Source organism: Cetorhinus maximus, chromosome 10, assembly GCF_964194155.1.
Source record: "Cetorhinus maximus chromosome 10, sCetMax3.hap1.1, whole genome shotgun sequence".
Taxonomy (NCBI): Eukaryota; Metazoa; Chordata; class Chondrichthyes; order Lamniformes; family Cetorhinidae; genus Cetorhinus; species Cetorhinus maximus.
In genome coordinates this window covers 87537877-87682055 of record NC_135888.1, presented here as the reverse complement: position 1 = coordinate 87682055, position 144179 = coordinate 87537877, and the positions used below count along the sequence as shown (strand labels likewise).

Below are 144179 nucleotides of genomic sequence, written 5' to 3'. Positions count from 1 at the left end.
ACTGTGTTCCTCTTCACCTTGCCTCACTTTCCGCTTTGGCGCTGCTTGAGAGATTGTCTTTAATTAGGCATCTGTCAGTGAGTTGATGGAAAAGTAACTTATCAGTGTTTGCAGTTTCCTAATGTTTCCGCGCGTAACGTAAGGTCTCTACGTGTCCCTAGCACAAATTTGGTTGTGTGAACGAAACTGTGAACGAAGCACTTCTCTCCCGCGGAGGCTGTTTTTGTACAGGGTGCTGATTCTATCTTCGTCCAATTTTAAACGAGTTGAATGAAAATTATTAATGTTCCCCTCTCTGTAGCTTCTACCAGTGACAGCAGATTTGACCTTTAGCGCTTGCTGCATCTATACCTTAATAGGTGCAGTGTCTTGTCCAACCACTTTCCTTGTTGAAAAAGCGAATCGCGTGAGTTTGTTTAAATTTTCGACCATCATTTGGCACTAAGTGATTGTACTGAATTATTACGAAACTGCTTTTGCGATTAAGGCTGAGGCTACCTAAAATTAAGATCGTTTGGGTTTAAATTTGCTGACTACTAAAATAGGAGACGCAATAAAAAATTGAGCCGAAGGAGGCTTCGGTAGGCAATGATAAATGGTGGAATAGGCAAACAACTGGCTGATGGAATTAATACCATGTGAAGTTGTACATTTGGTTAAAAAAACTTAATTTGGGGAAAGAATAAAGATTTAAGGGCTTAGATTCGCAATGTATTAGGCACATGAAGACCATAAATCCCAGTTAAAGTGGTTAACTTGTAAAGGGCAGCAATTTCTTTATTTCATCCAGTTGGAGGGTTAATAATGCTAATACTGGATCAAATATACTGTAGTCTTTCACTGCTGTATGTTGTTGCTATCACCAGATTTAAAATATCCCAAAATTTCAATAGCTGTGATATAGCAATCACACTTTGAAAATATATTCATAACTTATTTTGTGTGATGTTTTGAAAACTGATTTTTATCTAACACTGGATAATTTGTCGATAAATTGACTTGCCTGCCATCCTGAGTCAATTAAATGTCAAGCCTTCCATACACAAAGTATTCTCATTAATTGTGCTTGCATGTTTAACAAAGCTGTCCATTTTAGATGCATTTGCCCATTGGAAAAATATTTTGAATGTATAGAGCCTTTTAATATGCATGTTTCTATGTAGTTGATGACTTGTCAAATTACATGCTGCAGTGGTACAATTCAAAATTTTTAAGCTTTGTCCTTGATGAAGTTCTATGCTGGCAGCTAACCTCTACCCTACTGAACCCCACACGAAGTTAAATAATCTGATTTGACTTGTCTGTGATCCCTCCACAGTCTTCTCTTATTTACAGCAGAGTAACTGAAATTCTGTCTTTATTTCTCTCTCGTCTTGATATGCTTAAGGTAAGTTTTCATGTTCCCACTCCTTTAAATCAGTTCAGTCAGCATTAGAACTCAAAACCATCGCTCAGTATATTCAAAGCTGAGGTCAATAAACTTATCAACACTAATGGAAACCAAGGGATGTGGAAATGTCAAGCTGGTGTAGAAGTTCAGCCATGATTCTGTTGAATGGCTGAGCATTATCTGCTTGCAATTCTTATGTTCCTGAGGCTTAATGATTTATTAATTTACTCATAACTATTTAGAAGACATATTATTCTTCACCATTGATTCACAGTGGATATGCAATATGAAGTACTGGAATAGTTTTTTCGAAGAGACTGTTTGAAAATTGACGTTCCTCACCAGTACAATAAACTCTGTATCCTGCCTTTTTGCATTGTAAAATCCATGCCAATCTTGTTGGTTTCTGTTCCCGAGTAGACCTCCAAAAAGCTTTATTCTGATATTCCAAAACTGGCTGTGTTAGTTCTTCTTGTGCCCGGAGCCTTGAGGTCAGTCTCATTAACTCCAGATTATTCTAAACTTTCTTTCCCCATGAGAAACTTTGTTGAAGGACAACTTAGCATAGTGATGTGTGCTACATCTAGTTGTGTGTAAAGCATAAACATCAGTGGATCTGTAGGACCTGAACTGCTGTGGTGAGAACTTTCAATTAAGCAGAAAAGAGATACCCTTCACTGTACTTCCAAAAACAACACAAGGAATATCGGGCAGCAGACTTCAAATAATTGAACTCCTGGTTTTGTTTATTTATGGATTTCATTTTCTATCTCTTGTATGTTGAGGTGGGTGCCTATAAAGTGTGCAGATGTCATTTTGTTGCATGTGCAAAACGTTTTAAAATGTGCAGTTCATCTTGTCTGAAATTACAAAGTTCACTGACCAAGCACTTAAACTTTGATCTGGGTCTGTTTATTTAATGACTAGGATTTGTGGTCAGAGGGCTAAAATTAACTATGCAATTTGCATTGAGTGGCATATTTTGTCTGATCAACTTCTGAGAGATCCGCTAGTACTATAGTGAATCCTGCATCTGCATGCCCGTCCTATCAATTATTTCATACATTTGACTGTGGAAATTTTTGTTATAAAGCGAACGAACTTTTGTCTGCATTCCCTCTAATTATCCTCCACCCTTTTTAACTCTGCTTCACCTGAAGACAATACTTAAACTTGACTACCAATCTGTAACATAGGGTGTTAACTCAAATTTTAAAGAGATTAGAATTGGCATGTTAAGATGTGAAAAAAGTGAAGGCTATCCAATTTGAGTGTTCATCTCTGGAATTGCATGTTTTATAAAATGCATGAAGTAACTAAGAATGAATTCTGATTACTAATCTATAAATCAACTGCTTTTTTTCCTGCCGCCATCTCTACATTCCCTCATCGGTTCAGTATTTCATTACTGCAGTTTCCAGCCCTCAGGCCTTGAGGATGAATAATCTGTCATTGGCAACATTCCTGTAGGTAGGCAATATGATCAATAATGAAAGGAGCCATCATTGCTTAACAGTCGAGCTGCACTAAATGTTTTCTACATGCCCTTCAATATAAAATCATGTGACTTCTTTGAATTTCTGTCCTTGCCCTAGTTTGTTCCTGAAGGCAGTGACCTATCTCTTGGTATAGTGCATAAATACCAGTAGCCAAATGATGAATAAAACACAACTAATGCTGAGTTTATCCTCATCTGACATTGGCACAGATTTAACATCCAGGGCAGCTGAACAGTAGTCTTTTTTTCCTCCCCCTCAAACCTGCGATATGTAGTCAGCAATAGTCTTGCTCCTTGGCTGAAATCAGTTAATGTAGCACAGATTGTGTTATCATTATGGCTTAAGTCACTACTTGCCCACTGAGCTATTGTGGGCATGTGTTCTTTTACTGCTTTTTAAAGAATTGGGGGGTGTCTATCTTTTGCTGTATCTTACTATTTCCCCACATTTATTGCTGTTCAGCTACCTACACAAGTTGAACCAGCTTCCTGTAGAGAATTTATAGGTGTTACCTATATTCTTAATGATTTCTTTAGATAATCCCTGACTCAAACTCGAAGAGAGCATAGCATGGAAATTTTTAATATCTGGTAATGTCCAGTGTTTGCCCTGATGTGCTTATTGGACTTGTAGATATAAATGTTTTGGAAGTGTAGTACTTGAGCCCAATTAATGTTGGCATCACAACATGAGTTAAATCTGGAAAAGTGATATAATGCATTTGGTGGGCAAATAAGGCAAGGAGTGAGCAAATAGTAGGAAACTGAGTTGTGTTATTAGCTGAGGCATAGTATATAAGCAGAGGTTATGCTGGAACTGTATAAAACACTAGTTGACATCTCGTACTGCATACAGTTCTGGCCACTGTGATTACATCAAGGAGGATACAGTTGAGATTTGAGGATGTTGCCAGGAAAGTACAACTTTGAATAGATTAGACTGGGTTGTTTTCTTTGGAACAGAGGGCTGAATGGAGATTTAATAATGTGAAATCAAGGGGCCTAAGGTGTCTTGAGGAAAGACCCGTTTCCCTTGGATGTTGATAACAGTGTATAATTGGTAGAAGGATTGAGGATTTTTTTCCACCCAGAGGGTGTTGGGGGTCTGAACTCTGCCTGATAGGGTGGCAGAGACACAAACTTTAATTGCACTTTTAAAAAAAAATGCTGTAACCTACAGGGATAGGTCTATAGACCAAGAGCTATGAAGTGGGATTAGGCTTTATAGATCTTTTCAGCTGGTGCAATGGGCTAAATGGCTTCCTTCTGTGCCACAAGTGCACTGTTTCTATTTAACTTGGTGGTGCACCAGTTTTAATTCTGGCATATGCTAATGATGGGGGAAAATTCAGCATACATTGCCATTGGCAGGACTGCAGAAACAAGGATAACATCAAGGACATTTCATCCCAAAATTGCCAAAGCATTTGAAATGGAGCTAACAGAATCCAATTTGAAATGCTATCAGAAACCTGAGCATATTCTGGCTCATTTGACCTTGCAGAATGAAATGCAGCTATCTTAAATAATTTAAGTATCTTGTTGGTGCTGGCTACATATTAGAACACCTTCATTAGACAGCCCAGATTATATCCTGGGTACATGACCTCTCCAGCTATTGGTATCTAATTGTGTCTTGAACTTGAGAGCATTATTAGTTGTCTTAATTTCAAGTTTATCAAACACTTAGTTGGAGTTGTTTATCTTGTGTAGTAGTTTCTTCCCTCCAAAACAATAGTTTTTCTGTTTCCAAAGTTTAGATAATCTTTGGTACTGAAATTTAAGTGTGGAGTCTTGTTCTTTCCAATTTTATTGGAATTTGTTAATTTGTTTGCTATCTGAGTATATCCTCCATATTTTGCTTTTTGGACTAGATTTGACATTGAATTCACTGCGTTAATTGACACTTGCTAGTTTGGATGCCTTGCTGCTCATTAATAATTCTGCAATCTGGCTTAAGGATGTACAGTTGCTTTTCCTGTTTGCAGGTCCTGGATGCTTTGTAGAAGCTGCTGCACTGTTGGATCTTGCAGTAAGTTCCAGTGTAAAGCCCCCATATGAAGTTTATGGGTAAGAGGAATGGCTTGCTGCTCACTGCAAAATGTAGTCCATGTTCATTCTGCAAGCAAGCTGTGCTATGAGTTCCAATTGAAGTTGCCTTGATTTGATATCACCAAAGAGGAAAGATCAAGTTGTGATTGGGACTTTTAAGAAACAATTCCATATACCTTTTGGAATAGAGTTGAACCATAGCAATTGTCAAGTATAGGTGATTTAATGCCTCACCATGATCTAGCAAATCTAGTGAATGCAAATGCAAGGTACATTCCTGTTTTGGATTTTTCTAGCCCTCTTCCAAATAGTCTTGATATAAACATTGAAATTTTACATTGCAGCCTTGAAATCAGATGAACTATGATCAGATGCTGCTTCAGAAATAGTACATTTGTATGCTTATTTGGCAATAGAGCTGCCCATAGACTAGATTTCTTTAGCGCTCTTGCTTTAAAACTTGACATTGTTGCCGTACAGTAATGTATGTCATTAAACATTCTTACATCTTCATAGTCAACATTTGAATTTTTTTTCCTTTTCAGGTGGTTTTGAAGAGGACTTATCTGCTGTTAATGGAGAAGTATATCAGGTAGGTGTGGAAATGTTTTCAAAATTGCAGTAATGTTAGTTAAAGTGTGAAACACTTGGCATAACCTTCTGTAATTGCACACTGATTTGTGTAATATATCAAACATCACATTTGGCTTGCTGTATATGGGTAACTTTAGTACTAGAGATGGTCAGATGTGGTTGTTTGGTCAGCAGATTTAAGTAAAATTGTAGTACCCAGATTGATTTTTGCCTTAAATTTTATACACTTAGAATAGTCTGGATTATTTATGAAACTTCCACTGGCTACAAAAATTTACATTATTCAGATTTTCAAGCGTAGTGTTGTCTCAACATTTTGGCTTTCTGATGGTTGACCACAACTTTGGGTTTGGATCAAGAAGTTGGTATGAGTCAGAATGAAATGTGCTAGAATTTCACAGCTCTATATCCTTTTTGATAAAGGATTGGAGAAGATTTGAGGTTTTGCACCCACAAAGGGTGAAATGATTTGAAAGGGTTTTGAGGCAGAGATCCTCATTGCAGCTAATATTTGGGTATGCACATGCCATAACCTAGAGGGCTATGAATTAAGCTGAAAAGTGATTAGTATGGCTAGCTCTTCAGCCAGTATAGACACAATAGATCAAATGCTCTAAATTTTCTGTTTACCCAAGTACAAATAAATTGAGGCGCATATCTCTGCAAATCTTCAGACTTACTGGGTCGTTGAGCATATTTCCAATTTGATTAGAATTGCTTTTAAAAGTGAAAAAAAAACAAGAGATTAATTGCTGTGGCATAACTTGCAAATATAGGGGAAATTACCAATGCACTTCCAGCAGGCTTGAGGATCCTGAAAGTTGACACCCACCTGGTGTAACACCTAGTACCTGGTTAGTACAAAAATTGAAGGACAAGAAAAGCAATCACCAGAATGAAAAGGGATGTTGAATATCATGGTTTGATATCACAAATCACTTGGGCATTGATGTCATAAATCAGTAAGCGGTTGTGTTGATGTCACAGAGCTTAGTGGCAATGCAACATATGGTGGACTAGAAGTTTTAAGGGCAAAACCTTCAACATCAAAATGAAGAGAATAAAAACACTGATTGGACCTATCAAAATATTCTGGGTACTATAATATGCTTATTTTAACATAATGTGAAGGTGAAAGACTTGTCCATATTCTTATACATTTAAGCAGGGATTAATAATTGTAGGCTGATAGAAATTGAATCGTACTTGTGTAATCATCTCTTAATGCAGGAATCAAATTGTCCAAATGATAGTTATGCGGCAATAGCTCGAGCAGATCGCTTGAGCCAGGAACCTGAGAGCATTCGAAAATGGAGAGAGGAGCAGATAACTCGCCTAGAAGATCTTGGTAAGAAGGATTGTGTATAACATTGCACTAAATAGTCTTTAATCATAGCATGAAAGAAAAATGTGGATGTGCTGTTACTATCTGGTATGTTAGGAATTGAAATTCTATCCATATTCCAGATGCCCATCTTTAACTTCTGCTTTAAGGGAAAGAAGCTTAACTTACATTTTACTCAACACTAGTAATGGTTAAATTCTAACACCATGGAAAAGATTATACACACTGAAGAATTTGCCTGTCAAGTATTGCTGTTTGTGACTAACTTAAAAATATTTAGAAATGGGTTCAATTTGCAGTAATTTTACTCGATTATACTTGGTAGAATTATTTGGTCACTGAATTAGCTGTATATGTTTGTGGCAACCTTCTCTTTCCAAAACCAAAATGTCCAACTTATGCTTTCTTCTGGAGAGAAATATCCTGAGGAAAACCTTTAAAATTGGGAGATGTGAATTTAGTTTTTTAGCTAAACACTTGCCTACTATGACCAAGAAAAGGTATTCATCTAGAGTTTAACTAGTTTATGCAACGTCTGGAAGCTTCTGCTAGTTTTGGAATGTGATTGAAAAAACTGTTTCCTTATTGGAGTTGGAGGGGAGTCTCCAGCAGAATCAAGTGGTATTGAGTTTCAGCTATTTGCTATAAAAATTTAAACAAACATTGAGTGCTTTTACGTTTCTACAACTGAATTGGTTTTCCCTTCCTTAGATGCTGCTTCTCGAAAAGCAGAAATGGAATGGAAAGAGAAGGCAAGAAAGGAACTAGAAGAATGGTATGTTCGACAGAATGAGCAGCTGGAGAAAATAAAAAAGAATAACAGGTATGGCTAAAAATATTCACATTACATCTCGGCTGTAGAAAATGAATATACCTAAATTGTAAAGGCTTGCTGAACACCTGATGACTTTGAAATCAGCAGATTTCTGTCAATTATAAAACATGGATTGCCTTGGGCATCAAATATACATTTGGGTCTCAACTCTGTATTGATTCACCAAACTTATGAATGGTTTGCAGAATGAAATGATTTCATTCTTGCCAAGTTATAGGTACAAGTTGAGTGAAAGCATTAACACTCAATTGAGTTTCAATGTTAGTGATTTATTATAAGCAATAATCTTAACTAACCAAAAAATGTTGGATACCTGAATAGTACTTCAAGCAGTTTGAATCCAGAGAGTAGACATGGAATTTAGAAATACAGACTTCATTAAGTTATGTTCCCAGTTCAGTAGTTCCTCAACTTAGTACTTATTCACAAATGTACAGATTTGTATTACTTTGTATTATGCAACTATTGAATCACCTTCCCATGCAACCGCAGAAGGTGCAACGCCTGTCCCTTTACTACCCCCCTCCCGCCCCACCATCCAAGGGCCCAAACACTCCTTTCAAGTGAAGCAGCATTTCACTTGCACTTCCCTCAATTTAGTCTACTGCATTTGCTGCTCCCAATGCAGTCTCCTCTACATTGGAGAGACCAAACGCAGACTGGGTGACCGCTTGACCCAGACCTCCCTGTCGCTTGCCATTTCAACACACCACCCTGTTCTCATGTCCATCCTTGGCTCGCTGCAATGTTCCAGTGAAGCTCAAGTAAACTGGAGGAACAGCACCTCATTTCCGACTAGGCACTTTACAGCCTTCCGGACTTAATATTGAGTTCAACAACTTCAGATCATGAACTCTCTCCTCCATCCCCGCCCCCTTTTCGATCCCCCTTTTTCCAATAATTTATTTTTAAATATTCTTTTCTCACCTATTTCCATTTTTAAATGTATTTCCATCCATTGTTTTATCTTTACCTTTTGGCCTATTTCGATCCCTTCCCCCACCCCACCCCCACTCTAGGGCTATCTGTCACTTGGCTTCAGCGCCCTTAGCCACGGCAGGCAAAAAACAGCCAGGGTTTCTGCTGCTGATGTCCTTTATTGGAATGTGTATGGCTCTCAGCTGAGAACAAGATCATTGGTTTTCAGCTCCTTATGTACCATAAAATAATTATAGAAGACACTTCTAAGCTAAATCATAGATTAAAATCTACCCTTAATGTCATCATAAGCACATTCCTCAGCTAATATCACCACTGTCAACACCCCTTTGTCCTTTTGTCTATGACATCTTTGGCAATCTCTTCTTCGCCTCCAACCATCACTGACCCTCTATCCAGCTCTACCTGTCCCACGCTCTTCAACCAGCTTATATTCCACCTCATTTCTATATTTCTTAGTTCTGATGAAGAGTCATACGGACTCGAAACGTTAACCTTATTCCTCCCGGCAGATGCTGTCAGACCTGCTGAGTTTTTCAGGTGTTTTTGTTTCAGATTTCCAGCATCTGCAGTATTTTGCTTTTATCCTATTGAATGTGTAGCTTGTTTTCATTTTATGAACTATTGCACCATAAGGGTGCATTGCCATATGAGGACTATAAATAACTAGATTTGGGTGTAACATGTTTTATGAAAGGGTTCATTTGCCTACATAAAGAAGTTACAGCATATGTTTGAGGAATATGGTTGACTCTTAACTGCTCTAAGGCAATTGGGGATGGGCCACAAATGCTGGCCTTGCCTCCAATGGCCAAATCCCATAAGCAAATGAGAATTTTAACATGAGTAGGCTTGGTACAACTGCATTTGAGTAATTGTGAACTTGAGGGGCTAAGGGCTTGTTTGATCTTAAATTCTGATAGTTTAGTTAGTGGGTAGGGTTGGGTGGAGGGGCACATGGTGGTGTGTGAAGACAGTTGTTACAAAAATTGCCATGTGACTAAAAAGTACTAATTGTTACTTGGCTCATTTTCCTTTTCCTCTTCCTCCATCTTGCCTGTCCAGAGAATCTAGCTACCCTGGAATGGGTTGGGGGGGGGAATAAACCAGTTTGGATATTTGCATTTCATCAACTGAAACATGAAACTGAGTGTTTTCACTTTTTTAACTTGAAACATGTATTTCTCCAGTGCACCTTGTGGTTGATCAAGCATCTGCTCTGGGGAAGCAAATTCAATCCCAAAAACAAGCAGGAATTGCTGAGGAAGAGCTACACAATCATGCAGGTTCTAAAATCTCTGGTGGTTATTGCAGAACTTTTCCTCAATCTCTATGATGCACGTTCTTAAAATTCTTCCTTACAATGGTTAACTTATGAACTATATAAAATCAAAATAAAACATAGACAATAGCTATTAAAGCAAGTTTTAAAAAGCAATGCAACTATTAAACATTTCCATATGATTAATCAAATACTATGGCATTATCAATTGGATCTCTTCATAAGTGTGCCTTTCAGAATGCAGATATTAAGCCAATGAATGTTAACCATTTGAAGGCCTTTTTCCATTTATGGGTATTTGCAGGACCAGGTACACATCTTAGAAGGTGACCAGGCAAGTTGATTTTTCAAGTCCTTGGCTTTATGACAAAGTGAAGTAATACTGAACCCTTTTCAATTTGGTTAGGGCATGGCCAGAATGTTATCCAGTTTTGGCCAACACTTTTTTTTAGAAATTGTCAAAGCCTGGTGCAGAGGACATTAGACTAGTACCAGGGATTATGGACTTTGAGTTATATGGAGGTGCTCAGAATTATGAAGGGTTTTTGATTAGAGTAAATAAGAAAATACTATTTGTTTGCAGAAAGTTGGTAACTAGAGGGAGCAGATTTGAGAATTGACAAAATAAAAACCAGTGAAGGAGATTTAAGTTTTTGATCTGGATTCCACTGCCTGAAAAGGTGGTCAAAGCAGATTCAAAATCTTCTTTCAAAAGGAAATTTAACATAGAATAAGAGTAGAGGAGTGAGATTAATTACATACTCCATCTCTGTATGATTCTGTAATTTCTTTTGGAATGGTAACATTTGGGAAAATTGGTCATTGAATTTGGACAACATTTTTGGGATGACAAATTTTGTTAATATAAACATGCTTACAGGCTTGAATGTTTTGATAAGTAACTATTTCATAAATATGCAGCTGCTCATTTCTAGAACTGTATGCAGAGACAGCAGATTTAGTAAATGGAGACCACAAATGCAACATTTAGTGACTGTTGTAAAATCAGCTTTGCTTAGAAATTTATAATTATTGCTCTAATACTCTTTATTTTCAACTATAGATTTCCAATAGAGGTGTCTTTCAACTTTTTAACCACTTTCCTAGTTTTATTCCAGGCAAAGGTGAATACTTGCTACTGCAGATACTAAGTTCTTATTAAAAATATTAACACTGTCCTTCCTCTCTTTATCCTTTCTCTACCCACCTGTTCAACTTCTGTGCTCCTTTCCTGTTGGTCTGCGGGTTCACTCTTTCTGGATTAACATGCATGTGCACTAGGATCGTTGACGAAGCTTTCTACAAACAGTCCTTCGCTGATGTGATAGGCTACGTGTATGTTTGCTACTTTTTCTTTTTTTAATGTTAGTTCTATAACAGTTTAAAATTCCATTGCTGTTTCAAATCTTAAAGGAAGCACTTTGAGACTTTAAGTGTTTTTAACAATGTCTCCACTTTATTGAACTGTCCAGTGGACACATCTAATTCCTGTAGAGCCTGTTTTAATATAGCAATTTTGGTTCCATCCCTCAAGATATAGACTCATTTCAGACTAGTTAGATCATTATAGACATGGTTCCATTGTTTTTGACTATACCACCTAGTACTTCGGTGAGACTAGCTGCAGCTAATTTGACTTGCTGTTGAGTTTTGGATGTTGTCAATAGGTATGCAGTAACTTTCAGAAGTTCATGAATGATCATTAATAGCACATTCCCCAGCTAATCTCCCCTCTGCACTGAAGCTAATTAAAAGATCTACTGGTCTGGTTAAAATCAGCTCGCTTGGTATGAACTGGGGATTGAACACAAGACTCTTGCATTTCTTTTCTAATACCAATGTTCAAACTTCATAGTGATTCATTTAACTTTTTTCAATGTACTATTCAAGTACACTTCCATTTAAAGATTATGCATGAATTAAATACTGAATTATATGGTAAATGAGAAGTCCTGGGAAGTAACGCAGCCTAAGTAGAGAATTTTTCATAAATCAACTAGATAGGCAGCATTAGAGTTTTGCTAATTCTTTCTCTGGGGCCTGTACTCCTAGAAGTGTTTTACAAGTTAGGTATAACTACAGTGACTCACAATTAAGCAGATATGCCATCATGGGAAGATAAGCTCATGTCCCAGGTAGTCCGAATAATTGGGTCGCTCTTCCCATGCAGAATAGATGGTGTATTCTGAGTTAATAGCATACTTGTGGTTGTTTTTGTACTTAGTCTTACAATTCAATTACCATTTCAAATTCACTGCATTATATCCTTGGTTCACTTAAGTTTAACTGAACAGCGCTTTAACAGCATTAAATATCTTCACTTGGAGAAATAACTATCTCTTATTTTCCAGTTTGCAACATCCTTTATCTGGTTTCAAACTGTTCCTTTTGTCTTTGGCTATATATTTTTTTTTGTATAGAGGCTCATCACAAACCCCTGGGCTCCAAACAATATGGAAAACATCCCCTTTTCTCCCCCTCCTATATCCAAGCTATGGGTGATTCCTTCGTTTTAGTGTCTCCATATAACACCAGTAAGACCATCATTTTAAGTACTGTGCAGTTTTGGGCTCCCTGCTAAAAGAAGGCTGTTGAAGCAATGGAAAAGTTAATACATACGAGGAAATATAGGTATAAAGAAAGGAGTTACAAGTTTTGGATACTTCATAGAATAGACAAGATTAAGGGTGTTTAGCATAATGAAGTTGTGGAACGTGGGATTAGAATGGGTGACTAGCAGCTTCAGCCAGTACAGCCATGATGGGCTGAATGGCCTCTTTCTGTGCTATGAAGCAGTGAGACCAGATGGAAGGGCTACAGATCAAGGTGACATAGGTGTGACCTTATCTGTAAGGTTACACAACGCAAGATTTTTTTTTATACTTGGTTGTAGGGCTGTAAAATATACGACAGTTGGTGATCGAAGTAGAAACCAGGTCAGCTTTTAAGAAAAGCTGGTTGAGGGGACAAAGAAAAATAACTAAAGTGGTTGCATGAGGTTTAGATGGCTAATCATGCAAGTTAAAGATTCAACACTGCTTGGCTGTTTACAATTCTGATATCTCCTTTACAGCGGACTTATTGCCCAAAGTTTGGTCATGGATTGACTGAAGCCTGTAGGCTTTTGTAAAGCCTTCAAACTAAGGGTATTATTGCTTCCGATTTTGTGCATTTTCCTATCAATAGAGAGGGTAGGAGAAAATTAATCAGCAGGACCAATTATGCACACCTAAGTGGATAGTATTGGCTTTTGAGCATGCTACTTTTAACAAACTTAAGGATGGAATGTGCCATTGGCAGCAATATGAAGCTGAAGAAATAATTTTTAAAAGCCAGCAGCAAAAGAGCACGTTGAGAAAAATGCAGACCTGAAAATATTTAGCAACACTAAATGCTAACAAGCCAAGATTGGAGTAATAACTGAAATGATGTTGGAGCTGACTCTTGTACACTAGAGTTTTCAAGCAGAGCTGATAGCTACATGACGAACCAAGAGCATCCAATGAGCTACATGAAATCTAATATCCAAATAAGTTAAGTCTGGCTTCAAGTTACTAGTAATCACCAGGTCAAATTGAGGTACTGGCTCATACTGTTTTACCTATTGTTTTTGCAGTGAAGGTACGATATAATTTTCTATTTTAGATCTCAACGGCTTGTGTCTGCATTTCATCTCTTAATTTCTTCATGGTCCAATTACTACAGTGTAAGTCAAGATGTACTTGACCCATTTGTCTGAAGAGATTCTGATCAAACTCCACCCATTCATTTCAGTTCTATTCATCATGCTGTAAGCCTGAAAGTGTCTAACTTCTTAATCTGCTTTCAGACACGTCTCTGTCCAAGCTGATCTTCACCCTCCTGGTAATGAGTGCAAAGGATATTTTGGCTTTTTGAATTCTGCAGAGTAACAAAACTAAAATAATTCCATACAGATTTTGTGGGTCTACACTTGTCTTCAAACCAGAGAAACTAATACTATAAATGTTGATTTATATTAGCTTTTTAATCCTGATTAAATAAAAATTTGACCAGCCCTTGTCCAAATTGATGTATATTGTGACTTGAGTACTTAATTCGTGAAAACAACTTGAGTTAGTCTTGTCACTTTCTTTTGCCCAAGGGGATGAAAATGGAATTTGGCTGCAGAAAAATACTTGCTGTGGGAGTTGAAAAAATTGGTTCAGTAGCTTGGTGGTTGATTCTGGACTAGAAACTAAATCAGGAAGTCGCATCTCAACGATGAGTTGAGAAATTGAATTTAAAGGCTGTGAAAAGCTGTAAATGGCTTCAGCTGTGGCTCTGAATCATTTGACCTAGATGTAACACATCACTCAAAGGAAACAAACATTATTTTAATGCACAGCTTGCTTCTCAGTTATGTTGGCAGGCTGTGAAAAGTGACCTTGTCACTTCAGTTTTCCATCATATTATGCATTTCTTTAACAATCCATCCTTTCATTCAGTTAGTGAATTTGCATATCTGCATGTAAAATGCGGTTAACTCAGTTTTATATTGAATGGAAACCTTGCTGTATGCATTGAGATTTGTTCAGATACATGCAAAACCAATCCTGAAGCTGAACTATGAAGGGTGAGTTCTGCCTAGTTTATGAATATAGTTAACTTTCCTGTTTAGAGCAGCAGTGACCTTTATTGAAACAAGTTATTTGGAAAATCAATATGAAGCCTTGGAAACTGCAGAGCTTGAGGAAGCGCTAGCTAAATTTTTATTTTCTAAGCCTATGCTGAATGGTTGTGGCTAAACGTCACACATGGTTTGGTACTAAGCTATACAGACGGAGGTTCTAGATTCAATCCCTGGTCTCTTACTAATGTAACTGATCTTGCTGGAGTAGTAATAGGAATACTATTTGTTGTCTCCAACTCAGTTAAAGGGCTGGAATCAACCAGAGTTTGTGCTCCTGATTGCTAGTGCCAACCTTTGCTGGAACATCCTATTAAGCATCCAGTGGAGGGAGGGGATGGGGTGAAAGGAGATGGAATGGTGTGCTCTGTCAGAGCACTGCTGAATTGATTAACCTGGCAGCTCACCTGTTGAATAGCATCTTAAAGTATTGCAGAGCCATTGTTACTGCTGTCTGCAACTATACCGAAGGAGGATTCATTTCTTCGGAAGGGGGGTAAGTGTTTGTAATCTTGTTGTAAATTTGCCAGCAGTAGGAAGTAAGCATCCACATAATGAACATGTATCAAAGTCTTGTTTGGAAACATTGACATGAAATGTGCTTATTTACAGTCTTGCCTCATCTGTGGCTTATCATTTCAGAGCTGCTGAAGAGGCCTTTGTCCAGGATTGTAATGAAGATGCACCTGGAACAGAATGGGAGCGAGTGGCACGCCTTTGTGATTTCAATCCCAAGACCAACAAGCAGTCAAAGGATGTATCACGTATGCGTTCTGTACTGATATCGCTTAAGCAGTCACCATTAGTCCGCTAGACAGATGTTACTTAGCACTATTGTGTGGGCTTTCTTACTAGCTCCTAGTTGGATCCCACAAAAATTGACGGCCATTAGAATAGAAGGATGAGTGTTAGTCATTCCTGTTTGGACCAAACCATTGTAAATTACAAGATCTGAAGTGTTTAAGTGACTTCTTTTCCTTTCAACTATTTGTGTGGTTTATTGCCAATTTCTTGAGTTATTGGGCAGTCCAGTAAAATGGTTGCCCTCATACACTCCTGAATCTCATATAATGTTCAACCTTCTCAATTATTGATATCCCCACACTGTCCTTGTGCTGCATCACATGACTATTTATGCATGAATTATGAGTGCAATCTATTGGCCCTTGTTTAAAAATCATGTTGACTATGCTGTTATACATTAAAAGTTAAATATTAAAATGTTTGTTTTCAGTCTGTTTAAAGCAGAATACATTGAACTACATGAATTAATTCATATGAACATCCAGAACATTTAACAGACATACTTATGATCGCTCCATCTTTAGGATGGTGAAACACTGCGCCTCCTTCCTGATTTGAAATTGGCCACAAACAAGGGTTTGAGGGTTTCTGATTCTGCAACTCTTGGTTTAAGGCAATCTTGGTGACTGGTTATCCAATTACAGTACCAATATACTCCACACCACCCTTCCTTCCCCCCGAACTCCTCCAAATATTTTAATCAGTCCTAGATTATTAAAGACCACTTTGATCTCTGAACCCTGTCTCAATCAAGCTTCTGCACTTGTTTTTCAGACCTTTCAAAAGGCATATCTAATGTGGTTAGGGAAGAAATTTTTTGCCCTCCTAAATTTAGAGGATTATCTGCACAAACTTTTTGGCTGTTCTAATATATTCTCAGTATCTGGATGATGCATTTTAAATGTGCTTGAAGCACATCTCAGCTTATCCTAGAGATTTAAGGTTTAAAACCTTCAGTCTGTAAATATTGGGCATAATGGGTGCCATTGGCATGTCTGGTTCTGGGTTGGGGGGTGGATGGAGGTTAGAAGTTCTAATCCCAGTGCAGCCTGGAGAGTTCAATAAAGCTGGAAGAGTACATTTGACAGAACCTTCAGGATTATTTCTCCAGCACAAATACCTATTCCACTTATTGACCTAATTACACCACTTTGCATTCATTTAAGCCAGGATGCCCTTCTTTCTCTTTTCTGTTACCCCCTGCCCCCTAGTATGATGCCCAAACTATACATAGTAATTCAGGTAGCACTCAAGTTTACATCCCAGAACCCAGTTTGCCTTTTCAGTGTTAACAAATTGTTTATGGCTAAAGGGCAGATGTCCAGTGCTCTTGCTGTTTTCAATAGACTTGTTTTCAATTAATGTTATACTCTAATTTCCCTTCCTCAGCTTCATGACTTGTCAAAGATTTGTCTAGATCAGTAACAGCTGCTGAAGATAGCCCAGGATTTATGTACCCCTTTCACACTCAGATTCTGGTGCCATTATTCTGCCAAAAATCTACTCTATTGCCAAAGTCTGACTCCCAGTACACCCCTGAGGATGTACTGGATTATTTCTCCTAGCAGTGACAAAAGTTTGCCCTTCAATGTTCCCTGCACTGTTTGGAATCCAGATATTGTGCAGATAAAGAATATGAAGTAATAGGCTGGCCTTGTTGGTTATTTCATACCCATATTCTATAGCTAACTTGCTATGCACTAAACCAAGTTCAAGAGATTGAGTGCTCTTTCTCAAATTACAATTGGTCCAGCACAGCTGACCTAGTGGTGAGTGATGCATTGTGTCCAAACCATATTTCTCTAGATTAAGTGATGAACCTCTGCATCTAGTTTACATTGTTACCAACTTCTGACCAATTTGAAGTGCTTTGTGCTCATTCCTCTACATCCTTAATGTAGTGGCCAGCTGTTTCAATCCTCATGCTTCCTTAACTATCCTTTTCAACTTCTAACTCTACCAAGTTCTAAAAATCCAGGTGATTTCCTTCATGATCCCATCAATTCTGTGCCTTTCCTACCATGTAATTTGTGGTGTTGTCCATTGTTTTGTTAAACCACAGGATATCCCAAAGTGCTTTGGAGCAAATGAAGTACTCTTGAAGTGTAGTCAATGTAGGAATGTCTTGTTAATAATCGTATCAAATTCAGTACATTTGTCCAAGTTCTAACGGTTTCTCTTGGTACACTGCTTCCATCAGAGTAAGAACTAAACATTGTTCAGTGAATTATCAGATTATCTAGATCGTGTTATGTAGTGAATTCATCAAACATCACTCAGGCTGCATAAATCATTTATTCAAACTTCAAATCACAGGCTTCTAGAATTTTTTTTCACCAAATACCATGATTGATTTTTCAATAAATTGAATTCTAGCTATCTGGGTTAGCTCCTCTTCCCCCTTTTTATTCTGGGGACTTGAATGAAATGCTGACGGTTTCACTTCTGATCTGAAATGTAGTAAAACCATTCTGATCTAGCATAGATTTGGTGTCTGAAAAAGGCATCAGATTGATGGAAAACTTATTTTACATCGAGGTGGTGGAGGACAAGAGGTGTTTGTCTCACTACTTTTCCTCTCTAACATTGACAGGCCCAAACTTGTTTTGATCTCCAGGCATGTATTTTAATTTTTCCAATTTTCTCCAATCTTATGTCTAGGTTATATGCATTTTCCTGCCCTTTAAGGTGTAACTGGAATAAGCACAGTTCTCCTCATCTGGCCATCTTTTTAACCAAGTTGAAGGTAATTCAACGTATTCCATTTCTGCTTGAATTTCCCCTTATTCTAATGAAATGTGCCTATCCTTAGGTCTCTTAATACTGGCCAATTTTGCTATATTTCTAACTATTTGCATATCATTGTCAAAGCACTTATTAAAATAACAAGCTTACAATCCAGGTAGAATATTAATTTCCCATACAGACTTCACTTGTTCATGTTTAAAAACACTTCAGTTTCATGGAATGAGGAGCCCTTGTGCAACTTCAGTTGAAATTTGATTCTTAGAATGACCTAACTGGTACAGAGGAGAATGCATGTGACATAAACCAGGGAGGGTTCAGTACATAAGGCAGGCAAAATCTTCCCCAACCAGTTGGGAATCATTATGCTCTAGGGTAGTATACTCTCTTTACCAAAACTCACCTCAGGAATTTGGTTTAGCAACTTGTTCACCTTGTATTAACTGTGCCACACCTCAACTAGCTATTTTGCCCTTCCCTGCATTTAAGATGTGTCCTGAAATCATTGAGCCTCCAGTAAATTACCAACCTTCATTAACTGCAGTAAATGTGATAGGTTGTGTTTTAAGGCAGGCAAAACTGGATAGTGATTGGCATGCAAACTCCTAAGGTTTAAAGATTAAGCATGTGTAGCACTCCCTTTTCCAGTTTGCCAGTCCCACTAATGTTTTTTTTTGGTTGGGGGGGGGGAGCGCAGTGATGTTTTGTTCAATTTAATATTTCATTCCTGTAGTTTTGTTAGAATTAGGTTTTTTAAACAGTAAAACTGATCTCTTTAATAGCATTAGTTCCAGAGGGGAAGTAGTTGGGAGAAGTATCCAGTTATGCACAAACAATAAAAGGAGGCTGGAACTAAATACCTTACATTTAACATTTAATCAATCATTATACCCACCTCTGTCTACCCTGAAAAATGTGCCCAGAATTAATGATCTTTGATATAAGCTGCTACAGATAACCCACTTTTTCTTAAAGGAACCAAGTACTCTACCACTGCACAGATAACTAAGGCACTTCAGCACAATATACAGTAGATCATGGATACTTTTTTAAAAATTGCCTTTCTCATGTATTTCTTATGCAGCTTGAAACTAGGTGGGACTCCTGTATGAACTTTTTTGTAGAATTTCAAAAAGGCATGTAGTACAGTGAATTTTCAGTCCCTTGCATGGAATTCAGATGTCCAATTAACATTTCATGATGCATTAATCAAGGGTTTTGCTGTATGCCAAATCTTGTCAACCGCCATGCTTAAAGATGAACTAAGAGTACCACAAATTCAAAAGTGTTAAAATTGCAGCCTTTTTTTTTCAAACTTCCCTTTGGCTTTTTTATCCTTTCACTGGACATGGGCTAGGCTAGCACTTTTGTTGCCTTTGAGAAGGTGGTGAGCCACCTTGAACCGTTGTAACCAATGGTGTAGGTACAACCACAGTGCTGTTAAGGAGGGAATTCCAGGATTTTTGACCCAGTGACAAAGTGGTGGTATTTCAAAGTCAGGATAGTTGTGGCTTGGAGGGGAACTTACATGTGGTGGTGTTCTCATACATCTGCTGCCCTCCTCTTCTACACTAGAGGTTGTGGGTTTGGAAGGTGCTATTAAAGGAGCCTTGGTGAGTTCCTGCAATGCATCTTGTAGATAGTGCACAGTGGCAGCAGTGTGTACTGATTGTGGAGGGAGCGGATGTTGGAGGTGGTGGATGAGGTGCCAGTCAAGTGAGCTGCTTTGTCCTGGATGGTGTTGGAGCTGCATTCCAGGCAAGTGGAGAGTATTCCATCACACTCCTGACTTGTGCCTTGTAGATGTGGACAGGCTTAGGGGAGTCAGATGAGTTACTCTTTGCAGAATTCCTAGCCTCTGACCTGCTGTTGTAGCCACTGTTTATATGGCTGCTCCAGTTCCGTTTCTGATCAACGGTAACACCCCTGAGATGTTAGTGGAAGATTCAGTGATGGTAATGGCATTGAACGTCAAGGGAGATGGTTGGATTCTCTTGTTGGAGGTGGTCATTACTTGCCACTTGTCAGCCCAAGCCTGAATGCTGTCTGGGTCTTGCTGCTTATGGGCAAGGACTGATTCAGTATCTGAGGAATCGTGAATGGTGAATCACTAAATTCCAACATCAGAAATTTTATTTCTCAATTCATGTACCTGTTAGCTTTTTGCAAGTTTGAGGTACTTGAAGCCCAAGAAATTTTCATTGCAAGTGATTAACATATTCAGTGTTACTTACCCCTTGCAATGAAAATTTCTTGGGCTGCAAGTGAATAACATAATCAGTGTTAGTTGCCCCTTATCTTAACATCAAGTTAAATCATTTTGAAATTGGATTTATCCATCTACAAAATTAATAGAATGTTATTGAGGACAAACCCCATTGCACAATGTTAATGTCCATGCAGAGTGTGTAAACAAGACTGCTTGGCTGGTATTGTGTAGAAAGAGGTTGGAATGTTAGCCACTGACTTTGAAAAGGTACTGTTGGTTGAAATGTTTACTGAGCTTTGGTGCATGCACACACTTATCAATTATCTTCAGGAAGGTATGAATAGAGCTCAGGTCAAATGTGGCTATTTGCTGAAGACTAAGTAGAGACTCTATGTTCATTTGGCACTCTATCTCAGGTACATGGTCTACAGATGGGAGCAGTTGGTTCAAAGTTTTTTCACTAGTGGGTGAGGTGTGCCAATTCATTGCCTTTGCTTGAGTGATTTTTAAAAAAAAGACATACACAGCATTGCTACTTGTTTCTAGGTTTTAGTGTTATCCATTTTGTTCACCTACTCCCTGAACAAGTTGATAAAATTTCTATCCCAATTTATCTGGCAACTGTTCAATTTATATAAAAAAAAGATTTTGTTTGTTAATTTGTATTTTTGCAGCATATGCAAGATCTAGTAATATGACCACTATCACTTGAGCGCTCTCCATCCTCCACATTTTCCATGGTTTCATTTTTCACCACTAAATACTGCATCAGCTATCACTTGCCTGAACTGGAACGGAGTTGATACAAGAATTCAATGAGTAGAGCACTCCCACCCTCATCGTTAATTCTGTGCTTTTTGAAATTTCCTGCCATGCTCAAGTGAACAGTCAGTAAAAAAAACCAAGCCTTTAGCTGAATATAGGTACAATGTCTCAAAACCAAGGATCAAGGCTGTGCTGGATTTCAGGCCGGGCAGCTTAGGTCAAGCAGGGTGGGATCAAAGATTGCTCAGACTGTGGGATACGTGGAAAAAGTGATAACTAATCAGCTGCTGTTGCAGCACCTAGCTGAATTGTCCAAGTGAGTGTTTTCATTTTAATCAAAATTGCATGGCATTTTCTAAATGTCTGGTTTTTGGACAGCAGGATCTGAGCGTCTTTTTACTTATCCTAGTGTTTGCACTAGATCAGAGCCATTATTTACCAAAAACTACGTGAGAGGTTTTGGATTGGTTCAGGTGCACTTTGTACAAGCAGCCAGTATGTTGTTTTTATTCACACACATTTTTGTATAAAGTACACCATCCCAGTTGATGAGACTTTCCTGAGTCAGAAGGTTGTGGATTTAAGTCTCATTCTATGACTTGAGTACAAGTAACATCTATCATTCCAGTCAACTAATGAGGGAGTTGCTGTTTATTTGAGATGTTAACCTGTGGCTCAATCTTCAAGTGGTTGCAAAAATCCTATGCCACTATATCAACTCCCCTGTTCTTTATCCTTGGTGTCCAGGCCAATATATGTTCCTCCATCCAAATTGACATGTTGAAGCTTCTTGTCTTGTATGCTCATCAGGGCACTTAGCAAGATTAGCAATATAAGAGGAAAACAACAATTTATACTGTCTAAGAAAGTGCTGATTTGTTGGCAAGTGGACTTAGGCATTGCATGGAAAATGCACCAGTTATTGTGACTGCCAGTTAATTGCCAAGCATTGCTTGATTTTTAAACCAGGCAGCTTGACCCTCATTGGTCAAGGCATTGCCCTGAGGAATAAGGTCAGTGAATGGTTGTCACTCGTTTTGTTTAGCTGAAACAGATGTAATGTGTGCACATGTTCTTTCTGTCTGCAAAGAACAGGGTCCTGTCTATTAATTTACATAGCATCCAGTACACACACATGTGCCACAATGTGAGCCCGGCTGACTATCTTAAATTGGTTGCCAGTATAATTCTTAGAACACTGGGGACTTAGCAATCGTTGTACAATTGGGCCCAAGCCAATTGCTCACCATGCAATCTTGATGTTGAAATAGGGTACATCAAAAGTATCCTGCAGGATAATGGCTACCCTGATCAGATCATTTTGTGCTATATATCATGTGAAGCCATGAACAGGCTTAAGGCTGTCACTTTCAGCCCTGAAAAGTGCCCAGTCTACCTCAGATTACCCTGGAAGGGCAAGATATCTTAATGTGAGCAACAGGTGAAGCTAGTTGTTTCACACTGCTACTATGCAGTAGCAACATGTGTGGTATTTGCCACTAACAAGATGCTGCCATCAAGCCAAAAAGATGTTCTGCCTATCTCACAAATGAGAAATGTGGTATATGAATTTCCATGGTGCCAGTGTGATGCTAGGTATGTAGGTCGTATGGCTCAAGGACTGGTGGATTGTCTCAAACAGCGTAACCCAGCTGCTGTTTGCAAAGGGCAAAGTACAGACTCTATCCAACCAGCCCATGCTTGTAAAACTCAAAATACTGTCCAACATTAAATGTAATTCTGCGATTGTACAACATTTAGCTAAATCGTCAGCGTTCTAAGAATTACACTGACAACCAATTTAAGATAGTCAGTCGGGCTTGCAGTGTGGTGCATTTTCGTGTACTGGAATCTACATATTAATACACAGGGCCCTGTTCTTTGCAGTTCCAAAGAATGTGTATGTACATTGCACCTGTTTCAGCTAAACAAAATAAGTGACAACCATTCGCTGACTCATTCCTCAGGGTAATGCCTTGACCAAATAATGGTCAAGTTGCCTGGTTTAAATTTCAAGCAATGCTTGGCAGTTACCATCACTGGTAGAGGCATTGCCACAGAGAATGCACCAGAATCCACCTGCTAATGAATCAGCACTTTTTTCTCAGACAGGATAAATTGTGGTATTCTTGCAAAGTGTCCAGATGAGTGCAGGACAAAGTTTCGACATTTTTTTCAGCAATACTCAAGTTCTCTACCACCAAACAACTATCCAACAAAATCATTTAAAGTAATGGAAAACAAGCAGTTTCCACCTAAACAATGAATAACTTTTTTTAACAAGGTACAATTAACTCAAGTCACTAAGTTTTTTTTACTGTATTACATATTAAATATGTTTAGCAATTTACAACATACTTTTAATTTAGTTCAATAATAAGGATAATTTATCAAAACTACTACTGAATAAAATGCTGAATTGAGGCCATGTACTTCTGTAAGTAAATATAAAAGATGCTATTGCACTATTTTAGGTGAGAATTCTGGTGCACAAAAAATGGCAGACTCTGGAAATCCAACAAAAACAAAATGATGGAGGCACTCAGCAGAAAGGGTGTGCATCTTTATGTCAACTGACTCATTACTCTACCTGTGGAGTTTAAAGAAAATATTTATTAACTGGTGTCAGACCAATATTTTTATCCCTCAACTCTACTACTACCAAAAAAATGCAGTTGCAATGCTTTGTGCCAAATAACTGCTGTATTTGCTTGCTTAAAAACAGCAACTTCCCTTAGAAGTAATTGACTGGATGCAAATTGCTTTGGGGATGTTGCAAATGTAAACTGGAGAAAACCCGAGGTTGTTTAGATTTAGTTAACTTGGGAGGTGTAGGGGCTGTTGGTTCATAGACAAAGGAGATAATATGATGGGTGACTAGAACTCAAAGAGGTTCTAAAGAAGATACTTTGATTAAGAGAGGAGTGGCTTCCAGAACTTAAAGCCTAAATACATGAAAGAACAGCTGCAAATGAGCTAAAGGAGTGCGAATACACAAAAGACTAGAGTTAGAGAAAGAGGTCGGAGGGCTATTGGGCTGCAGAAGCAAAAACACAATGCTGGAAAAACTCAGCAGGTCTAACAGCATCTGTGGAGAGAAAAACAGTGTTAATGTTTTGAGTCCATATGACTCTTCAGAGCTAAAGAGAAGTAAAAATGTGATGAAATTTATACTGGTTAGTGGGGGGTGGGGTTGAGCAGTTAAAGCTGAATAGAAGGCCAGTGATAGGTGAGGGCAAAGGAGAGATTGCCAAAGATGCCATGAACAAAAGGACAAAAATGTGTTAATGTTAGTGGTACTGGCTAAAGGAGGTGCTGATGGTGGCATTAAGGTCAGAAAGCAGAATGTGATAATAGCAGGACAAGGATAGGCACCCTGGAAAGAACATGAACAAGTGACAGATGGCCCTTGTGGTGGTGAGGAAAAAAGGTTGAAAATAGGATAAAAGGTGGAGATAAAACAATGAATAAAAATGAAAATAAATGGATAAAAAATAAAAGTGAATATTGAAAAAAGGGGTGAGGATGGAGTAGAGAGTTCATGGTCTGAAGTTGTTGAACTCAATGTTAAGTCCGGAAGGCTGTAAAGTGCCTAATCAGAAGATGAAGTGCTGTTCCTCCAGTTTCCATTGGGCTTCACTGGAACATTACAGCAGGCCAAGGACGTACATGTGGGCATGAGAGCGGGCTGGTGTGTTGAAATGGCAAGTAACAGGAAGGTCTGTGTCATGCTTGCGGACAGACCAAAGGTATTCTGCAAAGTGGTCACCAAGTCTGTGTTTCATCTCAGCAATGTAAAGGAGACCACACTGGGAACAGAGAATGCAGTAGACCAAAAGGACGTGCAAGTGAAGCACTGCTTTATCTGAAAGGAGCGTTTGGCCCCTTGGAAAGTGAGGAGGGAGGAGGTAAAGGGGCAGGTGTTGCACCTTCTGCGATTGCGTGGGAAGGTGCCATGGGAGGGGGATGAGGTGTTGAGGGTGATGGAGGAGTGGACAAGGGTGTCCCAGAGGGAACGGTCCCTACAGAATGCTGACAGCAGGGGTGAAGGGAAGATGTGTTTGGTGGTGGTATCATGCTGGAGTTGGCAGAGGATGATCGTTTGGATGCGGAGGTTGGTGAGGTGAAAAGTGAGGACAAGGGGGGACCCTATCATGGTTCTGGGAGGCAGAGGAAGGTGTGAGGGCAGAGGCACGGGAGATGGGTTGGACACGGGTGAGGTCCCTGTCAACCACAGTGGGTGGGAAACCGGTTAAGGAAGGAGGGAGACATGTCAGAAGCACTGTTTTGGAAAGTGGCATCATTGGAACAGATGCGACGGAGGCAAAGGAACTGAGAGAATGGGATGGAGTCCTTACAGGAAGCGGGGTGTGAGGAGCTGTAGTCGAGGTAGCTGTGGGAGTTGGTGGGCTTATAATGAATATTGGTGGATGGTCTATCACCAGAAATTGAGACAGAGAGGTCAAGGAAGGGAAGTGTCGGAGATGGATCATATGAAGGTGATGGAGGGGTGGAAATTGGAAGCAAAATTGATTAAAAAAAATTCCAGGTCCAGATGAGAGCATGAAGCGGCACTGAAACAGTCATCGATGTACTGAAAAAGAGTTGTGGGAGAGGGCCTGAGTAGGACTGGAACAAGGAATGTTCCACATACCCCATAAGACATAACTGGGGCCCATGTGGGTACCCATAGCCACACCTTTTATTTGGAGGAAGTGAGACAAGTTTAAGGAGAAATTGTTCCATGAGAGAACAAGTGCAGCCAGACGGAGGAGTGGTGGTGAATGGGGATTGTTCGGGCCTTTGTACAAGGAAGAAACTGAGAGCCCTCAGACCATCCTGGTGGGGGATGGAGGTGTAGAGGGATTGGACATATATGGTGAAGAGGAGGCGGTTAGGGCCAGGGAATTGGAAATTGTTGATATGACATAGGGCATCACAGGAATCGATATAGGGGGGAAGAGACTGGACAAGGGGAGAGAGAACGGAGTCAAGATAGGAAGAAATGAGTTCCACGGCGCAGGAACAGGTTGACACGATTGGTCTACCGGGACAGTCCTGTTTGTGGATTTTAGGGAGGAGGTAGAAGTGGGCTGTCTGGGGTTGGGATACTGAGGTTGGAAGCTGTGGTGGGAAGACCTCCAGAGGAGATGAGGTCAGTGACAGTCCTGGAAACAATGGCTTGATGTTCGGTGGTGGGGTCACGGTCCAGGGGGATGTAGGAGGAAGTGTCTTGAGAGTTGGCGCTCAGCCTCTGCGAGGTAGAGGTCAGTACGCCAGTCAACAACAGCCCCACCCTTGTCGACAGGTTTGATAACAAGGTCAGGGTTGGACCTGAGAGAATGGAGTGCAGCAAGTTCAGGAGACAGGTTAGAGTAGGTGAGAGGAGCGGAGAAATTGAGACGGCCGATGTCACACCGACAGTTCTCAATGTAAGATCAAGAGCAGGTGATAGGCCAGACAGAGGTGTCCAGATGGATGGAGAATACTGGAGACCGGTGAAAGGATCCATTGAACGGGGGGGGAGGACTCCTACCCAAAGAAGTGAGCACGGAGATGAAGGCGGAGGAAGAAGAATTCAGCATCATGCCGAGCCTGGAGTTCATTGAGGTGAGGGCGTAAGGGTATGAAACTGAGTCCTTTGCTGAGAACTGAACTTTCAGCATCAGAGAGGGGAAGGTCAGAGGGTATGGTGAATACACGGCAAAGGCTGGGATTAGAAGACAGGATGGGGTCAGAGGGACAGGAAGGGGCGGAGGGTCCCAGATGGGCGTTGGTAGCAATGAGTTTTTGGAGCTTGCATTCCTTAGCACCTGAAAGGAAGAGACAAAGTTTCTTGTTAAGGTGTCGGATGAGACGAAAAATAAAATGAAACTGGGGACAAGGACAGCTTTGAGATAGGGTGAGTTGGTGCTGCTGGGGGGAAGAGGTCGAGTGTATTCATATGGCGGTGCCATATGTGTGTTCATATGTAACTTCTGTTGTCATTCCGTAGGGACCGTTCCCTCCGGGACACCCTGGTCTACTCCTCCATCACCCTCAACACCTCATCCCCCTCCCATGGCACCTTCCCATGCCATTGCAGAAGGTGCAACACCTGCCCCTTTACCTCTTCCCTCCTCACCGTCCAAGGGTCCAAACACTGCTTTCAGGTGAAGCAGCACTTCAGTTGCACCTCCTTCAATTTGGTCTACTACATTTGCTGCTCCCATTGCGGTCTCCTCTGCATTGGAGAGACCAAACAGACTGGATGACCACTTTGCAGAACATCTTCGGTCTGTCAGCAAGCATAACCCAGACCTCCTGTTGCTTGCCATTTCAGATTTGTGGAGGATGATGACGACATGCAATGAGGAGACACCATAGACCCTCACATTGCATCTATGACTACTCTCATACCCACATATCTGCCCTTGGCCTGCTGCAATGTTCCAGTGAAGCCCAACGCAAACTGGAGGAACAGCACATCATCTTCCGATTAGGCACTTTACAGCCTTCCAGACTTAACATTTAGTTCAACAACTTCAAACCATGAACTCTCTCCTCCATCCTCACCCTTTTTTCAATATTCATTTTCATTTTAAAATTTTTATTTTTTATCCACTTATTTTTGTTTTATCTCCACCTTTTATCCTATTTTCAATCTTTTTTCCCACCACCGTCCCCTCCCCCACCCCACCCTATCCTCACAAGGGCCGTGTGTCACTTATTCATGTTGCTCTTTCCAGAGTGCTTACCCTTGTCCTAATATCACATTCTGCTTTCTGGCCTTAATGCCACCATCAGCATGTCCTTTAGCCAGTACCACTACCGTTAACACCCCTTTTTCCTTTTGTTCATGACATCTTTGGCAATTTCTCCTTTGCCCCCACCTATCGCTGACCTTCTATCCAGCTTTACCTGCTCGGCCCACCTTAAACAGTATAAATTTTATCACCTTTTTACTTCTCTTTAGCTCTGAAGAAGTCATAGACTTGAAACGTTAACTCTGTTTTTCTCTTCACAGATGCTGTTAGATCTGCTGAGTTTTTCCAGCATTTTCTGTTTTTGTTTCAGATTTCCAGCATCCACTGTAGTTTGCTTTTATCTGAGCTGCAGAAGGTTGGAGATATAGCGTTGAAAACCAGGTGGAGAATTTTAAATTCTACTTGGGGAATTGGGAGCCAATTGCGACCAGAAAACACGGGGTGTTTGTTGAGCAGGTCCTAATATAGCTTAGGATATAAGCAGCAAAGCCCTGAATAAGCTGACATTTATGGAGGATAGGAGAGCATTGCATTTGACTCTAGAGGTGACAAGTACTTTGATGAGTATTTTGGGTTGAGGCAAGGAAGGAGATGGATGATTGTGGTGATGGAAGTCTTTTGTGATGGAGATAAGGAATTAGAAACTCAATGTGCTAAATAGGATGCTAGGTTTTGAAGGTTTAAGGATGAGAGAAGGGATGTACTTCATGACTGGACCAAAGATCTTCAATCTTACCAATATTTAACTAAAATAAATTGCAAATCTTCCAGAACTGGATTTTGAAAAGTCTGACTAAGTAAAGAAGGAATTGTGAAATGCTGGAGAGGTAAAACTTTTGGTGTTTATGTACAACATGGTACTAAATCTTTGGTTGATGTTGCTGAGGTACAGCTTGTAGTTGAGGAATAGGGGCCAAGGATAGATCTGGGGACTCCAGATATTAGTGCAAAAGCAGGATAAAAGGTCATTCCTGGAGAGGTTATGCTGTTGGTTCCATTGTTACCTATCCAGATGAAGGCAGTCATTCTCAGCTGGACAACAGGAAAGAGGTGTTGGAGGATAATGGTTGGCCATTTCAAAAGCTGCATTTGGTTTCAAAAACAAATAGTGTACTGTAATGAATGTCATTTATGGCTTTGATTAGTAACTGTTTTAAAAGATGCCAACATGAAACTGAGGACAAGCACAAAATAGTAGATATTCTGAATGAACAAATGTTGCATGTATGGGGGACCCAGAAGGTATCAAAAGAGGAACTTATGCACCTGAAATTGTCCAATAGGTTCAAGTTTCTTGCAGCTTGTGTGGATGAGTGCAGGGACTGTAGGGTGAATGAGCAAACTGCAGTGCGATGGTCAGGAAGCCATTCCAGTTGGCGGGGGGATAAAAAGGAATTTAGTTGTAGTAAGGGAACAGTATAGCTGGGGGAGATACTGTCCCCTGCAGACGAGAGCACGAGTCCCAAAGGGTCCGTTGCCTACCTGGTGCCAGAGTTAAGGACATCTCTTCTGGTTTAGAGAGAAACTTGGACTGAGATCTTTCTTCTCTATTTGTTGAGGTCCACATGGGTACCAACAACATAGATAGGACTAAGAAAGGGGTTCTGCTGAGGGAGTCTGAGCAGCTAAGAGCTAAATTAGTTTAAGAAAACACAAAGGGAGGGTTCAAGTGAAGAGGAAATTTGGAAAGACAAAGCATAAGACAACAATGCCAAGTAGCAATATGGGCAATGGTAACCAGAATGTGATGGGGACAGAGCATACAGACATGAGTGCAGCAGCAAATATGGTCAGTAAGGGAAAATGGCTTTAAACAGAAGGGGAGGAGCATTCAGGTGAAGAGAGATTTAGAAATTCAAAAATAAATGTTAAGGCAATGGAAAAGTATGTCTATGTGGGTAAAGATAATCAAGTGGGATAGGAAGGGAGAGTTTAGTGGCAATGATGTATCAGAGAATAAGGTCCATAAAGGGAATAGTAGTGAAAAATGAAATTGGAGTCATTTTATCTGAATGTGTGGAGCATTAACAATTAGATGAACTAGTGGCACAAAAAGATAAATGGTTTAGATCTAATCGCCAAACATGGTTACAAAGTGACCAAGATTGGGAAATAAATATTCCAGGGTACACATTTGAAAGACAGGCAGAACTGAAAAGGAGGAGGGGTAGTCCAATAACAAAGGGTGATATAAGGACATTAATGAGAAAGGATCTTGGCTCAGAAAATCAGGAAGTAAAATCAACATGGGTGGAGATCAGAAATAGCAAGGGTCAGAAAAACTGGCAGGAGTAATTTATAAGTCTCCAGAGGTAAAAGTAAGCTGGTACTGTCCAGTACAGCGTACTGGTAAGAAAGTGGCCTAGCAAATGGGAATGCAGAGATGTTGGGAGGGAGAGCAGCAGCTGGAAAGAGGTAATCTTCCAGTTGCAGTTAAGAAATCAAGTGACTAACCCATCAAATTGTGATTAAAGGACTGAATGAGTGGGGAAAATGGAAATGAGGATGAGAGTCCCTCAGTTGTAGTTAATTATGTTTTAGTGTGGGTGTGACAGTTTCTCGATTTCTGTATCAATGTTTCACATCTTTTAATCATAATGGCCGCTACTGAAACAGATCAATTTACCTGATCTTGTGTGAAGATTGGTTCAGGCAGAATGTGGTGGATTTTTAAAAATCCTTTTGAGCAAATAATAGGCACTTCTTTCCATGCTTCTTGTGGTTGGAATTTGAAATGCAGCACTTTTTTGATGTGCTTTCATCTTTGTTTGAAATGTGAACAAGCACCAAACTCATTCATTATAGATTATTGCAATGGTTTGACATCTTCCACCACCACCATTACCTGATCCCAGAAACTTCAATGGTTGGCTGATTGTTGTGTTTATAAGATTGATAAGTAGTATTTTAGAAAGTGCAGCGCCACCTTTAAAGCTGACCCATTGTAAATCACAATATTCCTGATGCAGTGAGGAATCGTGAGGTTTTCTTGTTGGTCTTTTCTGACGGATGTTTTGTTGTGAACCACTTTGGTTGTCAAAGGTTTAGACTGCGAGCCTGTGCTGTTGTTTGTGGCTGCATCAATCTGTCCAGTCCTTTGATGTCAGTCATGGTGTGAATTCTTTATTTTGTTCAAACATGCCTTGAGGGGCGGGGACAATGGATTGATAACCAAAGAGTGCTTTGAATAATGAAACCACAAGTTCAACATGTAAAAAAAAGCAGTTACTAGTCAAAGAAACAACCTTCCACACATTCAATTATAATTAGTCAATATTTCTTATACGACTGTACCAGTAGGAAATTTAAGTTACTTTCACCCCTGTAGGTCCCCTAACAGTGGTTATACCACTGGACAGAGCACCAAACAAGACATTATTGGAACTTGTAACAAAGGCAATGTAATAGTTGCAGGGGAATTTAATCATCTTCTAGACCAGACCAATTAAATTGGCAAGAGTGGTCTGGAGGATCAATTTGTGGAATGCTTTTGCGATAGTTTCCTGGAACAATATGTCATGGAAGCAACTAGGGATAAAGCTATTTTAGATCTAGTATCGTGCTACGAGGCAGGGTTAATTATTAATATCATAGTAAAAGATCCTTTGACAAATAATGTGGAATTCATCTGTATTATGATCACTAAATTTGAAAGTGACATATTCCAATCACAAACAAAACTTAGAGTCCAATCACATAGGTCTTGAGGGGGTGCTGGCTGAGGTTAAATGGGTAAATAAACCAAAAGGCATGGTGGTAAATAAACAGGGAGAAACATTTTAAAGAACCAATTCAATTATTCAACAAAAATATATTCCATTGAACAACAAAAATATATTCCATTGAAAAACAAAAACTCAACAACAAAGATCTATCCATGGCTTACTAAGGAGGTTAAGGATAGTGTTAGATTAAAAGAGGCGTATAATGTTGCAAAGAACAATAGTTTGAGGATTGGGAGTATTTTAGAAATCAGCAAAGGGCCACCAAAAAGCTGATTACTCTCATTCTATTTATTTCCCTTTATATACTAGCCAGGAATATAAATAGGTTGTATGAGCTTTTACAAATCTATAAAAAAGAAAAGGAATAGATAAAATAAACTTTGCTCTCTTAGAAACAGACAGGAAAATTATCATGGGGAATGAGGAAATGGCAGAGACATTGAACAAATATTGTGTGTCTGTCTTCACAGTAGAAGATGCTAGTTAATTAGCAGAAAATAGAAGGAAACCTTGGGGCTAAAGAGGAAATTAAGGTAATTAATATCAGCAGGGAAAGTACTGGAGAAATTTAAGGAACTGAAATCCAACAAATCCTCAGGACCTAATGGCCTGCATTCCAGGGTTCAAAAAGAGCTGCAGAGATTGTGGATGCGCTGGCCTTAATTTTCCAAAATTCCCTAGATTCAAAACAGCTCTAGCAAATTGGAAATTAGCAAATGTAACACCACTATTCAAGAATGGAGGGAGAGAATACAGGGAACTACAGGCCAGTTAGCCTGACATCAGTCATTGGGAAATGCTGGAATCTATAATTAAGGAAGTCTTAACATTAAAGCATTATATGAACAAGAACAAAGAAAAGTACAGCACAGGAACAGGCCCTTCAAGCCTGCGCTCATCATATTGCCCGTCAACTAAAACATTTTGCACTTCTGGGGTCCGTATCCCTCTATTCCCATCCTATTCATGTATTTGTCAAGCTGCCTCTTAAACACCACTATCGTACCTGCTTCCACCACCTCCTCTGGCAGCGAATTCCAGACACTCACTACCCTCTGCATAAAAAACTTGCCCCACACATTTCCTCTATAGTTTTCTCCTCTCACCTTAAATCTATGTCCCCTAGTAATTGACTCTTCCACCTTGGGAAAAAGCTTCTGACCATCTACTCTGTCCATGCCACTCATAATTTTGTAAACTTCTATCAAGTCGCCCCTCAATCTCTGTCACTCTAGTGAGAACAATCCGAGTTTCTCCAACCTCTCCTCATAGCTAATAACCTCCAGACCAGGCAGCAACCTCGTAAACCTCCTCTGCACCCTCTCCAACACCTCCAAATCCTTCTGGTAATGTGGTGACCAGAATTGCACGCAATATTCCAAGTGTGGCCTAACCAAGGTTCTATACAGCTGCAGCATGACTTCCCAGCTTTTATACTCAATACCCCTGCCAATGAAGGCAAGCATGCCATATGCCTTCTTGACTACCTTATCCACCTGCGTTGCCACTTTCAGTGACCTGTCGACCTGTACACCCAGATCCCTCTGCCCGTCGATGCACTTAAGTGTTCTGCCATTTACTGTATAATTCCTGCCTGTATTAAACCTTCCAAAATGCATCACCTCGCATTTGTCTGGATTAAACACCATCTGCCATTTCTCTGCCCAAGTCTCCAACCGAGCTATATCCCATTGTATCCTTTGACAATCCTCTTCACTATCTGCAACTCCTCCAACCTTAGACAAAACAAAAACAGAATTACCTGAAAAACTCAGCAGGTCTGGCAGCATCGGTGGAGAAGAAAAGAGTTGATGTTTCAAGACCTCATGACCCTTCAACAGAACTGAGCAAAATTAGGAGAGGGGTAAAATATAAGCTGGTTTAAGGTGGGGGGAGAGAAGTTGGGGGAGGGGGGGGCGGTGGGGGCGGTTGTAAGGACAAGCAAGCAGTGATAGGAGCAGACAATCAAATGTCACAGACAAAGGAACAAAGACGTGTTAAAGGTGGTGATATTATCTAAGAGAATGTGCTAATTAAGAATGGATGGCAGGACACTCGAGGTACAGCTCTAGTGGGGGTGGGGTGGAAAGACTGACAGGGCATTACAGGTATAGATTTAAAAATAATGGAAATAGGTGGGAAAAGAAAAATTTAAATAAATGATTGGAAAAAACAAAAGGGACAGGGAAGAAATGGAAAGGGGGTGGGGATGGAGGAGGGAGTTCAAGATCTAAAGTTGTTGAATTCAATATTCAGTCCGGAAGGCTGTAAAGTGCCTAGTCGGAAGATGAGGTGCTGTTCCTCTGGTTTGCGTTGGGCTTCACTGGAACAATGCAGCAAGCCAAGGACAGACATGTGGGCAAGAGAGCAGGGTGGAGTGTTAAAATGGCAAGCGACAGGGAGGTTTGGGTCTTTCTTGCGGACAGACCGCAGGTGTTCTGCAAAGCGGTCGCCCAGTTTACGTTTGGTCTCTCCAATGTAGAGGAGACCGCATCGGGAGCAACGAATGCAGTAGACTAAGTTAGGGGAAATGCAAGTGAAATGCTGCTTCACTTGAAAGGAGTGTTTGGGCCCTTGGACGGTGAGGAGAGAGGAAGTGAAGGGGCAGGTGTTGCATCTTCTGCGTGGGCATGGGGAGGTGCCATAGGTGGGGATTGAGGAGTAGGGGGTGATGGAGGAGTGGACCAGGGTGTCCCGGAGGGAACGATCCCTATGGAATGCCGCCGGGGGGGTGAAGGGAAGATGTGTTTGGTGGTGGCATCATGCTGGAGTTGGCGGAGGATGATCCTTTGAATGCGGAGGCTGGTGGGGTGATAAGTGAGGACAAGGGGGACCCTATCATGTTTCTGGGAGGGAGGAGAAGGCGTGAGGGCGGATGCGCGGGAGATGGGCCGGACACGGTTGAGGGCCCTGTCAACGACCGTGGGTGGAAAACCTCGGTTAAGGAAGAAGGAGGACATGTCAGAGGAACTGTTTTTGAAGGTAGCATCATCAGAACAGATGCGACGGAGGCGAAGGAACTGAGAGAATGGGATGGAGTCCTTACAGGAAGCGGGGTGTGAGGAGCTGTAGTCGAGGTAGCTGTGGGAGTCGGTAGGCTTGTAATGGATATTGGTGGACAGTCTATCACCAGAAATTGAGACAGAGAGGTCAAGGAAGGGAAGGGAAGTGTCAGAGATGGACCATGTGAAAATGATGGAGGGGTGGAGATTGGAAGCAAAATTAATAAATTTTTCCAGGTCCCAACGAGAGCATGAAGCCGCACCGAAGTAATCATCGATGTACCGGAGAAAGAGTTGTGGGAGGGGGCCGGAGTAGGACTGGAACAAGGAATGTTCCACATACCCCATAAAGAGACAGGCATAGCTGGGGCCCATGCGGGTACCCTAGCCACACCTTTTATTTGGAGGAAGTGAGAGGAGTTAAAGGAGAAATTGTTCAGTGTGAGAACAAGTTCAGCCAGACGGAGGAGAGTAGTGGTGGATGGGGATTGTTTGGGCCTCTGTTCAAGGAAGAAGCTAAGGACCCTCAGACCATCCTGGTGGGGGATGGAGGTGTAGAGGGATTGGACGTCCATGGTGAAGAGGAAGCAGTTGGGGCCAGGGAACTGGAAATTGTTGATGTGACGTAAGGTGTCAGAGGAATCACGGATGTAGGTGGGAAGGGACTGGACAAGGGGAAAGAGAAGGGAGTCAAGATAACGAGAAATGAGTTCCGTGGGGCAGGAACAGGCTGATACGATCGGTCTGCCGGGACAGTTCTGTTTGTGGATTTTGGGTAGGAGGTGTGCTTCATGCTCTCGTCGGGACCTGGAAAAATTTATTAATCTTGCTTCCAATCTCCACCCCTCCATCATTTTCACATGGTCCATCTCTGACACTTCCCTTCCCTTCCTTGACCTCTCTGTCTCAATTTCTGGTGATAGACTGTCCACCAATATCCATTACAAGCCTACCGACTCCCACAGCTCCTTACACCCCGCTTCCTGTAAGGACTTCATCCCATTCTCTCAGTTCCTTCGCCTCCGTTCTGATGATGCTACCTTCAAAAACAGTTCCTCTGACATGTCCTCCTCCTTCCTTAACCGAGGTTTTCCACCCACGATCGTTGACAGGGCCCTCAACCATGTCCGGCCCATCTCCCGCGCATCTGCCCTCACACCTTCTCCTCCCTTCCAGAAACATGATAGGGTCCCCCTTGTCCTCACTTATCACCCCACCAGCCTCCGCATTCAAAGGATCATCCTCCGCCAACTCCAGCATGATGCCACCACCAAACACATCTTCCCTTCACCCCCCCGGCGGCATTCCATAGGGATCGTTCCCTCCGGGACACCCTGGTCCACTCCTCCATCACCCCCTACTCCTCAACCCCCACCTATGGCACCTCCCCATGCCCATGCAGAAGATGCAACACCTGCCCCTTCACTTCCTCTCTCCTCACCGTCCAAGGGCCCAAACACTCCTTTCAAGTGAAGCAGCATTTCACTTGCATTTCCCCTAACTTAGTCTACTGCATTCGTTGCTCCCAATGCGGTCTCCTCTACATTGGAGAGACCAAACGTAAACTGGGCGACCGCTTTGCAGAACACCTGCGGTCTGTCCGCAAGAAAGACCCAAACCTCCCTGTCGCTTGCCATTTTAACACTCCACCCTGCTCTCTTGCCCACATGTCTGTCCTTGGCTTGCTGCATTGTTCCAGTGAAGCCCAACACAAACCGGAGGAACAGCACCTCATCTTCCGACTAGGCACTTTACAGCCTTCCGGACTGAATATTGAATTCAACAACTTTAGATCTTGAACTCCCTCCTCCATCCCCACCCCCTTTCCATTTCTTCCCCATCCCTTTTGTTTTTTCCAATCATTTATATAGATTTTTCTTTTCCCACCTATTTCCATTATTTTTAAATCTATACCTGTAATGCCCTGTCAGTCTTTCCACCCCACCCCCACTAGAGCTATCTGTACCTTGAGTGTCCTGCCATCCATTCTTAATTAGCACATTCTCTTAGATAATATCACCACCTTTAACACGTCTTTGTTCCTTTGTCTGTGACATCTTTTGATTATCTGCTCCTATCACTGCTTGCTTGTCCCTACAACCACCCCCCTCAACTTCTCTCCCCCCACCCCCACACCTTAAACCAGCCTATATTTCACCCCTCTCCTAATTTTGCTCAGTTCTGTTGAAGGGTCATGAGGACTCGAAACGTCAACTCTTTTCTTCTCCGCCGATGCTGCCAGACCTGCTGAGTTTTTCCAGGTAATTCTGTTTTTGTTTTGTTTTGGATTTCCAGCATCCGCAGTAGTTTTTTGTTTTTTTGCCTCCAACCTTAGTGTCGTCTGCAAACTTACTAATTAGCCCAGTTACATTTTCCTCCAAATCATTTATGTATACTACAAACAGCAAAGGTCACATCACTGATCCCTGCGGAACTCCACTAGTCACAGCTCTCCATTCAGACAAGTTGATTAGAACAAGTCAACATGGTTTTACAAAGGAAATCCTGTTTGACAAAATTTATCAGCATTCTTCAGGAATGCAACAAGCGGGATGGATAAAAGTGGATGTAATGTATTTGCATATTCAAATTGCATTTGGTAAGGTGCCACATGAAAGGCTACCAGACAATATAAGAACTCATGGTGTTGGGGTATATATAAGCATGGATGGAGGATTGGCTAGTAGAGTAGATAAAGGGGAACCAGATAGATGCAGTATACTTGAGTTCAAGAAGGCATTCAATAAGTGCCATATAAAAAGGTTAATACACAAGATAAGGGCTCATGGAGTCGGGGCCGGGGGGGAAGATATATTCGTACGGATAGAGGATTAGTAATTGTCAGGAAACAGAGTAGAGATAAATGGGACATTTACTGTAATCCATATAAATCCAAACGCTTCCTAAAGGATAAACCTATCACCTGGTATGGCTTTCAAACAGCGCAGGCTCATGGCACACATATCCCAAATAAATCAGCTTTGCAGAGAAAATAAATCCTCAATTCATCTGATCACCTTGTAGATCAGCCCCAGGAAATATATGCTCATTTTGGTGGTCACAATTGGCAGAGAATATTTGGTTCACTAGTACCTCTTGAGCTAATTGTATTTTAGACATGCTCGAATGATTGGTTAGTCAGTGTTGGAAGTAGTAGTTCAATATTAGTCTGCTTTGAGGTCAAGTCTCAAATATAAACGTACAGTGTTGACACCATAGCAAAGACTCAATCACTGTAGCTGGTCTCTATGCAGAGTCCAATTATCAGTGAAAGACTTTACTGATAGTAAGGCAGTGTAAGCCAGTGTAAGTTCTATTCCATCACAGATCCTGTAGATTGAATGTGGTTTACTACATCCAGCAAGCCCCATTCTTTGCATCATGGCACTTCTGAAGTAGATGCACTATTTACTGAACGTAGCTGATGGCCTTATTTGCAGTTCAGAAATAAAACCTGAAAAAAGGTAAAGGCAAATATGAATTGTAGCCACTAGTTCAGGCCTTGTTTTGTCTTGACAAAATTGAGGTATATTTGAACTTTTCCTTGCCAATTCTTCCCCTTCTCTTAAAGCCAAAGTCTTGATAGGTACTTAAATGTATTAGTGTCTGAATCCATGTTAAAAATCAAAATAAATACGAACAACTCATTTTGAACAATGAATTGCAATTTTAAGATAACAAAAGACATGCTCCACACCATGCTGTTTAAAAGTAACATTTTTAAACAGTAACCAAACCAGCAGTTTTCTCCCTAATGAATTTCTTATACCTATTTAGTCTGCTGACAAAGAACCTCCAAAAATTGTTTTCAAGTATTGAATACAGATGACACAGTTGAGATTCCTGAATGAGCAGATGTAACAAATTTGACAAAGCAGTATGGAACAAAGCACTGCATTGTATTCTAGACAGTAAACTTTAAACATTTGTAATTTTATTTCCATTGAAATGTCTTAAACATCTATTTCAAAACAATTTTTGAAGCACATTTCAATATGAAGATGATTGAACTACAGAATACATTTTTAAATAATCTAATATAATGTACATTATGGTGTTTTAAGGATGGGTGCAAGCTGTAGTGTTAGATTGGTTTTATTACAGCCTCTATGCATTTTTTTTATAAAGTGCAGCATGTTGGTAGCAGGAAGCCTATATTTCTTGACCAGACTAAACCTCAATTGTGCAAAGGTGAAAGAATGGGAGCTTGGCATTTCTCCACAGGGTGAATCAGACAGCAAGTCATCTAGGGCACAGATTAGCAAAGGTGAGGGGCAAAAGTTCACCGACTCAATGTCAAGACCTGTCACTTATGCATAGTGAAATAAAGTGCACATGGAAATGGAAGAGAATGTGAAACAAGGTTTGGAATCTTTGACTTTATCACAAATCCACTATATTTGTTAACAGAGGATTCCTTTGCAACAGAGCGATCCAGTTATACTGTAGCCAACACTGCTCATATTGAAATATGTTTGGCACTTGTAACTCCTTAAAATTAAGTTCTCACCAGAAAGTTGAATTCTGAAGTTTTATTTCTGGAGTAAGTTTCAATCACTTTCATGTTTCAGTTATTAGAAAGGATGCACAAAGTAACTTCCTCTGTTTACCATTTTACATTTTCCAGTTTCAGATGCTCCTGCACAAACACCAACAGTGTAGAAAATTCACTTATTCCTTGCGCTTCATTGCAGTAGCTACCACACCCACCAAGATAGCAGCAACAGTGAAACCCTGGGCAAAGATACGTGCTCGCATTAACAGCTGTGATTGTCGAGTCTTGCCATGTTTAAAAGCGATCAAACCATAAGTAAGAGCACCTGCTGTGCCTAACATTCCTATAAAAGAAAACATTTCATTATTCATCTTAAGACATTTAAAACTATAGTCCAAGGGATTTCAAGCTTTAGTCTTTGTGCACATGGAGCCTTAGGAATTACACAAAGTTAAAATTGTGTTCCAATGAATTTGCAGAAATGTCACGTTGTTGACATGAACAGATCTTGATGTCCTATTTTAGCTTAGACACCAATGAGAAAGCAGTGCTAAAATATACCCTTTGCAAATCTCCATTGTCATCTAATAAAAAGATGAATAACCAGCACGTTGGAACTAGAACAGAATTGTCTGGCCTTTTTGAGGGCCATAGGTGGCTCTCAATTTTGCCACCTTGGCATTAGTTTACATTATGTCAACAAGATATTACTTTTTACTAGTTAAACATTGTGCACTAAATTCAAAGTTGGATTATAACCTTACAATTCAACTGCTTTCTCAGGACAAAATTAAGTCACTTGGGCAAATGTGGAGTAATTAAGGAAAGCCAATATGGATTTGTTAAAGGAAAATTGTGTTTAGCTGATTTGATTGAGGTTTTTTTGTTTGAGATGGGGTTTTCTTCGCCGATGCTGCCAGACCTGCTGAGTTTTTCCAGGTAATTCTGTTTTTGTTAATGATAATTATGCAGTTGATGTGGTATACATGGGCTTCCAATAGGCATTTCATAAAGTGCCATATGACAGGCTTGTCAACAAGTCGAAGCTCATGAAATAAAGCAGACAGTGGCAGTATGGCTATGAAGTTGGTTGAGCAACAGAAAACAGAACAGTGGTGAATGATTGTTTTCTGGACTGGAGGAAGCTGCATGACGGGGTTCCCCAAAGGTCGGTATTGGAACATAAATGTGGGCAGAGAAGAGGTGGAATGTGTGTGCAGGTCACAAATGAAATTGAATGCAGAGAAGCATGAAGTGATACATTATGGTAGGAAGAACAAAGAGAGGCAATATAAAAGAATACAATTCTTCTAAAGGGGTTGCAGGAGCAGAGACAGTTGGGGGTACATTTGCATGCACAAAATGTTGGAGGTGACAGGTTGAGAAAGTGGTTAATAAAGCAGATGGGATTCTGGGCTTTATAAATAGATACAAAAGCCAGGAAATCAAGGTGAACTTTTATAAAACACTGCTTCGGCCTCAATTGTAGTAGTGTCCAATTCTACGTGCAACACTTTAGGATGAGAAGGCTATAAAGAGGGAGCAGAAAAGATTTGGACGAATGGTTCTAGGGCTGAGGCACTTCAGTGATGTGGATAAATTGAAAACGATGGGACTGTTCCTCCTTAGGGAAGGTTGAGAGAAGATTTAACAGAGATGTTCAAAATCATGAGGGATGTGGACATAGTAGAAAGAAAAGTTCCCATTGGTGGAAAATTGATGAGAACTAGTGAACATAGATTTAAGGTGATTAACAAAAGAACCAGAAGTAACATGAGAAGAAACGTTTTTTTACACAGCAACTGGTTAGGATCTGGAACACACTGCCTGAAAATGTGGTGGAGGCAGATTTAATCATGGGTTTCAAAAGGGAATTGGATAATTGCAAGGCTACAGGGAAAAGGCAGGGGGATGGGACTTGCTGAGCTGCTTGTGCAGAGAGCAAGCACAGACACGACAGACTGAATGGCCTTCTATGTTGTAAGCATTCTATGATTCTACAATAAGTTTTGTGGATTGGGCACAGTGTGGCAGTAGGGCACTACAATCTGAGTTTGATCGCTACAAGCATTGTTGATGTGTTATAATTTTCTTTTTGCTCAGTAGTATACAACAGTACATTTTAGAACAACACACTTAAAATCCTGATATAAACCAAAGAGCGTCACATAATACATTTTATAGCATCTGGATCTGTAGCAATACTGAATTTAACACCATTCATCACTATAGTTAAGTCGACCAATGTGATTAAATTAGACCAGTTTTTCCAGTCATATCTGTAGAATGATGATTTTGTTTGAGTAACACCTAAGTTAGATTATTGACCTGTATAAGTTCGTATTTGAACAGACTATTTTTCACTTAAATGCAGTGAAAAAGAGAATCGCCAATGCATTAAAAAAGTTGCGTAATTATTTTTCATTTTTTACAATTGGAACAGTAGTATTAGGGACACAATGAAAAGTTAATAAGCTCAATACCTAATGATCAGTATTCATCTTTGTTCTTGAACAAGATCCCCAAAGGGCAAATTTATTTTTAACTCCTTTCAGCATCGAAGCACCTTGAATAGGCGCTTTCCCCCCAAAGTCATGACTCGATAACTTGCACCTCCTCCCTCAGGGCCCACTCACCGATTGGCACGAACGGATTTTCCTTCGTTTTCCTTATAAATTTGTCTCGAAATCCTTCCTCCTTGGGTCTGGCCAGCGGGGCAAAGCCCTCGATATCCGGAGGCTTCGTTAAATCGAGCACCGAGGCAGCAGAAAACCGTTTCATCGACATCTTCTTCCGCCGAGCTGCGACACGTGACCGGAACCGAAAAGAGGGCGGGGCCTCTGCCGTGACTGACACCCAACCACATCGCGGCTCATTCTAAAAGGAGGGGCCTCGGCCTGTGATTGACAGCTAACCCCCCTTTACCATCTTATTATCTTAATCGGAATTATCTTAAATGAATTATTTAATCGAAAAATGTTTTCAGAAGATAATTGATTAGATTGGTAGTCGAAAGGTTATTTTTATTGTTAATAAAACGGAATCCTGGAACTGACTGGGGGAGGGTCAGAGGTCAGAGTTGAGGCAGGGCGAGACACGAGGCTGAGCTCGAGCGGACATTTGCTGGAAAATGCCGAAAGCCAAAGGGAAAAGCAGGAGGAAGAAGTATGATTACAAATCTGATCGGAAAAAGCTCAAACGTAAGATGCTGAAGAAAACAGCTCCGCGGATCGAGTGGTGAGTATAAGGGTGGTCGGGGTTCGGGGCCTCCAGTCTGTGTTCAGTAAGGAAGCTGCTCTGACTCGGGCTTCCCCTTCGCTGAGGAGCCTTTTCCAAAGTGCTGGAAACTTCTATCAGTCGGAAAATAACGATGACTACTAATAGTTTATTTAATCGCCGGGTAATAGTTTCATTTTTTTATCCTTACCCCCTCCCTCGTGTGTTTTTTTTTTGCGGGTGCGGGTGGGGTTGCCTGTAACCAACTCAAGAGTTTCTCTTGATTCCTTTGGCTCCTGTCGCTGTATTAACATTGTTTCGGACGGCAGCATCCTTGTTTGAGTGTCAGGTGAGTGATTTGCCTCAGTGCAGTACTAAGAGCGTACTACATTGTCACAGGTGCCATATTTGAATCTGATGGTTTTTTTAAAAAAGCAAGACATTCTCCAGTGTCCCATCCCAACATTCAGTTTTCAACGCAGACCAGCAAACATTTAGCACGGGGTGGGGTGAGGGGAGGAATAAAGGGATAAGTTGATTGGGTGAGATGAAGTAAATAATGCGAGGAGGTTCATGTGGAACGAATTTGCTATAAATTCAATCTAAAATCCATTAACTGGTCATTAGTTCTATTTTTGGGCAGAGTTCCTATTGAAACCACTGTCGGCCAATGAGTTGGAAGTGAGACAGTACTTACGACTGGACCCGCAACAAACAGTCCAATTTACAGAAAACAACTCAGCGAATGGAGATTTAAAAAGCCTCTACAGCAAACAGAACTCATGACCAAAGTAGGGTGGTTAGGTCTCTCAATAAAAGTAGTGTGATTTTCGAGTAAAATTCAGTTAATGTGTCTAAAATCAATCCCAGTGATTGACAAGGGTATGAACTAATCATCCCCATTCTGGCTGGGAATAATGATGTTACTATATGCAACCTATCTCTATGCAAATTGGCAATTGCATTGCCTACAAAACAACAGTGACTACATTTCAAGAAGTAATTGGTTGTGGGGTAGTTTGGAATACCTTGAAGGCATGTAAGGTTCTTTATGAAAAATTCAAGTTTTGTTTTTCTTTCAATTAGTCCACAAGATAGGAAGGTATGAAATAAAAGACAAACTTGAGTGGTTTTGAAACATATGAACAAGGAGTAGGCCATTCAGCTCCTCAAGCTTGCTCCGCTATTTAATAGGAGCATGGCTGATCTGATAGTAACCTCAAATCTGCTTCCTGCCTACCCCTGATAATCTATCACCCCATTGCTTACCAAGAATCTATCCACCTCTGCCTTAAAAATATTCAAAGACTCTGCTTCCACTGCCTTTTCAGGAAGAGAGTTCCAAAGATCCACGACCCTCTGAGGGGAAAAGAATTTGCCTCATCTCAGTTTTAAATGGGCGACCCCTTAGTTCTAGATTCTTCCACATGAGGAAACATCCTCCCTCCATCCACCCTTCCAAGACCCTCAGGATCTTATCTGGTTCAATCGCCTCTTACTCTTCTAAACTCCAGCAGATACAAGCCTAGTCTGTCCCACCTTTCCTCATAAGACAACCTGCCCATTCCCAAGTATTTGTTAAATTAGAGGAAGAAAGGGGTAGTTGTGAAAACACTTCTTTAACATGGCAAAGGACCAAGAGTGGTGTACCTGATATAGATAATTCTGAAGGCCATATCCATTGAGCCATTATGGCACAGAATGGTTAAAAAGGCTGAGGACAAAAACAGCTGACAACTTTGCAGATGACACCAATAGATAAACGAAAGAGTGGGATCTGCACAGATTAGGAAGGTGGATTGATGCCATTTAATGTGCACAACAAGATCATTAAACTAGAATCAGGAAATAAATCATAGTAAACTAAGTTAAATACTTCAAGGTAACAGAAAACATCAGAAGAGAGGATCCATGGATATTGGTGCATTGCTTACCAAAGCCTACAACACAGTGAGGTACTAGGGCTAAATGGATTGTGGTTTGTATAGCCAGGTGATAGAAGTGATATAAGACACAGGTATGTTTGCATTTGGGATAAAGAAAAAACTTGCATTTATGTAGCTCCTTTCACAACTGCAGACACCTCACAACCAATGAAGTACTTTTGAAGTGTAGTTACTGTTGTACTGTAGGAAACGTGGCAGCCAATCTGCACACAGCAAGGTTATACAAACAGCAATGAGAAAACGACCAGATAATCTGTTACGTTGGATGAGCGATATATATTGACCAGGACACCAGGGAGAACTTCTCTGCTGCTCATTGAGATGGAATTTTGAATTCTTGGATACTCCAGAGAATGAAGATGAGACCTTAGTTTAATGTGTCATCTAAAAACAACACTTCCAACAGCGTAGCACTCCCTCAATACTGCAGTTGAGTATCAGCCTAAATTTTGTATTCCAACCTCACCTTATTACAGCAAGAATATCCACACACAGGAGGCAGTGCAGAATTGGGCAACTAAACTGATATCTAACTGGTATCTGAGTGATAAAGGGAGGTTGTGGAATTTTGTACTTTGGAGAAAATGCTTACATAAGATTTATTCAAGATTCCTAAAGGAACAGAAAAATTGACTAATACATTCAATATTGCCACAAATTCCAAGGGATACAGACTAAAGCTTAGAAGATGGAAGGTACACAGACATTTAGATTTAACTATCTGACGTAGAAGGTGGTGAATGTCTGCATTTGACTAGCAAGGGAGGTAGTATAGGCAGAACTACTTCTTGAGTGCTCTGCCTGAAGTAGGCCCTTGGAGATTATCTTCTGAACCACAGTTAAGTGCTGTGATTTTTTTTTTTTAACCACAGGTAGGGTGGGGAGACAGGTCCTGAGTCAAAACAGGGATAGAACCCTACGCAGTTAGCATTAATCTAATCCACGCACAGTCATCTAGCCGACTTAGATAACCAGGCCCCTTAAAGGCAGGTATTATGGGGAAATATTTAAGGAAAAATTGCATAGATATTTGAGGGAGCAGTCAATTTGGTTTTTTTATTCATTTACGGGATTTGGGCTTCACTGACTGGACATTCATTTATTGCCCACCTCTAGTTGCCCTTGAGAAGATGGCCAGATAAACTCCAGAGTACTTTCCAGTCCTATACTTTCCTAGTAGGATTGGTGAAATATTTTGTTTTCAATAAATTTTTTAAATAGTTCACTCGTAGTTATCCTGTTGTCATGTTTATTTGCAGTAGTCACTAAATTATTGTTGGAATGTACCAGATATTTTTTTGACATGTTATACAAATGGTGTCTTAATGTTTAATAACTGAGCAAAGTGTTTAACTGAAGATTTGATTTTTTAAAGTGCACAAATAAGAAAAGCATGGAATATCAAGAAAACAGTTGCTCAGAATTTAGCTGACATGGGCTTGGCATCTGACCCAAACCGTGCAATTCCGATTAAGAAGAACAAGGTATATACAACCGTGATTCTGTATTAATGCTAAAGCCTTGTCTATTATCTCATTATTGTTTGAGGGACAGTTTTGTGTGCAAAATAGCTGCAATATTCACCTACATTAGTGGTGTTCAACTTGCACCTTCAATACCTTAGCATCTTGTGTGCACTTGTTTGTTACTTCCTAGTTTGTCCTGTTTGAATTTTGTGAGCCTGGAAGTTTGCTTGTTTCTGACCTATGTCTTATTGCTGCATGCGTTTCAATTCAGCACCAAGCTTGATATATACACATTAATGGAAATATGATTTAAATTTTTTTGGGTGACTTGAGGTTCAATGGTACACGCCTATGTTCTTGTGATTGCACTGTACTTCAAAGCAATTCAGTGTATGTGAAGTGCCTTGTGATTTCTCAAGTGTGATGAGGAAATGTATAAACTAGCTTATTTTCTATTAAATATCTACAAAATAACTTCTACAAATTATTTGAACTTAAAGTAAGTTGAATTTCAGTTTTTACTTTAAATCTTAGATTTTGGGTGATAGACTTTGAACAATTGTGATGTTGTGGAATTCTGACATTTAACACTTTTATGGTATTACTTTCTTTTCACTTGGACACAGCATGAGATACTTAATTAGGCTTGGGTATGTCATACTGCACCACCATTCTCAGTATACAGTACAAGAAGTGGAGACTGTTGAGAGTATTACAAGAACAAATCCATACAGCTGCAATGTAAAGGAAGATGGTTATGGTTGTTGGAGGTCAATCACCTTAGTCCTGGAACATCACTTCAGGAGTTCTCAGGGTAGTGTCCTATGCCCAACCATCTTCAGTTGCTTCATCAATGACCTTCCCTCCATCATAAAGTCAGAAGCGGGAATGTCCGCTGATGATTGCACAATGTTCAGCACCATTCACGATTCCTCAGATACTGAAGCAGTCTGTGTGTATATATAGAGCAAGACCTGGACAATATTCATGCTTGGGCTGATAAGTGGCAAGTAACATTCGCACTACATAAGTGCCAGGTAATCTCCAACAAGAAAAAAATCTAACCATTTCCCCATGACATTCATTGGCATTACCATCACTGAATCCCCCTCTAGCAAGATCCTGAGGAATCATTGACCAGGAACTGCACAAACTATATAAATACTGTGGCTACAAAACCAGGTCAGAGCCTGGGAATTCTGTACGAAGTAACTCACCTCCTGACTCCCCAAAGCCTGTCCACCATCTACAAGGCACAAGTCAAGAGTGTGATGGAATACACTCTGCTTGCCTGGATGAATGCAGCTCCAATAAAACTAAAGCTTGACACCATCCAGGACAAAGCAGCTTTCCTGATTGGCACCCTATCCACCACCTTAAACATTCACACCCTCCACAACCAGTGCACAGTGGCAGAGTGGGTGCCATTTACAAGATGCCCTGCAGCAACTCACGAAGGCTCCTTCGACAGCACCTTCCAAACCCGCCACCTCTACAGTCTAGAAAGATAAGGGCAGCAGATGCATGGGAACACCACCACCTACAAATGCCCCTCCAAGCCACACACCATCTTGACTTGGAAATATAACGCCATTTCTTCACTGTTATGGGGTCAAAATCCTGGAACTCCCTCCCTGACAGCACTGGATGTTCCTACACTGCATGACTGCTGTGGTTCAAATAGCTCATCACCCCATCTTCTCGAGGGCAATTAGGGATAGACAATAAATGCTGGCCTAGCAACACCCATATCCTGTGGGGGAGAAAAAAATAGAGACATATGGTTTTGGTCAAAAGCTGTCTTTCGTACTGTCTCTATGCATAAAGTGAGGAAAGAATTTTTGCATACATTCATTCAGCATTTCTGCACTTCTTTTGCAAAGTCTGTGTTTCACTAAAGTTATGCTCTGCTTATAGTGTTGTAGACAAATAATGGTAGATTGTGTAAATTATTCTTACAGTTCCTGTATTTGTTTTACAGCAAATGAAAATGGAAACAGCCTCAAAAGTTGGAAAACAAGTCAATATTAAACCATATGTCATTAAAGGTTTGTATCCAGTTGTCATTTATTTTCATTTTACATACCCTTAGATCAGCATTTCTGTTTTTTTATTATCGCAGTTGTTAATGATTCCGCCAGGGAGGCTGTGACCTATTCTTGTGTATGGATTAGCAGAGGATGAGACTAATAGATCCAAGAAAATTTGTTTTATGTTTTGCTTAATTCATAACTCGTTCCTTTGATGTATTACTGAATAAATATACCTGGTAATAAGTGGCATTTAAATTGAAACATAAAGGAACCTATATATAGACAAATGGCCTTGTTTAATTTTCTGAATGTGAAATTTTGTAAAGTGAAATATAAATTACTCCCAAACTTTTCCTATTTCAGAGCTAGAGGCAGAGGCTAGCCTTCCAGAAGTAAAAAATACTACCCTCTCCAAAGAATTAATTGACTTTGTGCGACATATGGTTGAGAACTACAAGGACAATTACAAGGTATGGAATATCTAAAAATAAGTTTCATGTAACATTGCTCAGCTTTTAGAAGGTAGAGTTGGCAGGATACAAAAGTGAGCAACAAAATGTTAAACAATTGTACCAGAAGCATGGGACTATTGTCTGAGTGGTGAGATATAGTGTTTAATATGTGGAAGTGAATAGTTGCTATATTTAACCAACTAAGTTAAAATTGGAACTAAATTTCTTAATGAAAAAATGAAATCAAAGATAGATGAGACTAAAACTAAAGTCAATTCTAGGACTAGAAGATTAAGCAGTTATCCACAATCTTTGGAACATAGATATCTATTGTTATTCGTGCACCAGTTTTTATTTTTCACTATTACTTGTGGCCTTTAAGTTCTATGAGAAATGAAACAACGATTGACATTTCCAGAAATATTTTGGGGGAGAAAAAGAGAGACCGATAAAGTTAGAATGTGAAGCAGTAGTGTTTGAGTATTTTATTGCGATATTTGGCAATATTCAGCATTCTAATATTGTAAACCTCAGTAGCCAAATAGTTATCAGGAATTCAGTAAAATATCCTAGTGAATATGACCAATCTGGGTGGCCAGTGCATGCCACTTTGCTATTACAGGTAAGTCTTTTCAGAATTAGAAATATTTGAACTGAATTGCATTATAGAAAACTTTTTTAAAAGGAGGACTTAACTGGAAATTTAGTTTTGTCACTTGCAAAAACTTTCTGCAATTAACTTGATAACAATTACTCTGAAGGAGTAGGTGGATAGATCCAAGCATGATTTGATGAAGCACACTGCCACTGCAATAGTCTGGGGTGGGCAAATGTTGAAATGAACAGTGTAGCCAAGCAGGAGATTTCATTTAGGAGGGTGATGTCATTCCCCCTCATCTGGGTTTCCTTCAAGGCTATGATGTCAATGCAGTCATCCACATTGAGCTCCTGCATGACAGGGGACTTTGTTCACAAGTGAACAGAGATTCTGTAATGAGATGGGTGATGATAGGTGATCCACTGGGGGATTTCACACACTGTCAGCATTAGGAGGGATGAGTGGAATGGTGAGATTGGCAAAATAGGTGGGAAGGTCAAAGAGAGAGTAGGATGGGCAGTTGGGGGTAGCTGCTCCCAAGGAGGTAGTTAAGAGTGCCTCATTGGCTCTTCTGGTATCCTCCAAATGATCCATTAAAGGAAACTAGGCTTATCTAAGAGGGAGCCAAGTTTGGCATGGTGGCAGGAGTGTAAGAAGGCTGAGGAGCAATGAAGGTTTGGGTTTGGTATTTGGGAGGGCAAGGTACTAGACTACTTATGCACAGATTTACAATCACAATGTTTTTAAAATCGGTGCCATTGAATATGTGCTTTTCATTTTTCATTTAGGCAATGGCCAGAGACGAGAGAAATTATTACCAGGACACACCAAATCAGATCAAGAATAAAATTGCGTCTTACAAACGTTTTTATCCAAGTGAATACAATGCTTTGGTAGCTCCTTTTCAAGAGAAGATGGATTTATCTTGAGACCAGATTTTTTTTTTTATGGACTGTAGTATTCAAGAACTACATTATCAGCCTTGAGAACTAGATTTCTTCTGTAGTTCAGTTCTTGCATACCATTCCATTTTGTAAAGGGACTATTATGTATGTTTCCCTAATGGGCTACTGTAAATTTTGAGACAAGAGCTATTTGTGAATTTCTACTCCTGGAAGTGAATGGTATGGCCTGCTAGTTATCATTTAAATTGTGGATCTGAGATTGCTTTTCGATTAAGATTGAATGCTGTGTTTAAAAGCAACTAGGTGTTGAATGTGATGATTCTGAGGTGTATGTATGCACTTTGACAGTTCAGATTGTGTGTAGTATCAAACTATAGTAAAACACACATTTTATAACAATATTTGGGTAGTTTTTGCATTGGACTAGCAGAAAGCTTCATATGTGGCCTGAACTGGTAGTTGATGATAACTACCAACAATGGGCAAGGTCAGGGAGAAGTGGGTATTGAAAATGTGTTCCTATTTCCTGGCTCATCTATTTAACTCTTAAACAAATTGTAAACTTCAAACTAAATTTCATGTCTCTAAAGGACGATTTTGAAAAACAAAAGTAACATCTGCTTTAATCAGTATCATAAATTCCCTCCTAGCATTGAATACTAGGATCAATTTATACATTAAAGGGTATGATAGGATAGACAGAGATATTTCCAATTAGAAGGAACACCAGAACTGAAGGCCATAAATATAAGTTAGTCAATAAAATCCAATAATTCAGGAGAATCCTCCACGCCCAGAAAATGTGGAACTTGCTATCATGAGTAATGGAGGCAATTAACATTGATGCATGTTAAGGAGAGCTCAATAAGCAAATGCATGAGACAGGATATGTTTGGGGTTAGATAAAGAGGATGAGAGGAAGCCAGTGTGGACTATAGACACTGCTATGAAACAGAAAATGCTGGAAAAATCAGCAGGTCTAGTAGTATCTGTGGAGAGAGCGTAACACAGTTAACATTTTGAGTCCATATGACCCTTCTTCAGAACTCTGAAGAAGGGTCGTACAGACTCAAAACATTAACTTTGTTTCTCTCAGCACAGATGCTGTTAGACCTGCTGAGTTTATCCAGCATTTTCTGTTTTTGGTTCAGACTTCCAGCATCCGCAGTATTTTGCTTTTAACATTGATATGAATCTGCTTTACGTTATGGCGTGTTTCTGTGCTGCAAATACTATGCTGTAAAAAGAATAAGCACAATTTAAACAGCCTGAAGTGCAGTGTTTTTGGAAGCATGTTGAAATTCAGTGTCCACTCATTTAAATAGAATGGGTAGTTATTTTCATCCAGCTACATAGGATCATATTCCATTTCTATACATTAATATCTCAAATGTAATGTCAACAGTAGGAAATCCAACTCCTGTTAAATCATTAATTACAAATAATTGTAATTGTTTTAAAAGCAAATTATTTGTTTCCTCAATTTGTGGCACTTCCACAGTTGAAAAACTTCACTTCCATGATTATTTTTAAAATAAATATTTCTCCAGGATATACTCTGTTATAGTTGTAATCAATGTCAACTTTTGATAATGTCCTGTATTATGATTTACATGAATTTGATTTTTAAGTTTAAAAAAAGTGTAAATTTTAAACCACTGCCACCTGGCACTAACCACAAGATCTACGCTTGTCTATACAACATTTGATTATAGCAGTGGATTCTTCATTTCTGCTAAAGTACTTTTTAACAGCTTGGAAAAAAATTAGCAACTCTTCAATAATCATAAACATATTCAAGAAAAATTTGAATTCTGCTCCTAAATTAGAAAAACAGTGGAGATCAATGCGAGGATTAAAACATGGGGAAAGACCGACTTAAGTCGGAAAATGCAGATCATTTGACGAGAAAAAGCTTGCATTTTTAAAAAATAGTGTCTTTCATGCTTTCTGGTTGTCAGTCAATGATTTTGTTTTGAAGTGAAATCACTTATCAGACAAACACTGTAGCCAATTTGCCATAGAGCTAATACACCAAAGAAAGCTGAAAAAGTAGGATAAATTTCACTACTACAAAAATCTTATGTTTAACATTAGGAATATCAAAAATATAACATACGCAAGGATACTAAAACTCCATGTTGCTATGGAAGGTTGTTTTGCACTCGGACTCTTATGTTTAAAAAAAATAATTAAATATGCGTACTATTACAATTTTTGAAAAGGTAAATCCATTGCTTTCCTCCTCCTCCCCCCCACGGAACTCAATGTGGCTAAGACACTAATTACTGGATAATACTGTAATACTTAAAATAAATTTTTAGCAATCCTCCAGAAATACGAATTGCTGTTTGCTCAGCTTTTCTGTGAAATCCACTGAATGATAAGCTCCTTAACACCGTGGATACTTTTCGGGATCTCCGTTCCATCCTTGGTGACATTAGTAGCCATGAGGAAAAGTTTTTTTTCATAATTCACATCATGGAGTAGAAGCTTTCTATGAAGATCAGAAATATTAAGAGCCCCATGAAGGTCCTATAAACAAAATTAATAATAGTTATTGAAACAATGTTTACAAAACCCTTTACTGAAGTACAGTTAAAGCATACAGTGAGTTTATTCATCAGTGATGTGAAAAAGTGGAATCAATAGTCAAAGATGTAATGAAAACTTGAAGAAACTCATGCTATAATAGAGCAGCTCATTCCAACAGGAAAGGTAAAAGTAAGGGTCATATGGACTCAAAACGTCAACTCTGTTTCTCTTTCCACAGATGCTTCAGACCTGCTGAGTTTTTGCAGCATTTTCTGTTTTTGTTTCAAAAGGGAAGGTCATGTTTGACTAACCTTGAATTCTTGAAGGAACAGAACATAGATAAAGGTAATGTAGTAGACATAATGCAGTGGGGTTTCCAAAAAGCTTGACCTATGACTAAGTTCAGAACCTGTGACAATAGTCAGAACACATCCAGCCAGGGTACAAATTACACCATGAATAGGGAGTTGGCTACAAAACAAAGAAAGTGAGAAGGGATAAATGGTAGTTACTTGGATTGACAAATAATAGGAAGTGGTGTTCCTCAAGAGCTTCCTCCTATCCTTCATCAAACACTATCAGCATATTCTTGTCAAGGATAGATGCTGGGTCCATGTTGTTCACAATTTACATAAACAATTTGCACTCAGGAATTGGAACTACCAGTTTTAAATTTGCCGATGATACCAATTTGGGGTTTGTTTAATAAAGAAGAGGACTGCAACAAAGTACAGGAAGGAGTTAATAAACTTGTAGAATTTGGCCTTGAAGGAAACCTAGATGAGGGGTGATGTAGTTCCATTTTAGGATGGTGTATGGCTTGGAGGGGAACTTGCAGGTAGTGGTGTTCCCACGTCTATGGTGCCATTGTCTTTCTAGGTGATAGAGGTCATGGATTTGGATGTTGCTGTCAAAGGAACCTTGTTGAGTTTACTGCAGTGCATCTTGTATATTGTACACACTGCTGCCACTTTGCCTTGGTGGTGGAGGTAGTGAATGTTTAAATTGCTGGATGGGGTATTGATCAAGTGGGCTGCTTTGTCACGGATGGTGTCAAGCTTTATGAGCACTATTGGAGCCGCACTCATCCAGACAAGTGGAGAGTATTCCATCACACTCCTGACTTGTGTCTCGTGGACAGGCTTTGGTAAGTCAGGAGGTGAGTTACACACTTAAGAATGCCCGGCCTCTGACCTGCTCTTGTAGCCCCAGTATTTATACGGCCAGTCCAGTTCAGTTTCTAGTCAATGGTAACCCCCAGGATGTTGATAGTGGGGGATTCAGTGATGGCAATGTCATTCAATATCAAGGGAAGATGGTTAGATTCTCTCTTGTTGGAATGGGAATTGTCTGGCATTTGTGTGGTGCAAATGTTACTTGCGACTCATCAGCCCGAGCCTGAATGTTGCCCAGGTCTTGCTGCATTGGTATAGATTGCTTCAGTATCTGAGGATTTGCAAATAGTGCAATCAGCAGCGAACATGCCCACATCTGACCTTATAATGGAGAGACAGGCATTGATGAAGCAGCTGAATATGGTTGGACCTAGGACACACACCTGAAGAACTCTTGCAACAACGTCCTGGGACTGAAATGATTGGCCTCTAATGACCACTACCATCTTCCTTTGTACTAGGTATTATTCCAATCAGTGGAGAGTTTTCCCCTGATTCTCATTGACTTCAATTTTGCCAAGACTCCTTGATGTTAAGGGCAGTCTTGGGGCTGTCTCTTAGAACATAACAGTCAAAAATTTAGTAAGCTTAATCGATTCTCAGCTGAAATGCAACATGTAATATCCATGGAATGATAATGTGAGAGAAGTAATACTCCCTTGAGATGAAATGCTTTTAGTGAATGAGACAAATTTGCTGCTAAACAGTCCATTTTCATTTCCCTTACCCTTCCACCCACACAGAGGACTTCCATCAAATACACGTTACCTGTTTATTTGCCAATAACACTAGTGGCAGCAATGGATCTTGTTTGAGCAGCCGATGAAGCTCCTGCCCAGCAAGAGGCAAACGTTCGTGGTCTGCAGAATCCACCACATAAATCAACATTTGGGCTTTGTTTAGGTAGAGATTCCAGTATGAGCGCAAGTTGCAGCTACCTCCAACTGTAAAATAAAATGCATCTTCAAGAAGTAAATAGGATATTGTGTATTTTTAGATTAAAGGAACCTACTATTCAGATTACAACTTGCATTTTCTAGCATTCCTCAAATGCTGCAGGGTGTCTCAAAACACTAAATGAATGCCAAGCTGGAGGGAAAAGGGCAAGAATCTGAGTCACAATTGTGAAGAATACTTATAAAAACCTTTTCAAAGCTTGAGAGGATGGTGGTAACATAGAAATTAACTGGACAGATATTCTAAGAGGACAGGAACACAATGATTAAATTAATGGCCACTAATGATGAAGCAGAAGACAAGGAGTAACAGTGTTAAAGTAAAGGGTGTGTGTAGAAACATGGAGCTGGAAAAGGTCAGCATCGCCATGGAGGGGTTTGTAAGCCAAGAGTGTGAAAGAATGCTTTTGACCTTTGAACCAGCAGAGGTTAAAGAGGATGGGGTGGGGAGAAGTGATGATAGAGAAAGGAAACTCTGAGGTGAGGATACAGATTGCCGTGTTCTCAATGAATTGAAACTGGTAACAGAGTTGAAGCAGCATAGTCAAATCAATTCATTGAAAAATTGTGCCTCAATGCTGGGACGCACTCACCTGCGCCGCGCTGGGGCGAATGTACAGATATGCATTCTATAGAATGGTCAGTCAAATCAAACACAACTTTAAATTGATGTATATATTGTTTTATACAAACTACATTGAGGTGTTGGAGCACTGCAAGCTTCTCTTTGAAGAACTAACGGCAACTTGAGACTTCAACAGGACTCACACCTCCTATAGCCAAATATTAACTGTCTTCCTTTCAAATGCTTCCCATAATGATTTAAATATCCAAGAAATTGAATTTAGCTATTCCCTGGGTCTGCATACACTTAACATTTCACAAAGATTGCTCTAGTGACCTTTTGCTTATGTTCCGAAATAAACTAAGACATCAACAGAGAAAATGGTTCAAAATACATGCTTATTAAATATGCTGATAGGTTGGCTCAGTTATTTGTAATGGCAACATCTGTCAGAGACAATGATTATTTGCCCCAAGATACAGCAGGCTGAAGCCGATTTTTAAATATAAAATGATCCTGTTTACCTATGTTAATTGGAAAATATAATTCAGAAATTCCTATTTTGTCAAAGCTAACTGCAATTTAATTGAAAGGAAACAGTTAAATCTCCACTCTTCCAACAGCCCCCACTTCTTTCAGTCATGACAAAACTGCCTCGTAGATTCCTCTATCATTCTTCGATGCTAATGTTACAATTTACCCTATAAACCAAGCTAACCCTCAATTCTTGATCGAATGCCAACTATAAACTGTCACACCAACAACATCCCCCATATAGCCCAATTGTTGCATGAACCCATCTGCCAAATTGTTAAAACTATGAATTTCTAGACTTCTTATCAGAACAAGCCCTATACCATCTGTAAATCTATTATTAGGTTATACCCTTGTACTTCTGTATGCTACAGTAAAATATATGAATTGCATGGCTATATGTTGTACAGGTGGAACACCTGCATTCAGTAAAAGAAGTCTGACCTCTTTACACCTTTCAGTACTAATTTCTATTGTTGTAAAGAATCTTTTGCCTTTGTTCCAACCTGTTCAATCAGCAGGGGTTCCATCAATTTTTATTTCTGCCAGATCTGTCAGAAACGTAGAAAAATAGGAGTAGGTCATTCAGTCTTTCAAGCCTGCTCTGTCATGCAATATGGTCATGGCTGATTCTGTATCTCAACGCTATATTCACACTCTTGCCCCATACCCCTAGATGCCTTTAGAGTCTAGAAATCTATTTCCTTCTTAAATATATTCAGTGACTGGGCCTCCTCAGCCTTCTGTGGCAGAGAATTCCACAGGTTCACCACCCTCGAGTGAAAACGTTTCTCCTCATCTCAGTCCTAAATGGCCTACTCAGTATCCTGAGATTGTGACCCCTTGTTCCAGATCCCCCAGCCAGAGGAAACATCACCCCTGCATCTGTCCAGCCCTGTCAGAATTTTACACGTTTCAATGAGATCCACTCTCATTCTTCTACTCCAGTGAATACACGCCTAGTCGGCACAATCTTTCCTCATACAACAATCCTGCCATCCCAGGAATCAGTCTAGTGAACCTTTGATGTACTATTGCAAGTATATCCTTTCTCAGGTAAGGAGACCAAAACTGCACACAATACTCCAGATGTTGTCTCATCAGGGCCCTGTACACCTGTGCATCTTTGCTTCTGTACTCAAGTCCACTCGCAATCAAGGCCAACATACCATTTGCCTTCTTAACTGCCTGCTGCACCTCCATGCTTGCTTTCAGTGTTTGGTGTGTAAGGACACCCAGGTCCCTTTGTACATCAACATTTCCCAATCTATCACCATTGAAATAATACTCTGCCATTCTGTTTTTCCCACCAAAGTGGATAATTTCACACTTATCCACGTTATACTGCATCTGCCATGTAACTTGAGTCAACCAAATAAGCTAAATTTACAAAATTAGGGACAAATAAAAGGCAGCCCCTTAAAGGGAAACTGCAACAAAGACAAAAATTTAGAGGAGCATCTGCCATATATATGCCCACTCACTCAACTTGTCTAAATCGCCTTGAAGCCTCTTAACATCCTCCTCACCATCCACATTCCCATCTAGTTGTATGTCATCAGCAAACTTGGAAATATTACATTTGGTTCCCTCTTCCAAATCATTGATATATATTGTGAATAGCTGGAACCCAAGCACTGATTCCTACGGTACTCCACTAATCACTGCCTGCCATTCCAAAAAAGACCCATTTATTCCTACTCTGTTTCCTGTCTGCTAACCAATTCTCAATCCATGCCAATATATTACCCCTAATCCCATGTGCTTTAATTTTGCACACTAACCTCTTATGTGGGACTTTATCAAAAGCTTTCTGAAAATCCAAATACACCACATCCACTGGTTCTCCCTTATCTATTCTGCTAGTTACATCCTCAAAAAAATCCAATAAATTTATCAAACATGATTTCCCTTTCATGAATCCAAGTGGACTTAGTCTAATCCCATTGATATTTTCTAAATGTCCTGTTATCACATCGTTTATAATAGACTCTAGTATTTTCCCTACCACTGACGTTAGGCTAACCAGTCTGTAATTCCCTGTTTTTTCCCTCCCTCCCTTTTTTAAATAGTGGTGTTACATCTGCCACCCTCCAATCTGCTGGGGCTGTTCCAAAATTCTGTAGATTCTGGAAGATGACAACCAACGCATCCACTATTTCCATGGCCACCTCCTTTAGAACCCTGGGATGTAGATTATCAGGCCCTGGGGATTAATCGGCTTTCAGTCTCATTCATTTTTTCAGCACTTTTTTTAGTAATGCTAATTTCCTTCAATTTTCCCCTTCTCACTAGATCTTTGGTTCTCTAGTATTTCTGGGAAGTTATGTGTGTCTTCCTCCATGAAGACAGAACTAAAGTAGTATTTAATTGCTCTGCCATATCCTTGTTGTCTATTATAAATTCTTCTGTGTCAGACTGTAAGGGGCCTACATTTGTCTTCACTAATCTTTTTCTTCTTGCATACTTATAGAAGCTTTTACTGTCCTCTTATGTTCCTTTATGTTGGATTCTCCACCCTCAAAACAAACATCAGGGATTCTGCTTCTTCACTGCTCATGAATGATAATTTGTTAAATCATTAAGATTAGCTTAAATTATTCATCACTTGAAAATTCTACACCAATGATTACCAGCATGCTTGTTTGCTGGTGGTTTAGCAGCCTAAGTTACACACCTCACACAAATTTGTGTTTATGAAAATTAAGTTCCTCCCTAAAGCACTGTAGCAATTGGCTATTTTTAAAAACTCGTTTTCATTAACTCAGAGGTTCTCAATGTTTCTTTACTTTTTTCATTATTAATGGCCTCCCAAATTCAAAATCTAATCCTATCTACTCTAAGAATTCAATTTTACTTTCAGCAGCTTCCTTCATAGGACAAACCCTTTTGTACATAAAATGTGATAGCTGGAATCACTGTCTTGTTCTCTATTCAGCTTAATGTGTCTATGAAAGAAAACTCTCAGTTCCTCAGAAACATAGCTTCTTATGTTTCTCACTCGTCTAACTAGCATCTGTACTTTAGAAGCTGCACCTTCACCTCTTCATTCGTGGAATTGTTGAGCTTGCTATCTGCTCGGACTTCAAACAGCACTCCCACATCTTCTACAGCTCTCTCTTTTGTGCCAAATACTTCTTTGTTCAAGACATGAAAACTGCTCCTGTATCTGTCAAGGTTCTTTTAGGATTCTATACTTATGGAAAGAGCTTGTTATCTGAAAAGTAATCCTTCTCTTGCCTCTAATCTCTCCTTTCCTCCAAGACAAGTACATTTGGCTATCTCTAATTTACGAAAATGTATGGACTTTTCCTTCTGTCCCCCCTAAACTGAAAATATTCTATTCTATAGATTTTTCCTCTTCTTTAATCTCAATGTTGAAAGTAACTAATGTTTTGTTTCCCAGGGTAATAAAACTGTGCACTCTTTACATTGCTACAATCTACAGACTTATAAAAACTCATTTTGGCTTCACCTAATCACCAATACTTTGTCTCTGCTTACTCCTTTCAACTCTGTATGATGCACCTTGGTGTTTTGCCTTGGCTTCTCAATTATATATTGCATCTTATTAGCAATCTCAAGTAGAATGATTGTCAAAACTCAACTCATTTTGATGCCATAACTTTTCCTGTGGATAACAACAACTTGCATTCAAGTAGAACCTTTAAAATAATAAAATATTCCAAGGCACTAAACACAGGAGCATTATAAAACAAAACATGACATTCATTACATAAGGAGATGGTTATTTGGTGGTATAGAACTTGATATTGCTGAAAAGAAAGGGACATTTTTGTTGAAACTTTTCATCTTGCACTCATCAGGACAATTCGCAAGAAAATGCCAATGTCAGGGGACACAACAAATTTATACTATATGAGAAGAGAGTGCTGATTGGTTGTCAAATGGACTCTGATTGGTAGAGGTGTTGCCATGGAGAATGCACCAGTTGATGGTGACTGACAGGTAACTGCCAAGCATTGATTGAAATTTAAACCAATTGACTCTGATTGGTCATGGCATTGCTCTGAGGAATGAACCAGCTGTCACTTATTTTGTTTAGCTGAAACAGGCACAATGTGTGTACACGTTCCATCTGTAAAGAACAGGGCCCTGTGTATTAATATATGTAGCTTCCAGTACACACGTGCCACACTGCGAGCCTGACTGACAATCTTAAATTGATTGTCAGTATAATTCTTAGCACACTGATGGTTATTTAGCAAATGTGGACCAATCACAGAATCACATCTAATGTTTGACACCGTTTTGAGTTTTGCAAACACAGGTTGGTTGGGCATAGTTTGTACCTTGCCCATTGCGAGCAGCGGAAGGGACATGGCAACACCTCTACCAATCAGAGTCCATTTGACAACCAATCAGCACTCTCTTCTCATATAGTATAAATTTGTTGTGTCCCCTGACATTGGCATTTTCTTGCGAATTGTCCTGATGAGTGCAAGATGAAAAGTTTCAACAAAAATGTCCCTTTCTTTTCAGCAATATGATCCGCCAGTCTTTGGGTCATAAGGCCTACATACCTAGCCTCACGCTGGCACTGAAATTCATATACCACATTACTCATCTGTGGGATAGGCAGAACGTCTTTTTGGCTTGACCGCAGCATCCTGTAGCGAATACCACTTGTGTTGCAACTGCATAGTAGCAGCATGAAATAGCTAGCTTCACCTGTTGCTCAAATTTTTGAAATACCTTGCCCTTCCAGGGTAATCTGAGGCAGACTGGGTACTTCTCAGGGCCGAAAGTGACGGCTTTAGGCCCGTTCATGAGTTTGCGCAATATACAGCGCAAAATGATCTGATCAGGGTAGCCATAATTCCCACAGGATGCCTTTGATGTGCCCCATTTCAGCATCAAGCCTGCATGGTGAGCAAACGGCTTGAGCCCCATTTACGAAGTTGCCGATAAGGCCAATCTTTTAGCAGATGGAACTGTAAGAATCCTAATGCGTATATTGATCAGTGAAGGTAGGCTTTCAGTAGACCATGGTAGAGAACCCCTTGGCAGATCTCTCAACTAGTACGTCAGGGAGGGGAGTTAATTTGACTGCTCAATTTCAAAGGTGAATTTGGGCGCAGGATAGAGCCTATTAAGACATGCAAGGAAATTATTACAAGCAGTGTTTGAATTTCAGTGCCAGTGTGATGCTAGGTATGTAGGTCCTATGTCTCAAAAGACTGGCAGATCATATCAAACACGTTCCTTCCATTGCTCGCAACTGGCAAGATACAAACCATACCCAACCAGCCCATGCTTGCAAAGTGTCCAACGTTAGATGTTATTCCGTGATTGGACAATATTTGCTAAATAATCTTCAGTGTGCTAAGAATTATGCTGATAACCAATTTAAGATTGTCAGTCAGACTCAGAGTGTGGCACATTTGCGTGTACTGGAAGCTACTTGTATTAATACACAGGGTCTTGCTCTTTGCAGATAGAAAGAACATGTACACACATTGCACCTGTTTCAAATAAACTAAATAAGTGACAGCCATTCACTGGTTCATTACCAAGGGGAATGTCTTGACCAATTAGAGTCAAGCTGACTGGTTTAAATCTCAAACAATGCTTGGTAGTTAACTGTTAGTTAGCATCAACTGGTGCATTCTCCATGGCAATGCCTCTACAAATCAGAGTCCACTTGCCAACCAACCAGCATTCTTCTCATACAGTATAAATTTGTTGTTTCCCCAACAGTGGCATTTTCTTGCAAACTGTCCTAAGGGGTGCAATACCGAAAGCTTCGACAAAAAATGTCTCTTTTCATAAGGAGATGTTAGAACAGATGAACAAAAGCTTGGTTAAAGAGATGGGTTTTAAAGAACTAACTTTTTTCTTTAACACCTCTTCTGAATCCTCCATCCCATCACAATGCTATATGCAGAATATTGTACTCACTTTCAAGGAAATCCAATTTGCAGCCTCCAGTCTGTATGCATATTGCATTAAAGCCTTGAGTAGGTGAAGTGCTATGCTTCACTGTATGATTGGCCAAACAATTGAGAATGCTGGTTTTTCCAGCACCGTCTAAACCAAGAACCAGAATCTGCTTCTCCCTAGGTTGGGTCTGTTTGAAAAAGCATCCAATTAATAAAGAAGCAAACTATGCAATCAAGTAAACAGCAAGCAAACCAATGAAACCACAATACATAAGAGCATAAAAGGTAACAAGTATATTATGTAACTAGGAGACAAAACCCATCTAATATGCTGGACAAATGCTGATTCTTCCATCATCAATTTAACTTTTCAATCTCAAACTTAACATATCAGCTGTGAAAAGCTTTCAATTTACCCCACTTCAACCTTCATACATTACTTCATTGTTCATTCCCACAGATGCAAACATTAACCATATAATGTCAGATGTGGGGAAATATTCCCACAGATGCAAACGTTAACCATATAATGTCAGATTCGGAGAAATATTCTGGATTATTTTGAATAGAAGGATGTGGAAATTGTGCAAAAGACTCCATTCAGCTACAGACTCCATTCAGCAACATTACATTTGCCCTGTGCCAGTTTACTGCTATTCAAATTCTATTCACAGTATCCTAATCTAAGCCTGCCCCCATACATAAAAGGAAAACAATGAAGTAACTAAAATCAGGAGCAAGAAAGGTTAATTAAAAGAAAATATATATGACAGGATGCAGAGGATATTTACCCAAATGGTTCCAAGGATGAGGGAATTGAGCTACAAGGTTAGGTTGGAGAAGGTGAAACAAAATGAGGTGTACAAAATTATGAGGGGAATAGATAGAGTGGACAGGATAAAATTGTTTCCCTTGATGGAGAATTCTAGAACCGGGGACATAGATTCAAGATAAATGGGAGAAGGTGTAGCGGGTCATGAGGAAGAACTTTTTTTACACAGAGGGTAGTGGGTGTCTGGAATTCGCTGCCCAAGTTGGTGGTAGAGGCAGAAACTTTAAACCATTTTAAAAGTACCTGGATCTGCACCTAAAGTGCTGTAAGCTGCAGGGCTATGGGCCGGGTGCAGGAAGGTGAGATTAGAAAGGGCACCTGGGTGTCCTCGGGCTGGCATGGACAAGATGGGCCGAATGGCCTCCTTCTGTGCTGTAACTTTTCTATGGTTCTAAGCTGGGATTGTTCTCCTTAGAACAAGAGGTTGGAGGGGAGATCTGATTGAGGTAAACAAGATTATGACAGGATTAGATAAGGTAAAGAAAAGCTGTTCCTATTACCTGATCATAAGAACTAGAGGACAGAAATTTATGGTTTTGAGCACAAAATACTGGGGAATGTGCGGAACTTTTTTATGCAGTGAATGGTAATGAACTGGAACTCTGTGTCCACAAGGAAGTGGAGATGATGAATGATTTCAAGAGGAAATTGGTTGGGCATTTAAGGAATATAAACTTGCAGGGCTACAGGGATACAGCAGGGGTCCCTGAGACTGACTGGATTGCTATGCAGAGACAGCATGAACTTGATGGGATAAATGGCTTCCTTCAGTCTTAAAATCCTTATGGCACAATGATAGTTAATTAACTTTTATATAGAAAGCATCTTTAGGTAGCGGAGTGTTAAAAGAAAAATGGTTCTGTTTAAAAGTATAAAAATGATAGATGATAGATCACAGAGGTTTTCAACTTTCCTCATCAGCTTCTTTAATCAATTCACTGCTCTGGATATTTCCCACCTGCATTTGAATAGAACAAAGAAAAAGTGAGAAAAGAGAATAAATAACATAAAATCACAGTTGAAACAAGCCTTCCATGAAAGAAAGCGAATTTGTTTGGAGTGTGGGGTGGTTGACAGGTGTACATGAATATATAAGCCATAAAGATCTGTTACTGACAGGAAGGGAGGGGGTTCATTTAAACAGCCCTGATTTCTCCTCTCACCACCCATATGTAAACAGAAAGGTATTTTCAATTTGCTTCCCCCTTTATAAGCAATGCCCTCAGTTTCAGGGTGGTCCAATTTTTATTAATAACCCCAGAGCAAACTCATAATAGGATGAACTCAGAGGGTTAGTTTATTTGCACACACTCAAATGCGGGAGGAGGGTCGCAATGTTGCCTCCTTTTCACTCACAGTAAAAGAAGGACAGAGAAAAGGAAGATTTACAGGGCAAAGGCCACAGAAAAAAGAATTATTGTTTCATGTGAGCCCAGAGTCCAGAATCAAAGTCCAATGGTGAATTCCTTCACAGAGGCTGGCAGGCTGATCCGTTGCTGGATCATTCACTTTTCCAGTAGAGTTGATTTCCATGATGAGATAGGCACGCAGAGATGAATTGGTCTTGTAGGTGATGGTACAGAAGTTTCTGTCAAAACAGTGTAGATGGGGCCAGGCATCCAAATCTGGATGGAGACCCTTTTTTGTGCTGCTGCTTAAGTCAATGGGAAAATGGCAAACTGAGGTTTCTTAGTACCGCAAGGCAATACTACTGGGTTCACTAGCTAGAGGAACATGCCGCATGGATCCCACCTCTCCAATTAGGCTTTGACAAAGGGTGTGTATCCCTTTGTCTGGGTTCCTGAGATTGTTGATGTTCCAACTGTTGTGGAGTTCTTTGTCCTAACAGATGAAGCAGCTCTCGTTGACCAAGCCTGGCTTATGAAATGTAGATGGCCTTTGTACAGTTCCCTTTGGATTTGGTCTCTGCAGCCCACAGGGGGTCATTGGAGCTCCTTCAGAGATAACAAGGTGTCAATTTCTGTGAAACTGCAATATTAGCTCTTATTATTTGAGGGTCACAGGCAGACATAGCTTCAGCCATTTTAAAAAGGTCTTTGTCCAGTTTTTAAAACTTTAGAAATTAGCCAAAGTATATAAGAGTGTAAGGTCTCAGCCCCCTGACAGATATACAACTGAGTTTATGCTTTGAAAGCTTCTCTGCGAGTTGAACCGGAAACTGTGTTCTCTTGTATTCAACTAGGCTGCACAGATGTTCCCTGATCCAACCCCTTGTTTGTTTTGAGTTATAGAATCATAAAATAATTATAGGACAAAAGGAAGCCATTCAGCCCATTGTGTCCATGCCAACTCTCTGCAAGAGCAACTCAGCTAGTCCCATTCTCATGTACTTCCCCCATAGCCCTGCAAATTTCTTCCAAGTGCATACCCAGTTCCCTTTTGAAAGCTATGATTAAATCTGCCTCTACTGCACTCTAAGGCAGTGCATTCCAGAACCTAACTATTAGCTGCATAAATAAGTTTCTCCTCAGGTCACCATTGACAAAAGAACCAATCATCTTAAAATTGGCGCCCTATGGTTCTCAATCCTTCCACCAATGGGGACAATTTCTCTATCTACTCTGTCTAGATCTCTCATGATTTTGAGCACTTCTATTAAATTTCCCCTTAATTATTTCTTCTGTAAAGAGAACAGCTCCAGTTTCTCCAATCTATTCATGTATCTAAGTGCCTCAACCATGGAACCATTCTTGCAAATCGCTTCTGTACCCTCTCTAAAGCCTTTATACACTTCCTAAAGCGTGGTGTCCAGAATTGGACATAATACACTCGAGGTTGAACTGGTGTTTTATAAATGTTAATCATAACTTTCTTGCTTTTGTACTCTAAGCTTCTATTTATGAAGCTCAGAATTCAATGCCTTTTAACCACTTTCTCGACCTGCCCTGTCACCTTCAATAATTTGAATGCATAGCCCCCGAAATCCCTGTTCCTAAATCCCCTTTAAAATTGTATTCCTTATTTTATATTGCCTCTACTCATTCTTCCTACTTAAAATTTATCACTTCACTACATTAAATTTAATCTACCACATGAACACCCATTCCACCAGCCTGTCTATTTCCTCTTGAAGTCTAACATTATCGTCCTCACAGTTCTCACCTACAAATTTTGAAATTGTGCAACTCTCGGTCATTAATACAGATCAAGAAAATAAATGGTGTACTGACCCCTGGGGAACCCCACTGTATACCTTCCTCTAGTCCAAGAAACAACTGTTCATCACTACCCTGTTTCCTGTCACTCAGTCAATTTCATTGCTGCCATTGTTCCTTTTATTCCATGGGCTTCATCTTTTCCAGCAAGCCTATTATGTGTAGCATTTTAATAAATGCCTTTTGGAAGTCTATATACACCACATCAATCTCATTACCCCATCAATCCTGTTACCTCTTCAAAATCTCAATCATATTTATTAAACACAATTTGCCTTTAACAGTTGATCACCATGCCACAAATGATCATCAAGCTCACATCTGTGCTACCTCGCTGAAGGAGCAATTCGCCGCTCCCCCGTCTCCTGCCCGTAGCCCTGCTCATTCTTCCTTTTCAGATAATAATCCAATTCCCTCTTGAATGTTTTGATTGAACCTGCCTCCACTATACTCTCAGGCAATACATTCCAGATCCTAACTGGTAGCTACATGAAGAATGTTTTGCCGCATGTGACCATTGCTTCTTTTGCCAATTATGTTAAATCTTTGCTCTCTGGTTCTTGATCCTTCAACCAATGGGAACAGTTTCTCCCTATCTATTCTGTCCAAACCCCTCGTGATTTTGAATACCTCTATCATATCTTCTACTTTCTCTTATACAACAAAAATAGTCCCAACTTCTCAAATCTATCAATGTAACTGAAGTTCCTCATCCCCACGTTGCCTCCCAATCTTCGATTCCAATTTACTTGGGACAGATCTCTTCTCACCCAATTGAAATTGGCCCTTCTCCAATAAGTTAGGACCCTCAAAACTATAGGAGTTTTACAATTAGCTTCAATCTCCCATTATAAATACCTGGTTCATGGTTCATCGTGTTATTTTAGAGCTAATTTTCAGTTCTGGGAAGATTAAAGCTTAACTGTAGAAAATGGGATAAATGCAGCTAAAGCAGCTTGAAGTCTATTACACTTAAAGGTTGGGGCCATGTTGACTTAAGGGGTTAACAGCTCGAAAGGTAAGATCAGAAAACAGCAGGTGGGCTTACTTAGCTGGAGAATTGGAGATGAGATGTCTACACTGCTTGCAAAGAAATGCAGCCCAGAGTGTTATTTTGTTTTGTTTTGGGAGTTAAGGCTACAATTAATGTAAAAGCATTCAGTGAGGCCTGGAAGGCTATGTCATCATGGAGATGGGTGGAGCTTAAGAAAGTTCCAGCCTTTCAATTTATCTTGTATTTGCTGGGAGAGTGAATGTTCTGCACCAGAGGAAAAAGATGTACCGAAGAGTTGCTGCCATTAGCAGGCTGCAGGGAGAAAAAGTGTTGCTGTGTCATTGGGGGAGAAGCTCCAGGAGCTGTTTCATAGCTCTGTGCAGTTAGGGCTCAGAAGGACTCCTAGGGAGCTGAGAATGTGGCAGGTCACTGGCTCCATCCTGAAAAAGGTTAGGGCTAAGGAGCAGCCCAACGCAAACTGGAGGAACAGCACCTCATCTTCCGATTAGGCACTTTACAGCCTCCCGGGCTGAATATTGAATTCAACAACTTTAGATCTTAAACTCCCCCTCCCCACCCCGTTTCTTCCCCCTCCCTTTTTTTTTTCTCAATAATTTATATAGATTCTTTTCCCACCTATTTCCATTATTTTTAAATCTACAACTAATACCTTGTTAGTCTTTCCACCCCCACCCCCACTAGAGCTGTACCTTGAGTATCCTGCCATCCATTCTTAATTAGCACTTTTCTTAGATAATATCACCACCTTCAACACCTCTTTGATCCTTTTGTCTGTGACATCTTTTGATTATCTGCTCCTATCACTGCTTGCTTGTCCCTACAACCACCCCACCCTCAACTTCTCTCTCCCCCCGCCCCCCCACCTTAAACCAGCTTATATTTCACCCCTCTCCTAACTACACAGTTTTGTTGAAGGGTCATGTGGACCCGAAACGTCAGCTCTTTTCTTCTCCACCGATGCTGCCAGACCTGCTGAGTTTTTCCAGGTAATTCTGTTTTATATCAGGCTGTTGCTTGACTTGTCTGTGGGACAACTCTCCCAATTGCCTTCTGGAAGATTAATTTAATTACATCCATAGAAATTCCCCATCTCCTACTTCAGGTATTTCATCAAAAAATGCAATTAAGCTCATTAGACACAACTTACCCTTTACAAATCTATGTTGGCTCTCTAATCAGCTCAATCACTCTAATTATAGATTCTAATAACTTCCCTAGTTCTACAATTATCAACAGTGCTTATGTTACCAGACCATTTTGCTTTTTTTCCTTTTTAAGACAAATATACACAGCATTTTTAGCCATAATTACAATTTACTCATTCAATAATTTAACTAGCACTATGATCTATTGTAAGTAAAGGATACTAGAGGAATGTCTAATTCTAGCTCCGAACTTAATCTGTATTTAAACCATTAACAGACGTGCTTAAGCTGGGTGAAGTCTGTAGTCAATTAAAAACAGATTTTCAAATATTATTTCAGCACTTGTTAGTTTGTCGTAATTTTCACCATTTAAAGAATTTCAAATTCAGCAAAACAAATGGATTTTTGAGTACTAGAAACCAAAACGTAGTCATTTCTGTCATTTACTTTTCCTAACGGTTTCATTGCTCAGTAGATTATAACATGACATTCTTTAGTTCAGTTAATGTCTGAGCCTGCTTATGCCATTGATGTTTATGGCTGAGAAGGAGGTCATTCGGCAAATCCTATCTGTGCCAACTCTTTATTAGGGCAATCCAAAACGACGCCTCCTTTCTCTCCACAACCGTATATCTTTCTCTTTCAATTGTTTAACCACTTTTCCTTAAAGGTACAATGATCTCGCCTCGGTGTGTGATAAAAGCATTTAAAACTCTAATTTTCTGTGTAAAGAAAAGAAATGCCAAACCACATAATCACAATAGGATTTGATATCGACAGCTGCCAGGTCCCATGCCCTCATTATGCACAGATGAAATGCATTCATTGAACTAGTTCTTTGCCTTTTACCTCTTTGATACTATCGTATTCTTCCTCGGGATAACGCCTTTTGCTGTTAAAGTACTTCCATGACATGAACACCACGCTGCCCATGATTGCAACTACAGCTCCTATTGCAGCTCCGATATGGCGCAGGTGAGCCATTGTTCTACGTTGACCCCTCAGTAAACAGGACCAGAAACGTCGTCTCGCTCTGTCTTCTGCCACTCCTGCCTAGACGTCACGCCGCGCACACACCCCAGCGACAGTTTAATCAATTTCATTTTAATTTATAAACAGTGTACAATAAAGGACCAAAGAAAGTTAGAGACAGGTTTAGGATTTCCTGTGCATTGCGAGGTTCCACTTATGGTTTGATTGGCCCCAAATAGACGAAACATCCTCAGATCATAGACAAGAGGGAAGATACCTCACGCTCTGTAGCAGAGAAGCGAAACCCGTATGTGCTCATTATTTTTCACTGATTTGCCAGCTGGACAGTCGTCAGTGACAAACTGAATATTGCAATTTTGGCTGCTTACCTTTCATTATCTTCGAAGGAAATACAGTCTGCAATACCACAGTATACTATGTAAAATATCATAAACTCGGACGTTCTATCTCATCAAAATTATTTGTCATCTTGTTCAAAACAAAATTATTTCCATCCTAATGATCTATTTATGAGAAAAAAAGCTTTGAAACTAAAGGAAGTATTTCCACTACCCAAAATATTGTAACCAAAACGTCCTGTGCTTTCTCCATATTAGTAAGTGGATGATATATGTAAAGAATAAATTATAAGATAGCTCTAGTTACTATCTTGTATCACAGGCTAGGAATTAAGTAATATCTTCTAACAAAATGCTCTTAACAAGAACTTGTATTTTATCAGCTACTGTTTAGTGAGCTAAACTGATTACAGAAAAATGTAAAAATGATTAAGTTGTGATACGATCATACGAAAGAGGAGCAGAAGGAGGTCATTCGTCACCTCATGCCTGCTCCGCCATTCAATAAGATCATGGCTGATCTGTTTGTGTTTCCAGTTCTACATTCCCATGTACCTCCCGATAACCTTTGATTCCCTTGCCTAACAACAATCTATCGACAAAAACAAAAAGCTAAAAGCTACTGCGGATGCTGGAAATCCAAAACAAAAACAGAATTACCTGGAAAAACTCAGCAGGTCTGGCAGCATCAGCGGAGAAGAAATCAGTTAACGTTTCGAGCCTTCATGGCCCAGAATCTATCGACCTCCGCCTTAGAAATATTCAATGACCCCACTTCCACTGCTTTCTGAGGCAGACAGTTCCAAAGTCGCAGGACCCTCTGAGAGAAAAAAAATCTCATCTCTGTCCTTTAAGGGCAACCCCTAATTTTGAAACAGTGCCCCCTAGTTCTGGACTCACCCACCAGAGGAAACATCCTTTCCATGTTCACCTTGTCAAGACCATTCAGGATCTTAGACACTTCAATCAAGCCCAGCCTGTCCAACCTTTCCTCATAAGACAACCCACTCATTCCAGGTATCAATCTAGTAAAACTTCCTCTGAACCACCTCCAATGGATTTACAACTTCCTTAAATAAGGAGACCAAAACTGTGCACAGTATTTGAGATGTGGTCTCACCAATGCCCTGTATAACTGAAGCATAACATCCTTACTTTTATGTTCAATTCCTCTCATAATACAGGATAGCATTCCATTAGCTTTCTTGATTACATTCTGGACTTGCGTACTAACTTTTTGTGACTCATGCACGAGAACACCTAAATCCCTCTGCACTTGGCAATTCTGCAGTCGTTCTCTGTTTAAGTAATACTCTGTGTACAATTTCACATTTTCCCACATTATACTCCATCTGCCAGATTTTTGCCCACTCACTCAACTTATCCATATCCAACTGCAAACTCCTTATGTCTTCTTCACAACATACTTTCCTACTTATCTTTGTGTTGTCTGCAAATTTAGCTACCATGTCTTTGCTCCCCTCATCTAAGTCATTGATATAAATTGTAAAAAATTGAGGCCCCAGCACAGACCCCTTTGGGATTCCACTAGTTACAGCCTGCCAATCAGACAAAGATCCATTTATGCATACTCTCTGTTTTCTGCCAGCTAGCCAATCCTCTATCCAGGCTAATATGTTACCCCCTACACCATGAGCTTATTTTGTAATTTCAATGATTTTAATATAGAATAGGATAGTAACCATGCAAAGGGTAAAGAAGGGGAGGAATTCCTGAAATGTGTGTAAGATCTTTCTTGAACAGTGTCTTTCCATTCCACCAGGGAAAGAAGCAATGCAGGATTTAATTTTGGGGAATGAGGTGGGGCAAGTGGAACATGCTTTATTCAGAGAGTATCTGGGGAATAGCTATGAATAAGGCAAGGTACAGTCAAGTAAAAATACTTAACTGGAGAAGGGCTATCTCTAGTGATTTGAAAAGGGACTGGTTCAGGTATGTTGCAATCAAAATTCATAGGCAAAGCAGTCATTTTGCAATGGGAGGTCTTCAAAGAGGAGCTAGCTTGGTTTACATATTAGATACTTTGCTGTGAGGGGTAAAGGAAGAGCATCCAGAGCTGGAACTCACTGGAACACTTAAGATATAGAGGTTACAATGGGACATAAAAAGGAGGCTTATGGCAATTGTAAGGTTCACAATACAGTAGAAAACCAAATTGAATATAGAAAATACAGAGGAAAGGGAATAATGAGGGGGCGAAGGGAGAGCATGAAAATATATCAGTGGCTAACATATCAGCGACTCAAAGTCTTTTATAAACTTATTAATAGTAAAAGGATAGTCAAAGGAAAGGTGGAGCCAATTAGGGATGAAAGAGGTGATCCTGTAGAGGCAGAAGGCATGACTGAACCACTAAATGGGTTATTTGCATCTGTCTTCACTGGAGAAGACAATTCTGTCAATGTAACAGTAAAGGAGGAAGTGTAGTGATCAATATTGGATAGGACGAAAATAGGTAAAGAGGATGTATTTAAAACTTTGACAGTCCTCAAAGAAAAAAAGTCACATAGTCTGGACTGGTAGTGGGGTAGTTGTGTATAAGGAGTTTCAAAAGGATTTTGACAAAGGACCACATAATAGTGTCAGGACAGAAAGTATTACTGCCCATAATCAATATGATTTGTATGGAAAGAGGTGTGCTTTTCTTACCCTTGGAGTGTGTATTCCAATTAAATAATTCAGCAGCAAACTTTTGCTTTTGTTAGTTTAAAAATCAAGAAGTTTATTTATTCTCACGCACTTATCCCAAATTAACACAATGCCTCACGCATGCACACACACACACAAACAGTATAAAGATGAGATAGTACACTCTAAAGAATGTATCTTTTTATGAGCTGATCCATAAAACTAAATCTTTTTTCCACCACCCCCATAAATTTGAAAAGGATAGAAAGTGGGAGAGCGAAAGGAAGGCAAGTAGCCAGGATAAAGAATGGATAGTTGGGAATACCTTGAGATCTCCTCCCCAGATCAGGAAGGAAGGTACTGAGGGAGGAGGTGAAACTCAAAGGCCTAAGTGTTTCCATTATAATCAAGTGGGATACATTCATTCAAAATGCTGGAAGTTGCAAGAGAAGCCCATGGGACTTATTGAAGTTTGTAAGAGTGAATCCAAAAAGGGAACTCAAAAGGAAAATGCCACAGATCAAGTTGTAGCTGTAACTACAAATAAGGGTTTGGAGGTAAACACTGCTGTGAATGTAGGTGAAGTGAGTAAGGTAGATGAGAGATATAACGCGTTTTTATCTAAAGGAAAGATAACCCCTTTTTCATCAAATGATGCAGCTAAACCCATAACGATATTAAGGGACACAGGAGCTACTCAAACTCTTTTGCTGGAGAAGGACCTAGTTTTCCCTCCAGACAGTTCAATGAAAACTTAAGTATTGTTAAAAGGGATAAGTGGAGAGTATATCCCAGTTCCATTGTACGAAGTGCAATTGAAGTGTGATTTGTTGTCTGTATTGGTGGTTGTAGGAGTGGTTAAGAAATTATCCATGGATGGAGTTGATTTACTCCTGGGGAATGATTTGGCAGGAGTGAAGGTTATAACTTCACCCATAATTACTGAAAGTCCAAGAGAGACTAAAGAGACAGAACAGTTACAAGAATAATTTCCTGGTATGTTTCCATCATGTGTGGTGACCAGAGCAATGGCTAAACAAAGTCCATCACCAGAGGTCAAAGTAATACCACGAGCAGATGGTAGAGTAGCCGAAACTTTCTTTAAGGATGAAGATAATTCAAAGGAAGTGTTTGGCCGGTCTTCATTAATTGGGGCTCAGAAAGCATATCCAGAGTTAACAAGTTAGCACAGTCAGCTCACACTGAAGCTGAGGCTGAAGGAGTTCCGGAATGCTATTACATTAAAAATGGAGTTTTGATGAGAAAGTGGACGCACCCCCACAGATCTGCAGATGAGGAATGGACGGTTGTTCATCAGATAGTGGTAGCACCCATATATCGTAAGGAGAAATTGCGAGTAGGACATGAAATTTCTATGGCAGCGCTTGTAGGAATACAGGAAACCCAAGCATCGATAAACAGGGATTTTACCTGGCCAAGACTTTGAAGAACCATTCAGTTGGGTATTAGTAGATTGTGTAGGACCATTACCCAAAACAAAAGCAGAACATCAGTATATCTTTACAATCATGGATATGACAACCCAATTTCCAGAAGCTACTCCATTAAGGACAATTACAGCTAAGGTGGTAGCGGAAAAGTTAACTCAGTTTTTCACTTATTATGGCCTACCGATTGAAATACAATCTGACCAAGGTTCTAAATTCATGTCTAAAATTTTCCAGGACATAATCAGCAGTTTGAGTATCAAACAACTAAAGTCTACCACCTATCACCCACAGACATCGGGAGCTTTAGAGAGATACCATCAGACTGTCAAAACCCTGATTAAGACCTATTGCCATGAATACCGAAAGGATTGGGACAAAGGATTAGATTTCTTACTATTTGCTACCAGAGATTCTCAAATGAATCTACTGGGTTTAGTCAATTTGAATTGATCGATGATCATGAAATAAGAGGTCCATTAAAAGTGATTAAGGAAAAGTTCCAAAGGCAGAAAGACAAATCCTCCATCTTGGATTACGTGCCCATGTTTCTAGAAAGACTCACAGGAGCATATAAAGTAGCATGAGAAATCCTGAGATTTTTGGGAATGTGTGGGTTTTATAGGATGTTTGTGCCTAACTTCACCACAATAGCTGTACCTCTCACCAATTTGTTAAGAAAACAGGCAAAAGTGGTATGGTCAGCAGAATGCCAAACAGCCTTTGAAAAGCTAACGGCAATCTTAACAAATGAACCAGTGTTCGCCGCCCTTGACTTTATCAAACCTTTTCAAATAGCAATTGATGCTAGTGACTTGGGGGTAGGTGCAGTCTGATTACAAGATGATCAATTAGGGATAGAGAAGCCAGTGGGGTACTTTTCCAAGAAACTAAATCAATATCAGAGGAAGTACTCTACAGTAGAAAAAGAAACTCTAGCATTGTTGTTGTTCCTTCAACACTTTGAAGTTTATGTCTAACGCGATAACAAAGAAACACTAATCTATACTGACCATACTCCACTGGCATTCATTAAAAAGTTTAAAACTCGAAATGCGAGACTGTTTAGATGGAATCTATTGTTCAACCATTCAATGTAAAGATTGTTTACATTGCTGGCAAAGATAATGTGATCGTGAATGCATTGTCCTGGGTGTAAAATACTAAAATAAGTTGAAGGGGTAAGAAATGCTGAAGATTGTATAAGAGGGAGGAAGGATGAATGGAAGTTAGTCTCGTGTTTTGTTGTCCATGTGTCACATACCTTGTGGTGAAACGCATTTTGAAATGATGTTTCATCTCTTTTAAGGGTGGAGTCATGTAAAGAACATATATTTTTATTTCTGAAGAAGAGTCATAAGGCTCTGAAGAAGAGTCATAAGGGGGAGAATTTTCTCCATGTTGTGTGGGCTGGGTGGGAATGGGCACGCAGCCGATTGCCACCCACCATTTTACATGGGCGGGCCAATTAAGGTCCGCCCAGTGTGACGCACACCCGGAAGCGCTCAGCGCTCCCTGTGCAGGCGGAGGGAGGAGGGAGAGTCGGAGCCTGCGCTCTTTCGTGCATGTGCGCGAAAGGGCACAAAATTCAGCCCGGGGCACAGAGCTGCCTCAGGGAGATTAATTTCATTATGGAAAATGGAAAAAAAAGAATGTCACATAAGCTGGGGCGTGTTTATGTATTTCAATAAAATTTTTCATTTAATTTATGAAGCCTTCATGAAACCTCATCCGGCCCATGGATGAGGTTTCATGAGAAATGTGAAGGCCACCCAGGCTCTTTGCCTGCCCACCAACTGTAAGGTTGGACGGGCAGCCCTGTTAATGATTTCAATGGCTTTTTAAATGACCTTAACAGGCCTTTGACAGTTTGGCGGGCGCGCAGCTGATTCTGCTGTGCGCCCACCGAAATGAAGATTGGAATGACTCGCAGTGACATCGGGACGCAGGCCCGACGTCACTGTGGGTCATTTTACACGTCGGCGAGTGGGGCCCAACCCCACATGCCGACCAGAAGATTCAGGCCAAGGACTCGAAACGTTAACTCGGCTTTTTTTTCTCTCCACAGATGCTGTTGGATTTGCTGTGTTTTTCCAGCGTTTTCTTTTTATTTCTGTTGGACTGTGGATTAAAATTACAATGGCTGCAGTTTGAAAGGCATGTGTAGTGGAACAGTGTGAGGAATATATACAATGTTGCTGTCCTGGAACAGAGTCTGCCATGAAAGACAGGATGGTGCAGAGGAGGAGTTCGGTCTAATGGGGCACTGCCTGGCAACAACATTTTAATTGGCTCCTAACCAGGTGGCCAGGGTTTGTGTGAGAGCAGTGCAACAGAATAGCTCCTAGCCTGAAAGGAAAAAGATCTAAAAACTTTCTCTCCTGTGTGTGTAAGATTCCAGTAATTCTACAATAATAGCTAGCTGGCTTTTTCTCCTCATATCTCTGTAACATGCTCTCTCTCTGAAAACCCCTGTCAAGAGGCAAAGGGGAAAATCACTGTTAGAGATATTGAAAGGCAAGTGCTCAACCAGTGAACTAAAGACTGAAAATGCTGGAAGACCACCTCGTGTCATCAACAAAGAACTGAAAGGAATTTGGAAGACATTGATCAAAATCAACCCATCGAATCCTGTACTCTGGAATTGGTGCTATTGAACTGTTTTACCCCACCCTTAAAATCCATGTTTTTGTGTGTCCTATGTGTCTTGTATGTGTGTGTATAGGGATTTAAGAAAGGGTAGAGTTTAGGTCATAGAATTAGAAATTAGCAGTTCATATTTCTTTCTTTTGCCACAGATTAAAGACAATTTGTTCAATAAACAGTTATTATTAAGTTTACAAACCTGGTGCTTGTATTCTGTTAACCTAAATTAAACAATTAAATGGGTTTAATCATTCATCGCAGCTCGAGGAGCAGTGGGGCTTGATGTTGCAGCGCACCATCTCCAGTGAGTCATGACAACACTTTTACAGATCACAGTTATTTCAGTCTCTGATTTACGATTTCTGGTCTCCCACATGGCAGGCCTGTGATTTCATTGATGGATTTGATGATTTAAAGTTGAAGCGAGAGTCTTGTAAAGCGAAGGGTTCACAACAGGTTGTGAGGTTTCTTGTCATCAAATATCAAGGAGCTCGGTTCTCAGATGGGCTTTGAAACTAGAACAGGTTAGGCACTTTGGCTGCTTGATGACTTGCAGTTAGTTTGAGTCTGGTTCTCAGACTGGCTGGCAACTGATGGTTTTGATGGATCTTCTGAGTCTTGGGGTAGTAAAGGTGCTGTCCCTGAAATCAGCTGCGGTCACATGACTGCTGGGTTAGCACACCTGAGGTCAGTCTAGTTTGGATGGGGGAGACTATTGTGATGCAATAGGAAGTTGATTCTGGCTGTTGAGTTTCAATCTCCCCCTTTGTGCAGTATGAAACATGTTGACAGGGAGTCTTGAAACTCAATGGTCTTTAGGTGTTGATCCATCCTTAAACAATGAGATGTGTGAATTCCACAAATGGCTATGAGGTACCCTCACCTGTGTCCATATTCAATTAGGTATTCGCTGGAGACTCAATACTGTCTGTAGTCCAAATGCCATAAGTCACATGATTTGCAGCAGCCATCTTAACAGCTTGATTGTGTCCAGTTTTTAAAAGTATTGACTGAAAGTTCATAATATAACGTGCCTGTACTGGGCATGACAATAATCCAGTTAGCAAAAGTACAATCGATGGGGTTAAAGGGACAGTAGTGGGATACAAAATTGCCTAAGGGACAGAAAGCAGAGTCTTAAGTCTTAATAGTTGGGCAGAATTTTATGTTCGTCGGTTGGGCGGGCCTGACTGACTCGGCGGCAAGCGGGCGGCCAATTGCTGCTGGCGAAACAGGCAGTGCAGCTTTGCGAGTCCTGTGGAGAACGGGAAAATAATCGCGCGGGTGGACGGCCTCAGACTGCCGGTTCCAGTGGGGAGCCGGCAGCCTGTTTAAAGAGTGGCCAGGCAGCCTGCTTGAGGCAGTGCACCATGGCCACTCAGAAAGGTAGAAATGCTCCAAGGAGAGCAGAGTAGGAGGAGGTGGAGGAGGAGGGGGGGCAAGCTGCAGGAGAGGCCAGCGGGGGGCCACTGTGCACCCAGATTCTTGGACACATGCCTTGCTGTCCTCCTGGAAGAGGTGGGCCAGCGACATGATGTTTTGTATCCTGACGATGGGAGGAGGAGGGCCCCCCATGTTACCAGTCAGGCATGGGAGGAGGTGGGCGAGGCTGTAAGTGCCCATGATGATGTCAGACGCACTTGGCACACAGTGCCGAAAACGCTTCAATGATTTGCTGTGCTCAGGGTGAATACCATGTCTCTCTGGACTATTTGAGGCAGAAGGCAGCCTTAGCCCTTGCGCCTCCCCCCCACCATGTATGGCTGTCGTTACTGCATAGGGCACCTGTCGCACGCTAGGTGGGCAAATGGGTACTGACAATTCTTACATCAGCCTTAGTGGTTGAGGAGAAGAAGGGCTTTCTGCGCAGCATATGTTGGTTTCTGTGGCATTTGAGTAGTTTGGGGGCAAGCTGCAGGGGAGGCCGGTAGACACATACTCAGAACTCCAACCCATGTCATATTGATGGTAATGACATGGTCCAAGGGGTGCCTCAAGGTCTTTTGGGCAAGTCCCATCTCCTGGCATCAGCGCCACACCTTTTTGATCCTCCTTTCCATGGGTGCTAGGACCCGTGTGCTATTCAAAGTGATGGACGCCGAATGTGTCGAAGGGGACCGTTGGGGGAGGGGTTTTGGACCAGCCGTACTATCTTCTGGGGACTCATCACTAGTAGTGTGCACAGGAGCAGGAGCCGCTGGAGGCATCAGATGGGCCACTGTGGTTGGGGTGCGGCCTGTGCGTGCAGAGTACATGAGCAATCAGCCCCAATAAATCCTCTTATGTGTTTTGCAGGCAAAAAGTAACCACAATGCCTGGGAGCACCTGAGGACTGGTGGTGGGCGCGTCCTCCTCCAGCGCCTCACCCCATTCGAGGAGCAGGCAATGGAGCTGGGCAGGAGGCAGGAGGCTAGGGCGACCGGGGGCGGTGAGGCTGGGGTCCAGCGGGCAGGCATTTGAGGTCCACAGTCTCATCCACTCTGTGTGCCCACCATCCAAACCACTGATGGTTGCTGCAATCGTTAATGCTACAACAATGCTCATTCACTGACTGAGGCATTCTGACGTTGGGGTCATACAGGAGGGACCCTCGTCCCCTTGAGGAATAGCCTCTCCATCACCTTCCAAAGTCACCTTATCCCATTTGTGACCACTATCTTGGTCTCACATGCCATTGGATTGCCGCTGCACACCCAAAGACTTATTCCATTTTCTGGGGCTTGGGACGTCCTGCACCCTTTCAGCCAGTGCGCCCCACATTACTTTGTCCAGAAGGTCCTCAGCACCTCAGCTGTGAACCTCATGGCACTCAACTTAGATGAATGCCACCACGTTACTCATCCCTGCGCCAAGGGGAAATGTTGCCTTCTGGCCACCCGGTCTATGCCCCTCCTTACAGAATGAAGGGCAATAATATGACCTCTCAATCTCCTGAGCTCGGCGGAAAATGACACAACTATTTGAAATGTTTCCTCAGCCGTGCAACTATCCAGGCAACAATGTATCCACATCAGATACCTCTGCACTCTCCCCACTCTTCTGGTTCATTACAAGCCATGTGCCATTCATGAGGTCATCTAACCAGCCTGTTTGCATGTGTGTTTAATGCTTGGGGCCCGTCTTGACTCATTTTGACCTCACCAATGTTCTTCTTTCAAGGGTCTTTAAGGGTGAGCTACTTATGAGGGTGTGGGGGAAAGGGATGAAAGGTTGAAGTGAATGCACGCTAACTGATGCACTGTCCTTGTTATTAATTTCAATATCACCACCAGAGTAACCCGCACGTCCTCAACGCAGCCCCCCCTCCACACCTGAGGGACAACATGTGCAACTTGCGGCACATCATTTCAGCCAGCCAGGCACCAGCGCAGACACACACACCTCGGTGGGGACTTTACCGTCGGCTAGTGTCCCGGGTCACAGTGGAGAGGGCAGATCACGATCGCTGGAGGAGATGGTAGGGGCAGAGAGTGCCGATGGCTCCAGCAGCCGGAGGGCTGCAGGGGACGAGGCACATGCTGAGTCCGGCACTGATGACGTGCCTCTGGAGTTGTCCCCATTGCAGCAGATGCAGGAAAGGTGGCAGGAAGTGCGTTTGCATCTGGCAGGGTTGCAAGAGGGAATGGTTCAGTTGCTCTCTGCGATGGAGGAGTCCAGGCAGAGTGCATGCGAAAAATCCACCCTCAGGGCAGAGCATCAGAATTCCTTCAATGAGAGATTGGCGACTCTCATAGAGAGGGGCTTCCACCAAAAGGATCAAAATATGATTGGGTTACGCTCTGACCTGCAAGCCCTCACAGCGGTTCTGGCCACAGGTGGTGTTTTTCATTGTGGGAGATGTTGTGGACACCAAGCGCTGGCACTCGGTGCCCATGCATCTGCGGTGAGTAGGGAGGTAGATTTGGACCTCACATCGGTGCAGCAGCTGCCTGCCGTCGCTGTGAGCTCCTCTCAGGGCGCTCCAGATGAGGGCAGCAGCTCCTCCGCCCCTCTGACAGTCAATGTTTCTTCCATTGAGGCTGCGACAACTGGGGAGGTGCCAGTTCAGGAGCTGGCCACTCCCTTCCAGGTGGGGCCATCAGAGGTTCCACGGGCCAGAGGACACCCGCCAAGATCATCTAGGCCAATAGGACAGCAGAGTCAGCAGGCTGTCTCACAAGCCACTCCGAGCGATGGGGCGGCACCTTGACGTAGCACCCGGAAACGAAAACATAAGACACGTTAGGCATTCCACGGGTATGTCACTGGTGATTTTGTGTTGGCCTTAGAATAGGGACCCCTTTTTGTAACATTGTCGAATAATCATGTGGGCTTTAATTGTGGACAGAATAAAGTCCACCTTTGTTACCATGGCTGAGCGTCTTTTCATTGTGGTGCTTTTTTCATTTTCACATAATTATCATGAGTGTTAGAGTGGAGATTGATGTTTCTGTACTAAGGCCTTATTTGCAGCTGATCAGGTGGAAGAGGTCGCACCCAAGTGCCACGAGTGGAAGTTCCAGGCAATGCTGCTCCTGCTGATCCATGTGTGTGGAGCTAGCTGAAGGTTCTTTGGATTAAATTGTCCTGGGTGTCCCTGCCTCCTTGGTGTAAACGCGGGTCGTCGTTGTGGCCCTCATCATCACCCTGTGCTTCCTCATCCTCTGAGGCACTGCTGGATTCATCAAGTGCAGCCTCATCCAGGGCGTCAAGGTCTTCATCGTCAACTGCATCCCCCCCTTTCCAGCGCAAGATTGTGCAGGGCAGAGCAGACTACCACTATCAGAGAGACGCGATCTGGAGGGACTGGAGTGCGCCCCCTGAGTGGTCCACACAGTGGAAGCGCATCTTGAGAAGATCGATGGCTCTCTCCACTACAGCCCTTGTGGTGCCCTGGCTCCTATTGTACCAATGCTCAGCTTCTGTTCTTGGACGGCGTAGTGGCATCATGAGCCACCTTCTGAGGGGATAGCCCTTGTCACCCAACAGCCAACCATCCAGCCGAGCTGGAGCACTGAAGAGCCCCGGCACCTGAGAGTGTCTGAGGATGTAGGCGTTGTGGGAGCTGCCTGAGAACCTTGCACAGACTTGTAGAATCTGCATCCTGTGATCACACCATCTGCACGTTCATGGAGTGGAAGCCCTTCCTGTTGACGAAGGCTCACCTGCTGGCGCCTTGATGGCCACATGTGTGCAGTCTATTGTACCCTGCACGCGGGGTAAGCCAGCAATGGCCTCGAAGCCTCTGGTTCGCTGTGCCTGACTTGCATGGTTGCAGCGGAAGTGGATAAAGGTGGATACCCATCTGAACAGAGCGTCTGTAACCTGCTTGGCACAAGTGTGGACAGCTGATTGGGAGACACCGCAAAGATCACCCACCGAGCCCTGGAAGGAGCCAGAGGCATAGAAGTGGAGGGCAACTGTGAGCTTCAGAGCCACTGGCATGGGGTGTCCACCCACACAGTTAGCAGAGATCTCAGGCCCAATCATCTGACAGATATGGTTGACTGCCCTTGAGAGACAGATCCTCCTTCGGCACTGCACCTCAGTCATATTGAGGTAGCTGCTTCACCGGCTGTATACCCTGGCAGCAGGATAGTGACGTCTTCTGCGGCCCCTTGCACCTTGGACAACCTCTTGGCCCTGCACCCCTTGTGCCTGCACCTGGATACCCAAAGGTGCCTCCCTTGGAGGCTGATTGTCCAGTCCTGGCCTCCTGATTCTGTCCCTCCCTCCCACCTCAGGAGAGCTGCCTCCACTGGAGAGGTCAGAACCCATAGCCCCAGGCTAAATGGAGGCCTCCTGAAAGCTGCAAGGCCAAAAATGAAAGCTGTCTGCAGAATGTTTTCACTTTACACAAAAACCTCTTGGACATCAATGAGAACTACTAACAATCATACAGGCAAATTTTAAACACTTTCTTCAATTATAACTTCGTGAAAAACATGAACAACCCCTCTGAGTCCACATATCCCGACATTGCAAAAGTTTTCTTAAATAATCTCCTACCCGCCTTCCCTTTGGGCCCGTGCGCCGACCTGAAGTTCGCACGGGCCCCTCAAAATCGTACACAATTGGCAAGTTAAGGGGCTTAATGAGCCCTTCAATTAATGGCCACGCCCGCCCACCGAGACATCGCGATGGCGCGCGCTGACGTCGGCACACTTGTGCGACGTCAGTGCGCATCATTTTACGCGCTGACTTGCGAGCTACGTCATCCGCACATCAGCCGGAAAATTCTGGCCGTTGTTTTTCATTCTGGAGAGAAGCATATAATGGTATTCCCCAGAAGTTGGTACTAGGACCACTGCTCTGCTTGATAGAAGGACTTGGGTATACAGTGCATAATTTCAACATTTGCAAATGATATGAAAATCAGAAGTGTGGTAAACATTGAGGAGGATAGTAATAGATGCCAGGTGGACATAGACTGACTGGTGAAATGGGAAAGTCCATGGCAGATTAAATTTAATGCAGGGAAGTGTTAAGCGATACATTTTCGTTGAAAGAATGAGGAGAGGCAATATGAACCAAATGGTACAATTTTAAAGAGGGTGCAGGAAAAAGCATATGGGATCCTGGCTTTGGAAGGATGTCAAGGCCTTTGAGAATGTGCTGAAGAGATCTATTAGAACCATACAAAGGAGGAAGGGCTTCAGTTAGTAACATTCAAAAGAAAATTGGATGGATATTTGAAGAGAAAATATTTGCAGGGTAATGGGATTAATTAGATAGCTCTATCACAGGTATGATATTCTCCTTCAGTACTGTATTATTCTAACCTATGATTCTATTGTTCAATTTCTATGTTTTAATCCAATACAGCATTCCTCTTCTATATATTTTTAAAAGATTCACATTTAATCATTTGATTTTTAACCAGGTATCTCTTTATCCAAAGGAGGTCTGGAAATTTTCGATTTTCTTTATTCCTTTCCTGGGTTTATTTCAAATTGGATTTTCCAAAATACTATTGGCAATTTCTCTTAGCTATTTTATAAATGAATGCATGCTAAGTAAATCTGAAATCACAGAATCACAGAATTTTAACGGCACAGAAGGAGGTCATTCGGCCTATTGTGCCTGTACTGGTTTTCCAAATGAGTATTATGACCTAGTGCCGTTGCCCAGCTTTTCCCTGTACCTCTGCACATTGTTTCTATTCAAATAATCACCGAATGCCCTCTTGAATGCTTCGATTGAACCTGCCTCCACCACACCTCCAGGCAGTGCATTCCAGACCTGAACCACTTGTTGCGTGAAAATTTTTTTTCTCACATCACATTTGCTTCTTTTGCAAGTCATTTTAAATCTGTGTCCTCTCGTCCTTGAACCTTTTACGAGCGGGATCAGCTTCTCCCTATCTACTCTGTCCAGCCCCCTCATGATTTTGAACATCCTCTTAGCCTTGTTCTCTCCAAGGAGAACAGTTCCAACCTCTCCAATTTATCTTCATAACTGAAGTTTCTCATCCCTGGAACCATTTTTGTAAACCTCTCTGCACTCTCTCCAATGTGTTCACATCCTTCCTATCCCAGAAGCCCAGAACTGTACACAGTACTCCAGCTGAGGTCTAATGAGTGTCTTGTATAAATGCAGCATAACCTCCTTGCTCGTGTACTCTATGCCCCTATTAATAAATCCTAGGATACTATGTGCTTTATTAACTGCACTTTCCACCTGATGTGCCACCTTCAATGATCTATGCATATATACACTTAGGTCTTTCTGCTCCAGCACCCCCTTCAAAATTTCTCCCTTTATTTTATATTGTCTGTCCATGTTCTTCCTACCAAAATGCACCACCTCACACCCCTCCACATTGAACTTCATCTGCCACCTATCTGCCCACTCCACCAACTTGTCTATGTCCTTTTGAAGTTCTACAGTCCTCCTCGCAGCTTACAACACTCCCAAGCTTTGTATCACCCGCAAACTTTGAAATTGTCCCTGCACAGCAAGACCTAGAGTCATAGAATCAGAGTTTTACAGCACGGAAAGAGGCCCTTCAATCCATCATGTCCACACATGAAGCCCCTATCTACTCTAATCCCATTTTCCAGCACTTGGCCCATAGCCTTATACGATTTGGCGTTTCAAGTGTTCACCTAAATACTTCTAGATCATTAGTATATATCAAGAAAATCAAGGGTCCCAATACAGACTCCTGGGGAACTCCACTACAAACCTTCCCCCACCCTGAAAAATATCCATTGACCATTTCTCTCTGCTTCCTATTTTTCAGCCAATTTTGTATCCACATTGCTACTGTCCCTTTTATTCCATGAGCAACAACTTTTCTCACAAGTCTGTTGTATGGCACTGCATCAATTGCCTTTTGAAAGTCCATATACACCACATCAACAGCATTAGTCTCATTAACCTTTTCTGTTATCTCTTCAAAAAACTCCAGCAAGTTAAATTTCCCCTTTAGAAATCCATGTTGGCTCTTCCTTATCAACCCATATTTTTCCATGTGACTACTAATTCTATCCTGAATAATTGTTTCTAGAATCTTGCCCACCACAGAAGTTAAACTGACTGGTCTGTAATTGCTGGGCTTATCCTTACAACCTTTTTTGAACAAGAGCGTAATGTTTGCAACTCTCCAGTTCTCTCGCAACTCCCCTGAGCCTAGGGAAGACTGAAAAATTATGGCCAGTGCCCCTGCAATTTCTACTCTCACTTCCTTCAATATCCTTGAGTGCATTTCGTCCCGTCCCGGTGCCTTGTCAATTAGAAATACTAACAGTCTATTTAACACTTCCTCCTTATCAGTTTTGAACCCTTCTCATGACAGAGTTTTCTCGTCTGTCATTATGGCCTGGGTAGCATCTACCTCCTTGGTAAAAACGGATGCAAAGTATTCATTTAATACCTCAGCCCTGGCCCCTTCGTCCATGTGTAAATTCCCTTTTAGGTCCCTAATCGTCCCTACTCCTCCTTTTAGACCATAAGACATAGGAGCAGAAATTAGGCCATTCGGCCCATCGAGTCTGCCCCGCCATTCAATCATGGCTGATAAGTTTCTCAACCCCGTTCTCCCGCCTTCTCCCCGCCATTTTACCGCCATTTTACTATTTATATGCTGATAGAAGACTTTGGGAATCCCCTATATGTTGGCTGCCAGTCTTTTCTCATAATTCCTCTTCACTTCTCTAATATGCTTTTTCACCTCCCCTCTGAACCTTCTCTTGGTTCTTCTTATATTCTATTTGGTTTTCAATTGTATTTTCTACCTGTGTCAGGTGTCCTGTCATAGAACACTTTTTCTTCTGTATCTTAATGTCTTCTTCCTTTGTCATCCAGAGAGCTCTGGATTTCTTTGCACTACCTCTTTCTTTCGATGGAATATGCCTTGCCTGTGTCCGAACCAATTTTTTTTTGAAGGAGCCCATTGTTCAGCTACAGTTTTTCCCACCAATCTTTCATTCCAGTCTATCTGGCCCAGCTCTGTAATTGCCCCATCGAAATCAGTTCTCGTCCAGTTAATTATTCTTGCTCTAGATTGCCGATCATCCTTTTCTATCAGCATCCTAAAACATACAATACAATGATCACTGTCTCCTAAATGTTCCCCACTAACACTTGATCTACTTGGCCAACCTAATTTCCAAGAACCAGGTCCAACAGTGTCTTTTCTTGTTGGTTTGGACACATACTGCTGTAGAAAATTGTCCTGAATACAATCTAGAAACTTTTGCTCCTCTCCACCCTTTACACTACCACTGTCCCAGTCTACATTCAGGTAATTAAAGTCACCTGTTATAACTACTCCATAATGCTTGCATCTCTCTACAATTTCCTTGAAGATTTGTTCTTCTACGTCCTTCTCACTATTTGGTGGTCTATAGACTACGCTGAGCAATGTAATTGCACCCTTTTTATTCCTTAGCCAAATTGATTCTGCCCTTGAACCCTCTGGGACATTCTCTTTCTACAGCACTGCAATGCTCTTCTTAACCAATACCACCGCCCCTCCTCCTTTCCTATTTTTTCTGAACACCTTGTGTCTGGGAATATTTAACACCCAGTCCTGCCCTTCCTTGACCCAGGTTTCTGTTATCGCCGCAACATCCACATGGCAATTTGCACATTTAACTCTCCAATCTTATTTACTATACTCCGTGCATTCACATACATACATAGCATTCACATACATACATAGTATTCACATACATACATAGATTTTGTTACTTTCTCCCTCACCCCGACTTCACCTATTAACCTACTATTCTCTATACTAGTGCTCTCTGTCCCTCCCAGTATTTTGTGCATAGACTCATAGACGTTTAGAGCATAGAAGGAGGCCATTCACCCTATCGTGTCTGCACTGGTCAACAAAGATCTGACTACATTAACCACATTTTCCAGCGCTTGGCCCATAGCACTGGAGGCTAAGGCAATGCAAGTGAACATCTAAATACTTCTTAAACGTTATGAGAATTTCTGACTCAACTCAACTTCAACCTTTCAGGCAGTGAATTCCAGACCGCCACCACCCTCTGGGTGAAGAAATTTCTCCTCAACTCCCCTCTTAGTCTTCTACCTCTTACCTTAAATCTATGCCCCTGGTTATTGACCCCTCTACTAATGGAAAAAGTGCCTTCCTATCTACCCTATCTATGCCCCTCATAATCTTATAGAACTCTATCAGGTCCCCTCTCAACCTTCGCTGCTACAAGGAACCCAACCCCAGCCCTATTCAGTCTTTCCACATAGCTTAGACCCTTCAGCCCAGGCAGCATCCTAATAAATCTCCTCTGCACCCTACCCAGTGCAATCACATCCTTCCTATAATGTGGTGACCAGACTGCACACAGTTCTCCAGTTGTGGCCTAACCAGCGTTTTGTACAGTTCCAGTATAACCTCCTTGCTCTTGTATTCTATGCCTTGGCTAATAAAGGCAAGTATTCCATATGCCTTCTTAACCACCTTATCTACCTGCCCTGCTACCTTCAGGGATCTGTGGATATGCACACCAAGGTCCCTCTGAGCTTTAGTACTTTCCAGGGTCCTACCATTCAGAGTGTAATCCCTTGCCTTGTTAGCCCGCCCCAAGTGCATTACCTCACACTTTTCCAGGTTGAATTCCATTTGCCACTGCTCTGCCCGCCTGACCAGTCCATTGATATCCTCTTGCAGTTTACGGCTATCCTCCTCACTATTTACCACCCTACCAATTTTCGTGTCATCTGCGAACTTCTTGATCATACCCCCTACATTTAAGTCCAAATCATTTATGTACACTATAAACAGCACCAAACCCTGTGGAACCCCACTGGAAACAGACTTTGAGTCACAGAAACATCCCTCACTATCACCCTCTGCTTCCTGCCTCTCAGCCAATTTTGGATCCAACCTGCCACTTTGCCATGGATCCCATGGGCTCTTACATTCTTGACCAGTCTACTATAAGGGACCTTGTCAAAAACCTTGCTAAAGTCCATGTAGACCACATCAAATGCTTTACCCTCATCAACATTCCTGGTTATCTCCTCAAAAGATTAGATCAAATTTGTTAAACATGACCTTCCCTTAACAGATCCATGCTGAGTGTCCCTGATTAATCCAAGTGCAGATATATTCTGTCCCTCAGAATTTTTTCTAGTAACTTCCCCACCGCTGAGGTTAGACTGAATGGTCTGTAATTTCCTGGTCTATCCCTTTGTCCCTTTTTAATAATGGGACAACGTTAGCAGTGCCCCAGTCCTCTGGCACCTCACCTGTGGCCAGAGAGGATTTGAAAATTATTGTCAGGGCCCCTGATATCTTTTCCCTTGCCTCCCTCAACAGTCTGGGATACATCTCATCCGGGCCTGCGGATTTATCCACTTTTAAGGCTGCCAAATCCACTAGTACCTCTTCTCTCTCTATGTTAATTTCCTCTAATATTTCACAGTCCTCCATCCTGATGTCTACACCTGCTTCGTCCTTTTCCATTGTGAAGACTGACGCAAAGTCTTCATTGAGGATTGTACCCACGTCTTCCAGGTCCACAGGCAGATTACCTCTATGGTGCCTAATTGGCCCTACTCTTTCCCTAGTTATTCTCTTGATCTTTATATATATATTTTCTTAAAAGCCCTTTGGGTTTTTCTTTATTCTACCCACAAATGCTTTCACTTGCATTCTCTTAGCTTCCCTAATTTCCTTTTTAAGTTCCCCTCTGCACTTTTTATACTCCTCTAGGGACTCTGCCATATTGAGCCCTCGATATCTGCCATAAGCTTCTCTTTTTTTCTTAATCCTAAACTTTATGCCCCTTGACATCCAGGATTCTCCAGACTTGGTCCGCCCCTTTGTCTTTACAGGAACATACTTGCCCTGTACTCTTGCTATTTCCTCTTTGAATGCCTCCCAGTACTCTGACACAGTTTTATCTGCAAGTAGCTGCTCCCAGTCCCTTTGGGCCAAATAGTTTCACATTTTAGTAAAATTAGCATTTCCCCAGTTTAGAACTTTTATTCATGACCCAACCTTATCCTTTTCCATAAGTATCCTAAATCTAACTGAGTTATGGTCACAATCTCCAAAATGCTTCCCTACTGATGCGCTTTGCACCTGCCCGGGCTCATTTCTGAATATTAGGTCCAGAACTGCCCCCTCCCTTGTTGGGCTTTCTACGTACTGGCTAAAAAAGTTCTCCTGGATGTATATTACGAATTTTGCTCCCTCTCTACCTTGCACACTAAAACTATTCCAGTTAATGTTTGGGCAGTTAAAATCCCCTACTGTTACTGCCTTATTTTTCTTACACTTCTCTGGAATTTGATTACACATTTGATCCTCTTTCTCTCCCTGACTGTTTGGGGGCCTATAGTACACACCCAACAGCGTGTTTGCCCATTTTGTGTTTTTTACTTCTACTCATATGGCCTCATTTGATGGTTCTTCCAAGCTATCATTCCTCCTCACTGCTATAACTGATTCCTTGATCAATATTGTGACCCCCACCTTCTCTTCTATCCCCTTCTCTATCTCATCTGAATTCCCTATAACCAGGAATGTTGAGCTGCCAATCCTGTCCTTTTAGTCAAGTCTCAGTCATAGCTATGATATCATACTCCCATGTGCCTATCTGTGCCCTCAGCTTGTCTGTCTTATTCCTCAGGCTCCTTGCATTAAAATATATTCCATTTAGTCTTGCTAAACTTACTTCTTTCTTTTCTAGCCTATGTTTCCTCTGCCCTCCAGACTCACTTACTAGCGTTTTAACTTTTAATTCCATCTCAGTTTCTCTCCCCTCTGAACTACTTTTCAGGACTCCTTCCCCCTGCCAAGTTAGTTTAACAACATTAGCAACAACATTAGCAAACCCCCTTGCGAGGATGTTGGTCCCGTTCCTGTTCAGATGTAACCTGTCCAACTTGTACAGGCCCCACCTCCCCCAGGAACTGTCCCAATGCCCCAGGAATCTAAAGCCCTCCCTCCTGCACCATCTCTCCAGCCACGCATTCATCTCCTCTATCCTACTGTTCCTATGCTCACTACTGCGTGACACTAGGAGTAATCCAGAGATTACTACCTTTGAAGTCCTGCTTTTCAATTTCATACCTAACTCCCTAAAGTTTGCTGGCAGAACCTCATTTCTGTTTATTTCTATGTCATTGCTCCCAACATGGGCCACGACCTTTGTCTATTCACTCTCCCCCTTCAGAATGCCCTGCAGCCGTTCCATGACATACTTGACCCTGGCACGCGGGTTGCAACATACCATTTTGGAGTCACGTCTACGGCTGCAGAAGCGCCTGTCTGCTCCCCTCACTAATGAATCCCCTACATTATTGCCCTTCCACATTTCTTTCTCCCCTCACCCCTAGCAGCTGAACTACCCAGAGTGCCATGGCCTTGGCTCTGGTTGGCCTCCACAGAAGAACCGTCACTTTCGCAATTTTCCAAGGCCGAGAAATGGTTTGCAAGTGAGTTGCACTGGGGATATTTCCTCACTACCTGCCTGGTCCCCTTCTTCTGTCTGGTGGTCACCCATTCCCTCTCTGCTTGCACTTCCTTAAGCTGCGGGGTGACCAGGTCCTGAAACGTGCTATCCACGAACCTCTCAGCCTCGTGAATGCACCATAGTGCCCCCAGCTGCCGCTCAAGCTCCAAAACCCGTAGCTCGAGTTGCTCCAGTCGGGGGCACCTCCTGCACACATGGTCATCCAGACCGCCAAGAGCGTCTAGGATTTCCCACATAGCGCAGGATGTGCAAATCATGGGACCGACCTCCCCAGACTCATCTTAACTAAATAGAATATGGACGCTTGCTTTTATTTTACCCTTACTCCTACTTGAGTATAGACTAGATGCTAGATCCTCAGATAGACTAGGTGCTGCTGAGTGCCTGTCCCAGGGCCCTCCTCTCGCACTCTCCTTTAGTTGCTGCTGACTGCCTGTCCCAGGGTCCTTCTCTTGCACTCTCCTCTAGGTGTTGCTGACTGCCTGTCCCAGCGTCCTCCTCTCATACTCTGCTCTAGATGCTGCTGACTGCTTGTCCCAGGGTCCTCTTCTCGCACTCTCCTCACCAGGGTGGTGCACCCTGGTATTCCTCTCTAATATTTTCTCTTGGTTCCCACACCCCTGCCGACTTAGTTTAAAGCCCTCCCAACAGCACTAGCAAAATGCCCAAGGAACTCAGTCCCAGCTCTGTTCAGGTGCAACCCGTCCGGCTTGTACAGGTGCCATCTCCCCCAGAGCCAGTCCCAATGCCCCAGGAATCTAAAGCTCTCCCTCCTGTACCATCTTGCCAGCCATGCATTCATATGCCTAATCCTCTTATTTCTGTACTCACTAGCACATGGCACTGGGAGTAATCTGGAGATTACTATATTTGAGGTCCTGCTTGCTAATTTTCTACCTAGTTCCCTAAATTCTGATTGCAAGACCACATCCCCCTTCCTACCTAAGTCATACCAATGGGGATCACGACCTCTGGCTGTTCACCCTTCCCCAGAAAAATGTTCTGCAGCTCTCTGTGACATCCTTGAACTGGCACCAGGGAGGTAACATACCATCCTGGAGTCACTTCTATGGCCACAGAAACGCCTGTCTGCTCCCCTAACCAATGAATCCCATATCACTATTCCTCTTTCTTTCTTCTTCCTCCTCACCTGCACAGCTGAGTTGCTCGTGGTGCCACAAACCTGGCTCTGACTGCACTCCTCTGAAGAACCAGTGCCCTCACCAGCCTCCAAAACTGAAAACCAATTTGTGAGCGGGACCCCAGGGGACTCCTGCACTACCTGCCTACTTCTCTTGGACTGCCAGGTGGTCACCCATTCCCTCTCTGTCTCCAGGCCCTTAAGCTGCTGTGTGACCACCTCTCTGGATGTGCTATCCATGTAGATTTCAGCCTCGCGGATGTGCCACAGTGACACCAGCCACTGCTCGAGCTCTGAAACCCAGTGCTCAAGTTTCTGCAGCTGGCAGCACTTCCTGCACATGTGGTCGTCTAGGACACCAGTAGTATCCATGACTTTGCACATATTACAGGACGTGCATTCCACTCGACTGAGCTGCCCTGCCCGGTCTTAACTCTACTTCTCTTAGGTTAACTTTATTCTACTTTTGATTATTTATGTTACTTTCTTATATTGGCCCTAAATTTCCCTTATTCCTGGTGCTTCTCAGTTAAATCCAAGTATAGGTACATGTTTAAAAATATTACACTTTTCTAATTTACTCACCAGATCCTACTTACCAAGGCTGCTGCTCTTCTTTCTGAAGAAAGTTAGAAAAGGAAAGAGCACCTCCTCCCTTCTCACTGAACTCCCTCAGTCATTTCTGCTCTTGAACTCTTGCCACTTCTCATGCTATTTTTATAGCTCCTCTGCTCTCCTCTGGGTGCTGCTGACTGCCTGTCCCAGGGTCCTCCTCTCACACTCTCCTCTAGGTGCTGCTGACTGCCTGGTTCGGGGTCCTTCTCTCACACTCTCATCTGTAACTAGTTTACTAAAATGATTGTAGAAAATAATGTTTTATAAATTACATAAATATTTAATTTGTGTTACTTTAAAGTTACTTCCCTTTTAGGTTCTCTATCTTTGTACATTAGTTTCCCCAGGTAAGCATTTGGGCTCCAGCCATATGTTTGGTCTCTACAAGTAACTTATGAGTTTTCTTGAGCCACACAAAAATACAGATTCAATCAGAAACTGAAAGACTGTTGCCTATGAAATAGTGTGTGAAACTATCTACATAAGTAAAACAAAATACATGGTAAAGAATAGACCTTCTGTGCATACATGACTTTTGGAAACGTTTTTGATGTATTTTGACTTGGACTAGTGCCATTTCTGCATTATTGCATGCACAATTGTTTTTATTTTCTGCTGTTTCAGGCTAATTTTTTTGCCATACAGGATTCCTGTTTTAGAGACCTCCAGTCATAACATGGTTGCTGCCACTGGCTGCAATTTTACCCCCAACCACCTTGCTCAGCACAACCATTTCATTAGGCCTTCAAGCACTTTCATGGATTTGGAGGAGTTCATGCAAAGTGGGGAGAGGTGTTAATGCTGGTTTCTTCACCAGGTGCTGCTCTCTGATTCATAGGTAACTGAACTGCCAACTGCTAATAGTATTGCTTCTCTTTTGATGATTGCGGGCATCTCCTTGAAAAACATACAAACATGAAAAATGTCAGGAGAGGGTCAACTGGTCCATTGAGCCTGCCAATCCCAACATGGTGTAACTTCTAGTCAGCATCAAGGCTCCCCATACCCTACACAATCATGTAATCTCCTACAAAAGGTGCAAAAAAAAACTAGGAAAAAGCTCTGAACAATTCCTCTCCAACCCCTGAAGATGATCAAGCATCTCCAATAGACCCAAGTGACTAGGTGACAAACACCCCCACTCCTACAAATAAATTTAGCTGTCTTCTACGTAGAGGTAATTTACCTATCTTAGAAACTCACCCAGTTTCCTTTGAGTGTTTGAAGTGAATCGGCACTTGCCTGCAACTTATTACAGAGGTTGACAACGTCGCAAAATAAATACTTCCTAGCATCTAAACTAGTTCTATGCTTTTGTAACTTACACTTATTTTCCCCAGTCCTCCCTAACCCATCTGGATCAAATAGTCTATCCACTAAAGTTGAGACTCACACTTTATTATTTTGTATAACTCACTTATAGCTCTTCAAACTCTATGCTTTTTCAAAGCAGAAAGTCCCATCTTCCTAAGCCAGCACCAGTAACCAAGGGCCCTTAAACTACATATCAGTTTAGTGCCTTTCCTCTAAACCTTTTCCACATCCTTTATATCGCCCAGCATGTGACGGAACTAAATCGTGACACAAGGCTCTTATACAAAGAATGCGTTGTGCTTCTGTTTGTATACCTAATTTTTAAACCTTGACAGTCTATTCTACATTAGTCTCACTGTACTGATCAGGAACCATCAATGAATTATGCAAACAAAAATGGATGCTTTCAGCATGAAGATGTAATATGACTCACACTCCAATCAATGATCAGCCCACATTTTATATGATATTAAAAGATGACTACAGAGCATGCAAGATGTTTAAGGAGCCATAGCAATCTGGTGATAAAACATGCAGCAGTTGTATGAGGTAAGGAAACCTGTTCCTCTGGCAATCGAGAAGCTGCAGCTGCAGCTAAACGGACAAGAAGGGATGTGGTCCCTGCATTGAAGGCTACATTGCTGATATGACAAAACATTGTGGCCTCAGTGCTTGGTCCATGCATGTACATGCATCTTTTTTCCTTTGAGTGGGCCCATTTTAACCGACCCAAACTCAACAATTCTCCTCAGTCCCAGAAAGGCCACCAGTCTCTGCTCTACTTAATCCACAGTGCATCCAGACTTCCACATTGAAGGGAGCAATTCTATTATTTGCTCCAGACATCTTCTTTACAACAGTCTCCCAGAACACTTGGGATCAATGAAAATTGAGCAGCAACTGTTTAAGAGCAAAGACAGCCCTTTAAGAGCTGCCACGCAGTCCGCAATCTCCTGACTCCATCTGCTACCAGAGTGCTCCCTGCGCACAATAAGAAACATGCAGGAAGCATGCTTAAAGATGTAAATTAGGTGAATTTGCCAAATCTGATTGACTCAGCAGATGAGTCTGCAGCATAGGAGGGTATATCAGCACTGCAATTTTGCCTTAATTGGGAATAGGCCCTCATATCTCTTTCCGCTGGGTACTCTGGTATGACTATTGACTTTAGCAACTTTAGACCTTTTTATGTGTCCCCGATTAATCTGTTGCTTTCTTCTGTGTTTCATGGCTTTGCCTCAGATTTTGAGTTTTTCCCCCATGTTCCTTCCTTGTCCTATTCGGACCTTACTTAGTTATTTGTGTGTCTCTTTGATCTTTTGATGCATTTCTTTGATGCATTTCAGTCCTTACTATGACAATATCACCTGCCAGTTTTTTGCTTATATCCATCTTTTTAAAAAGCAGTTCATAGCTATTAAATCCATTAACTGCTTTCTTGTGAAAAAGGGAAACATAACTGACCCCATCCCTGCCGCATATTTGCACCACAAACTTTGATCCCTCATTACCAATCCCATCCTTCTTCATATCAATTGCCTGGGGATGAATCAGACCATTTGCAACCTTGGCGTCCTACTTGACCACAAGATGAGTTTCTAACTCAATAGTCACCACATCCTTAAGATTGCCTCTTTATCATTGCCTGTCTCCACCCCTGCCACTGAAACCTTCATCCATGATGGATTGTATCCCAGGCTGTTAAAGGAAGCCAGGAAGGAAATAGTGGATGCTCTGAGGATCATTTTCCAATCCTCACTAGATACCAGCAAGGTACCAGAGGATTGGAGGTCTACAAACATTGTACCATTATTTAAAAAGCATATGACAAATAGGCCAAATAATTATAGGCCAGTCAGTCTAACTTTGGTGGTGGGCAAATTATTAGAATCAATTCTAAGAGACAGGATAAACTGTCACTTAGAAAGGGCCGGATTAATCAGGGATAGTCAGCATGGTTTTGTTAGGGAAGGTCGTGTCTTACTAATTTAATCAAATTTTTGAGGAAGTGGCAAGGAGGATTGATGGGGGTAGTGTAGTGGATGTTGTCTACATGGATTTCAGTAAGGCATTTGACAAGGTCCCACATGGCAGACTGGTCAGAAAAGTAAAAGCCCATGAGATACAGAGGAATGTGGCAAGTTGGATCCAAAATTGGCTCAGTGACAGGAAACAAAGGATAATGGTTGATGGATGTTTTTGCAAATGGAAAGCTGTTTCCAGTGGCGTTCCACAGGGCTCAGTTTTGGGGCCCTTGTTGTTTGTTGTATATATTAATGATTTGGTCTTAAATGTGGGTGGCATGATTGGGGAATTTGCAGAAGACATAAAAATTGGCCATATATTTGATAGTGAAATGGACAGCTTTTGTCTCCAGAATTGTATCAATGGTTTGGTTGAGTGGGCAGAAAAATGGCAGATGGAATTCAATCCAGAGAAGTGTGAGGTAATGCATTTGGGGAGGGCAAACAAAGCTAGGGAATACTCAATAAATGGGAGGATATTGGGAGGAAAAGAGGAAGTGAGAGGCCTTGGAGTGCATGTTCACAGGTCCCTGAAGGTGGCAGGACAGGTGGATAAGGTGGTAAAGAATGCATATGGAATGCTTTCCTTTACTTGATGAGATATAGAATACAAAAGCAGAGATGTAATGAAGGAGCTATATAAAATGCTGGTTAGGCCACAGCTGGAATTTTGTGTACAGTTCTGGATGTCACATTATAGGAAGGACATAATTACTCTGGAGAGAGTGTACAGAGGAGATTTACAAGAATGTTGCCAGGGCTTGAAAATTACAGCTATGAGGAGATATTGGATAGGCTGGGGTTGTATTCCTTTGAATTGAGGAGGCTGGGGCGTGATCTGATTGAGGTGTACAAGATTATGAGGGACCTAGATAGAGTTGACAGGGATGCCATGTTTCTCCAGCAGAGAGGTCAATTTAAAGTGCACAGATTTAAAGTGATTGGTAGGATTAGAGGAGACATGAGGAAAAACTTCTTCACCCAGAGGGTGGTGGATGTTTGGAAGTCGCTGCTTAGTTTGGTGGTGGAGGCAGATACCCTTAACTCATTTAAAAGGCACATGGATCTGTGCCTAAAGTGCTGTAACCCGTAGGCTACGGACCAGGTGCTGGAAAGTGGGATTAGAATGGGAAGCTAGTTTTTTATTTTTTATTTTTCGGCCGGCGCAGACATGATGGGCTAAATGGTCTCTTCCTGCACCATAACGTTTCTATGGTTCAATGCCTTTGTTATTTGTGGACTCTACTATTCCAATACCCTCCTGGCCGCCTCTCATCTTGCATCCTCCATAAACTTCAGCTCATACGAAAGGTTGTTGCCCACATCCTCACTTGCACCAAGTGTCATTCATTCATTACCCCTGTGTTTGCTGACCTAAATTGACTCCCAGTTCAACGAGGCCTCAATTTTAAAATTCTCATCGGTGTTTTTAAATTTCTAGATAGCCTTGCCCCTCCTTATCTCTGTAATCTTCTCCAGTCCTGCAACCCTCTGAAATGTCTACTCTCTTCCAATTCTGGCCTCTTCACAGAATCTTTAAAGTGCAGAAGGAGGCTACTCGGCCCATCGAGTCTGCACTGGCTCTCTGAAAGAGCATTCTACCAAGTCCCACTCCACTGTCTTATCCCCGTAACTCTGCACATTCTTTTCAAATAGCAATCCAACTTCCTTTTGAATACTTTGATCGAACCTGCCTCCACCACCCTCTCAGGAAGTTCGTTCCAGATCCAACCGCCCTCTGGGTGAAAACATTTTTCCTCATGTCACTTTTACTCCCTTTGCCAATTATTTTGAATCTGTGCCCTCTAGTTCTTAATTCTCTCTTGAATAGGAACACTATTTACCCTGTTCATACCCCTCAGAATCTTGAATACCTCTATCAAATCTCATCTCAGCCTTCCTTTCTCCAAGGAAAACAATCCCAACCTCTGTAATCTATCCTCATAGCTACAGTTCTTTATTCCTGGAATCATTCTTGTGAATCTCCTCTGTACTCTTTCCAATGCCTTCACACCCCTCCTCAAGTATGGCACACAGAACTGGATGCAGTACTCCAGATGAGGCCTAACTAGTGTCTTATTCAAGTTCAACATGGTTGACCTCTTTACTCTTGCCCTCAATGCTGCTATTAATAAAGCCTTAGGTAATATATGCTTTACTAACTGCTCTCTCTACATGCCCTGCCATCTTCAATGATTTATGCACAAATAGATCTATGCACAGAGGTCCCTCTGTTCCTGCACCTCCTTTAACATAGAAACATAGAAAATAGGAGCAGGAGTAGGCCAATCAGCCCTTTGAGCCTGCTCCGCCATTCATTATGATCATGGCTGATCATCCAATTCAATAGCCTGCCTCTGCTTTCTCCCCATATCCTTTGATCCCTTTCACCCCAAGAGCTATATCTAACTCCTTCTTGAAAACATACAATGTTTTGGCCTCAACTACTTTCTGTGGTAGTGAATTCCACAGGCTCACCACTCTCTGGGTGAAGAAATTTCTCCTCATCTCAGTCCTAAATGGTCTACCCCGTATCCTCAGACTGTGACTCCTGGTTCTGGACTCCCCCACCATCGGGAACATCCTTCCTGCATCTACCCTATCTAATCCTGTTAGAATTTTATAGGTTTCTATGAGATCCCCCCTCATTCTTCTGGTCTCCAGCGAATATTATCCTAACTGGCTCAATCTCTCCTCATATGTCAGTCTCCCCATCCCAGGAATCAGTCTGGTAAACCTTCACTGCACTCCCTCTATAACAAGAACATCCTTCCTCAGATAAGGAGACCAAAACTGCACACAATATTCCAGGTGTGGTCTCACCAAGGCCCTGTATAATTGCAGCAAGACATCCCTGCTCCTGTACTCGAATCCTCTCGCTATGAAGGCCAACATACCATTCGCCTTCTTTACCGCCTGCTGCACCTGCATGCTTACCGTCAGCGACTGTGTACGGGGACACCCAGGTCTAGTTGCACATTCCCCTCTCTCAATTTATAGCCATTCAGATAATAATCTGCTTTCCTGTTTTTGCTACCAAAGTGGATAACCTCACATTTATTCACATTATACTGCATCTGCCATGCATTTGCCCACTCATTCAGCTTGTCCAAATCACACTGAAGCATCTCTGCATCCTCCTCACACCTCACCCTCCCACCCAGCTTTGTGTCATCTGCAAATTTGGAGATATTACATTTAGTTCCCTCATCCAAAACATTAATATATATTGTGAATAGCTGGGGTCCCAGCACCGATCCCTGTGGTACCCCACTAGTCACTGCCTGCCATTTGGAAAAAGACCTGTTTATTCCTACTCTTTGTTTCCTGTCTGCCAACCAGTTTTCTATCCATCTCAATACACTACCCCCAATCCCATGTGCTTTAATTTTACTTGCCAATCTCTTATGTGGGACTTTGCCGAAAGCCTTCTGAAAGTCCAAATAAACCACATTCACTGGCTCCCCCTCATCAACTCTACTAGTTACATCCTCGAAAAATTCCATTGGATTTGTCAAGCATGATTTCCCTTCTGTAAATCCATGCTGACGCTGTCCGATTCTACCACTATTTTCCAAGTGCTAAGCCTTTTATAATGGACCCTAAATTTTCCCCACTACCGACGTCAGGCTGACTGGTCTATAATTCCCTGTTTTCTCTCTTCCTCCCTTTTTAAGTAGTGGGGTTACATTAGCTACCCTCCAATCTGTAAGAACTGTTCCAGAGCCTATAGAATCTCGGAAGATGACCACCAATGCATCCACTATTTCTAGGGCCACTTCCTTAAGTACTCTGGGATGTAGATTATCAGGCCCTGGGGATTTATTGGCCTTCAATCCCATCAATTTCCCCAACACCATTTCCCTGCTAATACTGATTTCTTTCAGTTCCTCCCTCTCACTAAACCCTGTGTTCCTAACATTTCTGGCATGTTATTTGTGTTCTCCTTTGTGAAGACAGGACCAAAGCATGTATTTAGTTGGTCAGCCAATTCTTTGTTCCCCATTATAAATTCCCCTGTTTCTGACTGTAAGGGACCTATATTTGTCTTCACCAATATTTTTCTCTTCATATGCCAATAGTAACTTTTACAGTCAGTTTTTATGTTCCTCGCAAGCTTACTCTCGTATTCTATTTTTGCCTTCTTAATCAATCCCTTGGTCCGCCTTTGCTGAACTCTAAAGTGTTCCCAATCCTCAGGTCTGTTGTTTTTTCCGTCTAATTTGTATGCCTCTTCCTTGGATCTAATACTATCTTTAATTTCCCTTGTAAGCCATGGCTTGGCCACCTTTCCTGTTTTACTTTTGCGCCAGACAGGAATAAACAATTGTTGCAGTTCACCCATGTGGTCTTTGAATGTTTGCCATTGCCTATCCACCGTCATCCCTTTAAGTAACGTTTCCCAATCCATCATAGCCAACTCGCGCCTTATACCATCGTAGTGTCCTTTATTAAGATTCAGGACCCTAGTCTCAGAATCAACTACGTCACCTTTCATTTTGATGAAGAATTCTATCATATTATGGTCGTTCATCCCCAAGGGGCCTCGCACAACTAGATTGCCAATTATTCCTTTCTCATTACACAATACACAGTCTAGGATGGCCTGTTCTCTAGTTGGTTCCTCAATGTATTGGTCCAGAAAATCATCCCGTATACACTCCAGGAATTCCTCATCTGTGGTATTGTTACTAATTTGATTTGCCCAATCTATATGCAGATTAAAGTCACCCATAATTACAGATGTTCCTTTATTGCATGCAATAATTTCCTGTTTAATGCCATTCCCAACATCACCACTATAGTTTTCGGGTCTATATACAACCCCCACTAACGTTTTTTACCCCTTAGTGTTTCTCAGTTCGACCCATACAGATTCCACATCATTGGAGCCAATATCTTTCCTCACTATTGTGTTAATTTCCTCTTTAACCAGCAATGCAACTCCACCGCCTTTTCCTTTTTGTCTGTCCTTCCTAACTACTGAATACCCCTGGATGTTCAGTTCCCATCCCTGGTCACCCTGCAATCATGTCTCCGTAATCCCGACTATATCATACCTGTTTACATCCATTTGCACGGTTAATTCATCCACTTTATTGCGAATGCTCCTTGCGTTAAGGCACAAAGCCTTGTCTTTTTAACATTACTTGTCCTGTTCCCACATATTTTTCACTGAGGCCCTGTTTGATTCTTGCCCTTGATTTCTCTGCCTATCACCTTTCTTATTCCCCTTTCTGTCTTTTGTTCTTGTCCTTGATTCCCTCTCCTCTGACTCCTTACATAGGTTCCCACCCCCCTGCCAATTTAGTTTAAACCCTCCCCAACCGCTCTAGCAAATACTCCTTCTAGGACATCAGTCCCAATCCTGTCCAGGTGTAACCCGTCCAGTTTGCACTGGTCCCACCTCCCCCAGAAACTAGTCCCAATGTCCCAGGAATCTGAAACCCTCCTCCTCACACCATCTGTTCAGCCACGTATTCATCCAAAATATCCTGCTATTTCTACTCTGACTAGCGCGGGGCATTTGTAGTAATCCTGAGATCAGTACCTTTGAGGCCCTACTTTTCAACTTACTTCCTAACTCCCTATATTCTGCTTTTAGGACCTCATCCCTTTTTTTAACCTATGTCGTTTGTACCAATGTGTACCACGACAACTGGCTGTTCACCCTCCCCCTTCAGAATGTCCTGTAGATGCTCTGAGACACCCTTGACCCTAGCACCAGGGAGGCAACATACCATTCTGGAGTCTTGTTTGCGGTCACAGAAACGCCTATCTATTCCCCTTACGGTTGAATTCCTTATAATTATTGCATTCCCACATTTTTTACTCCTCCCCTGTGTGGCAAAGCCAACCATGGTGCAATGAATTTGGCTGTTGCTACTTTCCCCTGAGAGGCCATTCCCAACAGTATCCAAAGTGGTATATCTGTTTTGCAGGGGAATAGCCACAGGAGATTCCTGCACTGCCTGCCTAACCCTCTTGCTCTGCCTGGTGGTCACCCATTCCTTTCTTGCCTTGGACTCTTAGCCTGCAGTGTCACCACCTCGCTATACATGCTATCCACGATACTCTCTACCTCACAGATGCTCCATAGTGTCCCCAGCCACTGCTCCAGCTCTGAAACCCGGACTTCCAGGAGCTGTAGCTGGAGACACTTCCCGCACACATGCTGGCCCCAGGCACTGGAAATATTCCCATTTCCCACATAGAGCAGGATGAGCACACCATGGCTTTGAGCTCTCCTGCCATGACTTACCACTTTTAATTAAATTAAACCTTTTTGGAAGATACTTAATTTCAAATAATATCAATTACTCTAGGGCCCTTCTTCCCTGCTCCAGGGATGAACCACAAAATAAGACCTTAAAAACTGTAAGCGATAAAAGTAGTAAATACTTACCGACTGTACTCACGGTACTCAAAGGATCACCTAATTCCCTCCTCACTGAACTCCCTCAGTCACCAAACTCCAACTTAAGCACTCTACTGCAGCCCAAAGCAGCACTCCAGTCTCTCCCTTTATCTTATACTATCTCTCTATATTCTTTCTGCCAAAATGAATCATCTTACACTTCTCTGCATTGAACTTCATCTGCCACTTGTCTCTCCAATCCACCTACATGTCTATGTCCTTTTGAAGTTCAAGACTATCCTCATCACAGTTGACAACCTTTCCAATCTCCGTATCATCTGCAAATTTTGAAATCATGCCCTGAACACCAAAGTCTAGGTCATTATTATATATTAGGAAGAGCAAGAGTCCCAACACTGACCCTTGGGGAACTCCACTATGGACCTTCCTTCAATATGAGAAACACCCATTTATCACTACTCTCTGTTTCCTGTCAATCAGCCAATTTCTTATCCAAGTGCCTACTTTCCTTTTTATTTTGTGATCTAGAATTTTGCTCACAAGTCTGTTCGGTGGCACTGTATCAAATGCCTTTTGAAAATCAAGATATACATCAACAGCATTGCCCTAATCAACCTTCTCTGTTACCTCCTCAACAAACTCCAGCAAGTTAGTTAAACATGATTTTCCCTTAATGAACCCAGGCCCAAAACTCTGGAATTCCTTCGTTAAACCTCTCTGTCTCTCTTTCTTCCTTTTAAGGCCCTGCTTACAACCTACTTCTTTGCCCAAAGCTTTGGTCATCTGCCTTAACATCTTATGTGGCTTGGTGTCAAATATTGTTTGATGGTGCTTATGCAATTTGGGACATTTTACTATATTAAAGGAGATATGTAACTACAAGTTGTTTTTGTTGTTGACTCCTGACTTTTACCCATTGTTTACACTCGCTTCCCACTTAATTCAATTCAATAAAATGGTTTAACTTGCAGTTTGTAATTCTAACGAAAGATCTAGATGTAGAATGCTGTTATCTCTTCTTTCAGCTGCTGAAAGAAATCCTGTGCATTTCTAACTATTTTTTGCTTTCGTAAAAGCAAAATACTCCAGATGTTGGAAATATGAAATAAAAACAGAAAATACTGGAAAAACACAGCAGGGCTGACAGCATTTGTGGAGAGATAAACAGAGTTCCGTATGACTCTTCCGAACTTGAAACGTTATCTCTTTTTCTCTCTCCAAAGTTGCTGTCAGAGCTGCTGAGTTTTTCAAGCATTTTCTGTTTTTATTTTTTGCTTTTGTTTGTTTTCTAGCAATTCCACTCTTTCCTTTCAATTCTTGTTCCATTGCAATATTCAGTAATTGCTCTGGGAATAAGCGAGGTGGCAGTAATTGTGTTTTGAGTAAGAAATGGTGACCCACATCAAAAGCGTGAGAGCTTTGGGTGAGAACAAACAGCAGCAGTGGTGCCTGCCATGGTCAAATATCTTGCTAACACCTCCCTGTGTAAGGGGAAAAAATAAATAGTTGCATTTATATCGCAGTTCCACCACCACCTCTCCATAGCAGCTGTCTTGAGGGCAAACCAGGCTATTTGCAACCTTGGCTTCCAACTTGATCCCGAGATGAATTTCCAATCCAGCCTCAAAGCACTTTGCAGCCAAAGAAGTACTTTTTGAAGTGTAGTCACTGTTGTAATATAGGAAATGCAGTAGATGACATTTAGGTGAGGGACTGGAGGGGGCTGTTGGAGCTCTCAAGAGAACATGGGCAGAGAGGTTTTTTTTGGAAAAATATACTTTATTCATAAAATATCTGAATGAACATTACAAAACATTTCTAAATGGCCATCACAAAGTGCAACCAGATTCAACTTTTATACATGGATCACAAGGTGCTTCAATAGAATCAATGAATATTACAGTCATTCCAATATGGTCATTACAGACAGTTAGACAGTGCAATGGTATTGGAGTTATCGACATACATCATGTTGCACTGTGAGATACTTCAATACAATTATGATACATTTAGTATTCAATGCATACATTCATTGTGAATCGTACAAGCCTGAGGGGTCTATACAATTCCCAGCCCCTCGGTGCACTATGGCAGAAATGTCTTAGACAGCAACCCTTCCCCATTGCGCCTTTGCGGTGGCTACCCTAAGCTTTAGTGCGTCCCTCAGCACGTAGTCCTGGACCTTGGAATGTGCCAGTCCGTAACACTCTTTGCACTGGAATACCAACAAATTTCGGGCAGACCAAAGAGCGTCTTTCACCGAGTTTGAAGATCCTCCAGCTGCAATTGAGGTTTGTCTCGGTGTGTGTCCCTGGGAACAGCTCATATAACACAGAGTCCTGTGTCACAGCACTGCTTGGGATGAACGTCGACAAAAACCATTCCATCACTCTCTAGACCTTTTTTGCAAAGGCACATTTCATAAGGAGGTGAACAACGGTCTCTTCTCCACCACAGCCACCTTGAGGGCAACGTGCAGAGGGGGTGAGACTCTTGGCATGTAGGAAGGATTTGACAGGGAGGGCCTTTCACACCACCAGCCAAGCTACATCTTGGTGCTTGTTGGAAAGTTCTGGCGATGAGGCATTCTGTCAAATGACTTTGACAGTACACTCAGGGAACCATCCGACAGGATCCACCATCTCCTTTTCCTGCAGGGCCTCTAGGACGTTAACGTGCTGACCACTGCCTGATGGACTTGTGGTCAAAGGTGTTTCTCTGCATAAAGTTTTCCACGAGGGACAGGTGGTACGGCACTATTGGAGCATTCTGCGGCAGCATGGCCAGACCCATCCTTCGCAACACCGGGGACAGGTAGAACCTCAGCACGTAGTGACACTTAGTGTTCGCGTACCAAGGGTCTACGCACAGCTTGATGCAGCCGCACACAAAGGTGGCCATCAGGATTTGGGCGATGTTGGGCACGTTTTCCCCCCCTTTATCTGGAGGCTTGTACATCGCGTCCCTGCGAATACGATCCATTTTCGACCTCCAGGTAAAGCGAAAAAATATGGAACACTTCACAAATTTGCATGTCATCCTTGTGCAGGGCCCATGCTAATCTTCTCTGTATCATTCCAACTTTAGTATATGTGCTGCTCAAGTGAGCATGGGCAGGAAAATTACAAGACAAACAGGGTGGTGGTCGGAGTACATTGGTATGACTGAGAGCCAATCCCTTTCCCCAAGTTTCTGATCCCACTGCCCCGCCCATTGTAAACAAGGCCGGCGCGCGTGCGTGGTCACAGTCCAAATTACGGTGATGTCACAAGGGTCGCGAGAAGTGGGAGCGATAGCGATGTCTCCTGGCCCCTTGATTATTCTGGCACTTTGACTAGCACCGTATTCAACTTGAAGAGAAAGGAATGCGCCGCCGCGTTTTATCACTAACGAAACTTTAAAAAAAAATAAAGTAATGGCTAATGGAGGCGCCGAGCCTATTTAGATGACTGAACATTCTGCAGCAGGATTCCAAGTCAACAGGCGCGTGTTCCCAATGACGTGATTACAACGTCTCCCGTTTCCCTGGCAGTCGGGTGTTGGGTTGGGACCCAAGTCCACATCTGATTGGATGGTTTGGGGCTCGAGCTTGAGTGTGATTAACATCACAGCCGGTGGGCGGTGGCGGGGGTTGATTGGCCGTCAGACTATAAAAGGCTGGAAGAACAACAGCAGCGTCACTGTTCTACTGCACTTTGAATCTAGGGTTGTTGTTGTTACCAGCTGTGCCCGGGGTTCTTGACACCGGCAACTCTTCCCCTTTCTTTTCCCCCGCCTGCCCGCACCAACGGAGTCGGCGGCTCGCTTGATCCAGTCGGCCCTGAAAGCTCGCTCCTAGTTTACAGCCTCATCATGTTTCCCTGCAATCGGCGAAAGGCCCGGGGCGGCCCGCACCCAGCGCTGCTGCTGCGGTAGGACTGCGGTTAAGTTCATCTTCGTGAGTCCGGGCCATTAGCAGCCGGTACGTGGTATGTTAGTGAATGCAGGGCAGAGGAACCCCATGCAATTTTTATTGTACTGGTCCTGCTTGAGAGAGAGAGAGAGAGAGGATGCTGTTTGTTTCCTTTTCCAAGGAAGGAGGGATTTAGTTCATGTTCTTTTTTTTTTCACAGGTGGGGAGATCTAAAGGCTTCCCTGTGTTTTCCTCCGGAGAAACTAGCAGTCAAAGCCCTCTCATGACTTCAAATGAGCATAACGTTCCTGGTAATTTAGGCTCGTTTTCCCCTTGCTTTGTTTCCACCCCTTTTTATAAGTGTCTTTAAAAGCAAATAAACCTTTTCAGTCTTCATCTAGTCGCTATCGCGGGTCGTCAGTGTTTTAAAACTGTTTTTCAAGCCATTTAATTTCTAAAATGAAAACAATACTACGGATGCTGGAATTTTGAAATAAAAACAATGCTGGAAAAACTCAGGTCTGGCAGCATCTGTGGAGAGAGAAAGAGTTAAAATTTTAAGTCCATATGACTTCTAATGTGTGTGAAGTTCAATAGTCCAAATTGTCTTCAGCAGCAGAGCTTCCCATTTCATTCAAATGCAATTGAGCATGGTTTTACTTATTGATGATTTAATATTGCTGCAAAATTACTGTAATATGATCCAATAGACCAGAGTTATTGATGCTTTTACACAAGTAAAATTAAATGTACTCCCCATGTCTTTTGCAGCCATCGAACATTCTTCAAGCTTACTCGAAAAGATGTCCCTACCAATAGGGATGCACCGTAGGGCATTCAGTTATGATGATGCTTTGGAAGATTTAACACCAATGACTCCTCCACCTTCTGATATGGGAGGCAATATATTGTGGAAGCAACCTGTTATCACAGAGCGGAAATACCAACAACTGTCTATGGTAAACTCATTTATAATCAATGTGAACATTGCAGAAATATTTTTGTCCCCATTTCTGTAAAATATTAAATATTCTCCTCAATAGCGTGCTTTTGAGTGCTGGGCATATTTGTTCTCTTATTTTGAAGTTTTTCAATTTTCATTGTTATGCTGTTGACACCATTCCAGATTGTTAATTGTGGAAACAGGCACTTTGAAATTATTTTTTCACAAGACTGTCACTTTTGTAGATTTTTGACCCAGTAGTTTAATGTTTGCTGTGAGTTTCCTTTTGTATTCTGCTAGTAACGATTGACTGACAGCGGTGTCAATCTGCTAGAAGCAGGGTGGCTGGCAGGATTTAAGTATTTACTCAGTAAGCAGAAAAGCAAGCAAAGTACAAAATTTTTTTGTTTTTATCTGTGTTTAATTGACTGCCACTCCTCTTCAAGAAATGCCTACCTTGAAGAAGTACTGCTCTGCTCTCTGACAGGATTTCTGTATCTCTCTTCTGCCTTGTTCACCTTCATTGCTTTCCATTTCTCTCCTGGTGTTTGACAAGGTGTTTACTCCTATCACTGCTTGCTTGTCCCTACAACCTTCTCTCTCTTTCTCTCTTCTCCCCCCACCCTAAACCAGCTTATTTTTCACCCCTCTCCTAATAATACTCAGTTCTGTTGAAGGGTCATGAGGACTTGAAACGTCAACTCTTTTCTTCTCCGCCGATGCTGCCAGACCTGCTGAGTTTTTCCAGGTAATTCTGTTTTTTAAAACCATTTATGTTCCAACTGCAGCAACAAGTGGAACATAGCAACTTCTCCCAGTAAAAGCAGGGTGATTTCTCCAGTAGAATGTTGAATAAAGCATAGTTACATCCCAGTCACTTGTAGCAATGCAAGGTGTTATTTGATTGGCGTATCACCAATCATTTCCATTCTGGCTGGGAATGGTGATGTTACTATATGCAGCTGTGTTGCCTGCTTCAATTTTTATCCAGTCATATCCAGAAAATCACCTGCAGCTGGTGTCCCCCAAAAATCTGTCTGATCCCTTGCAATTTGTCACTTACGTACTGTTCTTTGCCACTGTCTGAAAACAGTCATGCTCCACGTGTATGCTGATAACAGCTCCACCTCGCCACTGCCGCCCCTCTCTCTCTCTCTCACTCCCCCACACACACACACACACACACACACACACACACAGCTCCCCCCCCCCCCCTCCCCAACCCCCTTCTCTGCTGTCTCTAAATTGTCAGACTGCTTGTTTGACATCCAGTATTGGATGAATAGGAATTTCCTCCAGCTAATTGTCTTTGGGCCTGCCATAAACTCCTGTTTCCTAGCTGTTGACACCATCCCTCTCCCTGGCAACTGTCTGCAAACTTGGTTGTCATATTCGACCCTGAAATGAGCTTCTGATCACAATTCTGCATGAATCCCAATCACTTGTTCTGAACACCACTGAAATTAACAATCTTGTGAAATGAATATACTATTGTAAGACCACCAGTTTCCAACTCCATAACATCAAAAAATGTTTGCCATGCCTTTGTTACTTCTGGACTTCAATACACTGGCTAGCCTCCCATAATCAACCCCTCTGTAGACTTGAGGTTGTTCAAAACTGCTGCTCGAGTCCCAACTGTACCAAGCTCCTTTTGCCATCATCCTATGATTGTTGATCTATATTGGCTCCTGGCTAAGCAATGCCTTAATTCTAGACCTTGTTTACAAATCCCTCTGTGGCTCTTTCCCCCAATCTCGTAATCTCTAGCCCTGCATTTTCAGACTTTTTTTTTTGTTCATTCATGGGGTGTGGGCATTGCTGGCTAGGCCAGCATTTATTGCCCATCCATAATTGCACTTGAAGGTGGTGATGAGAGCTGCCTTCTTTCACCACTGCAGTCCATGTGGTGTAGGTACACCCATGGTGCTGTTAGGGAGGGAATTCCAGGATTTTGATTCCCTAACAGTGAAGAAAGTGATTATAGTTACAGGTAATGGCGTTCCCATGTGCCTGTTGCCCTTGTCCTTCTAGGTGGTAACAGTCGTGTGTTTGAAAGGTGCTGTCTAAGGAGTCTTAGTGAGTTTCTGCAGTGCATCTTGTAAATGGTACACACTACCACTGTGTGTCTATGGTGGAGGGAGTGAATGGCATACTGTCCACAAACAATCAAACAGGCTGCTTTGTCCTGGATGGTGTCAAGTTTTTATTGGAGCTGCACTCATCCAGGCAAGTGGAGATATTCCATTCGCACTCCTACAAGGCACAAGTCAGATGGTGGACAGGCTTTGGGGAGTTAGGAGATGAGTTACTTGCTGCAGGATTCCTAGCTTTTGACCTGTTCTTGTAGCCACAGTATATGGTGAGTTTCTGGTCAATGGTAATCCCCAGGATGTTGATAGTGGAGGATTCAGCAATGGTAATGCCATTGAATGTCAAAGGGTGATGGTTAGATTCTCTGTTGTTGGAGATGGTCATTGTCTGGCACTTGTGTAGCACAAATGTTGCTGCCACTTGTCAGCCCAAGCCTGGATATTGTCCAGGTCTTGCTGCATTTGGACGTGGACTGCTTCAGTATCTGAGGAGTCGCAAATGATGTTGAACATTGTGCAATCACCAGCAAACATCCCCACTTCTGACCTTTTATGATGGAAGGAGGTCATTGATGAAGCAGCTGAAGATGGTTGGGCCGAGGACACTACCCTGAGGAACTCCTGCAGTGATGTCCTGGAATTGAGATGATTGATCTCTGACAACCACAACCATCTCCCTTTGTGGTAGGTATGATTCTAACCAGAGTTTTCCCCAAGATTTCCCATTGACTCCAGCTTTGCTAGGACTCTTTGATGCCCCACTATGTCAAATGCTGCCTTGATGTCAAGGGCAGTCACTCTCTCGTCGCCTCTGGAGTGCAGCTGTTTTGTCCATGTTTGAACCTAGACTGTAATGAGGTCAGGAGCTGTTTGGCCCTGGAGGGTGTGCTGCTCCAATTTGGGCCTCTTGAGGATCCCTGATAATCATTCCACCATTCAGTTGTGCCTTCAGCTGCTAACGCCCTAAGCTTTCGATTTGCTGTTGTGCCTCTTTTGTCAACTGTCTTAATATCTACTTGTGTGGCTTGGTGTTATTTTGTTTTATAATGCTCCTCTTAAGCACCTTGGGGCATTTTGCTATGTTTAAAGCATGAAATAAAGGCAAGTTGTCACCTGAAAAATGGCTGCACAAAGGCCTTTGATTGCAGTGCTACCAACCAGTATTCTATTTGCTGGCTGACAATTTTGGCCTTGATCAACATACTGATGCCTTGACAGTGAAAATTTCTTGTGCCTCATATGGCATGCATCCATTGTAAGTAGAAACTTCCAGGTTTTCCTTGACCTTTCTCCCAAACGCAAATTCCTTGGCACCCATAGTTAATGTCATGTGGTCTGGTAGACTTTTTTTATAGTGGCTGTAGCAAATCTTGCTCTGCTGCTTACCTGAGGTTATTTCATATAAAGCAATTTGGGATGTCTTGAGATTGTGACAGATGATATATAACGCAAACATTTTAGGTTGAACAGTTTTACAAATAGCATACTCATTTCACAGGATTATTAGCTACAGTTCAACGATCTAATGCGTTATAAAAGCTTTTGAGGCCTAGGTGATTTGAGGAGCATGTAATTCTATTTCGGATACTAATTGATAGGTCGATGTTGGCCCAAGAGGTTATTGTACCAATCTTTTAGATCTGTTGTACGTATTGAATTATGCAGTATTTTCCATCCTTTATAGAACAAATTTCTTTGCAAGATTATGCCTTTTTAATTAAGCCATGTGTGAAGGGGTTCTATAATATTGCTTGAGTTGTTCAGCCTGCTTGCAACAGCTTAAATATAACTCAGTTATGCTACATGAATGTAATGGAGGTTAATGCTCTTATATTTTGAACATGCACAGAGAACATTTCGGGCAGTCACATTTTGATCAGTGATCTGATACTTGAACAGTAACAATGTATAGATTTGTACTGTAAATTATGTATAAAATTTTGTAATGTAATAGTAATTCAGGCAAAATAATACCAACCAGATATGGTTGTAAAATTGAGTTAATCCTGCCATTTTTGTAACAAGTGCAGATTTGTGTTGCCAAAAGATTGCACAAATACCTGGATGTACTTTCTGATATGTCAAGCAAAATAAATTGCATTATGATTATGTATTCAGCAAGAAATGTTTCACTTCTTCATGGTCTCTCTAGATGGAAGATGGAGAAAATGGTGCTTTGCCTTCAATCAAAGCTCCATCAGTTGAAAGCCTGAGCAAAGTCCATGTGGTGAAAGCCAAAGCAACTTCTGTCATCATGAACTCACTTATGACAAGTAAGTCAGTTCAAACCATTGCATTACCATTTGCTGACCTAATAGTGCTTATAAACCTTAGTAAAAATCTTGACATTGCCAAGATGCTGCTTAAAGTGTCTAGATATTAGTTTTAGCAATACTGTTTCCTCTCCAGAAATCAATCATTTCGTCCCAACTTTATGGGTTCAGATTGCTGACTCCAATTAGATTTGGATCACACTTGGGTTATGTTTTTGGCATCAATTTCTTGGACTCTGGGGTTGCATTATATTCTCCAATTGTTTTCCTGGCGATTCCTAACCCCCACCTTCCACACAAGAACATTTTGCCTGTTATCATCCTAATCATTTAAAAATTCTTGAACATTGGCTTACTTCTCTTCCTTTCAGCCCAGTTGTGCCTGCTCCACCATTCAATACAATCATGGCTGATCATCTACTTCAATGCCTTTTTTCGCACACTGTCCCCATGTCCCTTTTACATTATTGGCATTTAGCAATCTGACAATCTCTGCTTTAAACATACTCTGACTGAGCTTCCACAGCCCTCTGGGGCAGAGGACTCTAAAGATTCACAACCCTCTGAGTAAAAAAAAATAAATAAATTTCTCCTCATCTCAGTCCCAAGTGGTTTTCCCCCTTATTTGAAATTGTCCCCTGGTTCTACACTCCCCATCAGGGGGAAAAATCTTACTTGCATCTACCCTGGCTATGCCTTTAATCATTTTTGTAGGTTTCAATGCGATTATCTCTCATTCTTAGAAACTGTAGAGAATACAGGCCCAGTTTCTCCCATCTCTGTAATTTCCTCACTTTTTTTCTCCAATTTAACCTCCTCTCTAAGCTGAGTAGCTTCTTGCCCTTGGTGATTTGAACATCCATCTTAATTTTTGTACCATTGATTTCCTTGCACAAATCAGTCACCCTCATCTCCATTTAATTTTTCTCCAAACCATGTGCAGAACCATCTTGTCAACATTATTGCACAAACTTCAGACTTCTATCACTGGAACCCAGACAGTGTTAAACCTTATCAAACCTCACTCTTTGTGGTGAGGGCTGAGGAATCCATCTTCCCAGCTTTTCCCAAATTCCATCCTTCATCTTTTCTGACCTATCACTTAAATGTCATTGATCTATTTCATAACTACCTCACACCTACCTTTTCTAATGGCCTTGCTCCCATTAGATATTGTACTGGTGGAATGACTGGCAAAAGACTGCACAACAGCCATCTTGGTGACCTCATTTCCACACCTCAGAAGCTGAAATGGATCTGATATTTGACTAGGCAATTGATTCACCACCAGATCTGGCTTGTCATACTATTACTGCCTTCCCTGGAAAACAGCTTGCAATTATAAAAGACCTTTAACATACCCCTAAACGCTTTGCAAGGGAATTATCAAATCAGGCTTGACACAAGCGCCATAACAAAATATTGGGACAGATGTATAAAAGTTTAGTCAGAAGTAAGTTTTTTTTTAAGGTGTGTCTTAAAGAAAGGAGAGAAGTTTTGAGGGAATTCCAGAGCTTGAGACTAGCCTGCTGAAGACAGAGCTGCCAATGGTGGGGCGCTTAAAATTTGGAATGTGCAAAAGGCCAGAATTGGAGTTGTGTATTGCTCTGAGCCTTGTAGAGCTGGAGGGGAGACACAGTGGCAGCATTTGAAGAGAAAGATGAGAATTGATGCATTGCTTGTCTGGCAGCCAATATTTTAGTTGGAAGGAGTCCCTGCTTGTGTGACAAGTAACATGGAAAAATGAGTTGGTGGGGTTGACACAGGTGGTGGTGAGGGTCAGCTGGGTGTTGTCTGTGGACATGTGGATCCTGACTCTCTTTTCAGGTGTTGCCAAGGAAAAGCATCTAGATTAGCAACAAGGGGACCAAGGGTATATCTTTGGGGGATTCTAAGGTATCTGTGTGGTAGCTGTGACTAGATGGGTAAGAATGGAACAAAGAGCCTAGTTAGATGACAAAGGAGAGGTGCTGAAGGAGGATGATGTCAACTATGGAGAGTAAAAGAACTCGACTCCTAATCTGCATTACTGACTTGTCTCCCTTATCTCTCCTCTATCTACATATTTCATCTAAATGCAAAGAACTTATGGATTTCTTTTGGGGCATCCATAGTAGCAGCAGCTCTGCCATTACTTCCTACATCAGCCATGACTCATTTTGTCCATGAAGCTCAACACTTGATCCCTTTTGAGTCTTTACAACTCATCTTTTGCTTCTCAGCCTATTGCTTGCTGGTATAAAACTATGCCACTGCTGTTTCCACCTCCTTCAAAACAGCACCATTTCCTCAATGTTGATTTATTTTTCTTTTCAATTATCACTCTTGCATATCATTGTTTTTTAAACAATTAGAATGCTTTTGTAACTTGCAACTATAGGCCCACCTTTCACACCACTTCTTGCTTGTGATGCTGCAATCTGTCCCACACCGAAGAGATTATACTAGTCACTCTCAAATGGTCTCTTTTGTGACAGTGATACAGGTCACTGTCCTTCCTCCATACTTATCCTCCCTGCTTCCATTGACATTGTTGATCATTGTAGCCTTCTCTAGTGTGGCGGCTTGGCAATCTGTCTTTTGTGGCCCTGCTCTCTAGTTACATTTGAACTCGTCAGTGCCACTCCACATTTCTTAATTTATACTCCCACGGCTGTATTCCTAATCATCTGCAATAAATCAATTTCCTCCAGCTTAATGTAAACAAAATTAAAACCATCTGTTTCATAACTTATTTGTACTCCAACCTCCTCAACAGCTCAAGTCTGGTGTTTTGCTTAATCCTGAGCTAAGTTTCTCAATGTAGGCCCTTACCTTGGCTGTTGTATTATCTGCTTACACCAACCTCTCACTTACTAATGTCAAGACTCCAGTATACCTTTCTCACCTTGACTTGAGTTTTCTGCAATGCAAATCTGGTTGACATTTCCTGTTGCAAAACACACTTGATGCTGGAAATCTGAAATAAAAGTTGAAAATGCTAGAGATACTCTGCAGGTTAATCAGAGAGAAAAACAGAGGTAATGTTTCAGGTTGACCTTTCATCAGAACTAGGAAAAGTTAGCAATGTTATAGATTTCAAACAGGTGAAAGGGGGAGGGTGGAAAAAGAGCAAAAGGGAAAGTATGTGATAATCTGGAAGGCAGAGATTAACTGAAGAGTGGATGGTGCAAGGCAAAGAAAATGGTAATGGGACAAGTAAAGAAACAAAACATGTGCCTAGAGATGTGAATGGCAGAATGATGGACATCTGCACCTGAAAGCAGAAGCAAAAGAAAAAATGAGACTAAAACCTGCCCCCCCAAAAAAAACAAATTGAGACTTAGATTGTAGTCTGAAATTGTTGAACTGAATGCAGTGCTCTACCTTGATCTTACGGTGAACTTCCTTCCAAACTGCATATTCTACATATTTATTCTCCTTTGTGCTTTTTTTCAACTGTGAAGCGCTCTTGAGATATTGTTCCAACTTGAGTGCTTTTATAAATGAAATTTGTTGTTGGGAGTCTTCTGGTTCGTAGTTTGGGCATACTTAATACAAATTTCAATATCATCAGCTCTGGTGTTAATGGCTGTTCTGTAATATGCACTGACCATTAGCATTTCCTGTTGGATATGTAGTCCAAGTATTGATTTCTTTAGTTTTTCAATTTGTTTTGTTTTTACATTTTAATTACCAGAGCAGACGCAGGAAAGCATACAGCGATTTGAGAAGCAGGCTGGTCTGACGGATGCCGGCTACCAACCACACAAGGGCCTTGTTGCAGAAGAGGCCAGTTATCACCGTGTAGGGGAAGCTTTACAGGTGAGAATGGAGCACTTTTTCCATGTATGCTTTAAATGTCAGCATGTGCCACCTTTTCAAGTGTGGTAATATATCAGGAAGTAAATCCCTCTTGTTGGGGGCCATATCAGTCATACTAATAGATGCATTAGTGATTCCTGCTGTAGTACTTTTGCTCTGAAGAGCTATGTTGAGATCCCTAATCACATTTTATTGTATGACCATATATAGATGGCAAAAAGAGAACTTTCTGAATAGTGTGGGCATATATGGAAATCATGGACACATCAGCACTGGCATGTTGCCAGTTTTTATTGCTGTTCTTTGAGAGAGTCTGGCTAATTGGCTATTCAACTTTGAGGGAATCCTTGATGCTGTCCTTGTCCATTGTTCAATTATGCACTTGCAACAGGGTCTGCAAAAATATTTAGTTTTTAATAATTTTATTAAATTAAACTAAAATTGTCAGCCTAATAATCTCTTCCCCAAGCCCGAGAGTAACTAGTTTATAGAATAAAAATGGAAAATGATGGAGGCAGATCAGGCAGCACCTGTGGAGAGCAACAGTTAACATTTCAGACCACTAAGCTCCCTTGCTTAACTCAGGAATGGACCACAAAACCCTCAGGGTTGTAAATCAATTGTATAACTCTTTACTAACTGAGCTTTGTGCCAAATACTACAACTACTTATATTGTGTCTTTAACATAAAATGTCCCAATGTGTGTTACAGCAGCTTTTATAAAGCAAATAGGTTGTCTTTAAGATTGTATCTGGCCATTGGCTCCCACTTTAGTATTTATTTGCAATTTGTTTCTTTAATAGAAATTCAAAGCACAGGGTGTGGATCTAAATAAAGAAGATAAGCAGATATCCTCATCATCTCAGTCAACTCCCTGCGGGACTCCACAGGCCTCACCAATGCCACAGCGCAGGTATAGAAATAATTGTAGAAACTGGCTTTAAAAAAAAAATGTATATCTGTTCTTCCAGTTAACTTAAATTGCCACAGCCATTATCAATAAGTAATTTAATTTTAATCCAAAATAACAGCAATCATTCTAATGTTTAGACCTTGGATAACTGTACAAGATATTAACCACAGCATGCCCACCTTCCCAAACTTCAGTAACTAAATTGAACAGTTTTACCTACACTAATGGTGGGTATGAATTACTTTCACTGAGTGACAAAGGAATTTTAACATGGCATGAAGGATACATGTGGATAAACTTCAAAGGAGGGCAACAATCTAAAATAATTGGAGTTTCTTTTATTTTGCCAAGATGATGCTGGGGCTGTTGTCCAAATGAGTGATGAGCAATAATCGGTTGAAAAAGAAAACAATATGGCAGCAGATAACAACAACCTAATCCAAGTAGGATTAGTAGCTGCATTTTCCCAAACAAAGCAACTAATTGACTTGGCATGTGTATAGAGTACCTTATGGCAAAGCAGTATACACTGATCACATCTGATGGTTGTTATTACCCTCATTCTGTGCACCTCTAACCACCTGTGTACTTTTTCTCATTCCTTGATTGACAGTAAATTCTTGCCTATCTTTAGTTCAGGTGAAACTGCTCAGATTGGTATTAGTTATGAAGGGTCTTAGGAGGGGTGTGGAGGGCTAGAAATGAAAACTTATCAACATGAACATTTTTTAATGTCATAAAATTGTGAAATTGGTATTTTTAATGTCTAATTTACTAACTATGCTTATCTTATGGTTCATTGAGTTCCTCTCTACAAGATGATGTAATTATTTTTGATTTAGATTTGTCTTTTTGAGTGGAATGTTTTCTCCTCTTGTGATAGAGGGGAAGAAATATTTTTATTGCTTTTCTGGTGATTGTTTCAGATCTTTCTTTGGCCAGGGAGCAACTTCTGATTTGAGCAGTAAAAGCCTGGATGGAGATTCCATTACATTTGTCAGTGAAGCAACTGCAGCTGAAAAATGGAGACCTTTCATGCATACACAGAATTACAGAGCAACTGAACCAGGTGGAAAAATTAATAATGAATTTGTTCAGCACCAACTGAATCCTAACCTCCCAATGTTGCCTTAATTTAATCAAGCCTTTTATGCAGCACTTAATCAGGTGTCTTTTGCAAACCCCTATGAAATACCCAAGGCATTTCCTTCATCGGAACCATTCATTATTTCCTCAGAAGTCTATTGCATTCCATAAAATCTGTCAAATGTGATGTATCTTGTAGAAGTCTCTGCAAGCTGCCCTTGTCTTCTCAGCTGAGCATTAGTTTTATCCTATAAAAATGAATGGCGGAACTTGCTTTCTGTAACAAGACCTTTTGAAAGCTTATTACTGATAAATTGACTGGCCTGTGGTTACCAGATTTATCCCCTTTTATCTTTCGAGTAGGGGTATTACATTGGTAATAATTCCGTCCCCCCACAATGGTCTGTGACCTGTGGCTCTGGAGCCCCATTCAGCTCTTCAACATTTCGTTTGTGGCTCCCAGCCTTTTCCAGTTGGATCTCATTAACGTGAAAAAAAATTTTAAACCATAAAAGTAAGAGTTTTTATTGCGGGGATTAAAAAGTCAATCATTATGCAGCATTTTAAAGTTTCAAATGATTATTTTAACAAAACTTCATATGGCTCTAAATAAACCTGTTCGAGTGGTATAGCTACACCAGGGTTTTAGAAATTGCCTTTGGTTTGAGGAACAGGCTTTATGGTTGCAACCGTTATTGTTTCTAATATAGCTAGGATGATAAACTATCCTAAATAAGATCATAAGATGTGCTATTAAAAGCTATTTATCATGAGAATCACTAGTCAAATTTTTAAAATTTGACAAATCTTTAAATTAAAGTTTGTTTTAAAGATGACCACTGATATTTTATAGTTAAAATCAAATGCAATAATTAGAGTTAGGGTTATTTTAATTTTGATTTTACGTATGAAACTTATACATTCTAGCAGCATCACTCCGCCAAGTATTTGTTTTAGATGTGCCAAATTTTCACCTTGCGGTTCCCAATAGTGTTTTTATTTGGGGCGGGGGGGGATGCAGAATTGTTTAAAAAGGGTCTTCAGATTAAAGGTTGTGAATTAGTACCTCCAACCTCCTAAGAAAGTGACAGTGCTGAGGAATGCATTATTTTCACACCTAAGTTTTTAAAATATTTCAATGCCATTGTGTAAGCTTTTTTAAATTACCTGCTATTTGAAATTTACCCTGCATCTCTTCAATTTATTCTTTCAGTAATTGAATTTCAGGCATTTGCTAACAAACAAATTATTTTTCTGCAGGTGCCTTTGCTATTCAGAATTACAAAGGTATGCAAAAACCCTCCCCTATGGACATCATGCGCACTCAGGGCACTGCTGTTCAGATGGCAGAAGATCATGCAAACTTGAAACCACCCAAAATGGAGCTAACTTTGCTAGAAGAACAAAAAAAGCGCCCTATTCGTACTCACCATGTAAATTCCAGGGATCTAAATGTTTTTGCTCCTACAGGATTTTAATGTATTATACTATGGTTAAATAGTGTCAATTGTGTGTCCTCTGCTTGAGCAAACTGATACATTAACTCCCTGCTCACCCATGAGATCTTTATTTACTTATGTCTAACCACACTTAATTCTTGTAGAGATTTTTATTTTTTAAAATTGAGATGAAATTAGAGAAGGAAGTAGAGAAGTTTGAATTCTGTTGTAGAATCAAAACCAATATGAAGAACTTAAAGTTCACCGCTTATTTGCACCAGAAAGGATATACTGAAACACTTATTTAGTTTTATCATTTTTTTTACTGCCCACAGCCAAAAAATGCTTGCAGTGAAGTTGGGATATTAGAGCCTCAGTGTTGACATACTGTGCATGCTGAGGTTATAAATCCAAATTGACCAGCAAGTTGGTTTCAAATACTCTTGTTGTAAAATGTAACTTGTAACAAGGTGTTACAGAATAATGTACTTCAGTTCACATGAGGTCATGAGACAGGCTAATGAGATAACAGCATAATACTAGTGAGCCACCTGTACTTGTTTATTTGTGGTATTGTCTAATATGTTAAATAAACTCGTGCACATAATTGTGACTATATTTCAGGCTACACTTTTTTAAAATTTGGTATATATTCTGATAACATTATTCATAATGGATGACTAATTGAGGTTGCTGACCAAAGATGTGCTGTGGTCAAACCATTATAATTTAATGCTTTTTTTAAACTTCAAACAAGAATCATATAACTTCATACAAATTAGTGCAGGTACAGTTAATTGCAAATATAGCTATTTAAAAAAAAAACTCTCTGTAAAGCTTTGATACAAACTTATAGGATTTTCTTACAAATGTTTGAGGGTTTTTTGTGATATTGTGCAATCCAACCTTATTTTTCATGTGACCAGTAATGTGCTCCTTTTGTGGGTTGATTTTTTTTATATTGACATTTGAACTCTTGACAATTCAAATAGTACTAAGAACACTTTTTGTAACTAAGTGATTGAAACGATCATGCTTAAATTCAACAGTATTTCCACCAGGGTATTGACTAATTTCTGGCTCTATTAATCTGAACTACAGATTTGGATAATTATCACATTGCTTCTAGTTGTTGTTTTATCTTAACAGTAAAACTGGGTGTTGTGTAGTCTGGAATATCTGACCCCTTGAAATAAGTGGACTACAACCGGTATTAAAATACCAAGTGAATAATTTGTGCTTATATCATACTTGTTTCTTTATTGATACACCTCTGGTCAGGAGGAGTTTGTTTTAGTACTGGGCCTGCAGTGTATTTGGAATGAATTTCATCCTCCAACAATGACAGTTATATCCAACCATGTGGAACAGCACCAATCATTATCATCTCAGGTTCACAATCATAAGCACAGAAGCATGATCGTTTGCCTGATCTATTTCATCCTTCCGCAGTATGGTATGATTTCTCCCTTCACAGCCACCACTAAAAACATCAATTTCTTCCCATGCATCTATAGGAGATAGAACACTTGCCCTTTCACCTCCTCCCTTCCCATTGTTCAGGTCTCAAAAAGTCCTTTGGGTAGTAAATCACTTTTTAGCCAATTCGCCATTTTTAAAATTCTTCATCCTGCTCCCGTTCCGATCTCTGTCTTTAGGCTCCCACACTGTTAAAATGTTGCTTGATTATGCAAGCATGAGGAACAGCACCTCATTTTTTTCTTTTAAGAAAGAAATAGTCCATAGAAGAATAGAAAAGACTCTAAATGGTAGCACTTGTACTATTGGGTTTAACTTCACTTCAAGGGTCTAGGTCAGGCTTGTCCAACCTTTTCACTTGGGGGCCGCAAATCCATTTTCTTCTCACTTGTGGGCCTGATGAGCAAATTTCAGAAAGATAAAGTTTGGCACAACATTTAAATGTGAATTTCAAAACAAAGTTGAGGTATGAAGTAAAAAAGCAACTTGCTGAGCAAAAATAAAGCAAAGTCAAGCAATAATTTGATAATTAAAAGAGTAATTAATAAAGAGCATAAGTGTGTGTGAGGGATGGAGTTTGTTTGGCTTACTCGCAATCTCTCGATGCTAACTCACCCTCAGCCTGTGCTTGGGGGAGCAGTTTATTTAAAAAATCTCCTACTACACTGGCATTTTGAAAGCTACCTCTGGGGGCTATACTGGGGGGCTTTGCGGGCTGGATGTTGGACAAACCTGGCCTAGATAAGTACCAGTGTCACTATGCAGGTATTGTTGGCAAGGCTAACATTTGTTGCCAATTGCCCTGGAGAAGGTTGTGGTGAGTCACCACCTTGAACTTTTATTCATTCATGGGATGTGGGTGTTGCTGGCTAGGCCAGCATTTATTGCCCATCCCTAATTGCCCTTGTTCAGAGGGCATTTAAGAGTTAGCCACATTGCTGTGGGTCTGGAGTCACATGTAGGCCAGACCAGGTAAGGCCGGCAGATTTCATTCCCTAAAGGACATTAGCGAACCAGATGAGTTTTTACAACAATTGACAATGGTTTCATGGTTATCATTAGACTTTTAATTCCAGATTTTTTTATTGAATTAAAATTCCCCCATCTGCCGTGACGGGATTTGAATCAGGTTCCCAGAGCATTACCCTGCTGCAGCCTGTGATGAAATTAGTCTCGTTAAGGAGTTCCAGGAATTTGACTTGAAGTAGCCGTGATATATTTTCAAGTCAAGATGGAGTTTGATTTGGTGATGTTCCCTTGTGCCTGCTGCCTTTATCCTTCTAAGGGGTAGAGGTTTGGGATGTGCTGTCAAAGAGGTCTTGGCGAGTTGCTGGAGTGCAACTTTTAGATGCTCCACACAGCAACCACGGTGTGTTGGTGGTGAAGGGAGTGAATGTTTAAGCTGGTGAATGGGGTGCCAATTAAATGGGCTACTTTGTTCTGGATTGTGTTAATTTTTATTTTGTGGTTGGAGCTCATCCAGGAAAATAGAGTATTCCATTACACTCCTGACTTGTGTCTTGTAAATGGTGGACAGGCTTTGGAAAATCAGGAGAGAAGTCACTCACTGAAGAATACCTAGCCTCTGACCCTCTCTTGTAGCTGCAGTATTTATTTGACTGGTCCTGTCAAGTTTCTGGTCAATGATTGTTGATAAGGGATGTGGTGATTACAATGCCACTTAATGGTTAGAATCTCTTTCTGGTGGTAGTCATCATCTGGCATTTGTGTGGTGCTAATGTACTTTCAGGTTAGCACATAGACTGGATCACAATATCAACAACATTTAGGTGAAAATATTGAGCTTTAATGCAACCACAAAATCAATCTATAGAATAAACAGTACAAAATGGCTACGCCCAAATGGGAATGGGCTCTCTGCCACCAGAAGGCGATAACATAATGGTGGAAGCACACCCTGCAATGATGTCCTGGATCTGAAAGGTTGGCCTCCTAACAAGGTACAACCAACTTACTTTGTACTGGGTGTGATTGACTTCAATTTTGCTATAGGGTTCTTTGATGCCGCACAGCACGGTAAAATGCTGCCCTAATGGCAAGGGGAGTTTCACTCACGTTGCTTCTAGAATTCTGTTCATGTCCATGTTTGGACCAAGGCTGTAACGTCATCTAGAGACAAATTGTCCTTGCAGAGCCCAAACTGAGCATTAGTGAACGAGTTATTGCTGAGAGTGCTGTTTAGCATTATCAACAACACCATCCATCACTTTGCTGATAATTTAGACTGTGCTGATGGGGCAGTAATTGGCCAGATTAAAGTTTCCTTTTTGTGGACAGGACGTTCCTGTGCAACTTTACACTCTGTCAGGGAGATGCCAGTGTTGTAGTTTACTGGAACAACTTGGCTCGGGTGTGGGTGGTTTTGGAGCACAAGTCTTCACTACAGCTGAGATATTATCAGTGCCCACAGCCTTTGTTGTATACATTAGTTGTTTCTTTATCACATGGAGTGAATCAAATTGGCTGATGACTGGCTGCTGTGATGGTTCAGAAAGAGGCTGAGAAGGACCATCCATTTGGCACTACTGGCTGAAAATGATTGCAAGCGCTGCAGACTTGACTTTTGCACTCACATGCTGGGCTCCACCATCATTAAGGATGGTGATATTCATGGAGCTTCCTCCTGTTGCTTGTTTAATTATCCATGACTGGATGGGACAGGACTGCTGAGCTTTGATCTGCTTGTTGGCACCTCTTTTAGGTATTTGCTGCTGCTGACATTCTCTTCTACACTTCTCATTGAACCAGGGTTGGTCCCATGGCTTGATTCATAGAGCCATTGATGGTTACAGATTGTGATGGAATGCAATTCTGCTACTGATGGTCCATGCACCTCATGAGTGTCCAATTTTGAGCGCTCGATCTGTTGAGCCTATTCTATTTAGTGCTACACAACACAATGGAGGGTGACTTCAGTGTGAAGCAGTGACTTCATCTCCACAATGACAGCAGTAGCCACTCCTATCAATGCTGTCATGGACAGATACATTTATAACAGATAGATTCGCAAGGACAAAGTTAAGTAGGCTTTTTCCCTCATGTTGGTTCTTTTACAACTTGCAGGCCAGCCTGGTAACTATGTTCTTCAGGTTGTTAGTGATGCCACTGAACCATCCCCCAGTTCCCTATCCAGAGAACATCCAGTGATATTCAACTTGGAAGACTACTGATTCATCAACTAAGATAATGTGGTAGGTGGTAATCAGGAGATTTCCTTGCCCATGTTTGACCTGATGCCATATGACTATTGTTGTAGGGTGTTGGATACTATTTAGTAGGTCTTAATGAAGTCCTCATGGTCTTAATATATACATACAATTAATGTATTTAACCACAAGAATTATATACAGTAAAGAATTCAAGCTAGGAGCTGTGTCCACTCTTCCTGGTACAGACAGCCCTGTTCAACACTAGACTGACCCCTAGGTGCCGGTCATATGTTCTCTTGCATCATTGTGTGGATGGTAAAGTACTCAGTCCCATGTTAAACCTATATGTGCTAGACCCTTATACTACAACTATTGTGTCTGGAGTCAATATTGAGGATCCCAGGGCCCCTCCCTATTGACTCTATACCACTGTGTCATCACATGGCCTGATGGGCAGGATATACCTAGGGATAGTGATGGAGGAGTCTGCGGTGTTGGCTAAATGGTATGATTCTCTGATAATGACTGTTGCTTGGCTAGTTTGTGGGACAGCTCTCCCAATTTTGGCACAAGCCCCCATATGTTGGTTAGGAATACTTTGCAGGGTTGACTGGGCAGGGTGTGCCTTCGTCATATCTGCTGTCTAGGTTGATGCCAGGTAGTCCAATTGTTTTTTTTTAATACAACTGAATGTAATTTCATGGGGTAATTAAATGTCAACCACTTTGCTGAGGATCTTAAGTCACGAATAGGCCAGACAACCTAAGGCCCGCATTTCCTACCCTAAAGGACCTTAGTGAACCAGCTCGGTTTCTTTTTGACAATCTTGTAACTTCATGGTCACCATTACTGATACTTGTTTATTGCATGTGTATTTACCTAACTGAATTTAAATTCCCAAGGTGCCCAGGCCTCTGGATTACTAATCCAGTTCAGGACCATAACAAATATGCAACTACACCCAGACTGGTTAGGCTTGGGGAGCCCCAGGCTCTGCCAACAGAGTTGATAATCTGCTTGACCTGGACAGTGAAGTACTAAGTTTAACCAGACTGGACAACTTACTTGGCTCTTTTTGGGCACAATCCCTGGTATCTGTGCTTCAGTCACCTTCTGGAATGTTCTTTTGGGAAGGAACGGGAGGGGAAGAGAAATTCTTTCAATTCTTTCATTCACTACATCATTTCATTTTCTAATCTGTGCAGAACCTGGGTTTCTGATGTAAGGACAGTTTACGTATCCCAGGCACTATTGTGGGATTGATTAACCATTTGGCATGAGGTTCTGACTATTCTTAGATGTACGCTATTTAAAGTGAGATAACCTTTAGATTTATTAAAGCTCACTTGACTCTACCAAGAACTTCACATTGGGTTAACTCTTTCACTTATGTTTGTTATGCTTGTATTGAACACAACTCCTGAAACCTGGTCATTTTAATGGAAGATTTTTAATTTATTCCAAATAGTTCAATGTGAAAAGTATTATTCCATTACATTTCTAGTGGTAAATGATGGATGTCATAAGCTATGTTGTAGTAAGAAGGTCTTTATTCTTTGAATAATTAAATACTATGCACCATTCTACTTTATTGAGACAAAGCATTTCTGGTTATTACTCTTAAATATATCTAACCATGCAGATTCTACATTTATGTCTGTGTTTCTTAGCTTGTTCTGAGAAAAATAAACTCTTCCACTTGGGAGAGGTGGCAAGAAAATCAGAAGTATGGTTAAGAAATCTAATTTCCCTTAAAGGTAACAAGGCTGGTGCTATACCTTCTGGTTGTAACGCACGTAAGCTGAGACTGCTGCAAACAACATGTAGTCTTCTGGGGTTTCTGCCAGTATTACCTGGGAGTTTTGCTACCAACACACAATTTTTTAATTTCTATTTTATGGAAGTTATTTTAGATGACCTACATTGATTGCTGTGTTTTTAAGAACTGGTCTTGCATTTCTTCCTTGTCAAAATTCTCTTCCTGAGTTCCAGAAAATATAATTATGGCTGGAAACTAATGTGGGGCAGCTTTTCAACAATGTATGGTTCCTTTTTAAAAAAAAATGTATTCCTTATCACAACATGGATATCTTTGCTACTAGTTTTGACATGAGTGTCCTGAAGAAGATGGCAAATGCAACCATTTATATTGTTGTGCCCACTCAAAGGCAAGATTTGTGTTTTGGGATAATTGTGTTTTTTCTCAGTAAATGACTGTACCTGGTGTAAAAACTCACCTATGTCTTTTGCTACAAAGGTATTTCTTCATCCATTAGAGATAAAGGAGGTAGTGGCTCCCACATCTCATATACCACTGACACTGTTAACAATTTGTATTTAGCTGAGTGTCACTGATGACTTATCTGTAGTTATGTAAATGATGTACGGTCATTTAATATAAATATATGGAGAAACGCCTTCATCTCTTGGGAACAGAATATTGTTTTTATTCTGTCTTGACAGTAATGCCAAGAGCTTTCACTTTCAGGGGAAAGGAATGAATATAACACTGAAAGAACTGAGAATTAACCTCAGGTTTTTCTAGCTGCAGTGTGTTGTGCTGCGCCCCCTTCATTTTCTCCCTTTCCTTCATCCAATATTTCCTCTTGGTTGCTTCTTCTTCCTGTTTCTCTGCCCCCTTCAACTGCAGTCCTTCTTGCATTGCAGATTGTGCAAAATAGAACACAGTACATTGATGTGGCACACTTTCTCTAGGATATATTGTACAGAGACTGCAAATGATGCAACCTGAACCTTTGCTTCAAGATGCCCATAGTGTGCAGTTTGTTTCAGGTGGTCCCAAGGTTATGACTGTACCTGAGCTGATTGGGTTTGATGGAGTTGTTATCGAGGGTGAATTGGAGGGGTGGGGTGGGGGTGGGGGAGCAGTGATGTGGTAATAGCCTTTGTTTACAATCGCTGAGGGGTAGGATGAGTGTCACAAGATGAAGGCATCATGGCAACTGCCAGTGAAACTAGCACACACTTGCATGACCCCTCTACGGTGATAGCATTCCAGTTATATGTTGATGGGAAGAAAGCTCTCCCAGTTTGCAAAAGTTCCTAGCTTGTCTTCTGGGCCCTGATAGCTACATGGATGCAGTCTATTATGCCCTCAACACCAGGGAACCCAGACACTACAGTAACCCAGAACGAAAAAACAGTAAAAACCAAGAAATAAGAATACTGATCCGGAACACCAGTAAAAGCTGGGAAATAAGAGTACTGGTCCAGATCCCAGATCTCTTTCGTTCTAGTTGTTAGTGTCCATGGGTAAAATGCTGCAGGTTCTGGCAAAGAATGCATTGGGAACTGCTTAATACAGCATGCATTGCAGAATGAGAATTGCAGCTAATGTTGCCTATAGCAACCCCCTGGAAAGAGCCTAAGGCAAAAAGTTGTGGTAATTTTTGCAGCAACTCAACATGCCTCCTTTGACAGTACCTTCCAAACCTGTGATTTCTATCATCTAGAAGGACAAGGACAACAGACAATTGGAAACACTATCACTTGCAAGTTCCTCCCAAGCCACACATTATCCTGACTTGTGGCATGTTTAATTAGAACAAGGAGTTAACAGAGTCTGGGTCTCCAGTTTTCTTCAGCGATTATGTGTCTTCACACCCCCTACCCCACAAAACCTGCCCAGAGCTAAAATCAATCCTTAGAATATCAGCACATAAAGCCTGCTGACCATCCAAAATTGTGAGAGCTGTTGACTTTTGACTTAAACTGTCTTGTCTGCCCCATTATTGCCAACCCAAACATCTCATAAATCAAGAGGCAAACTTATAAAAGTTGGTTTGTAAACCTCATTAGTGACTTGTTTAATGCGGGTCGGAGATCTTTACAAAATCTAGATTATAAAATTGTATCTGAAAATACTTTACAATAAACTTTAAAAAATCTGATTTATTATCACCATATTGCTAAACATCTCAGTTTAAGGTGACTATGACAATGATTGGGATGACACATACCTACTGCAGTGTTGTGCATTTAGAAATTTCTAGTTTTCAGTTCATAGGCCAGACCATTTTTTTTTTACACAGCAGATAGAACTTTGCTGCACAATTGAGATCAAAAATTATTTTTTCATGTTTCATTAGGGACTGCAGACACTTCTTGGGTGGAAACATTAAGTTTATTTACAATATACTCAGCAGCAACTACACATTTGCTTTCAACTCCAACTCTGTCTCTGCACTGACTGCTGAGGTAGCCTGTGCTACTCTCCTATTGGTTACTATAGATCATGTGATCTTGCCTAACACATTATTCTTAAAGGTACATTACACACTAAAGAAAACCATACTACAATACTGTTTTTCTGTCCCCATTTTGTTAAGATCCAGCACTTGCTCCCACCACTGATTCAGTCTTATTACCCTGGTTGGAAATCAGGCAAGTTCAGAATCTAAATATATAAAAACAAAAAACTACTGTGGATGCTGGAAATCCAAAACAAAAACAGAATTACCTGGAAAAACTCAGCAGGTCTGGCAGCATCGGCGGAGAAGAAAAGAGTTGACGTTTTGAGTCCTCATGACCCTTCATCAGAACTGAGTAAAATTAGGAGAGGGGTGAAATATAAGCTGGTTTAAGGTGGGGGGGGGGTGGTTGGGGGGAAGAGAGGTTGGCGGGGGGGGGAGGGGGGGTGGTTGTAGGGATAAGCAAGCAGTGATAGGAGCAGATAATCAAAATATGTCACAGACAAAGGAACAAAGACGTGTTAAAGGTCGTGATATTATCTAAGAGAATGTGCTAATTAAGAATGGATGGCAGGACACTCAAGGTACAGCTCTAGTGGGGGTTGGGTGGAAAGACTGACAGGGCATTACAGGTATAGATTTAAAAATAATGGAAATAGGTGGGAAAAGAAAAATCTATATAAATGATTGGAAAAAACAAAAGGGAGGGGGAAGAAACGGAAAGGGGGTGGGGATGGAGGAGGGAGTTCAAGATCTAAAGTTGTTGAATTCAATATTCAGTCCGGAAGGCTGTAAAGTGCCTAGTCGGAAGATGAGGTGCTGTTCCTCCAGTTTGCGTTGGGCTTCACTGGAACAATGCAGCAAGCCAAGGACAGACATGTGGGCAAGAGAGCAGGGTGGAGTGTTAAAATGGCAAGCAACAGGGAGGTTTGGGTCTTTCTTGCGGACAGACCGCAGGTGTTCTGCAAAGCGGTCGCCCAGTTTACGTTTGGTCTCTCCAATGTAGAGGAGACCGCATTGGGAGCAATGAATGCAGTAGACTAAGGGGAAATGCAAGTGAAATGCTGCTTCACTTGAAAGGAGTGTTTGGGCCCTTAGATGGTGAGGAGAGAGGAAGTGAAGGGCAGGTGTTGCATCTTCTGCGTGGGCATGGCGAGGTGCCATAGGTGGGGGTTGAGGAGTAGGGGGTGATGGAGGAGTGGACCAGGGTGTCCTGGAGGGAACGATCCCTACGGAATGCCACCGGGGGGGGGTGAAGGGAAGATGTGTTTGGTGGTGGCATCATGCTGGAGTTGGCGGAAATGGCGAAGGATGATCCTTTGAATGCGGAGGCTGGTGGGGTGATAACTGAGGACAAGGGGGACCCTATCATGTTTCTGGGAGAGAGGAGAAGGCGTGAGGGCGGATGCGCAGGAGATGGGCCGGACACGGTTGAGGGCCCTGTCAACGACCGTGGGTGGAAAACCTCGGTTAAGGAAGAAGGAGGACATGTCAGAGGAACTGTTTTTGAAGGTAGCATCATCAGAACAGATGCGACGGAGGCGAAGGAACTGAGAGAATGGGATGGAGTCCTTACAGGAAGCGGGGTGTGGGGAGCTGTAGTCGAGGTAGCTGTGGGAGTCGGTAGGCTTGTAATGGATATTGGTGGACAGTCTATCACCAGAAATTGAGACAGAGAGGTCAAGGAAGGGAAGGGAAGTGTCAGAGATGGACCATGTGAAAATGATGGAGGGGTGGAGATTGGAAGCAAAATTAATAAATTTTCCCAGGTCCCGACGAGAGCATGAAGCAGCACTGAAGTAATCATCGATGTACCGGAGAAAGAGTTGTGGGAGGGGGCCGGAGTAGGACTGGAACAAGGAATGTTCCACATACCCCATAAAGAGACAGGCATAGCTGGGGCCCATGCGGGTACCCATAGCCACACCTTTTATTTGGAGGAAGTGAGAGGAGTTAAAGGAGAAATTATTCAGTGTGAGAACAAGTTCAGCCAGACAGAGGAGAGTAGTGGTGGATGAGGATTGTTCAGGCCTCTGTTCAAGGAAGAAGCTAAGGGCCCTCAGACCATCCTGGTGGGGGATGGAGGCGTAGAGGGATTGGACGTCCATGGTGAAGAGGAAGCAGTTGGGGCCAGGGAACTGGAAATTGTTGATGTGACGTAAGGTGTCAGAGGAATCACGGATGTAGGTGGGAAGGGACTGGACAAGGGGAGAGAGAAGGGAGTCAAGATAACGAGAAATGAGTTCCATGGGGCAGGAACAGGCTGACACGATCAGTCTTCCGGGACAGTTCTGTTTGTGGATTTTGGGTAGGAGGGAGAAGCGGGCCGTCCGAGGTTGGGCGACTATCAGGTTGGAAGCTGTGGGAGGAAGATCTCCAGAGGAGATGAGGTCAGTGACAGTCCTGGAAACAATGGCTTGATGTTCAGTGGTGGGGTCATGGTCCAGGGAGAGGTAGGAGGAAGTGTCTGCGAGTTGACGCTCAGCCTCCATGAGGTAGAGGTCAGTGCACCAGACAACAACAGCACCACTCTTGTCAGCGGGTTTGATGACAATGTTGGGGTTGGACCTGAGAGAACGGAGTGCAGTAAGTTCAGAGAGAGACAGATTAGAATGGGTGAGAGGAGCAGAGAAATTGAGACGACTAATGTCACGCCGATAGTTCTCAATGAAAAGATCAAGAGAAGGTAAGAATCCAGAGGGAGGGGTCCAGGTGGAGGGAGAATATTGGAGGTGGGTAAAAGGATCCTTTGAACGGGGAGAGGACTCCTGCCCAAAGAAGTGAGCATGGAGACGAAGACGGCGGATGAAGAGTTCAGCATCGTGCCGAGCCCGAAATTCATTGAGATGAGGGCGTAAGTGTATGAAACTAAGTCCTTTGCTGAGCACTGAACGTTCAGCACCGGAGAGGGGAAGGTCAGGGGGTATAGTGAATACACGGCCGGGGCTGGGATTGGAAGATGGGGTGGGGACGGAGGGGCAGGCAAGGGTGGAGGGTCCTAGATGGGTGTTGGTGTCGATGAGTTGTTGGAGCTTGCGTTCCTTAGCACTTTGAGAGAAAGAGAAAAAGTTTCTTGTTGAGGCGTCGGATGAGACAAAGAATAAAATGAAACTGGGGGCATGCGCAGCTTGGAAAAGGGTGCGACGGTGCTGCTGGAGGGAGAGGTCGAGTGTGTTCATATGGCGGCGCATGGCACTGAGTGTGGATCTCAGAATGCGACGGGAACAGCAGTCCGAGAAACGTTTTATGTCCCGGAGATACCTGTAATCCTGGGTGGGTTCGAAACAAGAGGGATGGAATTTCAGTTGAAATCCACGTGGGGTAAGTCGGAGACGGAGACTGTCACTGAGAAAGGAAATATGGCTGTGAAAGCGGGTTTTAGTAAACACCTTGTCAAACCTTGTTCAGAATCTACTTGCTACTGGTTTCCATATTGTTCTTCTACAAAAAAACTCTTGCAATGTTTGAATTGGGAAACGTCAGTTTTGAGTTTTGTGAAATGATTTGCAAATGCAATCAGTAATCCATTTCTGCAATGGCTTGACAAAGAAGTGTTTTGGCATCTGTGACCTCTTGGCCTAAAGTCTGCTGAGCTGCCGGAAAAAAAAGCCTTTTATCTATTGACTATTGCGTTTTTGAAGCCACGGCCCAATTTACATACTTGTAAATTTCCAGGTGCTTTTTGAAGTTGTTTACTCCTGCATTTCCATAACGGATATCCTCAGAACAAAGACAACATGTGTTCAGTTGGAAGTCTGCTGTCTTATCGCTGAGTTTCATTGTTGCTAAATTATCAGACTGCTTATTCGACATCCAGCACTGACTGAGGAGAAAATTCCTCCAGTTAAATATTGGAAGACTAAAGCCATTGTTTTCAGTCCCCACTTCAAACTCTGTTTCCTAACGACCGACTCCATCCCTCTCCCTGGCAACTGTCTGAGATTAAGCCAATCCGTTCACAACCTTAGTGTCGATATGATCTTGAGATGAGCTTCCGACCGTATATTCGCACCATCACCTTCTCCACCTCCATAACATCGCTCAACTTCGCCCCTGTCTCAACTCACCTGCTGTTGAAGCTCTCGTGCATGGTCTTCTTTGCCTCTAAACTTGACTATCCTAATGCACTCCTGGCTGCCCTCCCATATCCTACCCTCTGTAAACTGCTGGTCATCCAAAACACTGCTGCTCATGTCTCAATTCACAGCAAGTCCCGTTCCCCTATCAGCCATTTACTTGCTGACTTTCGTTGGTTCCCAGTTAAGCAACATTTTGATCTTAAAATTCTCATCCTTGTTTTCAAATCCCTCCATGGCCTTGCTCCTTCCTACCTCTGTATTCCCCTCGAAACCCACAACCCTCTGAGATATCCCCACTTTAATTCTGGCCTCTTGTGCATTTCTGACTATAATTGCTCCAATCGCTGACAATTAAGAGGGCAATTAAGCCCATTAATAGCGCGATTTTCTCCAATTTTTCGTGGTCCATCCAACCTTATGGTTGGCAGATGGGCAAATCAGCCAGGCGGACTTTGCATTTTTCATCAAACCTCATCCAATGGCGGGATGAGGTTTCCATTATTAAATAAAATAAAAATAAAAATCTGTGGACAGCATTTTTATGATCTATACATTCAAGTGCTTGATTGTGATGCTTGGCAGCTCCCTGAGGCAGCTCTCTGCCTTCAGAGAGCTTCCTCTTGGCGTTTGCCTGCACCTGCGGAAATGTCAATGCCCACCCCCACCCGGCAGCGCTGAGCTATTCGGCACGCGTTTCATGCTGACTGGCAGTCAATTGCCCAGCCAGCGTGAAATCACAGTCAGGGGCCAATCACAGTCGGCGGTCCGTTTCCCGACCGCACCTGGGCCTGTTGATTGTGCCTGCCCGCCGAGCTGAAAATTTAGGCCACAGTGCTGTTAGGGGGGAGTTCGAGGATTTTGACTCAGCGACAGTGAAAGAATTGTGATATACTTCCAAGTCAGGAGGGTGAGTAGTTTGGAGGGGAACTTCTAGGTGGTGGTGTTCCCATATGTCTGCTGCCCTTGTCCTTCTGGATGGCAGCGGTTGTGGTTTGGAAGGTGCTGTCTAAGGAGCCTTGGTGAGTTCCTGCAGTGCATCTTGTAGATGGTACACACTGCTGCCACTATGCGTCGGTGGTGGAGGGAATGAATATTTGTGGATAGGGTGCCAATCAAACGGGCTGCTTTGTCCAGGATGGTGTCAAGCTTCTTGAGTGTTGTTGGAGCTGCACTGATCCAGGCAAGTGGAGACTACTCCATTAAACTTCTAACTTGTGTCTTGTAGATGCTGGACAGGCTTTGGGGAGTCAGGAGGTGAGTTACTCGCTGCAAGATTCCTAGCCTCTGACCTGCTCTTTAGCCACGGTATTTTTATGGCTAGTCCAGTTCAGTTTCTGGTCAATGGAAACCCCCAGGATGTTGACAGTGGCAGATTCAGTGATGATATTGCCATTGTATGTCAAGGTGCGATGGCTAGATTCTCTCTCGTTGGAGATGGTCATTGCATGGCACTTGTGTGGCACGAATGTTACTTGCTACTTGTCAGCCCTAGCCTGGGTATTGCCCAGGTCTTGCTTCATTTGGACATGTACTGCTTCAGTATCTGAGAAGTCACAAATGGTGCTGAACATTGTGCAATCATCGAACATCCCCACTCTGGCCTTATGATGAAAGGAAGGTCATTGATGAAGGAGGTGAAGATGGTTGGGCCTTGGACACTAATCTGAGGAACTCCTGCAGTGATGTCCTGGAACTGAGATGACTGACCTCTAACAACCACAACCATCTTCTTTTGTGCTAGGTATGATTCCAACCAGTGGAGAGTTTTCCCTCCGATTCCCATTGACTCCAGTTTTACCAGGGCTCTCTGATGCCACACTCTGTCAAATGCGACCTTGATGTCAAGGGCAGTCACTCTCACCTCACCTTTTGAGTTCAGCTCTTTAGTCCATGTTTGAACCAAGGCTTTAATGAGGTCAAAAGTTGAGAGACCCTGCTGGAACCCAAACTGGGTGTCAGTGAGCAGGTTATTGTTAAGCAAGTACCGCTTGATAGCACTGTTGATGACCCCTTCCATCATTTTACTGATGATTGAGAGTAGATTGATGGGACGGTATTTGGGTTGGATTGGTCCTGCTTTTGTGTACAGGGCATACCTGGGGAATTTTCCACATTGCCGGGTAGATGCCAATGTTGTAGCTGTGTTGGAACAGCTTGGCTATGGCCATGGCAAGTTCTGGAGCACCAGTATTATTGCTGGAATATTGTTGGGGCCCATAGACTTTGCATTATCCAGTGCTTTCAACTGTTTCTTGATATCACATGGAGTGAATCGATTTGGCTGAAGACTGGCAACTGTGATGTTGGAGACCTCTTGAGTAGGCCGAGATGGATCATCCACTCGGCACTTCTAGCTGAAGATTGTTGCAAATGCTTCAGCCTTATCTTTTGCACTGATGTGCTGGACTCCTCCATCACTGAGGATGGGGATATTTGTGGAGCCTTCTCCTCCTCCAGTAGTTGTTTAATTGTCCTCCACCATTCTCGACTGGATGAGGTAGGACTGCAGAGCTTAGATCCGATCTATTGGTTGTGGAATTGCTTAGCTCTGTCTAACGCTCGCTGTTTGACACGCAAGTAGTCCTGTGTTGTAACTTCATCAGGTTGACACCTCATTTTTAGGTATGCCTGGTTCTGCTCCTGGCACTGCACTCTTCACTGAACCAGGGTTGATCCCCTGGCTTGGTGGTAATGGTAGAGTGGGGGATATGCCGGGCCATGAGGTTACAGATTGTGGTTGAGTACAATCTGCTGCTGCTGATGGCCCACAGCACCTCATAGCTGCCCAGTCTTGAGTTGCAAATCTATCCCAATTAGCACGGTGTTAGTGCCATACAACATTGTACTTGCATTGCCTGCAGTGGTGCTGCTTACATTGATTTACCTTTTCTGACATGACTATTGAGAAGCTTCATGCAACTCACGACAGCATTTAAAAAATTCTGAAATTTGAGAGCCCTATTTTCTAAGTTTACTTAAGGATCATGCAGAATTTTTATAGGCAAGGGGAGGTGAGTTCTGCTGCATGCAGGGAGTTAAATCCCCTAAAAGTGATGCCGGGTGGGGAGACCAGCATCATCCCACTGTCTCCAGGTTTCGCCTGGGCAGGTTCGAAGGCAAGCTGGGAATCCTTGTGCAGCTCTCTGGTAAAGAATTTAAATATTATAATAGGCCACTAAGTTCTGTCTTATCCAAGCATTACAGCTGATCTATTTCCCGAGTTGTCAGCAACTCGTCAGGATCACTGAAGTGAGGGCACAGCAGGACTGCTTCTTTGAAATTGAAGAATTGCATGGTCATGTGAGAGGCTGCTGTTCACAGCACTCCTCAGAGTGCTTCACTGCTCGACGTGATTGTCAACTTTTTGGAAGTCATTTCACCTGTCTTACACTTCACTGATTTTCTGCTGAACTTCCCTGCTGTCAGCCTACACTATGGTATGGGGCAAGCTTAATGTAGCCCTACCTTGCACCTCTGATGAAGAGCAAGAGGAGCAGCAACACCATCAGTAGCAGCAGCAGCTGCACAAGCACCAGCTGCCTTCTCCTCAGCCACATCCGCTCTACAGGATACAGGGGATGGACGCTGAGATGCAACTCCAAGGAGACAAAATCAGCAACATAGAACTTACACGTGAGGATCAATTTTGTAACGTCTGAGCATCAGTGCTTCAGGAGACTCAGGTTTCCATAACAGATTGTTACTGATATCTGTAGCCTCCTAGAACAGGATCTCCTTCCCAGCGGCCAGATGGGTATTGACATTGGCTGTCAAGGTACCTACCACTGGAGGGTGATACCCCGAGTCTCTGCCTCTCCCTGAAGTTGTGCACTCCCTTCCACAAGGAGAAAAAGGAGAGAGTTTTGTGTGTCGGTAATGGTTTGTGAGGTTTGGGGGCGGGAATGCAATAGGATGAGAGTGAGTGTAAATGTTGGCTGTTCAGCTAAGCCTGGAGAGAGAGGAATGAGTGGAGCCAGAAGATGTGTTGTTCTGAGCAGTGCTGTGCAGGAGAATTCTGTGGAAGGCAGAGGTCTTGGCATTTGAAAGTGTTATGCCATTCATCTTTCCAGACCTCCTGAGATCCTGAATCCTCTTGCTGCACTGTCACCAGGTTGGAGGAACCATGCATCTGCTTCTGACTTCCGTGGTCATTTCATCCATGCTTGGTTGGTTGATGAGAATGTCCTCTTCCTCCCGTCCTTGGGAAAGATCACCTCACTGCAACTCCTCAGATCCCAGAGCAGGACCTACATGTAAGAGGGACCTGAGATGGAGCATCCCAGGTCTCTTTTCCATTCCTGTGGTTGCTGCAGCCACAAAAATCCATGTCTGTTGAGCCATTCTAACCCATACTGTGGTCCCTTTAATTAGAAATCCTTCCTTTGACAGATCCAGCCTGTCATCATGCCTCTCCTCCCTGATCGGTCAGGAAACCCAGAAGTAGGGTATTAATGCCATGGTTCAGTTGAAGAGACTCAGCAAAGTCCACTGGAGATTCCAGAGGGTTCCTGACCTGATAATGGTCCCTCCGTTTCAGCTGAGAAAATTCGCCTCATATCTCTTGAGTTAGACTTATGAGGGTTGGCATTATTGGACTGCCTTTTCAGATGCTTCCCATTGTATTGTTCAAAGGCAAGCAGGGAGATTTTTTCCAGTAATCTGGCCATTTATCCTTTAATCCACACCACAAAAAGTTTAATTGATCATTTATCACATTACTGTTTATAGGCAATTTTGCTACTGTGTTTCTCTATAATAGTGACTATACAGCAAAGGCTATGAGCCCTGACAACACCCCAGCTGGACTACTGAAGACTAGAACTAGCCAAACTGTTCTAGAACAGCTACAACACTGGCATTTACCTGACAATGTAGAAAATTAGGTATGTCCTGTCTGCAAAAGCAGGGCAAATTCAATCTGGTCAATCTGCACTCCATCTCAATCATCAGCAAAGTGAATTAAGGTGTTGTCGACAGTGCTATCAAGTGGCACTTCCTTAGCAATAACCTACTCACTGATGCTCAGTTTGGGTTTTGCCAGAATTTTACCATTCGGCTCCAGAGTTCATTACAGTCTTGGTCCAAACATGGACGAAAGAGCTGAACTCAAGAGGTGAGTTGAGAGTAACTACCATTGACATTAAGGCTGCATTTGACCATCAAAGAACCTGAGCAAAATTGAAGTCAATGGGAATTGGCGGGAAACTTTCCACTGGTTGGATTCATACATGGTACAAAACAGGGTGATTGTGGATTTTGGAGGCCAATCATCTCAACCCCAGACATTGCAGTAGAGTTTCCTCAGGGTAAGATCCTAGGCCCAACCATTTTAAGCTACTTCATCTTGGTCTCCTTTTGCCTGTAATCATTCTATGATTCTACTGTAAGAATCTTTATCACACAAACATTCCAGTAGACAACACAGTTGTAAATTTTTTTTTTCTTTTGATCAGGCTGGATCAGATCTTGAACCTCCCTAGTGCAGCAATCTGAAGCTCAATGCTGGATATCAGAAACTGGTTTGTAGGAAATTTGCAAATCTTTATCTCTGTTACAGCTTTTGTGTTTTCTAGGTTACTACATGTCTGTCTGTCAGTGTTAGTGAAGTCTGTGGGGTCCAGTTTGCTATTGTCCTGGATGATATGGTTTACCCTTTTACTGGGTCCCCACTTTCCATCATCATTAAGCTGGCTTAGTACTACTATTGTGGAAACAACTGCTTAATAGAGTACCTACATATTTGGTGACTAATCTTGCTCCAGTATTAAAAAATGTTCACTGATGAGTATGTCACAGGAGAGCAAAAGTTATGGAAGTGGCAGTGGATATGGAATATTTAATAATGCCATTTGATTGTGAACCTTAAGTGTCACTATTTTCCTTTCCTCTATTAATCAGTGATGGTGAGCAATTTGTAACACAATTTTGGCTTTGTTAATTAATAAATTCCTTAGATACTGAAGCAGTCCATGCCATCATGCAGCAAGATCTGGAGGACATTCAGACTTAGGCCACAAGTGCCTTCCTAGGACTGGGTGCTGGTGGGTGGTGAGTAAGGAGCCTTTGTTTTTAAACCTTTTTGTAAAAATCTAATTTTGTTCATAGTAAGCATTTAACTGAAATCTACAGTTTAAATTCTAAAGTTCCCAGTCTTAAGCTGGGTTTTAACAAGGTCTCCACTTGGTGAGCATTGGGCTTAGTTAATTTAAGAAGCAGCTGAACTGGTTCCTCTGTGATTGGGTCAGCTGGCCTTTGTCTTCGGAGCATATAAAGCCAGCCAATTAAGTGCAACTTAGAATTAACTGCTAGGAGTTGGGTGATTAAGGAGTTAGGAGAGGAAGTGAGAGAGATACTCCTTTGCTTTTGGCATTGGATAACGTGAGAGAGGAGCGGTGGCCTTAAAGAGCGATGGGAACCAGGCCTGAGACCAGAGCTGGACCGGGAGCCAGCACGAGAGGAGTGGCAGCCTTAATAAGTAGGACCTGGTGAGTATTTCTATTGTCCAGTCCTTAAAGTAAACATTGGTCTTTAGTTTAGTTTAAGTGGTGTTTGAAGTATAAGAAGTAAGGTCCCTGGTGTGTATTTAATATTCCTTAAATTAGAAGAAGTAAAAGTAAATGGAGTAATGACTTGAAATCCCCGTTTCGGAGCTGGAGCTGTGGCTGGAGTCACTGTGGAGTATCTGCAAGGCTGAGATCTTTGTGGTAGCACACACAGTGAGGTGGTCACACAGGCAGAGGAGGAATGGGTGACCACCAGTCAGAGTAAAAGCACTAGGCAGGTAGTGCAGGAGTTCCCTGGGTCCATCTCCCTCTCTAACCAATTTTCCATTTTGGATACTGCTGGGGAGATAGCTTCTCAGGGGAATGCAGCAAGAGCCAAGACTGTGATACCACGAGTGGCTCAGCTGCACAGTGGGGGAGAAAAAAAGTGGGAGAGTAATAGGGATAGGGGGTTCTATTGTAAGGGGAACAGATAGACATTTCTGTGGCTGCAGAAATGTCACCAGGATGGTATGTTGCCTTCTTGGTGCCAGAGTAAAGGATGTCAATGAGCAGCTGCAGGACATTCTAGAGGGGGAGGGTGAACAGCCAAAGGTCATTGTCCAGATTGGTGCCAACAACATAGGTAAAAAGAGGGATGAGGTTCTGAAAGCAGAATATAGGGAGCGAGGGAATAAATTAAAAAGCAGGACTTCAAAGCTAGTAATCTCAGGATTATTCCCAGTACCACTTACTAGCGAGATCAAGAATAGGAGAATAGATCAGATGAATGCATGGCTGGAGAGATCATGTAGGAGGGAGGGATTTAGATTCCTGAGGCATTGGGACTGATTCTAGGGAAAGTGGGACTGTACAAGCTGGACAGGTTGCACCCCAGCAGGACCGGGACCGATATCCTAGCAAGGGTATTTGCTAATAGTGTGGGTGAGGGTTTAAACTAATGTGGCAGGGTGATGGGAACCTGAGTGGGGAGACACAAGAGAGGGAAACAAAGATAGAAATGAAAGACAAAAAAGTAGAAAGCAAAAATGGAAGGCAGAGGAAGCAAAGTTTAGCAGCAAATCGGGCCATAGCACAAAAAATGTGTAAAAATGTAAAAAGACAAGTTTAAAGGCACTGTATCTGAATACACAGAGCATTTACAATAAGGGAGATGAATTAACAGCACAAATAGATGTAAATGGGTATGATATGATTGCGATTACAGAGACATGACTGTAGTGTGACCAAAGCTGGGATCGAAATATCCAAGGGTTTTTGATATTTGGGAAGGAAAGGCTAATAGAAAAAAGAAGTGGGGTGGCTTTGTTAGTTAAGGGTGAAATCAGTGCAATAGTGAGAAAGGATATTGGCTCAGAAAATCTGGATGTAGGATCAGTCTGGGTGGTACTAAGAAACAACAAGGGGCGGAAAGCATTAATGGAAGTTGTCTCTTGGCCTTCAAACAGTAGTGGTAAGGTAGGGGATGACATTAAACAGGAAATTAGAGATGTATGTAACAAGGGCGCTACAGTAATCATGGGTGACTTTAATCTACATATAGACTGGGCAAACCAAATTAACAATAATACTATGGTGGATGAATTCCTGGAGTGTGTATGAGATGGCTTTTTAGACCAGTCCATCAAGGAACCAACTAGGGAACAGGCTATCCTAGATTTGATATTGTGCAACGAGACAGGGTTAATTAATAATCTTGTGTGGGGTCCTTTAGGGAAGAGTGATCATAACATGATAGGATTCTAATTCTAATTCTAAACAAGGGAAACTCCGAAGGTAAGAGGGGTGAGATGGCTACGATAGATTGGGGAACTTCATTAACAGACGTGACAGTGGATAGGCAATGGCTAATATTTAAGGAATGAATGCATGCATTGCAGCAGTTATATATTCCTTTCTGACGCAAAAACACAACAGGAAAAGCGGCCCAACCATGACTAACAAAAGAAATTAAGAATAGTATTAGATCCAAAGAGGAGTCATATAAAATTGTTAGAAAAAGTAGCAATCCTGAGGATTGGGAGCATTTTAGGATTCAGCAAAGGAGGACCAAGAGATTGATTAAGATGGGAAAAATAGATAATGAGAGTTAACTTGCAAGAAACATAAAAGCAGACTATAAAAGTTTCAATAAGTATGTAAAAAGGAAGAAAATAATAAAGACTCCTATAGGTCTCTTACAGTCTGAAACAGGAGAATTTATCATAGAGAACAAAGAAATGCCAGAGCAATTAAACAACAACTTTAGTTCTGTCTTCACAAAAGAGGACACAAATAAATTCCCAGAAATGTTAGGGAACCAAGGGTCTAGTGAGCAGGGGGAATTGAAGGAAATTAATATAAATTTAAAAAAATAGTGCTGGAGAAATTAATGAGACTGAAAGCAGATAAATCCCCAAGGCTTGATAATCTACATCCCAGGGTACTGAAGGAGGTGGCCATGGAAATAGTGGATGTGTTGGTTATCATCCTCCAAAATTCCGTAGATTTGGTAACAGTCCCAACAGATTGGAGGGTGGCAAATATAACATCACTATTTTAAAAAAAAAGGAAGGAGAAAACAGGGAATTACAGATTGGTTAGCCTAACATCAGTACTAGGGAAAATGCTAGAGTCTATTATAAAGGATGTGATAACAGAGCACTTAGAAAACATCAACAGGATTAAACAAAGTCAACATGGATTTATGAAAGGGAAATCATGTTTGACAAATCTACCGCAATTTTCTGAGGACATAATGGAATAGATAAGGGAGAACCAGTCGATGTGGTGTATTTGGATTTTCAAAAAGCTTTTGATAAAGTCCCATATAAGAGGTTGTGTGCAAAATTTAAAGCACACGGATGGGATTGGGAGTAATGTATTGGCATGGGTTGACAGGAAACAGACAGTCAGAAAAAATGGCTATTTTTTGAAGTAGCAGGTGGTAATGAGTGGGGTACCGCAAGAATCAGTGCTTAGGCCCCAGCTATTCACAATATAAATTAATGATTTGGATGAGGGAACCAAATGAACATTTCCAAGGGCAGGATTTTCCAGTTGTCAAGTGGGCGGGCCTGGGAGCAGCTGAGAAATGGCCTGCTGTTCGCGATCGACCCCTGACTGCGATTTTACGCTGGCTGGCCAATTAACGGCCAGCCAGCATGAAAGGCGTGCTGAGGAGCTCAGTGCTGCCAGGGTGGGGGCAGGAGGAGTGCGAGTGCTAAAGTCTGTGCATGCGTGGGGTTGCGTGCACTAAAAGCTCCCTGAAGGCACAGAGCTGCCTCAGGGAGTTGAAGAATTGTGGAAACAAAAATAAAGATTTCAAAAATGGGAGAAACATGTCCTGACATGTGACTCAGTCACATGAACAGGGGCATATTAAAAATGATGTCCAAAAATTTTAATTTAAAAATTACTGTTGGAAACCTCATCCTGCCTGGGTGCCTGGCCGGTTTGCCTGCCAACTGTAAGGTTGGGTGGGCAGCGAAAAATGGGTTTCAATTAATTGATTAAGGGCCTTAATAGGCCTCTTGTCAGCAGGCGAGCTGCTGACTCTCGAGCCCGCCCGCCGACTGAAATATCACGCAAGTGCGCTATGATGTCAGGACGCTCGCCCGACGTCATCGAACTCTATTTTACACCCACGGGACCTAAAATCCTACCCTATGTTTGCTATGACACAAAACTATATGGGAAAATGAGTGGTTAGGAGGATGTAAAGAGGCTTCAAGGCGATTTAGACAAGTTGAGTGAGCAGCCAAATACATGGCCAATGCAGTATAATGTGGATATGTGAAGTTATCTACTTCGGTAGGAAAAACAGGATGGCAGAGTATTATTTAAATGGTGATAGATTGGGAAATGTTGATATACAAAGGGACCTGGGTGTCCTTGTACACCAGTTATTGAAAACAAGCGTGCAGGTGCAGCAAGCAGTTAAGATGGCAAATTGTATGTTGGCCTTCATTCCGAGAGGACTTGAGTACAGGGGCAAGGATGTCTTACTGCAGCTGTCCAGGGCCCTGGTGAGACTACGCCTGGAGTATTGTGTGCAGTTTTGGTCTGCTTACCTCAGAAAGGATATACTTGCCATTGAGGGAGTGCAGCAAAGGTTCACCAGACTGATTCCTGGGATGGCAGGATTGTCTTAGGAGGAGAGATTGGGTCAACTGGGCCTCTATTCACTGGTGTTTTTTAAAAAAAAAGAGAGGAGATCTCATTGAAACATAAAATTCTGACAAGGCTCGACAGACTGGATGCTTCCTCTGGTTGGGAGGGTCTAGAGCAAGGGGTCAGTCTCAGGATACAGGCTATTTAGGACTGAGATGGGGAGAAATTTCTTCACTCAGAGGGTGGTGAACCTGAGGAATTCTCTACCATAGAAGGCTGTGGAGGCCAAGTCACTGAATATATTTAAGAAGGAAATAGCTAGATTTCTAGACCTTAAAGGCATCAAGGGGTATGGGGAGAGAGCGAGAGTATGGCAGTGAGATAGAGGATCAGCCATGATCATATTGAATGGCAGAACAGGCTCGAAGGGCTGAATGACCTATTCCTGCTCCTATTTCCTATGTTTCTATGACCATCTCCAACAGGAGAAAATCTAACCATCTTCTATTGATGTTCAACAGCAAATGGGATTACCATTGACCAGAAACTTAACTGGACTAGCCACATAAATATTGTAGCTACAAGGGAAGGGGTTGGGAATTCTGCAGCAACTAACTCACCTCCTGACTCTGCTAAGCCTGTTTACCATCCTCAAAGCACAAATCATGAGTGTGATGGAATACTGCCATTTTGTCTGGATGAATTTAACCCCAACAACACTCAAGAAGCTTGGCACCATTCAGGACAAAGCAACCCATTTGATCAGCACCCCATTCACCATGTTATGCACTCCACACAGTGGCAGCAGTATCATCTACAAGATGCAGCTCAATAACTTGCCAAGCCTCCTTTTGACAGCACCATCTAAACCCGAGACCTCTACCACCTAGAAAGGCAGAGCAGCAGACAGATGGGATCACCATCACCTGCAAGCTCCCTTCCAAGTCACACACCATCCTGACTTGCAATTATATTGCCGTTCCTTCACTGTCACTGGGTCAAAGTCCTAGAACTTCTTCCCTAACAGCACTGTGCCTCTACCTACACCAGATGGACTGCAGCGGTTCAAGAAGGCAGCTCACCACCACTTTCTCAAGGGCAATTAGGGATGGGCAATAAATGCTCGCCTTGTCAATGTCACCCACAGCACATGACGCGAAAAAAGAAACTTCATGGGGAGGATCTTCCGGTTGGCAAGCAGGGGCAGGGCCTGCTCACCGACACGTAAAATGATGTGGGATGACATCAGGTGGAACTCCTGACGTCACTTCTATTTTGAGGTCAGTGGGGGGGGGGGGGGCGCAGCTGAGTCAGCTGTGCACCCGCCAACCCGTCAATGGCCTATTGAGGCCATTAATAAACCAATTTAGATAATTAACAGGGCTGCCAGTCCAACCTTAGGGTTGGCGGGCAACCAGGAAGCCTGGTAGGCTTAAGAAAAAGTATGAAACCTCATCCGCGGGCGGGATTAGGTTTCATGAGGGTTTTGAAATATTTAATAAAGGTTTGAGTTAAAGTGATGGACATGTCCCAACTCATGTGACAGTGTCACATGAGGGGACATGTCAGGGAAATTTTTAAAATATTTGTCTTAAAAGTTTTAATTTGGAGCTGATCTCCCTGAGGCAGCACTTAGCCTCAGGGAAATGAGTGTGCTCTTTTATGCGCAAAAGTGCACACTCCTGGCTGAGGGAACCACCCCCCGCCTGCACAGGGAGTGCATAGCTGGGCGGGCCAACACGTAAAATGGCAGCGTGCCCCAAATTGGAGGCGCCAATCGGAGGCACACCTGCCCGTGCCTGCCCTGACGAGGGGAATATTTTTCCCCATAAGTAATTAATTGGAAATGAGGCATTTTAGAAATCCAGAGGTGATGAAAAAACTTTAGAAATGCGAGATCTTTCTTTCTTTGCTGACAGGAAGAGTTTAAATTTACTTTTATTGCAGATCTTGACCAAGCCAGGGCACTTTAGTTTCAGAAATCAGCAATTGGACCTTCAAAGATGATGCTGTGTAAATATGAGAAAGCTATGCATCACAAAGCTGCTGGCTTTTCATGCACATCAATCACACTGTACCAATGAACTAGCAATGAATTACATGAAGTGTTATGTATAATACCTTGAAAAAATAGTTTTCTCAACAAGTGGTTTTCTTGTATACTTATGAGACCAAATCTATTAATTACATATAGAAGCCTACTTTCTGCTGATGTCATCCTATTCTCACTGCTTCCCAAACCCAATTGCCATGTAATTGATAAGTTATTCTAAATCATACTGTGTCAAATGTTGCAAAAAAGTAATAACTTGCCTCTTACTTACCTCTCTCTCTTTCTAAAAAAAATCCAGGTAATTCTGTTTTTGTTTTGGATTTCCAGCATCCGCAGTAGTTTTTTGTTTTTATCTGTGTTTAATTGACTGCCACTTCTCTTCAAGAAATGCCTTTCTTGAAGAAGTATTGCTCTGTTCTCCGACAGGATTTCCGCCTGTCTCTTCTGCCTTGTTCACCTTCATTGCTTTCTATTTCTCTCCTGGTGTTTGACAAGGTGTTTACTAAAACCCGCTTTCACAGCCATATTTCCTTTCTCAGTGACTGTCTCCATCTCACCCCACGTGGATTTCAACTGAAATCTTTTAGATAATATCACCACCTTCAACACCTCTTTGATCCTTTTGTCTGTGACATCTTTTGATTATCTGTTCCTATCACTGCTTGCTTGTCCCTACAACCACCCCACCCTCAACTTCTCTCTCCCCCGCCCCCCCCACCTTAAACCAGCTTATATTTCACCCCTCTCCTAACTATACTCAGTTCTGTTGAAGGGTCATGTGGACTCGAAACGTCGACTCTTCTCCACCAACGCTGCTAGACCTGCTGAGTTTTTCCAGGTAATTCTGTTTTTGTTTTGTTCTCTCTCTTTCTATCCTGCTTCTTGCTGCCATGTTTTAGGTTTCATTTCTGCTCCACTGACTTTATAACTAGAGACTTATCGCTGTAATTGACTATCTCCATTAATGGTGAAGTTACTGGAGAGAACTGTACACCAACACTTTTGGGCATATTTTGACTGCATGTGTCAATGTAAAATGGGTAATGGTGAATTGGCTTCAAAGGAAATAAAACTCAGTAGAGATTCAAGGCCAGCTGCTGATTCACTATTACCCATGTTACACCATTATGCAATG

General features: G+C 41.8%; 5 protein-coding genes and 1 non-coding gene across 11 annotated transcripts in view; 3 read left to right on the top strand and 3 right to left on the bottom strand.

Annotated features, from left to right (window-relative positions):
• LOC144685826 (clathrin light chain A-like) overlaps positions 1–15804 on the top strand; it is a 16373-nt gene extending 569 nt beyond the window's left edge. Inside the window, exons 2-5 of one of the 2 annotated variants that reach the window (XM_078550754.1) lie at positions 5486–5532; positions 6765–6882; positions 7591–7702; positions 15226–15804. In XM_078550754.1, the coding sequence (XP_078406880.1) occupies positions 5486–5532; positions 6765–6882; positions 7591–7702; positions 15226–15397 (449 nt within the window). In that variant the 3' untranslated portion in view covers positions 15398–15804. Of the gene's footprint in view, positions 1–5485; positions 5533–6764; positions 6883–7590; positions 7703–11216; positions 11314–15225 lie in introns of those variants that run through there. The other variant, XM_078550755.1, reaches the window with a different exon arrangement.
• A 22687-nt stretch (positions 15805–38491) lies between these two features.
• Positions 38492–41908, bottom strand: higd2a (HIG1 hypoxia inducible domain family, member 2A). Its single transcript, XM_078550753.1, has 2 exons — positions 41711–41908; positions 38492–39417 (listed from the first exon to the last, which is right to left on the bottom strand). The coding sequence occupies exons 1-2, from the start codon at positions 41859–41861 to the stop codon at positions 39251–39253; spliced, it is 318 nt and encodes a 105-aa protein (XP_078406879.1). The 5' UTR covers positions 41862–41908; the 3' UTR covers positions 38492–39250.
• A 215-nt stretch (positions 41909–42123) lies between these two features.
• Positions 42124–51849, top strand: nop16 (NOP16 nucleolar protein homolog (yeast)). The gene is made up of 5 exons (XM_078550752.1): positions 42124–42311; positions 45612–45720; positions 47684–47750; positions 48099–48205; positions 49574–51849. Exons 1-5 carry the CDS (start codon positions 42205–42207, stop codon positions 49712–49714), a joined length of 531 nt encoding a protein of 176 aa, XP_078406878.1. The 5' UTR covers positions 42124–42204; the 3' UTR covers positions 49715–51849.
• A 176-nt stretch (positions 51850–52025) lies between these two features.
• On the bottom strand, positions 52026–68610 carry LOC144685823 (ADP-ribosylation factor-like protein 9). Of its 2 annotated transcripts, XM_078550749.1 has the most exons (5): positions 68376–68610; positions 63106–63148; positions 61378–61548; positions 54169–54344; positions 52026–52225 (listed from the first exon to the last, which is right to left on the bottom strand). In XM_078550749.1, the coding sequence occupies exons 1-5, from the start codon at positions 68508–68510 to the stop codon at positions 52046–52048; spliced, it is 705 nt and encodes a 234-aa protein (XP_078406875.1). In that variant the 5' UTR covers positions 68511–68610; the 3' UTR covers positions 52026–52045. The 2 variants fall into 2 exon arrangements, with proteins under 2 accessions (XP_078406875.1, XP_078406876.1); XM_078550750.1 differs by lacking the exon at positions 63106–63148 and having other exon boundaries at positions 61378–61546; positions 68376–68587.
• A 35407-nt stretch (positions 68611–104017) lies between these two features.
• On the bottom strand, positions 104018–104124 carry LOC144686164 (U6 spliceosomal RNA). The gene has a single exon (XR_013577863.1). It is a non-coding gene; the product is annotated as a U6 spliceosomal RNA (small nuclear RNA).
• Positions 104125–104269: 145 nt separating this feature from the next.
• kiaa1191 (KIAA1191 ortholog) lies at positions 104270–118690 on the top strand. 4 transcript variants are annotated; one of them, XM_078550745.1, is made up of 8 exons: positions 104270–104496; positions 105126–105216; positions 105677–105864; positions 110094–110214; positions 113894–114018; positions 114823–114932; positions 115859–116001; positions 117279–118690. In XM_078550745.1, the coding sequence occupies exons 2-8, from the start codon at positions 105189–105191 to the stop codon at positions 117494–117496; spliced, it is 933 nt and encodes a 310-aa protein (XP_078406871.1). In that variant the 5' UTR covers positions 104270–104496; positions 105126–105188; the 3' UTR covers positions 117497–118690. The 4 variants fall into 4 exon arrangements, with proteins under 4 accessions (XP_078406871.1, XP_078406874.1, XP_078406873.1 ...); XM_078550748.1 differs by having other exon boundaries at positions 104292–104425; XM_078550747.1 differs by lacking the exon at positions 104270–104496 and adding an exon at positions 104524–104627.
• Positions 118691–144179: the final 25489 nt, after the last annotated feature.

Excerpts from the sequence above, each read along its gene's own strand:
- higd2a (XM_078550753.1), bottom strand. The coding sequence starts at position 41,861 with ATGTCGATGAAACGGTTTTCTGCTGCCTCGGTGCTCGATTTAACGAAG. Across the intron at positions 39,418-41,710 it reads AAATCCGTTCGTGCCAATCG|GAATGTTAGGCACAGCAGGT; the intron begins GTGAGTGGGCCC and ends TTTCTTTTATAG.
- LOC144685823 (XM_078550749.1), bottom strand. The coding sequence starts at position 68,510 with ATGGCTCACCTGCGCCATATCGGAGCTGCAATAGGAGCTGTAGTTGCA. Across the intron at positions 61,549-63,105 it reads ATTGATTAAAGAAGCTGATG|AGACCCAACCTAGGGAGAAG; the intron begins AGGAAAGTTGAA and ends GCTTTTTCAAAC. Across the intron at positions 52,226-54,168 it reads TGTTATTGGCAAATAAACAG|GACCTTCATGGGGCTCTTAA; the intron begins GTAACGTGTATT and ends TTTTGTTTATAG.
- kiaa1191 (XM_078550745.1), top strand. The coding sequence starts at position 105,189 with ATGACTTCAAATGAGCATAACGTTCCTG. Across the intron at positions 105,865-110,093 it reads AATACCAACAACTGTCTATG|ATGGAAGATGGAGAAAATGG; the intron begins GTAAACTCATTT and ends TGGTCTCTCTAG. Across the intron at positions 114,933-115,858 it reads TCACCAATGCCACAGCGCAG|ATCTTTCTTTGGCCAGGGAG; the intron begins GTATAGAAATAA and ends TGATTGTTTCAG.
- nop16 (XM_078550752.1), top strand. The coding sequence starts at position 42,205 with ATGCCGAAAGCCAAAGGGAAAAGCAGGAGGAAGAAGTATGATTACAAA. Across the intron at positions 45,721-47,683 it reads TTCCGATTAAGAAGAACAAG|CAAATGAAAATGGAAACAGC; the intron begins GTATATACAACC and ends TTTGTTTTACAG. Across the intron at positions 47,751-48,098 it reads TAAACCATATGTCATTAAAG|AGCTAGAGGCAGAGGCTAGC; the intron begins GTTTGTATCCAG and ends TTCCTATTTCAG.